The 103,385-nt window shown below is 54.5% G+C and overlaps 6 protein-coding genes across 10 annotated transcripts; 4 read left to right on the top strand and 2 right to left on the bottom strand.

Moving 5' to 3' along the window:
• The first annotated feature begins 17,690 nt into the window (after positions 1-17,690).
• METTL27 (methyltransferase like 27) lies at positions 17,691-20,351 on the top strand. The gene is made up of 5 exons (XM_068210095.1): positions 17,691-17,850; positions 17,925-18,053; positions 18,128-18,263; positions 18,387-18,479; positions 18,958-20,351. Exons 1-5 carry the CDS (start codon positions 17,743-17,745, stop codon positions 19,194-19,196), a joined length of 705 nt encoding a protein of 234 aa, XP_068066196.1. The 5' UTR covers positions 17,691-17,742; the 3' UTR covers positions 19,197-20,351.
• Positions 20,352-20,791: 440 nt separating this feature from the next.
• LOC137485557 (claudin-4-like) lies at positions 20,792-32,256 on the bottom strand. 3 transcript variants are annotated; one of them, XM_068210093.1, is made up of 3 exons: positions 32,117-32,256; positions 31,814-31,995; positions 20,792-21,541 (listed from the first exon to the last, which is right to left on the bottom strand). In XM_068210093.1, the coding sequence occupies exons 2-3, from the start codon at positions 31,991-31,993 to the stop codon at positions 20,888-20,890; spliced, it is 834 nt and encodes a 277-aa protein (XP_068066194.1). In that variant the 5' UTR covers positions 31,994-31,995; positions 32,117-32,256; the 3' UTR covers positions 20,792-20,887. The 3 variants fall into 3 exon arrangements, with proteins under 3 accessions (XP_068066194.1, XP_068066193.1, XP_068066195.1); XM_068210092.1 differs by having other exon boundaries at positions 31,814-32,194; XM_068210094.1 differs by lacking the exons at positions 31,814-31,995; positions 32,117-32,256 and adding an exon at positions 28,544-28,810.
• LOC137485560 (claudin-4-like) lies at positions 23,556-25,605 on the bottom strand. Its single transcript, XM_068210098.1, has one exon. It carries the CDS (start codon positions 25,034-25,036, stop codon positions 24,407-24,409), a length of 630 nt encoding a protein of 209 aa, XP_068066199.1. The 5' UTR covers positions 25,037-25,605; the 3' UTR covers positions 23,556-24,406.
• CLDN3 (claudin 3) lies at positions 32,225-32,869 on the top strand. Its single transcript, XM_068210097.1, has one exon. It carries the CDS (start codon positions 32,225-32,227, stop codon positions 32,867-32,869), a length of 645 nt encoding a protein of 214 aa, XP_068066198.1.
• Positions 32,870-33,948: 1,079 nt separating this feature from the next.
• ABHD11 (abhydrolase domain containing 11) lies at positions 33,949-36,921 on the top strand. The gene is made up of 6 exons (XM_068210091.1): positions 33,949-34,104; positions 34,887-35,022; positions 35,120-35,293; positions 35,675-35,845; positions 35,942-36,123; positions 36,405-36,921. Exons 1-6 carry the CDS (start codon positions 34,010-34,012, stop codon positions 36,541-36,543), a joined length of 897 nt encoding a protein of 298 aa, XP_068066192.1. The 5' UTR covers positions 33,949-34,009; the 3' UTR covers positions 36,544-36,921.
• A 4,342-nt stretch (positions 36,922-41,263) lies between these two features.
• MTMR4 (myotubularin related protein 4) lies at positions 41,264-97,589 on the top strand. Of its 3 annotated transcripts, XM_068210089.1 has the most exons (19): positions 41,264-41,340; positions 61,488-61,561; positions 71,920-72,009; positions 74,628-74,744; positions 75,410-75,492; positions 75,688-75,854; positions 77,641-77,737; positions 83,231-83,344; positions 88,497-88,693; positions 88,909-89,037; positions 90,070-90,181; positions 90,614-90,809; positions 91,258-91,443; positions 92,232-92,402; positions 92,511-92,665; positions 93,008-94,214; positions 94,547-94,657; positions 94,897-94,985; positions 95,368-97,589. In XM_068210089.1, exons 2-19 carry the CDS (start codon positions 61,559-61,561, stop codon positions 95,543-95,545), a joined length of 3,402 nt encoding a protein of 1,133 aa, XP_068066190.1. In that variant the 5' UTR covers positions 41,264-41,340; positions 61,488-61,558; the 3' UTR covers positions 95,546-97,589. The 3 variants fall into 3 exon arrangements, with proteins under 3 accessions (XP_068066190.1, XP_068066189.1, XP_068066191.1); XM_068210088.1 differs by lacking the exons at positions 41,264-41,340; positions 61,488-61,561 and adding an exon at positions 69,358-69,609; XM_068210090.1 differs by lacking the exons at positions 41,264-41,340; positions 61,488-61,561; positions 71,920-72,009; ... (1 more) ...; positions 75,410-75,492; positions 75,688-75,854 and adding an exon at positions 76,436-76,592.
• Positions 97,590-103,385: the final 5,796 nt, after the last annotated feature.

The raw sequence follows: 103,385 nt of genomic DNA, 5'->3' as shown, positions 1-103,385 counted from the left end.
TTCCCCAGAGCTCCTGCAGGAAGAGGTACCCAGAAGGTGGAGGTGGAACATGCCCCAGCCACAGGGGTGTACAGAATCACATTCTCCCTTGGGTTTGGGGAGGATGGAGCAGAGGAGGAGGGAGTGGGCAGTGGTGGGACAGCAAGGGTGCCCCCAGGCAGAAGGGCAGCAAGCATCCAACTTTATCCTGGGAAAAGATCCTGATCTTGCCTGTGCCATCCTCTGGGTGATTCCAGGCAGGTGGGAGAACATTTCTCACACACAAAGTGAGCTCCTTCTGCAGACACACAGGTGGTGCCAGTGCCACCAGCTGTACCCTTGTCCCTAGCACCATCCACTGCCCATCTGTATGGTCACCCTTGGTGGCTGAGATCTCTATCCCAACCTCCATTCCTCTGCACTGCCTTGTCCATCTCCTGTACCATATCCAATGTCCACCCCCATGCTTTCATGTCCACCCCCCCAACCCCCATGGTTTCATGGTCCTCTGTGAGTGGCCTGTGGTCTGAGCAGCTCTTCTCTGCTGGACATGGAACTGGACCCACTTTCCTGTGAGCACTCTGCTCCTTTCTTAGCTTGGTGCCCCCTACCAAAGGGTAAAGCCCTGACAGAAGGGGGCATTCAGGGGGTGAGGGTCAGGTTCTGCTCCCAGGAAACAGGGACAGGACAAGAGGAAACAGCCTCAGGCTGTGCCAGAGGAGGGTCAGGCTAGATACTGGGGAATATTTCTCCACAGAAATGGTGATTGGGCATTGGAACTGCCCAGGGCAGTGGGGGAGTCACCACCCTGAAGGGGTTTAACAGATGTGTCGATGAGACACTTGGGGACATGGGTTATGATGGCCTTGGCAGTGCTTGGGGAATGGTTGGACTCGATGATCTCAGAGGGTTTTTCCAACCTCAATGATTCAGTGATTCTGAGATTTTAAGCAGCCATACACGCTCCTGCTGGCTCTCCACAAGGGCCACAAAGGAATGGGATGAACACCTTGATTTGGTCCTTGCCAGCAAAGCTTACCCGGAGAATGTCTCCTGCAGCCTGGCCCAGAGCCTGACTCACAGAAAAACCTTGTGCAGCAGAGCTCCAGGCAGTGGTGAATCCTCCAAGGATCCAGAACCTCCTCCAGTGCCTGGTGAGCCTCGAAGAGTGGGAAACTGCAGCTTGTTTAAAGGCTGAGTTTGTCTAAATTAGATGTGCAGCCAGTGGGCCGTGTAGTGCATTTGTCAACACTCCCCAAAGCGTCCCCCACCAGGAAATATCTTTATGTGCAAGTACCTATAAAAATGGTGACATCACCGCCCAGGCTCCTCCGAGCAAGTGGGACAAATCACGCCCTGCATCCTACAGCTCATTCCCAGCCCCCAGGACCAGGGTCCGTGACAAGTGGACAGCCACGTCCGGCTGCACAGCCCCCTCCCTGGGCCATCAAGTTCTGGCTCATGGCAGGTATCCAAGCCCTCGGCATTGTCCGATCTTTCCAAGACTTGTTCAATGTCAGTGTCAGCATTTCAGGGACTCTTCCAGCAGCTCATTCCCAGCTCCAGGGTATCAGTGAACCGGGCCTGTTGGTCTGTGGTTGCACAGCCTCCCTTGTAACAGATGTAATTGCTTTATCCCAGTCTCCCTCATTACAGATTTAATTACTTTACCCTGCCAGGATCGAACGTGTCTGCTTTGACCCAGCACAGGGTGGAGTAATTTGTTGAACACTGATGGGTTTACTTGTTAGGATTAGGCCCCATTTGTTTTACGTAGGGCTGGGACTTGGGGTTGGCTTCACTTGGGTGTCCTAAATATATGTTCTCAAAGGCTTCTCGCTGCCATCAGCCAGTGACAGCTCACTGATTTCTTTGTCTTCCCCTCCTACCACCAGCAGTTCTGTACATTGCTGGAGGCCTCCCTGTTCCTCATCTCCCTGGGGTGCTCCTCCTTCTCCAGCCCATGCATTGGATCCTTGGGTTTTGACACATACCAGGCTCTTAGCAGAAAACTTCTCTCTGTTGGAGTTGTCTCCTCCAGGAGAGATGGGAGTGTCCCATAGGCCAGATGGACTCTGCTTGAATTGCCAACCCTGGGTTTTCCATCACCACTCCTGCAGCCTTTTCCCGCCTCTGTCCAGTCAATCTGCTGCAGCCGCTTCCAGGTGGATGGAGCAGCCCAGCCAGGACACTGGTGCTCTGCTGGGTCTAAGGCAGATCCCTCCTGAGGCTTTCACCAGCTGCCATCATCCTGCTGTCCCAGGATATGCCACCAACGTCTCTTTTCCCATCCGATGGCCACTCAGCTCCACACCACCATCCTCCCCACCATGTGACACTGCCTGTCAGCATGAGTCACCCCTCCAGAAATCATGGCAGAGGCAGAAGGATGAGGAAGAGGGGAAGGCACGCTGCCCTCTCCAAGGCAGCAAAACAAAGCCAACACTTTGGCCTTCGTTCAGTTCCTTGCCTCTTCCCCAGATGCCGACCAGGCCCCCGCCTGGTTCCCACCTGCTGCAGCTCTCGGGCAACGTGGTCCTCCCCCTGCAGCTGCTGGCCACCACGCTTACACGTCCAAACCGCCTCTGACAGCTTCTTCCCTGGGAGAATTATTTTGGGCTATGAAATCATGGCTTTTGGGGCACTGTTGAGATGTCCTTGAACGAGTCCCAGTTTTTGCTAACACCTCCCACTCTAAATTTACAGTCCCAGTCAGTCACGCCAGCAATTGTTTCGAATTTTAGCAAACTGACCTTTCAGATGTCAAAATAAACACTCTGTTCATTGATGGCCAAGGCGGGCACAGCCTTGGTGGTGCTCTCTGATGCCTACAGATTCCTACATTCTGAGCCCAGGAATTCACCTGTCACTAGAAGAGCCCCCTCACTCCTTACCCTGACAGCCCCCAGAGCTCTGTGCACAGACCAGTTCTTGTCTGATTTGTAGAAACTCTGGAGAAGTTGTGCTGCTGACGGCACAACACAGTCCTAAAGCCTCTACCCAGCAGCTCCAGGGAATGACTTTCTCTCCTAGAGCGTTTCCTGCAAGCTGCAATCATGTTTCAGCTAAACAACCCTGTCTAATGAGAGAAGGGCTGCCTGCAGGGCTGTCTTTGGAATCCAGGACCATCAGCGATGTGTCAGCTCCTGTCCTGCCCCTGGGCTGAGCCAGTGCATCTCCCTGAGCCGCTGCTGCCCGGTGTCACAGGGCTCACCCAGCCTCTCTTTCAGCTGTTCCAGGCCTTGAACAGCCCCTCCTGGCAACAGCATTTCATTCATTCTTCATCCCATTTTCCCTCCTTGTGAGGCACTTAAAACGTTACCTTTGAGGCTGGGCTTTTTTATTCATTATTCACCTCAGAATCCTTCACCACATTTTTGGCAGCCTTGGGCCCCCAGTCCCAGCCACCTTCATTCCTGCAGCTGATATTTTTGCCGAAACTCACGCTGTTTCTGGCCATAGTTTCACTGGACTCAGCTGCCACTACATTTGCAACAAGTGTTGGGCAACAGCACAAGCAGACTTCGTGTTTCTAAACCCAGCTATTTTTGGGACTCGTGCATGGTGCTGCTGAGGTCACAATCCCACCTCGTGCACACACTGGACACACCTCTGCTCCTTCCCATAAGGTGCCCCAAACCTGTGCCAAGGGGCTCAGCTCATCAGCACAGGTCACTCACAGCAGGCACCACCCAGCCTGGGGTCAGCCCTCTGCCCACACCATCCTCCGGGGCCTCCGTGGTCTTCCACGGTGGGATCACTTGTGGGAGGACCATTGACAAGGTTTGGGTGCCACAATGGCACTGGGCACACTTTGGAAGTCACATGGGTCATCCCTGCTCATTGGTCACACCAAGATCTGCTGCTCCAGGGGGTGCCAGTCCAGCACTGGCTGTGTCCCACCCCCAGGTGACCCAACTGGTGCATCAGCAGTGGTGTGAACCTGGCTCCAAGCACATTCCACAGACCATTTCCTCTCAACACACCTCCCACAGCAATGGGATGCCTCCATGGGGATCAGCCAGGGAAGGGTTGTGGGCATCTCCTCCCCAGGGAGCCACATCTCCAGAATGAGGGTCAACATGAGTCCAAGCTTCCTGCACCATGTGGAAGGGGGCCAGATGCCATCACTCCAAATGGGTGTTGCTGGCTGATGTTCCCACAGGTGGAAGGACAGAGGCCGTAGCATCCCTTGGATCTCCTTCCCCCCGAGGCAGAGGGGATGGGAATGGCCACTGGCTCCAGCTGGTCTCCTCCCAGAGAGCCCTTGACCCATGGGACAGCCCCTGCCCCTTGAAGATACTGTCAGACTCAGGCCCTTGGAGGAAGACCCAGGTCCAGAGGACAAGGTGACCAGGGCTGTCCAGGCTGCAGAGGTGTCAGGGGGGCTCATGGATCCTGACAGACACTGGTGCCAAGATGAGCTCCCCATGGATGTGGAGCAGCTCTGCTCCAGGTGTTCACGGTACATCCGGCACGGAGCAGCCCTCGGGTATCGCACGGGATTTCGGAGGTGCTGCCAGGCGCCGGTGACTCATGGAATGAGAACAGGCAGTTCCGCGGGACCAGGGAGCCCGGGGAGACAACAACAGTCTGAGATTTATTCCACAAAGCAGCCTGAAAACAAACCCGAGGAATGTTTATTCTTTTTCCTATGTGGCAGGGAAATAAAGCCTGATTGTCTCTCGCCTGGAAATGCTGGCACCCCCACGCACGGCTCCTCGGCGGAGATAGCGGCCGCAGCTGGACACTCCCAGGCCTGAGTCAGGGCTGCCTCACCGTGGTGTGCGTGGCGCATGAGGAGATTTATGGATTTATGGAGTGACTGAATCCCTGGGCCAGAGCCCACTGGGAGAGGACACGCCGAGCTGCGGGAGCACCTGCCACAGCCGGGGACACCTGGGCTTTCCTTCCGTCCAGCACAGCCCCCGGGCTACGAGTGATGGACACACAGGAGGAGGGAGTCGCTACCCCTTCCCCAGAGCTGTTTGTCCCCTTCCCGTGGGGTTGCATCGGTGACAGAGGAGGGCTGGGGCCTGCTGTGAGGCCACTCATGTTGGGTTCACACCTTGCACAGCAGTTGTGCTCTCCCTTGACATTCTCCCCCAGAACCCTACCCTGCCCTCCCCAGCATCCCCAAACACCGTCCTAGCTCCAGAGGGGCCAGGCCAAGTAACACTTGGGGTCTCATTGATCAAAGAACACCCAGGCCAGCCCAGATCTTCTGTAAGAGCAGCCAGCAGTGCAGGAGTCACTGGGTGAGATATCAGAGACCATGAGGACTAGGACATACCCAGCACTGTGCCAGTCACCCCACAGACCCCACAGGCACCCCAAAACCTGATACCACACCCCATCCAGATGCTCTCTTTTTCCTCCAACACTCCACTTCCAAGAGCTGCCAGCCTCCCTGGGTTGCTGCTCCCAACAGAACCAGTGCTGAACCATTCCCCAGGGCTGCTCCCTTTCCTGGATGGAGGAACACCAACCCTGAGACTGGTGCAGGTGGGAGGGGTGTGGGGTTGGGGCAAACACCGCTAGGAGCAGGGTCACGGGAAGGGCAAGGGGTGGGCAGCAGGTGGAGGAGCAGCTCCTCAGAATTCCAGCACATCCCATGCAGCCTCAGCAGACTCAGGCTGGGAAAACGAGGGATGGGCTCCCCCGAAGGAACAGGTGGAGCCACTAAAAGTGGATGGCAGGAAGGTGGAGTCAGAAAGCTCCCAGGTAAGGGGACAAAGGACTGTGAGCCCCCCTAGCAGCCTTAGGATTCCCGGTGTGGAGGGGAGGGATGAAGGGGGCACTGTGGCAGTGCCAGCGTATGCCCCCACTGCAGCCACCCCCAGCTCATGTTTTCCACATGTCTGGCAGGGGTCCTGCTCTTTGATCCCGCCTTGCAAGTTTTTCCAGCTTTGACCTCAGTCCCACTGCAGAACACGCAGCCTCTGCAGGCTTGGGAGGGCTGGAGCCCATCCCGTTCCCTGCCCTGTCTCACAGGGCCCAGCCCTTTACAAATCAAGAATGTTTATTTAATTTTTTTTTAAATGAAACAAAAACCCCCTCACATACAGTTAGGGAAGCCCTGAGACAACAAACAAACATGAGTGTGATACTGAGCTTCAAAAGGGCAGGAAGAACCAGTCTGTGCCTCATAAAATAATGAGTATTAGGAAAAGATCCTTAAATACCACAGATAAAAAAAGCAAAAGCATCTGGCACAGACCATTTGCAAAGAACATCTCTTGCCTGAGAAACTTAATTGTTTTGTCAGGAAGAATTACTGGAAGAGGCCAATTAGAGCTGGATTTCAGTTCAGTGCCTGGCCTGATGGCCCCAAAGATTAGCACCCACACGCATCTCAGTGTCTCGAGCAGTGTCACACCAGCTCTGGCCCAGCGTGTGGAGCAATGCCTGGGAACTGCCAAGGACACAGGGATCAGGGATGTGTCCTGGTTTGTGCGACCACCAGCCATCCTAGGAGGAGGTCAGGATCCATTCCCAAACCCTAGGAACACTGGAACCAGAGGGGCAGGGCTGCTGCTGAAATGGGAGATTTGAGAGCAGCAAAGTGAAGCCCTTGACAGACAGCCCCAAGGCTGGTCTGTGGGGAACATCCTCTGAAGGTTCTGAGAAATCAGACTGAAGGGATTGACCCTGAGATCAGGAGAGGACAGTGAGGGAAGAGGAGGAGTCTTCACCACAATGGGGCAGTGGGACCATCCCAGGGGCACCAGGCACCATGTCTGGGTGTCTGGTCACCGTGCCTGTCACGTTCCGCTCTGGCACCTGGGAGAGGATGTGCAGCTCCATCAGCTCCATGAGTCAGGACCATCCTGGTGCCAGGTCGGGTGCCGGAGCCAGACCAGGGTCGCATCCCAGGGGAATGTCCCAGCTCTAACCAGAGCCTGAAGTGAACAGCTCAGAGCTCAGCAGGGAGGTCAAGGTCCCAGGGTTGACCCATTCTTCATCTTGCCCAGTCCTCTTCTGCAAACCTCCTTCATGATTTGGACCTTCTTTTACAGCCCTGTTTTGTGCCACCTCTCAGAGCCTTCAGCCCCTCAGGGGCTGTCACAAACATCCCTGTGCACAATCAGAAAATTCCAGAGCGCCTGAGGTGGGCGATGCCCTGTGGAGGTGTCTGGCCCAGCCCCACTCCCCCGGCACAGCAGGTCTGAGGTGATGATGTTCCCTGGGGCCAGTCAAGTCCTGAACATGTCCAGGAGCAAAGCCCCACCCACTTCTCCATTCCCACATTCTGTGACTGTCATAGGGGAAAAAATTCCATCAGGACAAATACAGGCGTTCCCTGTGTTGCCAGCCATAGCAGTCACCTCCAGTCCTGCTGCAACCCCGCGAGCCCAGGTGATACAGAGCAGCCTCCGGGGCCCTTCCCTGCTGGGCCCCGGCTCCCCCTCACCCCATGGTCTGCTCATCATCCCAACCAGTGTCCCATGCCCTGCTGAGGGGACAGTGGCTGCTGGGGTGCTCAGGTTCAGGACTGCAGGTGCTTCCCAGGATCCGTTACCCTGCAGGGCTTGGGGCTCAGGGCCAAGGGAAGTGCAGAGGCCAGCAAGGGTAGCATGAGAAGTGGGAGAGGGCAGAGGCAGGGAAAGCTTTGGAACAGCCCTAATGGAGACATCCATTCACTCACAGAGACCCCAAGCGTGAGTGAAACCAGACCCTGGGGGAGAGATAACAGCACAATTACAGCCAAACTAGAATCCAGACCGTGGCTTGCCTGCTCTTGCTGGGGAAAAAAAGATGAAAAAACAACAAAGTACCTACCACAGGCACCAGGTCCTGCCTGCTGGACACAGCCCTGGAGAGCTGGTCCATGGCAGGAGCCAGGGCACAGGGCTGAGCCTACAGTTGGATGGGGCTGGCAGCACTCAGGGTGCTTCTGTGGGGTCCTTATGGCACCCGAGCTCTGCAGAACACCGCCAGCCTGGGGTGGATCCCACAGACCAAGGAGACAGGGGCCTGGGATCCCACACATCCCAGCATGTCCCAGAACAGCTTGGGACAGGATGCGATGTTATTGCAGCCACGGAGCCCCGGCAAAGATGCATTCCTGGTGCTTCCCAGCTTTGGCCACAGGAGGGGACCTGAGGCAATTCCCTCTCTTGGGTTGTGTCCCATAAGTGCAGAGATCCCTGCATGAGCAGGAGGCTGAAGGCCCAGCCAGGAGGGAGCAGGACACCAAGCCCCTGTCACCAGGGGCTGGCAGGATGGGATCTGGAGGCACGTGGAGAAACATCCTGTCCCACATCCCACCCTCAGCCTCGAAGTACCCAGAGACACAGCCCTGCCTCCAGCCTGGCTTGGCCTTCCCATGGGATGTCTGGGCATGAGGAAACCACTGCTCCCACCGGTTCAAAATACCAGCAAACCCAGTAGCCATCATGTCTCCAGTGCTCGCCCTGACCCCACTGCCATGTCCATTCCCCACCAGTATCAGCCACACTCGCTGAGGGCAATGAGGGACAGGCCCAGGGATGGCAAATCCCCTCAGGGACCGTGGTACCCAGGGAGGAGCAGAGCAGCTTCTGGGCTGTGCTGCCCTGAGCTGCACATCCTGGGGGGGGTTCAGGCTCTCAGGACCTGCTCTGGGCCAAGCCCTGCAGCCCCAGCTCAGCCCCAGGCAGCAAAGGTGCTGAGCAATGGCCAGCCTGGCACAGCCTGGCACCCCCTCCACAGGGTAGGACCCATCACACCAGCCTGGGAACAGGGCAGCAGGGGCTGCCAGTTTGGGATTATGGAGTGTAATCCTGGGATTCTGGACCCCTGGCACTCTCATCATGAGACAAAAAACATAAAAATCCCTGGGAAATGAGGGGTCACTCCTCACCCCAGACTCCGCTGGCAGCATTGGTGGGAGCTGCCCCTCTCTGCCAAGGTCAGGGCAGCTCCAGGGGACACTGGCAGCCCCAGACAGCCCCAGTCCCTCTCTCCAGGCAGTGCAGGAGCACAGCATCCCAGGATGTGCCTGTCAGGAGCAGGAATGCAGGCCATAAATCACTCGGGCTGTGATGGGAGCTGGCTCCAGGCCACGTCCGTGGCAGCCCCTCATGCTCCCCTTGCCAAAGGGAACAGGCAGGGCACGGGGTGCTGGCGGCGCTGCCACCACACGCAATCCGTCTGCAATGCTGCAGCCTGGATTTATATCAAAAAGGGCCAAAGGTTGGATGATTTAATTTTTTCATTTTTCCTCGCAGTACAGCAGGAAATAGCTGGGATGGTTACATACCTGGCGAGATGGCGGAGGAGCCAGGGGCCAAGAAAAACAGGATCTGGCATGGCCCAGAGCATCTGTGCTGCACACAGAGCCTGCAGACACCTGGGGCTGGGGGATCTGCACACCTGACCAGGGAGTGGGAGGTCACAGCAAGGACCCCCACACCAGCCAAGGCTTCAGGAACTGATGGAGAGTAACCAGCATGACCTGGGTAGCTTAGAAACACAGAATCATGGAATGGTTTGGGTTGGAAGAGACCTCAGAGCCCATCCAGGGACACCTCCCCCTGTCCCAGGATGCTCCAAGCCCTGCCCAGCCTGGCCTTGGGCACTGCCAGGGATCCAGGGGCAGCCACAGCTGCTCTGGGCACCCTGTGCCAGGGCCTGCCCACCCTCCCAGGGAACAATTCCTTCCCAATATCCCATCCATCCCTGCCCTTTGGCAGTGGGAAGCCATTCCCTGTGTCCTGGCTTAGAAATCTTCTCTGACACAGGTACTGTGTGCCATCTTGAGCCCCAAATCCTTGTCCTACTGGCAGAGCAATTGTCCTTCCCTTGCTGAGGTGGATCAGATCAGTTTCCTCCTCATCCTGATCCTGATCCTGGTCCTGGCCCTGATCCTGATATTGGTCCTGATCCTGATCCTGATATTGGTCCTGATCCTGATCCTGATCCTGGTCCTTGTCTTTGTCCTGGTCCTGGCCCTGGTCCTGATCCTGCTTTCCAGCCTCTGTGGGGCTCCTCCAGTCCCTGCTCTCCACCAGGGCTAGACTGAGAGTTTCCTCTTATGAGGTGAGTTGTGGGGGTGTCTTTTTTAAATATAATTTCTTCAACAAATCAGGCTCGCTTTGAGTTGGTCCTTCAAGGCTTCTCACATGGCTGTGGATTCCAGGGTGTTGAGGATTGTGAGAACCACACCTGCAAACACATTATAACTGTCCCAGGAAAGTCATGGTCCTGTGAAACAGCACCAAACCCCTTCCTGCAGTCAAAGGTCGACACGTGTCCTTCCCAGCCGCCTTTCCAAGTGCTGCAGGAGGAGGTTCCCTGCCCTGCCCTGTTCTGAGGGGGTAGGGGGGGCAGTGCCCAAAGCTCCCCTGCACTTCACCCCCAACAGCAGAAACCCAGCACCCACGCAGGGTGATGCAGCCTCAAATACTTTCCCAGCTTACAGCAGTTTTCATGGATGTCGTGAACCAGAGCTGAGCCTTTGGCTGTGATAATCCCTGGGGTATTTTTCTTCCATGAACTCGAGCTGAACCCACTCTCTGAACACACGTGAGTTCCCAGTTTAATTGTTACTTGAGATAATCCACAGATGAGATTTCTTCAGCCAGTGTTCAAAGTGCCACAAGACAAAAGTCCATCATCAGGCTTTCGGAAATATGGGATTTATCCAGGTTCCCTGTGCCTCCAGCCCAGCCTAGGCTGAGCTCGGCCCTGTGAGAGGACTTACCTGCACTCTCCACTCAGTGTAGAAAAGGAAGGTGACCAAGCAGCCACCCCAGACCATGGTCACACCTCCCCAGAACCACAGGGACCACCATGGGTCAGCAGGACCACCAGAGGTCACCTTCCCTTCCCTTTGGACCCTGGGAAATCCATCAGCCACCCCCAGCAGGCCATGGTGCCTCTGCTCACATACTCCTGTTACCCTGTCTCGAATGATTTAAAGTTGTTTCCGCTGTCTGGGCTCCTCCTCCTTGTTCTTGAGATAATTCCCAAGATTTCTATTTTGCCGGATTCCTGGCCTCTCCCTGAACTTACTCCCTTAACTCTGTTTCTGCAGGGGCGGGTGCTCTCGCGGGACCCTCCCTCACACAAGCTCCCCAGGAGCTGTGACGCAGCAGCTCCAGCGTGCTGCTTCCACTTCACCGTTCTGCCTCCCTCCTTTTCCAAAAGTTACTGCACACCCTCCTCCAGCTGCAGCTGTCCATTCAGAGACCCACCACCAGCCTGCCTAACCAGATCATTTGGATCAACACAGGCTGGAGAGCATTCAGAGGAGCAGCTCCAGCCACAAAACCCAAAGATGCAATCCTCCGGCAAAGTCCTCTGGAGCTGAAATGCTCAGCAGAGAGAGGGCAAGACTCAACAGCCAGCAGTGATTGATTGACATTGTTTCAAAAACAAGCACAGATGCCATCAGGCTCTAGGATGGATGAACTCAGGGGCGGGGAACGAATTGGTCTTTAAGATCACTTCCAACCTAAACCTTTCTAGAATTCTAGGAACTCTCAGTCCATGGTCATTGTCCCCCAACCCACTGACACCTTCCCACTCCATTGTTCTCACTCCAAATTACTTGTGTAACTTCTCAGCTTGCTTGCCCTGCATGTGTGACATGGTCCAAGTCTGGGGATTTGGTTCCAGTTGGAATTGGCAAAGCTCAGGTCAGGTTCAGCTCGGCTCAGGAAAGTGATAATGGTTTGACCATTGGCTTCACTCCCACAGGGACCCCCCCTCAAAACCTCATTTGGGCAGGAAGGGCAGGGGATGAAGCAGAGTAGGGATTCTCCATCTCTCCTGCCAATGGCAATCTGTTGGGCCCAGATCAGAGCTGGGATTTGGGGATGTCCCCGAGAAAGGAAGGACTGGGCTCCAGTAAATACTGCAAGAGCCTGGCAATAAAACCAGTAACAGCAATTGGGCACAGCAGACCATCCTCCTTCCTGAATATTTGTAGAGTTGGGAGTTGGTGGAGGAAGTTACAAACTGCTTTTTAGGATTCAGATACCCAAACACCACCTCAGCCCTTGTGCAGGCAGAGTTGGGGTGGCTGGACCTCACCAAAGGTCTAGAAGTGCTTTAGGATCATCAGGATGAATCTCAACACGTAAGGTCCAGACTGCCCTGGGATCACCGAGATCACTTGGAGAGCAGCCAGCTTTCCCAAAAACACTGAGTCATCTTTTACAAGTCACTAGAAATCTTTTGTATATTTATAACCACTAATCCACTCATTAACTCCAGCTGCAGTGAAAGTTTGTATCTTGTTACTGAGGTGGGCTTTACTGACTTCAATTTCCACCTCCTAGATCTCACCCAGCCATTTTCTTTCACAGGAAAAGGGCCGGTCTTTGTCTTCAGGGGCCTGTGGCCCTGAGTGGGCCGCCTCCTAAAAATCTGAACGGCCTGTACTCGCCAGGTGAGTGAGGTGGGGGCAGCTTGGCTCTGGGACACATCCTTGCTTGTTGGGATTTTTGGAGGTGGCCGCCCACTCAGGGCCAGCCTGTCCCTTGCTCTTCCCAGGAGGTGGCAGTCACTTCCCAAGATGCAGGGACGAAACGGGAGTCCTGGAGAGGAGATCTGGAGCAGGGCTGCATCTCACAAGAGTGCTCTGGGTAGCCAGGTGGTGGCAGGGCAGGTGGTCGGGGGGATTTGGGGACATGGTCGGGTGGGCTTGCACCGAGCCAGGGGACTGTGGTGCAGCCACACCTGGAAATGCAGGAGTGGCAGAGATGTGACCAGTGAGTCACCTTGTGTCCCAGGGTGGGAACAGGGAGCTCCTGAGGTGGACCTGAGGACACTGAGTCACAAGGGTGCTGTTCCACGAAGGACACTGAGTCACAAGGGTGCTGTTCCACAAAGGTGATGAGTTCCAGAGGTGCTGTCCCAGGAGGCACGCTGAGTCACCAGCCTCAGGTGTGCCAAGGTGTCTGTGATGTCATGGCACTGCCTGTGAGAATGGGAACAGGGAGGCAGCACCAGGGGAACTCACCTGGCTGTGGGAAGGGCTGTGAGGGACAGGAGATAGGTCCAGGAGGTGATGGGGTGTGACAGAGAAACGGGGGACGTGTGGTGGGTGGGACCTGAGGTCTCTGGGTGTGTTGGATATGGTTGGGATGGGAAGTCCCCAGTCAGGGGAAAGGAGCAGGTGACAATGGAGACAAGAGGGAACAAGGGGGAAGGGGGACAAGGAGTGAGGTCCATGAGCTGGGGATGTGGATGTGGTTTGTGGAGCTGCTCAGAGGTGAGGAAGAGGCTGAGCTCAGATGAGAACTGCAGCCAGACCACACACTGTGAATGGACCCACTGCCATTTGGGATGGGGCTAAAGAGAAATGGGAATGTCACCAGTGTGGGAGCACCATGCCCCTGTGGCGGTGTGGAGCTGAGGGGCAGAGAGGTTGTAGAGCTCTGTGCACCAGGAGCACAAAGGGATGGCGGAGTCCATACGCTGGGAGTTCAGGGAAAAGGAGCACCAAGGATTTTGGATGCCAGAGGGATGGAAGCACCATGCACTGGGGTTGCAGGTGGGAGGGGAGCACCGCACACTGGGGCTGCAGGGAGGATGGGATGCAGGCGACACACGTGCGGAGTCTGGGACTGATGCAGGAGCACAGAGGCCAGGGAACGTTCTCAGCATGGCAGGGACGTCCCTCTGCTGCTGGCCCCGGGCACCGGCCATGGCCAGCGCCCTGCGGGGTGACAGCCACAGTCAGGGAATACCCCCGGTCCCGGGGGCTCGTGGGACGTGGGCAGCGTGGCCTGCTGGAGGCAGCAAAGCCCTTCCCAGCCCCCTGAATCGGCTCCGTGAGCTGCTCCCGCCGCGCCACCAGCTCCGATCTCCGCCCGGCTCCGCGCCGGCAGCGCTGATTTACAGCTCAGCCCCTCCTTGTCACCTGGCCCGGAGCTGTGAGGGCGATGGGACCAGGACAGGAGGGTTGGTGACAGCAGCCCCGGGCACCATCAGTCCCAACAAAACCGAGATTTGCAGACTCAGAAGTTGGGCAGGAGCCCAGCAACCCAGGCGAGCTCCTGCTCAGACGAGTGGGGCTCAAGGGGCAAAATCCACGGTCCTTGAACACCAGAGGGATGGGGGTTAGGGGAAAAGTGGACAGATTCCAGCCACGTTTGGATGCTGGGAAAGGAAAATGCTCTGTCCTCTAAGGATGTGAGTGCAGAGCAATCTCAACCAGGGTGTGTGAAACCCCACCAGCCACCCCAGCCCTGTCCTGCTGTCAGGACAGTCCTCCAGTCCTCCAGCCACCTCCTTGGCCATGGAAAGATTACAGAATCGTTGAGGCTGGAAAAGCCCTCTGAGGTCATCGAGTCCAACCATTCCCCCAGCACTGCCAAGGCCATCACTGCCCCATGTCTCCAAGTGTTGCATCTGCAGGGCTGTTAAACCCCTCCAGGGGTGGGAACACCACCACTGCCCTGGGCAGCCTCTGCCAAGGCCTGACCACCCTTTCTGTGAAGAAATCTTTCCTAATATCCAACCTGCACCTCCCTCCTCCCTCTGTCTCCCCACAGAGGCACTCCAGATCCCACCTGTCTGTCACCCCACGGGGTTTTCCTTCCCTGCTCTGCCCAATTCTGAACCCAGCAGAGCCTTCCACCTCCACCTTGTGTGGCTCAAGTGCCCTGTGGGATGGTTGCCCATGCTTTTCCAGCTCAGAAAATGCAGCAGAGAGCTCAGGGGACCATGAAGGGTCCTTTCCCAGACCTGGAAATGTCTTGGGATGCCCTGAAGACATTCCCTGGTGCTGGTAGGCTCCCGCACCACCAAGAAACTGCAGTCAGGACAGATGCACAGAGATACAGCTCATGACCCTGACAGCCTCCAGTGACAGTTACCATGACTGTCCCCAAAGTCCTCTGAGCCAGAAGTTGCCAAGTCCACAGTTGTTCCCCTCCAAGCAGCTGGGCCCAGGGGCTGTGTGGACAACCCAGGAAGTCTCTGAGGCACACAAGGCCGTGGGACTGAGCATTTTGCCACTCCAATCTGATGAAAAAGCTTAGGGACATTCCAGCATCATTGGGATGTCCAGGGGAACAGCATCAGTCCTACCCCAAGGGCCAAGGATGTGCCAGGGCTGCCCCGCACAGGCCCTGGGCCATGCAAGCCCACCTGCCCAGGGTATCAGTGGCACCACACACTTCACCTGGGGGTCCAGGAAGGCTCAGAGGAGGCACCTGAAGGCAGGTTTGGTGCCAGGTGACATTGCCCATCCTGGGCATGCCTAGCCCAAACCCAGCACAGACCTGGGCTTTCCCAACTCCTGTCCCAGCTCAGTGCCAGGTTTGAAGGTGAGAGACCCACCTATGCTACCCTCCCACCCCTGCAGCAGCTCCTTGGGAAGGGAGGGCAGGTGAGGTCCCAGCAGAGATCTGTGGGCTCAGGGGGCTCAGCCCCTGCCTTAGGGGCACATGTCCCCCCAGGTCCCTCTGAGGGGTGGTGGGCACACTCCATCAGGGCAGCTGAGCTGAGCTTCAGGGTCCCAGCACCCCATCAGGGCACAGACAGAGCGCTGTCCTCAGGCAGGGGACAAGGACAGTGCCCCAAGGAACTGCACCATCGGAGAAGAACATCCTGTGACCCAGTGAGAGCCCGCCAGCACCAGGCCACGTGTCAGGACAAAGTCCAGCCTCACACCAGCACCAGCCATGGGACGCTCCAACCTGCCACTACCTGCTGCCACCTCTGTCCCCCGCCCTCAGCGAGGACAGGCCAGGCCATCCGATGCTGGCAGCAGGTCCTGTGCAGACCCCAGCTGGGCCGTGCTGGGTCCCAGCCAGCCCAGAGCCGTGGGGGTGGCACGGGGTGCAGATGTTTGCACAGCTGTGCTGTGACAGAGCCAGCCAGCCACGGGAAGGGGGTGGTTGAAAAAGCACCGGCAAATTCGGGGCTGGATCCGTGCGGGTCAAGGCTGCAGAAGGCAAGACCCAGTGGCCCCTGGGGCCAGCAGAGCAGGGACAGAGGGTGCTGGCGGTGCCTCCTGGCACCGGTTCGTAAAGGAAGGTTCAGTTAGTGGTGGGAACCATGACGAGGCTGTGAGAGCCCTTGCTGGAGGCCACAGCCCTCCCGGGGACGCCAAGCACGAGGGACAGGATTGGGCCCACGCTGATGGCAGCAGCAGGGACACAATGCCCATGAACAGCGGCAGGAGCTGTCACAGGGCTGCAGCCCCCGCGGACGCCGCCCGGGAGCTGTGCCCTCAGGTGGGTGGCACGGTCCCTGCTGGCACGGGCCGAGCCCTCGCCGCCCCGCAGCCCCGCGCTGTCCTCTGCCGCTCCACCAGAAATTCTCCGAGCGCGTCCCCGGGCGTGACTCCGGAGCCCGGCGGGGCGCGGGGTCCGTCCCGCGGGCGGAGGGCTCCCTCTCGAGGGTCCCGGCCATCACTGACCGGCCGCGGGGCTGAGCTGTTCCCGTGTGTGACCGCGGGCAGGTCCCCAGGGAGGGACAGAGGACGTGACGAGGCCACCAACGCGGCCTCAGAGCGGCCACCGGCTCCGTCAGGGCACCGCATTTTCTTCCAGTCATTAATTAGCAGCTGAATCCGTTACTAATTAGCGGCTGGATGCGGCTGTTTCGCTGCTGGAAACAGCCGGAGGCGATGGGCACAGGTGTGGCTTGTCCCAGAGCTCGTCCCTCGCCCTCGCTGCGATACCAAAGGTCGGTTAGCGGGGAACTCCCGCAGTGACCTCCCAGGGAGAGCCAGCCCTTGGAGAGATAACGAAGCTGGATAGGGAGCGTCACAAATGTTGGGCACCTGGATCAGGCACTCCAGAGAATTGTGACCTGGAGGTGACATCCTGCCCCTCCCTGTGCATCGCGCGGCTTCTCAGGGCTGTTTCTTGCTCTGAGCAAAACCCGAACTTCACCTAGGTTATACACTCATGGCACACCTCGAGCTGGAAGGACCCGGTAGCGATCATCAATTCCAGCTCCCTGCTCCTCGCAGGAGCCAGGATGTGCCTCCTCCTTCCCAGCCACGGCCGCTCCTGTCCTCTGTCCCCACGGGGCAGCGCAGAATGACCTCCGCCCCGAGGCGCGGGATGGGCAGGTCAGGACAAGCAGGAGCTGCCCGCTGGTGGGTGGCCTCCCCCTCGGGGGCAGTCCCGGGTTGTCACTGCCGCACACGGTGCGACACGGCGGGCTCGGGTGGTGGTCGCACTGGGTGACGGTCGGAGTGGAGGAAGGGGATGTGAATGCAGGATGGAGATGACAGTGCAACACTGGGGCCGTGTGGGGCTGGGGCCGGGGGCCGGGCAGGAGGTGACCTGTCCAGGACACTGTCCCCGCGCCTGGGACATGAGTGACTCAATGGGAATTGACCCCTACAGGTGACAGAGCGGCAGAAACAGCGGACACTGCTGGGAGACAGGGGTAGCCCTGGGGCCCCTGGTGCCACTCCCCGTGGGGATTCGGTGTCACCCCCTAGGGCATTTGAGGTCACCATCGCTGGACTTGGTCATCCCCCCAGGGCACCGGACACCTCCCTGTGGCACTCGGTCACCGCTCAGACACTCGGTCAGGACGCAGGACACCGGGTCCTTCCCCCCGCTTCCCGGCAGCTCCGGCGGGGTCGCGTGTTCTGCGGGGCGGGGCCATTGTGGACTCGCGCGTTGGGGGCGTGTCCCGGGCGGGCCGAGAAGCCAATGAGGCACTGGGGGCGCGTCGCGAGTGGGAGGCGGAGCCAATGGGCTTTGGGGGCGAGTCCGGGGCGGAGCCTGCGGATCAATGGGCGCGGGGGCGGGGCCCGGTGCGGGGCAATTGGCCCGGACGGTACCGGGCGGTACCGGGATGGGGCTGCCGGCGGCGGTCCGGGACCGCGTGGCCGCGGTTCACCGTGGCTCGGCGCTGCCCGAACGACTGCGGCTCTACGACGGCTGGGCCGCCCGCTACGAGCAGGTAACGGGGACAGAGAGCGACCGGGAGCGCCGAGGGGCCATGGGTGTCCCCGCTGACCGCCGTGTCGCCCGCAGGATGTGGCGGCTCTGGAGTACCGGGCACCGCATCTCGCCGCCGCCTCGCTCGCCTTCGCCTTCCCCGCGCCGCGTGCGGGGGCGCGGCTGCTCGACGTGGCCTGTGGCACCGGGCTCGTAGCGCGGGAGGTACCGGCGGGACGGGCGGGACGGGCCGCGGGTAACGGGACGGGGCGGGGGTGACGGCGCCTCTGTCCCCGCAGCTCCACCGGCGCGGGTTCCGCTGCCTGCACGGTGTGGACGGCAGCGCGGGGATGCTGGAGCGGGCACGGAGCACCGGGCTCTACCAGGAGTTGCGGCTCTGCGTCCTGGGCAGGGAGCCGCTGCCCGCGCCCGCAGGTAACGGGAGGGGGCGGACCCCCGGGACCCCTCGGTGACACCCACGTGTCCCACAGGTGACGGGCCGGCACCGGGCGGGGGAGCCCCGGAGGGTCCCCCCGGTGACGCCCCGTATCCTCGCAGAGCACTACGACGCCGTGACGGTGGTGGGGGCCCTGGGCGAGGGGCAGGTGCCGAGCACGGTGCTGCCGGAGCTGCTGCGCGTCACCAAGCCGGGTAAGGGGGGCGTCGTTTCCCCTCCCCGCCGGGACCCCAGGGGTGGTGAGATGGAACACCGAGCCCCGGTGGATGTGGGTCCCCCGCTGAACGCTGGACCCGCGGCACAGCTGGGACGCGGCCTTGTTCCTGCTGCCAGGGACAGGCGATGCACGGGATCCCTGACCCTGCCCTCTGCCAGGTCTGGGCAGCGGAACAAGGTAGGAGGTGGCAGTAACGGTGCTGGTGTGTGACAGCCTGTGCTCAGGCGCGACATCCCGCCCAGCCCCTGCCCACCGGCCTCCTGTCCTGCCCATCTCTGCCTGCTGTCCTGCCTATCCCCCGCCCACTGCCCTGTCCATGGCCTGTCTGTGCCTGTCCCCTGCCCACTGACTCCTGGCAGGCTCTCAGTGCTTCCCCGTGTCCCCACACTTTCCGGGGGATGCCGTCCCCAGAGAGGGACACCCTGTGTCAGTGTTACCTGTCTCCTGTCCCGCAGGCGGCTTCCTGTGCCTGACGACGAGGAGCAACCCCTCGAACCTGCGGTACAAGGCAGAGCTGGAGGCGGCGCTGGGGCAGCTGGAGCAGAGCGGAGCCTGGCAGAAGCTGCTGGCCCAGGAAGTGGAGTACTGGGAGAGGGCCACCACCGAGGAGGAGAGCACCCAGGGCACGGGTTACATCTCCGGGGTGGTCTACATCTACCAGAAGTGCCCTGTTCCCCACCTCGAGGAGGGCTGAGAGCTAGCATGGCTCTGGAGGGAGCGGGGGGAGCACTTGACCCTTTATAAAACTGAGCCCAGCGACACCCTCCTGCAGCAGGGCAGCTGCTGGGGGTGACAATATTTTGGGGGAATTTCCCCATTCCCTTCTTTGGTTCCTTCTCACTGAGATCTGGGCTTGGGGCCCTTGTCTGCTCCTCAGCATGGGAAGGGTCTCCTGGACTCACCAGGATCTCCTGGGCACCACCTTTTGCTCTGACTCTTAGGTATTTACCCCAACACCTCATCGTTCACCATGACATCTCACAGACCCACATGGCTGTTCCGAGGCATGTCCTGTCTGGGATGTCTTCTCCCCACCTCGCCCATCTCAGCACTCATGGTCAAAATCTAGATCCTTCATCTCCTACCCCCAGAGTCTTTACCTGGGGACTGCTGGAGGTGAGTCCCCACTGCTGTGTCCTGTGGCCTCCCATCCTCATCCTCCCTAGGGACTGACCCAGCCCTGAGGTGCAGGAGCCTCACATCCAGAGTCAAAGCAGCAATGCCAAGGTGACTCCCAGCTGGAGAGGCTTTCCAAGTGCCACGTCTGCCTTTCATCCCACAACAGCTGCTTCAATCTCTCATTTTCCCACAGCTTTGTAGTTAATGGTCTGGGAGGGGAAATGAGTTTGGAAGGGATTTCGGGAGCTGGCAGCTGCTCCCCACCCAGAAGGCACCCAGCACTGCCTGCCCAGCTTGTTCCCCCAGCCCCTTGCTGGGCTGCCTTCACAATTCCTCCTCCGCTGATCCCTTGGGAGGTTTTTTACCCAAATCTCTTGCTGGAATTTTTTTTTTTTTTCATTTTTCCTTTCCCTCAGACCTGTTTCTGCTCATCCTGTTCCCATGTGCCCGGAGAACAGGTTGCATCCTTCCCCTCAGGAGCTGTTCCTCAGTATGAGGCAATGGCTGTCTGTCCTTGTTCCTCACCCAGGGCATCCTACATCTTCCACGCTCACCCTCACCATGGCTCTTGTCACCCTTCTGCTTTGTCTCCCATGTTTTGGGGTCCCTGTGCCCTTCGGTAGCTGTCCTACTGCTCCCTCCCCCTTTGTCTCCAGCACTGTCCCCTGGGCAGCTTGGAGTGGCTGTCCCCAGCCCTGCACTTGGCTGTTCAATAAACCCGTGTCCCCGCTGTCTGTCTGCTGTGTGTTGTTCCCAGAGCTACGGGAATATGCACCCTCCAGGATGGGTGGCCAGGAGCCTGGGAGGGGGGATTCAGCCGTTCTCTAGAGTCCCTCCCCTCCCAGTCCATGGGGGCTCAGAGCACCTGGTGTCCCCCCATGCCTCTCTTAGCTCGCAGCATCCTCTCCCTGCCTCAGCTTCCTACTGCAGGGAATGCCAGGAGCACCCTGGCTGACTCCTGCTGATCCCCATGGGAAGATGGGGATGTTCTAGGTGCTGGAACACAGCAGCTGGCAAGGCACAGCACCCCCAGGACACGTCACCATCCTCCCCACACCGCGCCGTTCAAAATGAGCCCAGGCAGCCTTGGTGGCACCAGGATGTTTATAGTCCCTGCCCTGGGAAAGGGCACATGTGGGGACCGTGCTGGGGGTCAGCCAGCGTGGGGATGGGCAGGAGGAGGCAGTGCAGGGGCAGGGTGTGGCACAGGGATGCAGGACAGGGACAGTGGTGCTCTGCCTTGGGCTGGCCCCTGGGCACAGTGGTTCACACATAGTCCTTCATGGCATAGCCCATTGGGCCGCAGGTTTTCACTCCCCTGTACTTCTTGGGGTAGGGGTCCTGCTGGGACTGGGATCCTGAGCAGCACAGGACGCCCCCACCAAAGAGCTGCAGGGCACTGGAGGCCCAGCCGATGTAGAGGGCAGCCCCCAGCTCTCTCTTGAGGGCCTCAGGCACCATGGGGTTGTAGAAGTTGCTGACGATGCTGTTGGCAGACCAGGAGACAGGGATGAGCAGCATGATGCTGGCCATGATGAAGATGACACCTGCCACCGCAGAGATCCTGGTCTTGGTGCCGTTGTCATCCACACAGCGGGTGCAGTCAGCTCCCGAGAGTGCGATGAAGAAGGCAAGGAAGGCCACAAAGATGGAGGTGACGACCAGGGCACGAGCAGCTTGCAGGTCAGAGGTGAGCTCCAGCAGGGAGTCGTAGGCCTTGCACTGCATCTGCCCCGTGCTCTCGTAGACACAGTTCATCCACAGCCCTTCCCAGAACACCTGGGCCACCACGATGTTGGAGCCAATGAAGGCCGTCACCTTCCACATGGGCAGGGCACAGGTGAGGATGGAGCCCAGCCAGCCCAGTGCGGCCATCACCAGTCCTCCCATCTGCATTGTCATCATCGCCATCAACAGCTCCTGCGGGGACAGGCATGGGTGTCACAGGCACAGCCCACAGCCAGGGACAGTATGGGCTTCATCTGGTGTGTCCTGCTTCCCACAAGGATGGGAATGGCTGCAGGACAGCATGGGGACATGAGTGACACAGGGACTTGATAAGGCATGGGGACATGAGTGGCATGGGGCAGTGCTGCAGGACAGGATAGGGACACATGTGGCACTGAGGACCCAGGCCCCAAGCAGGCCAAGGTGCAGGAGTCCCCATGTGTCACACTGGCCCCTACATTGTCCCCACAGCACAGCGCAGCCTCTGCCATCACCCCTTCCCAGGGCATGGCAAGTGTTAGGGAAGGGATGGCTTTTGGGGAGCAGGATGGGGGGCTTGCTGTTCCCATCCCCCAGTGCTCCAGAGTGCAAACTCCCTACGCCACACTCACCCCATGTCCTGCCCTGATGACCATCCCCCAGTGCCCACCCCATGTCCCACTCCACCACAGGTGCTCAGCCTCCCTGGCCATAAGCCTCATGCCAGGGGCACAGGCAGGGAAGGCACCCCCCACACCGCTCAGCACTGCCTGCTCCCGGTTTGGCTTTGCCCTCACAGCCACCCTACAGTGCCATTTGGACCCAGGATCTCCTCGCCAGGAGAAAATGGAAATGGGTCAGACCTCAGCTCTGCCCTGATCCCAGGTCTGGGGCTCAGCACCTTCTGCGATACCATCCCGGAGCAGCCCCAGGAGCAGCCCCAAGAGGGCAAAGCCTAGTGAGGGGCTATGGGGTGGCATCCCTGGGAGAGGAGTGGTTGGTACAGGGACACATGCTGGGCACACTGGCAGATCCACTGTGGTCACGTGTGGCTGCTGTGGCCCTGGCTCAGCCCACATCCAGCTCAGCCCCTCACGGAGCAGAGTTCACCCATGGGTGCCTATGCCGTGCTTGGCAGCTGGGACAAGCCGGGGTTTTATGGCCCCGAGCTCAGCAGGTATCGGTTGTGCCTGGCACACCCTGCGGCTCTTGCCAGAGGTTTCATCATCATTTCCCCTGTCTCGGTTTTGGTTTCTCCGGCCTCTCCTCTCCCGTTTTGTTCCCACTCCTTACCCAGCACCTTTTATCCCTCAGAAGCCTGTTGGACACTCAGCACTGGGACTTTGCATCCCCCGGGCCATGAAAGACTCTTTGGGCCAAAATCACAGCCCCTCCCCCGTGCTCCAGGCAGGCAGGGACCAGGATGGTGGCACCCTTCCCCAGCCAGCGGGACCTGGCCACACAAGACACCTAAAACAGGGTCTACGACTGCTTGCGTGGGGACAAGTGGTGTCTCCATGGATCTCCAGGGATGCTCGACAGAGCATTGTGCTCACATTTCCACCTGGCCACCGGCACCACAGGGTTACAGGCATATATATTTTCCACCATTCCCGTGCCGGGTGAAGGGACCGAGGAGCTGGGAGACCTCCAGCCCTCAGATCCAGATGAGACACCTAGAGCTAGGCGGAGTCACACCTCGTCCCCATAAGCCCCGAGGTGGGAAGGAAGGATGTTCCCAAGCCAGGAGCACTTGCCGTGCCGGAAGCGAGATAGGCAAAACAGCCGGCGCTGCCCACGCCGGCCGCGGGGCGCTCCCAGCCGGGGCTGTGGGGTGGCACCGGGGCCAGCGCGCCCCGACCCGCCCCGGCCGGCGCCCGCCACCCTTCTTTCTGCTCGGGTGGGAAGATCGCGGCGGGTCAGGCGTGAGACAGGCGTGGGACAGCCCTGACACCCCGCCCGGCGCCGCCAAGGTTTTGTGCCGTGGTAGCAGCCGCTGTCACCCCCGGGGCGGCCCGGGAGGGGAGCAGCCAGGGACGCCAGGGCTGGAGCAGGCGGCGGGGATCTCAAGAGGCTCTGAAGAACAGATTTGGGTGATCTCTCAGAAGGACGGGAGCCAAGGGCACAGGAGCGCCGGGCTGGGGGATTCCTGAGAGCACCCCAGGAGGCGGTTGTTGGAGAGGGTAAAGAATGGAGAGGATAAAGAAGACAAGGCACAGCGGGGTCTGAGCAGCTGCCGTTTAATGCGGGAAGGCTGGACACGGGGAGGGACGGCAGCACAGCCAGGGGTACCGTGAGACCGCACTCCCGGCCCCGGGCACCCCACTCTGGGGCGATGGATAGGGTCGGGTACGGGAGTCGCCCCCCACCACGCGGGAGCACAGCCCCACTCCGGTCTCGCCTCCCCGACCGGTTTTCCCAGCCCGGTCGCTGCCTTCCCACTCCCAGGATAATGATGCCCCCGCCCTGGGGAGCTGCCGCGAGAAATCACACTCTGTACGGCCGCTCCGAGCCCCGAAAGTAGGTCAAAGTCAAAATTTAGAGAACAGGCAGGTGACAGCCCCTGTCACCCCTCAAGACCCTGCCGTGGTTTGCAGAACCACTACGTCCCTGTGACCAACGTGGGACAGGTTCACTGTCCCTACCAGCACCGACACCGCCACCCACCCCGAGGGACAGCTTCACGTCCCGGGGAGCTTCACGCGGGGAAAGAGAGCCCTGTGCCACCCGTGGGACGGGCTCGTGGGAGCTGTGTCACCACATGGCACACCCCGATACCGGGAGCCAGGAAATGCTCGAGGGGGAGATCGGGTGGTGTCTCAGAGAAGATGCCTCAGCTGGATGCTCCGGGGGGAGCAGAACCCCCACCGCGGACAGCCAGGACAGGATCTCCTTGTCCCCTGTCTCAACCGAGATTAAAGAACCGGCTTCAACCCCGGTGGAACAAAGGCAGCTCTGTCTGCCTTCCCTCGCACCGCCCCGGCGCCCGGCCGGTCCCAGCCCAGCCGGGGAGGTTGGGTGTCACGGGAGGTCCCCGCGCCCTGGAGCGGCCGGGGGTCCAGGCAGGCGCGGCGGCTCCTACACGTAGTTGCTGGCTGGCAGCGAGCGAGCAGCCGTGAACTTGGCGGAGTAGGGCTTCTCTCCGCGGGGGGGGCAGGTGCAGCACAGGATCCCCCCCCCCAGCAGCAGGAGCGCCGAGGCTGCCCAGCCCACGTAGAGGGACGAGCCCAGGTCCCGCTTCTGCGAGTCAGAGACCAGCGGGTTGTAGAAGTCCTGGATGATGCTGTTGGCTGACCAAGAGATGGGGATGAGGATGAGGACACTGGCGACGATGAAGATGATGCCGGAGAGGATCATGACCTTGGCTTTGGCGGTGTCATCCTCCACACAACTGGTGCATTTGCCGCCGGTGACGGCCAGCAGGGTGCCCAGGATGGCCAGGACGATGGCCACCACCACCATGGCACGGGCGGCTTGCAGGTCCTGCGGCAGGGCCAGCAGCGAGTCATACACCTTGCACTGCATCTGCCCCGTGCTCTGCACCACGCAGCTCATCCACAGCCCTTCCCAGATGATCTGTGCCACCACGATGTTGTTCCCAACGAAGGCCGTCTCCCGCCACATGGGCAGTGCACAGCAGAGGATGGAGGCCAACCAGCCGATGACGGAGAGGGCAATGCCCAGCACCTGCATCCCCATGGAGGCCATCGCTCGCTGCCTGCTTCCCTGCCCGCCTCCCGCCGCGCAGTGCCGGCTCCCGGGACCATGGCAGGCATTATATGCCTTTGCCGAGGGAGGAGCGCCGCCGCAGCCGCCGGCCTGCCGCCGGCACCGGACGGAGGGGTAGAACCAGTTTCCCGGGATTCTTCCACTTGTATTTCTCCCTGCAGCAATGACACTTAATATCCCAGTTGCTCCCACGGAGGAGGACGCAGGGGACTGGGTTCAGGCCACCCAGGTGTAGGAGTGCATGCCATTGCTGTGGACAGGCAGGACATGCCCAGGGCAGCATTGGGGCTCAGCCTGAGATGCTAAAGGGGAAGAACCGGTGTCCAGGCACCAGGATATCTCTGCCATCCCTGCCAGAACCCTCTGCTTCATCACTGGGATGGGGTCCCTTCATGCCTTCATGCCTCAATTTCCCTCCAGCTCATAGTGACTGCTCCAACATCAGCCCAGCCTCTTGGCCCCCCATGGCCCCATGCCGGGGGAGGCACACATTGTCCCCTCTGGCTGCTGGGCTCCGTGCCCAGCAGGACACAAGTGGCTCTTGTTTGCTCCTTGGCGTCCATACCAGCACTTCCAGCCCTCCATTAGGCCTCAGGCAGGAGGTGCAGCCACCCAGACCAACAAACTGGTTGGAGCGGCTGCCAGTTCCCCACAAAGGAGAGACAGCACTGCCTGGGGCAACAGGGGGACAGACCCCAAACCCAGCTCACCTGTGCTCCAGCGCCAAGCCAGGATTCAAACAGCCACCCTCAGCCCCAGCTCTGCCCGTGTCCCGCTGCCTGCGTGGTGGGGTTAGGTGGGTTGGGGCTGTGAGGGGCAGATGTGGCCTCGAGCTGTCCCAGAGCCATACCCACTGATCCCATTGATCATACCCAGAGCCACACCCACTGATCCCTGTGCTGATGCCAATACCAATGCCAACACTGATGCCATACTGATGCTGACCTGTCCTCTTTTAATCCATGACTCCCACACAGGCTCCCTCCCTGCTCCCTCCAAGCCCCTGCACAGGCACAGCACAACACCAGACAGACGGCACAGACAGACATTGCACTGTTTCATCACCCTAGCTTAATCCTGGGCCCCTGGAAAAGATAAGAGGAACTGAGATAATCTTAGTTTTCCTGAGCACTGGGGTTACCATCATGATCCAACCATTTGTGCTTACTCCTTGGTGTGATGGACTCTGGAATTGCTGCTGCTCATGCCAGGATGTCCCTGGGCATCATGTCCCAGTGTGGTGGGACAAGCCTGGTGGCCCATGCACTGCAGTGCCAGGAGGATGCCTGGGGACATGTCTCACAGCAGACCCCAGCCTAAGGAGATGGTCATGGTCCTGCCTGCCTGACTTGTGCCAGTGGAACTGCCCAGGCTCCGTCCCTCTGTCCTGCTGGAACGCTCGCATTGCTGACATACCAGTGTGTCCACCCTGCAGCCAGAACCTTGTGGTCAAGGGCTCCCTTTAATCTACAAGGCTCTGGAGCATCCCCGCCGGGGCCAGACTCTGCCTGAGGCTTTCACCTCCCAGCCAGCTGCCGTAACCACTGCATTATTTGGGGTTGGAGAGAGGCGCACGCCCAAGTGTGTGTGGTTCACAGCGGCCGTGTCCCCGCAGGCATGTGGGGACATGTCTCTGGGCTGGGGACAAATGGCAAGGTGGGGACAGGGATTCCCACACACGCGGAGCATCAAAGCTTGAGCTGCTCATACTCCCCCTCGGAGGCAGAGCAGGCGCCAGCACAGCCTCCGACAGCCAATTACTGTAATTAATGCTGGAACGTGACATATATTCCACCTGGCAGCTGCCACGCAGGGGCAGCCCCTGTGCCCTTCCCCACATTCCCAAGTGACACACCCACCCGAACAGCACTGCCAGCCCCGTGTCCCCAACACTGCCAGACAGCAGGACTGTCAGACACCAGCTTGGCATGGAGGAGCAGCAGCCAACCCCAGAGCCCTTGGAGCCTGAGGATGGTGGTGCAGCACAGGGGGGACCACCAAGCGCCTCAGGACATGCCATCCAGGACAACCACTCCATGGACACCAGCCCCACAGCCCTGTCCCAATGCTCATTCCCAGTGCATCCTGTAGGACACCAGTCCCAGATTTTCCCCAATGTCACCTGCAAGGAGCCATGGTACAGGCACATGTCCTGGTGGGAACCACAGCCCAGTTGCTCAGCAGGAAGCTCCTCCACCCCAAAACAGGCTGCTCAACACATTCAACCCATCCTGAGCCTTCACCACCCAGGACTTGCCCCAGCACCCACTCAGGTGGGTGCCTTGCCCCAAATGCAGTGGATTTGAAGGACATGCAGGAGCCTGGGTTCCCATCCCTGTTACGCTGCACTAAGAGGGCTTGTGAGGGCAGAGCTCCCGTTCTGGCATATCCATCAGGAAACACTTTCTGACACTTTTCCTGGGTTCACCAGCATGGGGACATACTGCAGCCCGTCAGCTGGGCAGTGAGGCCATTCCCAGGCACAAAGGTGACATTAAACGTAGAGTCACCACAATGCCAGGCACTGCTGGGTGCACAGCAGAGGCTGTGTTACCCTGGCCTTGCTCAAGGTGGAGGAAACACTGCAGGGAGAGGGCTTGGGGCATGAATCTCCTGCCAAAAAGGGCTTGGGGACATCCCCACCCAAGACATGGGTGTCAGTCCCACCTCATATGCCCCACACCACTGAGGAGGGGAGAGCCCCTCATCCCCCAGGACCCACATATGGACCCACCAACCTGGCTACCTCAAGGTCCCAAAGAGGCAGGTGAGACTTGCCAGCAAACGATGATCCACCGGGATCTCTGGCTTCACATCTGCCAAGCAAGGCACGGCCAACAACCCTCCCACTCAGCCTCTGAGGAGTGGGGCAGCTTCTCCCTGCTGGACGCCGAGGATTAGTTACCGACAGCCCAGAGACTGAATGTTCCCAAAAAACATCCTTGCTCAACATAAATCCCTCCGACCGACTCAAATATGCAGAGTCAGGTTGTTTATCGCTACGGGAAGGCAAAGTCTTATCGGGAGGGGAGCCGCGCGCCAGGACCTGCGGGGTCCCTGCAGGTCCCCAGCAGGGAGAGAAGGGACCTTCGGCCTGAAGTCGCTCTGAAATTCAAAACTCTGACCAGTTTCTATGTAACAAGTGGCTCCCAACAGGGAAAACACCCCTAAGCGCTGCCAAGGTGGTTGGCAAAGGTATGGGGGAGACCGTGGATCAGGAAGGGGGTCACGGGCGGTGCAATGGGAGCGTTCCCACCGGCGATGCTCGGAGGAAGCGGGATGCCACGGCAAAGCCCTGGGGAAGACGATCAGATCTGTCGGGGTGGGGATGCCCCAGGCATGGTTCAGCACCCCGCAGCGAGCCACCAGCCCCCTGACACATCCCGCTGGTCCATGTCCCCCGCCGCCCCCAGCCCCCGTGTGCCGCAGCCACCTCCCCGCCCCGCCGGCAGACAGAGCTGCCATTGATGCTCGGAGCCGCCTCACCTGCTCCCGCCGCGCCGAAGGGGCTCCAACAATGGGCTGCCTGTGTGCCCTGGCCGGGGCAGAGCCAGCAGCCCCGCGCCTGAAATATAAGCAGCCGAGGCGGCATTTACCGCCCCGGCCCCGCTCCCCCGGGGGAAAAAGCGCCGGCACTCCCGACCGCAGCGGCGGGGAACACCCCAACCCCGCCGCACACGTGAGTGGGACGCGGCCCCGCGGCGCCCGGGGCGGTTTCTGCCGTCACCTCCTGCGCACCCCCGGGGTGCTGCCGGGTGCCGGTTGCATGGATGGGAGATGCTGCAGTGGGTGTCCCCCCTGTCAGTGCAGGTCTCCTTCCTTTGGAGCCACCAAACCGGTGATGCTCCCGTGACCTTTGGTTCTGACATTTGTTTGGAGTCTCTGCATCACAGTGGAGCAAACCTGTCCTCGTGTCACCACAGAGTTCCTGCAGCCACCACACTTTGTCCCCATCCCGAGGGACTTGGATACTCCTCATCCCTCCCTAGCTGTGCGGAAGTGCAGAGGGACTGCACCAGGGAGGGTGATGCAGCAGTTAGGATGGGGGTGCTCTCAGGAATCCCCCAGGGACGCTGGCCCTGCTCAGCTCCTCAGTAAACACTAGTGATCTGGTTTGCTCGCCACAGGAATGTGTCCTGCCGGGGGTGACCGGCACCCCGAAACCCCGGTGATTTGCCCCTTCCTCCGTCGTGAGTCAGGCGGTGGCAGCTGCCCCAGGCCGGCACGACACTGGACGCAGCCTGTACTTTGGGCAATTTGGGATGACAAAGTGGGGACGCCGCGTGTGGGGCTCTGATTGCAGGGTCGGGGGCTGTGGTGTTTCACTGCCCTGTCCCACCCCAGCTCTGCCCCAGTAGCTTCTGTCCCATATACCTGCCTTGAGTATCCCATTCTTCTCCTGTCCCACAGCCCTGCCTGGAATATCTTCCTTGTCCCATATCCAGAGGTATCCCTCTCTCCTACCTCCCACTCCTGTGTGGGTTATCTCCCCTGCCCCATGCCCTGCTGTTGAGTATTCCCATTGTTTGACAGACCTGGGGGTATAGCCCTGCCCCTATTCCTGTGCCCCACAGCCCTTTCTGGGGTGCCAAGCTCATTCCCCAGAGCCCTGTCTGGGGTAAAACCCTGCCCCAAAGCCCTGCTTGGGGCATCCCCAAATCCTACAGCCCTGCCTGGGGTCCCCTCCTGATCCAGAGCCCTGTCAGGGGAACCCCTGCCCACAACCCTGCAGCCTCATGTGCACTGGGGGAGGGTGTGTATGTGTGCACCTGTACCACCACCTGTTCACCTCTGCCTCTGTGTCAGTCTCTGTACGTGTGAGTCTGAGTCCGCCTGTGAGTCTGCGTGTGTGTGCATGTCTGTCTGAATCTGTGTCCGTGAGTCTGTGTGTGTCTGTGAATCTGTTGGGGAGTCTCTGTGTGTATCTGTCAGTGAATATGTCCGTGTGTCTATCTCCATGTGTCAGCGTGTCCGAGTCTGTCACTGTGTGTCCGTATGGCTACGTGTCCATGTGTTTCTGTGTGCGGCTGCATGCCAGGGCGCTGCTGCCAGCAGAGGGTGTGTGGGGTGTGTGTGAGTGTGTACCTGTCTGTGTGTTTGTGGTGCCCCTGTGTGTGTGTGTGCCTGTACTTGACTGTGTGTCTGTGATGTCTCTGTGTCTGTGTGTGTACTTGTCTGTGTGTCTGTGAAGTCTTTCTGTGTCTGTGTGTGTGTGTGTGTACTTGTCTGTGTGTCTGTGAAGTCTCTGTGTGTATGTGTGTACTTGTCTGTGTGTCTGTGGTGTCTCTGTGTCTATGTGTGTATGTGTGTACTTGTCTGTGTGTCTGTGGTGTCTCTGTGTGTGTGTACCTCTGTCTGTTTGTGTGTGTGTGTGTCTGTACTTGTCTGTGTGTGTCTCTGTGTGTGCCTGTACTTCTCTGTGTGTCTGTGTGTGTGTCTGTGTGTGTGTCTGTACTTCTCTGTGTGTCTGTGTGTGTGTCTGTGTGTGTGCTGACCTGCGCCTGTGCACTCCCGCACCCCGGGGCCGTGGGCACTCCCCTGCCTGCACAGGTGGGGCCCTGTGACAGCACTGGACTGTAGACACCCACCCCGAGGTGCCCCCGAGGGCTAGGACCGCCAGCGCCCTCAGCAACAAGGGCACAGAACCCAGGGGGCTGCTTGCATGAGTAGTGTCAGCCCTTGGTACCCCCAGCTGGCTGTTGGGATTTTTGATGCCCTCAGGGGGGTGATCACGGTACAGTGGGGTGGCAGAAGCTCACCCAGCCAAGTACAGGGTATTCTGGGGATGTTGTGGGTTGGCAGAGGCTGGATATGGGGGTATTGGGGTGTCACAGCGTGGTGGAGGTCAGACATGGGGTGCTGCAGGGGGCTGGAAGTCAAGCTGAGTGGATATGGGGTGCTGGGGTGACAACAGCTGACCCAGATAAATATTGGGTATCAGGGTGCTGTGGGGTGACCCCACTGGCTATGGGGGATCAGAGTGCTGCAGGGCAATAGAAGGTGCCACCTGTGTAGCACCCAAACCCAAGCCCTCTGGCTATGGGGTGTTGGGATAATGTGGGGGCAAACAACTTTAACCCCTCTGGCTGTGGGATGTCAGGATACTGTGGGGTACAGCCAGGCAGTTGCAGGGCCCCCCACCCCCAATCCCAGCTGCACAGCACCAGCTGCCAGCATCCCACCGCGCTCTTGAGTAGTTAATAAGTTGTAGAGGAGATTTTTGGAGCAGACAGGGAACAGGTAGGAGCAAGTCTGTGTCCAGCAACCACATTCCTGGGGGAGGGGGACTGGGAGCACTGGCATTACCCCCGGCATGCAAGGCTGGGAGGGGGGAAACATGCACCCCACAGCCATGAGGCTGTTGCTGCCAGGTCAGAAGGGATTGCTCATGCCTTGGGATATTTTTCCCTCTGCTGGGTGCCAGCTCAGGTTGTCAGGGTGATGCTGCCAGGGTGGTTACGTGCATTATCTGCTTCCTTCAAGGTCACAAGACTTGTGCAGGATGAGTAAAGATATTTATCAGTCAGTCAGAGGATCTCTGACAGTGCTCCCGGCCCAGCAGGGTGGGAACAGGAGGGGCCAGGAGGGGTTCCCGCTGGGCCGGGAGCACCCGCAGGTCCCCTGGAGTGGTGACACAAACCTCATGGCATGGCGGAGGGGTTGCACTTTGCACGGTGATGCAAAGGTGCCCAACGCTCACCGAACCCCAGTTAAACGTGAGCACTGACAACACTACAGAAATCAACAAACCCTGACCTGCCACATTTCCTCCCTGAGGGAAAGGTGAACCCTTGGGATTTCCAGGTCCACAGAAGGGATTTGGTGGGAATGAGCATGGTGGTAGTGCTTCCCGATACCCATCGGCCGAAACCAGGGGATGGCTGTGGCAGGTGGCGTTTCTCCTCCTCCCGCCCTTCTCTGGTTACCCGGCGCCATCTCTGCAAACAAAGGGGAGGGTGTGGGACACAGGTGACGGTGACGGAGGAGCAGAGAGGAGCGTCCAGCAGCCAGCACTGAAACCCCACCCCGGGGCCAGGCCATATAAATAGCACTGCGCACAGGTGTAAGCCGATCCCCCGGCTGCGAGCGGCGGCGGGTGGCGGCGAAGGTCTCGGTCCGTGGGTTCTTCTCTGCCATCGCCTGCAGCGCGTCACTGAACCATCCACCATGTCGATGGGGCTGGAGATCGGCGGCGTGGCCTTGTCCGTGCTGGGTTGGTTGTGCAGCATCATCTGCTGTGCGTTGCCCATGTGGAAGGTGTCGGCCTTCATTGGCAACAACATCGTGACGGCCCAGATCCTCTGGGAAGGGCTGTGGATGAGCTGCGTGGTGCAGAGCACGGGGCAGATGCAGTGCAAGGTCTACGACTCCATGCTGGCGCTCCCACAGGACCTGCAAGCCGCCCGCGCCCTGCTGGTAGTGGCCATCATCTTGGCCGTCCTGGGCTTAATGGTGGCCATCGTGGGTGCCCAGTGCACCCGCTGCGTGGAGGACGAGAGCACCAAAGCCAAGATCACCATCGTCTCCGGTGTCATCTTCCTCCTCTCTGGTGTCATGACCCTCATCCCTGTCTGCTGGTCGGCCAACACCATCATCCGGGATTTCTACAACCCGCTGGTGATCGAAGCCCAGAAGCGGGAGCTGGGCACCTCGCTCTACGTAGGCTGGGCGGCCTCCGCACTCCTGCTGCTTGGGGGGGGCCTGCTCTGCTGCTCCTGCCCCCCCAAAGACGACAGGTACCCCACGGGCAAGGTGGCCTACTCCGCCCCACGCTCCGCTGTCACTAGCTACGACAAGAGGAACTATGTCTGAGCACCCCCAGGGTCCCCCGGCACCCCTCGATATCCCCCACCCCACCCACCCACCCTGGGACCCTCATTGTCCTCCGTGGGGCCCGGGGGCGGCAGCGCCGGGGCGGGGGGGGCGCGAAGGAGGGGACGGGGACGGCCGCGGGGTCAGGGCCGGGCTGTGTAAATAGAGACAGTTTCGGTTAAACACGAGGCAGTTTCGGGTCGGCGGGAGAAGCGGCACCCGGCGAGGTCCTGCCATGCCGATGGGGCAGGATGGGGACGGGATGGGGACGGTGCCCCCCTGCTGTGTCCCTCCATCGCTGCTGGCCCGGCACCGTCTGTCCCTGTTACGCGTGGTCTGTACCGGTTACATTTGTCAATAAACGTGTCCTGTTTTGGTACCCGAGTGTCCTTGAGATGTGCGGCACGCTCGAGGTGGGCACAGGGAAGGGGAACACGCCGGTCCAGCCCCCCAAGGCACCCCACCCACCCTGCTACGGCGGCACCCGAGTGGCACCGGGCTGGGGACAGAGGGCTCAGCCGCAGCGCGCCGGGCGTCCCTGCTCGGGGTGGGGACCCGTCGTCCCCCTGCACTCTTGGGGCAGCTCTCCGGGAACGGTCGGGGCAGGAAGCAGCGGAGGAGCCGCTGGATGCCGCAGGGACACTCCCTACCCGCAGTCCAAAGTCTGGGGCCGCCGGGGGGGCCGCGAGGCGCTTCCCTCGCCTGGGAGCCGCGCTGGGGCGAGGCCGCCCTGCTCGGCCGCTCCCTCCCGCCCGCCGCCACGCTCCAGCGGGCAGGGACAAAGGGGCAAGAGCCGCCGTAGGAGCGCGGGGGCCGGTCCTGGGGAAAGCGAGGCCGGGCGGCGAGTGCGGGGCTGAGCCGGCCGGTCCCGCTGTGCCTGCGGGCGACAGCGGGCGGAAGAGCCCTGCGGAACCCCCGCCGCTAGCAAGGAGCCTGCAGGCCCGGCTCAATTTCCCTGGGCCCAACCCCCCTGCCCCGTGCCCGCTCCGGTGCCCGCGGGGGCAGCAGCGGGAGCGGCCCCGCCGTGACCCTCTCCGTGCGCGCCGCCGCCGTCCTGCCGCGGGGGGGCGCCCGCCGCCGGCGGGGCGGGGCGATCCGCGCACAACGCGTCACGGCCCGCGCGCCGCCGCCGCCGCCGCCATGATGCTCCGCCGGCTGCCCCGTGTCCCCGCCCCGCCGTCCCTCCCGCGCTCCCTCCCGCAGCCCGCCGCCGCTGCCGCCCGCTCCGTGGCCACGTAAGGGCCCGGCCGCGCGCGGGGTGGGGCGGGGGCGGCGGGAGCTGTCCCGGGAGGGGGGGATCCGGCGAGCAGGGGCGTGGCCGTCACAAGGGAGATGGCCACGCCTCCCTCAAGCCACGCCCCTTGCATCGAGGTTCCCCATGCGGGTTGGCCACGCCCCCCTCCCCGCCTGCCCTGGGCCCAGCCCTGGCCGCGCTCTCACGGAATGCCCGGCTGGGCCAGGCTGGAAGGAGCCCCGAGGGTCACTGGTGCCACCTCCCTGCTCAGGCAGGGCCATCCCAGAGCACAGGGCACAGCGCTGTGTGCAGAGGGCTCTGCAGTATCCCCGCTGAGGGAGACTCCAGCCCCTCCCTGGGCAGCCTGTTCAGGGCTGGCACTGCCCAGGGCAGGAGTTCTGCCTCCTGGGCAGGGGCAGCTCCTGGGCTCAGGCCCTGCCCGTGGCTCTGGTGCCACTGCTGGGCCCCGGAGCAGAGCCTGGGCCCTGCTCTGCCCTCCCTGCACACAGGGACAGCCCGGCCCCAGGGCCCCTCTCAGCTGGGGCTCCTCTCCAGGCTGAGCAGCCCCAGCTCCCTCAGCCTTTCCTGGGCACAGAGATGCTCCAGGCCTCCTCATCCTCACAGCCTGAGCTGGCCCTGCTCCAGGAGCTCCATGTCTCCCTTTTCCTGAGGAGCCCAGGACTGGACACAATACTCCAAATGTGCCTCACCAGGGCTGGGCAGAGGGCAAGGCTCACTTTCCCCCTGCACCCCTGGCCATACCCCATTCCTGTCTCTCTGCAGTGCAGTGCCCCTGACCCATGTGGAGGTAGAGGGTCACAGGGATCGGCCACCCCTCGTCCTGCTCCACGGCCTCTTTGGCAGCCACAGCAACTTCCAGACAGTGGCCAAGACACTGGTGCGCCGTGGTAGCGGCAAGGTGAGACCCAGGGGTGGGGGGAGGCACAGCACACAGGGAGGGGTCCGGGGTCATGTTGGGCAGTGCCTGCGGTGACACACTGCCCCTGCCCAGGCAGGTCCTGACAGTGGATGCCCGGAACCACGGCAGCAGCCCCCACAGCCCCGTGATGACGTATGAAGCAATGAGCCTGGACGTGCAGCACCTCCTGAGCCGCCTGGGCATCACCAAGTGCATCCTCGTGGGACACAGCATGGGGGGCAAGACGGCCATGACCCTGGCCTTGCAGCGGGTCAGCAGGCATGGGGGTGGGAGTGGGGTCACAGGCTCAGGAAGTTCCAGGGGGTGCTGTAGGAAGGGCATGGTACCTTCTGAGACTGTTCACCATGGCCAGCCTTGCCCCCAGTTCCACAGGGACTTGTCTGTGTCAGGGTGGGTGGTGTAAGCCAGGCTACAGGAGCAGGAGCATAATCTATGTCCACCAGCCCATGCTCCGCCCTGTCCCTCCAGCACCAATTGTGAGGGACCTTGGAGATCTATGCTGAGCACAACGACTCTGGGAAGGGCACATGGAGGTCTCTGCTGAGACAGGAGGGAGCAAAGAGCCTCCAGGGAATCTGACTGGGGAGATCTTGGGAGATCCTGGCATCTCCTGCCCTGCTTGTGTCTCCAGCCAGACCTGGTGGAGCGCCTCATCTCCGTAGATATTGGTCCTGGCTCAACCGCCCCCGTGTCCGAATTCTCTGCCTACATCTCGGCCATGAAGGAGGTGAAGGTCCCGGCGGGGCTGTCCCGCTCAGCAGCACGCCAGCTGGCAGATGACCAGCTGCAGCCCGTGGTCAAGGTAGGAAATCCCGTGGGAGATGGGGAGGAGGGAGGGTACCAGGACATCCTGTTTTGTTGCTCTAACTGAAGAATGCACGATCCCCTTCCATGGCAGCTCCCACAGCTGAGACAGTTCCTCCTCAGCAACCTGGTGGAGGTGGAAGGCTGCTACGTGTGGCGGGTGAACCTGGAGGCTATTTCCCGGCACCTGGCAGATATCATGAACTTCCCTGTCTTCCACAAACCATATCCTGGTCCTGCACTCTTCTTGGGAGGGTCCGACTCACCCTATATCAGGTGAGACTGGAGAGAAGTGGTTCCAGGTCTGTGGTTTGACCTTTTGTGCTCTTTGCAGCTGCCAAGAGTGGGAGGAGCCCCCGGGATGGGGAAGGTCCTGAGCAAGGGCTGTTCCTCCAGCAGCCGGGGACACCGACACACTGGAGCAAGGGGGAACCTGGGGGCGCCCTGGGCTTTCCCAGCAGGAAAGGAGTAATATCTGGGATCATCTTCTGCTTGGGGAGGGTGAGGGAAGACACCAGGAGGGACCTCTGATCATGGCATGTTCCCTTGTCATGCAGCTCCAGAGACTACCCAGAGATCCAACGTCTCTTTCCCAAGGCAGAGATCCAGTACATTAAAGGTGCAGGCCACATAGTCCATCAGGATAAATTTGAAGAATTCATCACTGCTGTCCTCAATTTCCTGCCACAGCTGTAGCACTGGGGACCAGGGTTTCTGCAAGGACCATGTGGGTCCTGAGGAGCTCTGGACAGTGATGCAGGGCTCGGGCTCTGAGGATGGGCTCAGCCGGAACTGGCTGCCTTACTGCAGTCTGATCCTACCTGCAAGACCTTCTCTCATGCTGGTTCTCCTGCAGCCAGAGCAGAGAGGCACCTGCATCCTGCTGCAATCTCCTGCCACCTCTAAGGGACATGGGGTGCCACTGGCTCAGGACACTGTCCTGCCTGCACGGGGGTTTCAGGCACACAGAGGGGGCAGGAGAGCCCTCTTGTTTTCCTGCTGCCAGACCCTTCCATGGATCTGTCTGTGGCTTTGCAGAATGTGCAATAAAGCTGAATCCATGCCAAGGCAGAACAGGGGTTGGATGTGGCCATGGTGGGCAGGGCATGTGTGGGGGGCATAGCAGGGGGTTCTCAGTTGGCAGCAGGGATGCTGGTGGGAGATGACAGCTGGACTGGGCCCTAATGTGACAAGCTGTGGGAGCAGTGCACGTGAGTCACAGGTTTGAGGATCGTTCTTGGCTTCCAGGGGAAATTGCATCCTTGCTCTATGCCTGGGGCAGTGTAAGGATTGGGGAGTGGGGGAATCTGCCTCCTGAGCAAGGAGCATGTTGTCCCAAAGGCAGGCATCGCTTCATCCCTGAGCTCCTGACAATTTCTTCCCTCCCATCTGCTCTACATCCTCCCGAGGCAGCATAACACCCACCAACCATGGGCTGGAGGCAGGGGAGCAGGGTGTCTGCTGTAGAATTCCCTTTATTGGACAACTGGTAAAGCCAGGGACAGGGCAGAAGTGACTATGGGGGTGACAGATCATCTCTGTCACAACCTGGGACACGCTGTGTGTGCGGACAGTAGAGAGAGATACTAACCATCTCTGCCTTTGCTGCTCCAGAGCCAGGTGTCTGCTGCTCTCTGGGATGAGTCTGCTTAATTTGGGGTTGTTTGGAGACCCCAAAAGGGAGGGATGGCAGAAGACTGAGGATGTTTTATTCCAGGTCTGGCTGTAGTTGCCTAGCAGAGTGGGCACCAGGGACTGCTTTGGAGATTTGTTGTGTTCCTGTAGAGCTGTTCTTGTCTCCTCTCCTCTCCTCTCCTCTCCTCTCCTCTCCTCTCCTCTCCTCTCCTCTCCTCTCCTCTCCTCTCCTCTCCTCTCCTCTCCTCTCCTCTCCTCTCCTCTCCTCTCCCCTCCCCTCCCTTCCCCTCCCCTCCTCTCCATTGCTCTATAGTTTTCTACTATATCACCCTCAATTTCAAACACTTTTGCTCCCTGTGTATTATTATTTTTCCTGTGAAGACTGTCAGACCAATAAACTCGACTCACAAGCTACTGAAATTAGTTCCTTGGGTGCCACCAGCCAGCTGGGAGTGGGGTCTGGCCCCAGCTGTCAGCACACAAGACCTTTGGACTAAGCCATGAGCTCTGGAGCCCAGGATCGGTGGGGGATTTCTTCCCACTCCTTCCTGTTGGCCAGGTACCAGGTTTGGGGCACAGACAGAAGGCAGCTGCAAGGTGAAGAGTCTCACCATGGCAGGAGATCAGTGGCCTGAGAAAATGTAGAGCTTTCAGAACATTGTAGTCCATTCTTGTGATGGCATCTGCTGAGGGAGCATAGGGAAGCATTGTTGGACCTGGGCTGAGAGACAGCAGGAAGGAATGAGAGCAGCCCTGTTCCTGCATGGGAAGGGTACAGGGAATTCAAGAGATCCCAGGAGCATGTCCAGGCGTGTGTCTGGTGGCACAAGGGATGCCATGGGCTGCACTAACTCACTGGGCTCTATGCCTGTCAAGTGTCAGGGTGCTGATGCCTCCAGAGATCCAGCTGACTCCCCAGGCAAAACCAGACCCCTTTTTGACAGTCTGCTCCCAAGGAGCCTGCCAAGAAACGACCTGTCCTGGTCTGAGCTCTGCTCCAAGCAGGATATCTCATCCTTGTCACAGCTGCAGTTAACCAGAAACCCCACCTTTAGGAAGACCTCTGTGTGGCTGTTGCAGGCATGGCTTTGAAACTGCTCTATCAGGCATTGGGTAGAAATAGAGCCTGTTGATGACCTGCAGGACATGGGATCTGGGCTGACAGAAGATGTCAAGTGTCACTTCACTGGTGTCCCTTACTGCAACAGTGATTAATGCTGAGTGCCAGACCAGGAGGCTGGGGCATCTTCTCCAAGATCATTCTATTTGGTCCACCTGACCAACAGCACAGAAAAAGGACAGGGCATCCTAAGGAAGACACAAGTGATGTGAATATTTTCTTCAAGCCTCTGCTTTCGTGTTCTCCCAGCTGCCATGCTAGCACGATCTGGAAGCCACTTTCCACCGCAGTGGTTGGCGAGGGAGATAAAATTGGCAGGAGTGCAGGCAGAGCCGTGGGAGGGTGGGGGTGGGAGCCCCGCCTCCAGGGAGCGCCAGGGAAGGCGGTCACAAAGCTCTGGTGCTGCTAGAGGGATCTGCGGGTGACCTGAACAGTAGTGGGGTTCTCTGCAGTAAAGGCTGGACTCGGTGACCTCAAAGGTCTTTTCCAATCTAACTTATTCTGTGATCCCCTGCCCTGCTCCTTGGTCGGCAGGCCCCTGGCTCCCTTCAGCCCATGCCTGCTCCATCAGGGTGGCTGGGCTGTACTCCAGCCCTCCTCTCATCTGCCCTGCCCACAGCATGTGGGCTCCTCCCGTCCCTGATGTCGCACTACTCACTCAGGGAGCGCTGCTGGATCCCGTGCTGGCCCTGGATGCCAACGGGGGCTAAGGGGGCACCTCAGTGTCAGGAAAGGCCAGTGGCACAGCAGAGGGCCCTGCAAGCAGAAAGCCCCTCAGTTACACCGGGAAGAGCCTGCAGCAAGAGGGGCTGTTGCAGGGCAGGGCCCCTTGGGGGCCCCTGTTCAGGCCCATGGGGGACAGCCACCCCCACGAGCTCTGTCATCACAGGGTGGCAAGGGGGTCTCAGGGCAGTGATACCCAACTGCCCCTTGCCTTTGAGCCTCAGACACTCCCCAGGGCTGGACCCTGCTCCAGCATCCCACTGGAGACTCTGGACAGGAGCAGACCACAGCCCTTCATCTCTCACCTGAGTCAGCTCAGACCCAGCTGCTCCACCATCCATTGAAGATCTGGCTGGCCTCCGTGCCCTTTCTGGAGCACAGTGTTGAGGAGCCAAGCCTTATCCACATGCATCTTGCATTGATCCTGAACCTCTTCACCTGACCAAGGCTCAGAACCCCTGGGGTCAGCAGGTTGTCCAGCACCCCAGAGATCACTGGGTTGCTCACATGCTCCACAAACTCTGCACCTTCTGGAGCAGCTCCTCTTCAGGATGGCACCATCTGCCCCACAGCTCCAGCTGCCCCACCACTCCCTCCAGGTGCTGCCTCCTCCCTGTCACCTCTCTACCTGCTCCCCGTGCCCTATTGCCAACCCAGGGTGCTGCTCCCTCCTTCATTTTCCAGCCCAGAGGCTTTTCCTGCCATCACTCACTTCCCCCTTTTCCCACACATTTTTCCCGGGGAAATTGCCCAAAGCAATGCATTTGCAAGGATTCAACATCTGCGAGGTAAGGAGGAAGAGGTACCTCTGCACCTCACAGAGGCAGGCCCGGGACAGCTCCACTCACAGCTGGCACCAAGCAGGGATGGTTGTCCTCTGTCGAGGACCAACATCCCTTTGTCCACACCCCCAAATCCTCCAGACCTGTGTGGGGCTGGGCTCAGCTCACCCTTTCCAGGGGCTGTAGAGAGACACCTCCTCAGGCAGCAGCACCTCGTGCTGGCAGCTGGGAGCACTGGAACAGCTGCCCAGAGAGGCCGTGGGGTCTCCCTCTCTGGAGCCATTCCAAACCCAGCCAGAAGCGTTCTTGTCACCTGCTCTGGGTGACCCTGCCTTGGCAGGGGGGTTGGACTGGGCGATCTCCACAGGGCCCTTCCAGTTTCAACTACTCTGTGATGCAGCCTGCAGGATCCTGGAATGTAAAACCTAGGCTGTGAGAAAGCCTGAGATTGCCCCCTGACCACATGAGCGGGGCTGGTCCGGGCAGGCTGAGGATGTGAAAGGCAGAAATAACGCCAAAGATCGGGAAACGCAGGGACGAGGCGAGGGGCAGAAGCCATCCAGCCCCGGGGGAGGCACATCCAGGCAGACAGAAGCAGCAGCTGCCCGAGGCTGAGCGGGGCGATAGACCGGGGAGGCCTCACGATCTCTTGACCATTCAGGGGGCTTCCGTAGATCGCGAGGCCTGGCCCGGAGGCAGCGACCCCGCACCATCCTGCCCCGGCCGAGGCAGCGGAGGCGGCCCCGCCCCAGCGATGCCCAGGGATTTTGTCCCCGGGCGCTGCCTGGGGCCGAGGTCCATCAGGCTCCGGGACCCCTGGGGCCGCCCCGGGCCCAGCCGGGCTGACGGGGTCGCTGTCACCGGGCGGTCACGTGACGGGACGGCCCAGCCACCCCCGTTCCCGCCGCCCGCCCGCCCTTTCTGAGGAACGGCGCTGTGCGGCCGCCGATTGGCTGCGGCGGGACGCGCTGTGATTTCTCATTGGCCGTCGGGCGACGGGCACCGCCCCCTCTCGTGTCACGGGATAGGCCTGGCGGGATGGCGAGTGGGCGTGGCCCGGCGACCGGCGGCGCTGGGCGGGGACGCGTTCTCTCCGCTGATTGGTCGGTGGCGCCGGCGGTGCCGGGCGTTGATTGGCCGGGGCGCGCGGGCCGGCGGGGGGGCCGGGCGGGAGTTGCACGCGGCAGCGGCGGGAGCGGCGCGGCCGGAGCCGGGCGGGACCCGCCGGGACAGGTGAGGCCGGGGCTGCCCGCGACTCTCCGCCCCGCTCCCCTCCCGCCGCCCTGGCACCCGGCGCCGCTCCTCGGGACGCCGCCCGCCGCGGCCCCGCTCCCTCTCCCCGCCGCCCGGTGAGCGCGGCCTCCCCGGGGCCTGTCCGTGAGGGGCGGCACCGCCCGGCGGCAGAGGCGCTGAGGCGGCGGCGGCCCTGCGGACCGGGCTGCAGCGGAGGTTCCGCGGTGTCGCCGACGGGCGGAGGCGGGGTCGCAGTCAGACCGAGGAGCGGGGCGCGGGGCCGGAGCCCTTCCCCGGGCCGAGCTGCGGGCGCGGCTCGCCTGCCTCTCCTGCCCACCCGCGCTGGGGCCGTGCAGATCCTGCCTGGAGGTGCCTGGCGGGTGGGAGATTCTTGGGCCGCAGAGATCCGGAGTAGCGGCACGGAGCTGGTTCTTTGTCGCGTGCGGTGGGGTTTGCCCGGTGCCCCCGTGGAGGCCACACGCGGCTGTGTTTGGGGCAGGTGCCTCCCCGCCGTGTTGGGTAGGAGCTGGTTGTGTGCTGGTTTGGAACTGAGGCTGGCTGAAGTTTGGTGTGCAGATGGTGATGCAGGTTTGACATTTATTTAGAACCCCCTCAGCTGTGTTGTAAACATTGGCTTCCCTAAAGCAGCTGATGTGGTGCCTTTGGAGTTTCCTGCTGAATTAACTGATGTGGAGTGAACTCAAAATAATCCATGGTAAATGGGGGATCCTACAGCGTTATTTGGCATGTTATTTTAACTGTCTTATAAGGATCCTGACGGTGATTTTGGCAATAACTTGAAGGAAGCTGACAGGTAAAAGCTGAGGAACTGCATGAGCAACTCAGAGTGCTGAGTAAAAAATGGGAAATGAGAATCTGACACTGTGGCCTGGTTAGTTTGGCAGTGGACTTTGGGGAGACCACATGTGTTTTACCAGAGAAAGGAAACTTCAGGAAGAGTCTGAAATGGGAACAGAGAAACAAGGGAGGGAGAAGTGGGATCTGTCCTGGGAAGCAGGAATTTTTGCCTGGGTTCATTAATGTATTGAACACAGGGAGCTAGGCTGGAGGTGGTCTTTGGTACCTCACTGAGGAGGAGGAGAGGGAGTGTTAACTTAGCTGCCACACTGGTGCAAAAGCTGCTGTGCCCAAGTTTGGTGTTTGTGTGTGGTTCACAGCTGGTGGAAAGCTGGGCAGAGTTTGGAGATGTACGAGGTGGGAATAAAGGCGAAAAAAACTGCCATGTGGTGCTAAGAGAACTCCATCTGCTTTCTCCAGCAAGAACTTGAGAGAAGATCTGGCCAGTCTGCATCTGCTTGTGGAGAACAGAGGCTGGAGACTGGGAATTCAGTCTGGCTGGTCAGAGTATGTGTACATGGAATCCAAAATGCATATCTTTAGGTGACAGAGATGCAAGCATGAGAACAAACTTCCCTAAGTCAGTGATGACTTGGTATTGGCTACCAACTTTTACAGGGAGGTTCCATTTTTTTCTTTTTTTTTAAAAAAAGCACCTGGGCTCACAGCCCCAGGAGTTTGGGGGTCTGTGAGGTGGCTGTGGTGTCTTTAGGGGAGTTTGCTGGAAGACGGACATCTAAGTAAACTGGGAAATAAGTGTAAAAGTTTCACTTATAAATTTCTAGGAACATCTGGGTTCCCCTTTGCTGCATTCTCAGGAATCTGTTTATCTGGCTATGACAGTTATTTAATTTTTTTGAGAGAGCCTTGACTGGGACATTACCTCAGAGGTGTCACTGCTGTGGATTTTGTGGCAGGGTCCGTCCAGCCCATCTGTCTCAACAATAGTGTAACTTACCTGTCAGATTTGGTTGTAACAAGCTAAAAGGAAAAAAAAACAAACCCAAAACCCAAATCAAGGGAAGCTTTAGGGGCAGATCTTGCCACAGAGACTTTGGAGAATGCTGCTGTGCCAGCTTTTATTGTGATCTCAATCTGCCAAATATGCACTGGCCTGCTTTTGTTTTTTGTCTCCGTGGGGCTTCTCAAAGTCTCCCTTGTGCCAGTGCTGGGGAGCACAAGGATGATGTGAGCAGCCTTTCCTCGGCCTGGTGCCTGTGTCTCGCTGAGCTCTGCTCACCTGGAGGCAGGTGCCAGGCCTGGATGAGTCTAGTCCGCCCTGTTGGTGAGGATTGCCCTGGGAATTGGGCCTTCTCCTCCAAGAGATGTGGCTTTAGCCTGTGCTGTTTGAGCCAGTGTTATTTCCATCCCTCTTTGCTGTCTCCAGTTTGTCAGTGGTGGGAGAGGGTTGTTCTCAGTAAGACTTTGGTAGGTGAGGAAAAAGGAGGATAGAGAGAACTGAGATTGTTTTGGGGTGTGCAGTGGTGTTGGAAATGACTGAGCATTGTTTCACAGGAAAATCCAGCAGTGTCATCTAACCCAGCTGATTTTTATGAGAGAGAAATGTGAACAGAAGGAAAGAAATCAGTGTCGCATACTTGCACATTACACTTAACTTCCCAGGACATGGTCCTCCAAGGAATTAATAATTATCAGAGTTATGAAAGTTCATACCTTTCCCCTTCCGAGGCAGCTCCAGCCAGCCAGTTTCCTGTGTGTTTTTGGATTTCTAGTGGTCTCTTACTGTGAGACTTGTCGCTCTTTGCAGAACTAGATCAGAGCCCTTTTTAGATAATAATCAATGGAGATGAGAGCGATTTAAAAAATTACTTTGCTCTTAGCAAATTAGCATAACAGATTAATCCCTGCTCATAATCACCGGCCTGTTCTTCAGGAGGATGCTGGGGCTGTGATGGAGCAGGGCGGAATTTTGCCTGGTCACTTGGAGCACGCTCCTGGCCGATGTAACGCGTCCCTCCTGTTCCTCCCTGACGTTCCCACAGTTCCATGCACTCTCGACAGCCCCAAAAGATAGGATTTCCCTCTGGAGGGATCAGATGATTAGCTTATAAATAGCAAATGCCTGCTCAGGCCTACTTTCCAGGGTGATTTGGTCCCTGTCCTGCCCACAGCAATGAGTACAACTGCATTCACACGTTGGGGCCCAGAGCCGAATCCAAGGAAAGGGGGATGCTTTCCCTTGAGATGTTGAATTTCTGCCCGGAAGGAAGTGCTGAGCTTTGATGTGCAGCCTCTTGTCGCTCTGACATACCTGGGTTTGCCTCGGAGCTGGAGGAGCTCCTTCCCAGTGGGGTGGGGATAGTTTTCATGGGGTGTGTTTTGCAGTGTCATTGTGCAGTGATCTGTGTGTGATGGGTCTGGGAGCAGCCTCGGCCTTTCCAGACAGAGGTAACTTTAGTGGGACAGAGCATCAGCGCAGCTAATCTGACAGTTCCCACTCTTAACAGCTCTAAGGCCTTTGTTGTTACTTATTACTTTGAGTTGCTCTTTCTTAGTTGAGAGATGCCCTCAAATTTCTTCTTCTTCAAGAGAGAAGCCTGCCCAGGGCCTATCCCAAGAGAGGAGAGTTACTTGTCAGTGTATTCTGTTTCAACATGTATCAAGTTTCTGGCCTCAGAGGTTTCCTTTTATGTTGTGAGCTTTTGTAGGCACTTCATTCCCTTTAGTCTCTGAAGGAGAGCATTCCTGATCTGCCTTCCCTTGTGGATCCTATTGCTTCACTTCTAGGTGGAGTGTTTGCTCAGCAGTGTGTGTGAGACGGCTGATCTCAGGCACTGCACACCCGGGATGGTCGGCTGGCCCAGCCACACACGGCAAGAGTTCTGGTTTTGCCAACATTTCCTGGGGGACAGAAACGCTGTGCTGTCTCTTGCAAGGGTGCGGGTCTGATCCCACTGCAGAGATAGGCACTGCATTCACAGAAAGGATGGCACTTAGGGTTAAGGTTTTCCTAATCCTTGGGAATGGGATTTGCTAGAAATAAGATTGGTGGGAATGTTCTGATAACAAAGTACAGGCAACATATTGGGTACCTCTGAGATGGAGCAAGAGCCAAATCTGGTGACTCTTGCTGAGGCTGCTGACCACTGTCAGCTCCTCCCTGCTTTGGAGGAGCCTGTGCCTGCGGCAGGGACAGAGGTAGACATGGCTCACAACTTATCTGCTTGGGGGCAAAGTCTTGTAGCTGAACTTAAGCCCAGAATTGCAGCAGGGTATTCTCTGGAGCTCAGCTTTCTGCCATTTCATGCTGTCAGAACAGCGCTGGCTGGGAAGTGGAGTCCTTGTTCCTTTTCCAACCTGACCAGTTCTTCGCTGCAAAATGAAATTGTGGAATTGTTCTCAGAACGTGCTTGGACATGGCACTGCCTGTTAGTGACAGCTTTATGGTAAGGACCCTCAAAGTATTTCTACTCTATAGTCAGTTCAATTGCTTAGGCTCTGCCAGCCTTTTCCCGATGGTCCCTGCTGAAGCTGAGGATCGCTCCAAGCGAGCAAGGGCTGCAGTTTGCATTGTTCCTTCTGGAAGCTTCAGAGGGTTTTGTTGGTTTGTTTTATTCTAGAAACTTGTTGAAGTAGACAGCTTCCCTCGAGTGGATGAGTGCCTTGTGGCAATCCAGCATGAATCTATTCAGTGGTCTCTGTTGTTTCAACTGTGCTGCCTGGATTTGCAATAATTTTTTTTTAATCTTTCAAAGGACTCAGCAGAAGTCTCCTTATTGCAGGAGCATGACTGGCACATAGCACTCAGGGCCACCAGTGTGACAGAGCCAGGTGGGATCTGTTTCACTGTTTTAATGGGAACCAGAGCAACCATTGTCCTGTTTAGTATCTCATTTATGAGGCACCCACACCCAGTTTGGAGAATGTCTCACTGAGGGTACTCTGGGAGAGCATGGCTAGCTGCCAGCCTGGAGCCTGGGTCATGCCTGTGCTTCCTGCAGCTCAGCTCAGCTGCCAGCACCACCTGGCAGCTTCATCACCCTGCGGGTGCCTCATCACCTGGGGTGCTCAGGAGGAGCTTTAGGAGGATGTAAGGAGCCCTGAAGTTGTTGCTTCTCACCCCAGTCAGCATCATTTGGGCTTATACTCACTTCTGCTTTCCAGCCAGGCAGCACCTCCTTCCTGCCTCCCCCAGGTCAGGCCTGCAGCTGACCCCATGCCAGAGGCACTAATGTCTTCCTTCCCAAATGGCAGAATGAACTTCCCAAAGGCTAAAATGTTCTGTTCTTGCTGAAAACTTTGGAGCAAGCCCCTGGCATGTGGACACAGGCCAAAAAGCCTGTGCTGCCCTGGAGTTCAGGCTTGGGGCAGTAGAAATGAGTCTCTTCAGGCACGAGGCCCGGAGAGGCTGAAGTTGGATGTGGGATGGAGCAGCCTGTATGTGCCAGGACAGAGTCTGTGTTTGGATGGGGGAAGAACAGCTATGAGGTATTTGGGGGTTTGGTGGGAAGAAACCCAGCAAAGTGGGAGTTGGTGAGCTCCTCTGGAAACACTAGAGATGTTTTTTAAGCTGCTTTACGTACCACTGAGGATGCTGTGTCTGCGGTACATTCCCAGTGACCTGGGGTATTAAACTTTCCTCTGGCTGTGCTGAAGTACACTTCATGGTTTGTGTCCTCTTGCCAACTTTCCTGTGCCCTTAGGTAGGTCTGGACCCTTTTCAGCCATATATTCCCTCTCCAGTGCTGCTTCAGGGCTTCTTACAGCCCAAGACTTATGTCCTCTGTATGTGGGATTTATTTCCTTTCATGCTCTAGTTCAGTGCTGCTTTATTTTTTAGAAGCTATGGCCGTTGTGACTTGGGGAACTGCTGCTGACTTCTGGTGTGATGAGTGTGTCTGTCTGTGTGCTCCTGGACAGCCATTTCCCTCCAATCCCAATGGACTGAGGGATGGCTGGGCACCCTGCAGAGGGATTCATTCTGGCTCCTCCTTCTGGGGTAGCAGCTTTTCCTTCTGTGTGTTTGGATCCTTTGTACTCCTAAACAATGTGCCTGGTTCTTCTCAGTCCTCTGCAAACATTTGTCTCACCTTCACTGGGCTCTTCATCACCTGCCTCCTGTGGAGGGAAGATCTGCTGCTCCTGGAAAGTGCCAGTGCTTAATATCTTGCTGTCAGGAAGTCCTGGCTTGTGCTTTTCATATCCACCCCTTCACAAGAGGTAACTTCTCTAGGAAAAGAAGGTTCCTTGTGTCTACACACCTCCTCTGCCAAACAGGTGATATCTTGAGGTCGTGGTTGTGTGCGCAAACCCAGACAGGGAAATGGATACAGTGGGAGAGAGTCTGGGCAATGAGAATTGTCATCTCGCTTGTAGCAAGGAAACGTCTCCTCTAGACCTGGTTTCCACTAAGTGCTAGGGGCTCTGCCTGTTGCCCCTTTCCCTTCTGCAGAAAGAGGGAATAACACCATGTGCAGGGAGAGGGACAAGAGCTGAGGTCAGCAGTGGCTCTTCCCAAAGAAGCTGTAGCCTAGCTGAGCTGACTGGTAAGCAGCTGATTGGGAATTTGGTACTGATGCCAGCTCTGACACTGCCAGCCTTGGTTGATGCTACAGCTCAGGGGGTAAAGTGCCTTTGTAAAGTAATTTTGTTACTACATTGAGGGAGTTTTATCATAACCCAGGATAACCATATCCTTCCTGTTTGCACTCCCTCACTGCTGCCCTGCTCAGGGCCTTGCTGCCTCTTAACTCAGGCAAAACTCAGGTGAAATTGCATTGGCCTCTGAATGTTTGTTATCACTGTTCCCTGAGTGCTCATGTTTGGATATAGCTGCCTACAGGAAGAGAAAGTCCCTTGATTTCCAAGGAGAACTGCTTGTTTGTGCTGTGAAGTCCCTATTTTCTAGGGGGTGTTGAATCTGTGGTACATCCTAAAGGGCACATAATGGCAAGAATAGAGGATCTTTTCGTTAGAACTGCTGTGGTGAGAGAAGGGGCCGTGGGAGACTCCCAGACACTGGAGGGGGGTGCAGAAATCCCCGAGGGGACCCAAGAGTGAGTCCCAGACGTTTTCTGCATCTTGGCTGGATTGCACCATCCCTCAGGGCCGTGTCAATGGCTCCTGCCCGCGGGGAAAACGGTCCCTTCAGCAAAGCTGTTGCTGCAGCAGCTTTGCTTTGTGACAGCTCCACTTCTGCTCCTCCTGGCACTTGGGATCCTTAGAGTGGGTGTTCACTGTGCCCAGTGAGAACGACGTGGGGTGTTTGGGGGAAGCGTCTTTCGGAGGAGTGACCTGGGCACAGTTCATCTTTGCCATAAACATTCCACAGGGATGCTGCCTGTTTCTGTGTGATGTGGTGATACTGGGGATTGTCGCCCTGGAAGAGCAGATCCTTTGTCTCTCGCAGCTGGTTGGGAGCACAAAGAACTGTGTTGGAGAGGAGCTTTGCTGCTTGCTGAAGGTGAGGGATGAGTCTTGGTGCAGGAAGGGGTAATTAGTAGAGCTGCCTCAGGCTGAGATCTGATGGATGTAGGGAGGAGCAGGGGCTGCAGAGAAACCTCTGCAGGACTTTGAGACAATACATGATTAGAAGAACTGAATGAACGGGTCTGCTTTGGCCTGAAGAATTGGTCACGTCCTTTCTGGTGCCTCTGGCTGACTCATACCACTGAGTGTTCCTCGGGGAGCTGGTAGCTCCCAGCATCCAAGGTACTGTACTTGTTATAGGGCAGCCTGGAGACATATTGCAGGCAGCTGCCAGAGGGAATGCCACGTTACTGGCAGGCAGCCAGCACAGGCTGGATGTAGATCCATGGGAAGTGGATGCCAGGGCTGGGATGTGCCAGTGAACGACTCATATCCCTCCCTGCTGTCCTTTGCACTTCCTTGGGCTAGCATGAGGTTTATATCTTCCTTAACCTGTTCTTTGTTCTTTCCCCTTTCTGGAATTGGAAAGTTAATCTATTGGGACTCTCCAGGGAGTGCCACTCTTCCCAGTATGCCAGTGAGCAGATTAATCCCTCTATGCTGTCTCATGTCTGCATTTCCAAACAAAAGTGGGTGGCTATGCACCTTTGGATGCTGGCTAAGATGATCCTAGACAGAGCCTGTTTTGTTCAGCAAGGAGAGCAAATTGAGATTATTTTTTAATGTGAAACTCTTGAATGCAGAGGTTCTGTGCAGATTTAGCTCATTAGGAAACTGCAGAGAGCTTTTGTTGCCATTGCTAAATGAGGCAAAAGAGGAAGTAAAAGTGGTTCTGTGCTGTGAAGTGGATTTATAGTTTTCTTTTATAATAAACCACAGACTTATGGACAAGTGAATTCCCCGTCTCCCTTTCTCTTTGTTCCACTGCATCGTTCCTTCTTTAATAGGTGTTTTTACTAGAGGAATTCCCAGTAGTATGAGAGGAACTATTCTTCCTGTGAGTTTGTCTTCTATTGAAATACAAGAGGAAGTTCCTTAGACTTCTGTGAAAAGGTTCAATAGGTCTCATGGCAGAGGAAGTCACATTTTCAGCATGTTTTACTAATGACAAAGTACTCAAAACCGAAGCTGGAATGAGCAGCCAGTTCCTCCTTGGAATTCCCGGGGGAGCAGCGGCCCAGCAGGTCCCGCTGCCCTTGTGCTGCCACTCCTGCTTCCTCCCACCCCCCAAAATCCTACAGGAAAGGATTGATACGGGAGTGATAGAAGCTGGGAAGCAGGATGTTTCACTGAGTGCTGCGACTCCAGCTTTCCATTCCACCTGTTCTCCAGAGCTGTGGGGCTGGAGCCCAGGATGCTGGCCTGTATGGCAACATGGGCTGGAGTGAAAACACAGTGCTGGGGAGAACCTGGATTCAGCTGGAATCGCTGATAGAGCTGCCACTGGTGTCAGTGACTGTGGGGTTCCATCAGTGCACGTCAGTGATGCACTGTCATGTCAGGAGGAAGGGAACTGCCTCATGTTTGGGCAAAGATGATAAAAATCCCAGTGCTTCCTGAAATTTGTCTTTGTGTTAGATAAAGTCTAATGCATTGCAGTCTTATCCTAAACCTTGCAGAGGTAGGAATTTGATCCTAATGAGTTTTATTATAGTCAGTTATGAAGGGGAAAAAATCCCAGGCTCTGTTCCCTTTGTGAATTGCAGCAGATGAGAATCAATCCTCTGGTTCCTCTCGGTACCAAGCTCAGCATGTGGCCACCTTCATCCCTCGTCCTGCTGGAAGCTGCCAGCAGGGAAGGGACAGTGTGTGTGAATTTGAGCAGCTCTTGCTGCTAGATAAGCTGGGGACTTGCTATATATACCAAACAGCCTTCTCTTCCCTTGTATCAATTGGCTGGGGATTTCCCTTTCTAAGAGTGCCTTTGGAGCAGCCGGCATGGCCAGTGCTGTTTTTAGAAGCAGTTAAGCTCGTGCTTAGAGAGAGCACGAGATGGCAGCACTTAAGCTCAGCTGAACTTGCTGACCTACCCACATCCTTTGAGGTGAGGTTATTAATGAAAGGAGGTCAGTGTGCAAGGCACTACCTTCATGGGATTTTCCATTGCTGAAGTGCAAACCAGTTTTGAAAGGCTCCAGATACCTGGAAATTAAAGACCAAAGACTCTGTTTTAACCTTCTTAAACTCTGGGGGCTTGGGGGGCAAGGGGAATTGTTAAACACCAGGTGAGGTTTTGCTTGGTTTTGGAAGGGATGCCACCTCCAGAAAAGCCTCACGGAGGCCAAGTTTTCAAGTTCGTTCCCTGGTTGTGAAGAACAGCTGTGGCAACACAAAGCCCTGAGGGGGTTCCTTGGGAAGGAGGATGTCCAGGCTTGTTGACATAACAAACCATCAGAAGACAGTGCCTGCAAACTCAGGGTTTCCATGGGAGCCAACAGCTCTGACCATGTTCAAGTTGGACATGCAATTGAAAGTGAGCTCTTAGCTTATTAATAACTCTCCGGGGTTTTCATCTCCTCTTGTGGTCTTCTGTAGCTTGATGGTAAAAACCCTGAGCAGATGTTCGTTGCTCTGTTTTAGAGGTTCTTCCTGTGAAAGGGGGAGCTGGGAACTTTATGTGATGATGGCACAATTATTGCAAGTTTTGGAGAGGAACTGGCTTTCCCCCAGGAGCGGGGAGGAGCATTCAGCAGAGCTGTGTGTTCCCAGCCACATTTCAAGGGTCAGTGCTGCAGGGCCTGGCACAGGATCCTCCTTATTGCTTGTGTGAAGGCTGCTGGGGAAACTGGGTTTGGTCTGGGTGAGTCAAGAGAATAAATCCTGATGCTTCCTTGTCCTCTTAGACCTGCTGATGGTTTCAGTCATAGCTTTTTCACATATGTGTTTATGTGGGTTACTAAAAGATGCTTCATTTTATTCCTGTGGAAGAAAACTACCCCTGGAGAAAACAGGCTTTCCTAGAAATTTTGCCTGTGGTGAATAGTGACACTTGAGCTCTGGCCTGGGGTCTGCCTCCAGCCAGCCAGCATGAGTTTCCAGAGCTGAGGAGCCTCAGCCGGAGCTGAAGCGTGGCTGTCACAGGGCTGTGAATCCCAGTAGTGTTATGTGATCACCTGGAATAAAAGCAGTATTTTCTGCTTTCAGACACTTGTTTCTATTGACTGTCCCAGGGGAGATTCTAGATCCTTGCAGGCAGGCACCACTTTAGATGCCAAAAGTGTCCTGGCTGCCCTTTACCAAGGGCTATAGTTCCCCCCATCCATCCTGTCCTCTGGCTGGAGGAACATGCCTCAGAAACCTTAGGACTCCTAAAGTAATACCACATGGGTATGTTTATGCACTTGTATAAAATAATAATAGTTACATTTGTAATAACAACAGGGCTGGCGTTGTGTTTCTGCTGTTTGTTTGAAATTATTTTGAAGTACCCACATGTTGAATGCCAGGGTATTAGACTTGGGTGTTTGGGAAAGCCCTGAGCTTGGCTGGGAAAACTTGTAGTGGGGTAGGGAGGGGAAGTGGCACACTTCAGGACATTATCTTTGGATTTCAGAGCCTTCTGGTGTGTTTGGGTCACATATCTCAGGTTTTTTCTGCAGTCACAAAGACTGCCTTTCAGAAAAAACTGTGGCTGTCAGAGACTCCCCAAGCTGATGGGAGTTCAAGGTGAATTCTCCTTGTGCATAATGAGAACTGAGTGTTTGCGTAGAGACCAGTTTAGGCAGCACTTCTCTGGCCTGGAGACTTGGGATGTGACCTCAGTAGTGCAGGCACCATTTCCTTGAAGCTGTTGCTGCTTCCTTCCCGAGATTGAGTTAAGTCGGGGCACGGTGTGGAGGGAGGGGCCAGGGCAGCACGAGAGGGAGCCCCGCGCACCCCTGCCTCCCTTGGGAGCTGCAGGACAACAGGAGCAGCGGGAGCCTGGATTGCAGCTGCCATGGGTCCATCTGCGCTGCTTTGGGTAGGGACCAGGCAATTGTTTGCACTTGAATAAAGGCTTAATTGTGACTTGAGATGTCCCAACTGCTTTTTTAAAGAAAAGCAAACAAAGCTGGAGAACAACAGGCTGGAGTTACAGGGAACTTTGAAAATGTTTGCCAAAGCTGTGCTTCCTGTCTCTGTCAGTCCTTGGTTATGGAGCTCAGCTCGGAGCCTTAGCTTTTAATTCCTTCTCTGTCAGCTTGGGATGAAAGGCCTGTAGGGCGGGCATGGCACGGGGGCCGCCGGGCTCTCTCGGTCCGTGGTTCCTCCACGTGCCCCCATGGAAAAGACTGAGGGGTCTGTCACTGCCAGCGGCTGCCTCGGGCTGGCTGGGATGGGAGCGAATCAGTGCGGTGATGGCAGCACCTCCGCCAGGCCCTGCTCTTTCCGAGCACAGAGGAGGAGGCAGATGCTGCCCTGGCAGGGGACCATCCCCGGTGTACTGCTGCCACCTGGTGCCACCAGCCCCGGGGCTGCGGCGCCGGCAGAGCCACAGCCTCGGGAGGAGAGGGGAGATGAGCTGAGAAACTCCTGCTCCTGGTCCTGGCTCTGCTTCCTTCACCGTCATTGCGGTCCCCCTGAAACTCCGATTTCACTGTCATCAATGTAAAGAGCGGAGTCAGCTGGCAGGCAGGCAGGCTGCTGAAATTAATAATGCTTAAAATCATTGCAGAGATGGATAGCAGTGCTTGTTAAGGGTCTGGCAATGTGCTGGGTTCTGTTCTCTTCCCTCATTATCCTGTACACCTTGATGGCATCTGCGTGACACTGCTGGACCCTGCAGCTGGGGTCTGTCAGAATCTGCCTGTGCACTCCCATCTCACAGACTCACAGAACCCAAGGTTTGAAAAGGACCTTAAAGATCATTTTGTTCCATCTTGCACACGATACAAACTGTTTTCTGGCTCCTTAAGTATCAATCTCTCCTGACTCCTGACTGAGCAAAATGTGGCAGAGCAAAGGATGGGACAGACAAAATGCTGCTGGGGACATGGTCCTGCAGTTGGATACATCATAAGGATCTTCCCCCTCCCCGGTTCTTTCACTCTTCTGCAAAACAACTTGTCATTACTCTTCTTTGACAGTGTCCCCAGGCTAAGCTGTCCCCTGAGCCTGACACAGAGGTGGCTGGCAGGTAGGTCTTGGCTCCAGGTGTATTCCTGGCCCAGGCTATCGAGTTCAGCATTTTTTAGATTTTGGTGGTGTTTTCCTCCCCCAGCATCTAGTCTTGTTTGCCTGTTTCCCCCTCCAGCTCTTTCCACACTCGCTTCTACATTCCTGCATCTTTCCTTCCAAGGCTTCCACTGTTCCTTCCACCCTCACCAGTGCTCAGTTCTACACTGTTCAGCAGCACAAACCCCAAAACTGCCTGTACCCCAGTGCTGCTTCTGCTCCAGTGATGTCTGCTCAGCTCAGTGACCCCTGTTCCCACCAGCAACTCTGCCACAGGGTCTGCATTGTTCTTCCCAAGCTCTGTGATCTTCAGCCACCTCATGTATTTCTTTTCCCAAAATTTCTCCTGTTCATTCTCCCTTTTGGCAGTGGTGCATCCATGGCAGCTCTAGGGTCCAGGCCTGCCCACAGCCGTGCAGGCTCAGGGCTCGTGGCAGAGCTACTCTGGGCTTTGCTAAACCAGAGCTTTGCTTTTCTTGCACGTTAAGCCTGTGGCTGCTCTGGGCACCCCTCTGATTTCTCCAACCTTCTTTCCCCTTCTTTTTTACTGCAGAGGGCATTGTTTCTTTAGAGGGAGAAGGACAAAATACGATGTCTGCATTCCCTCCTGCCTCTCTGCATTCTTCCTGACACTCTGCTCCTTTCCCTACACCAGGCACAAGTTCTCCTCTGGTTTGTCCTCTGATCTCTGCCCCTGTGCTTACTGTTCCTCCCTGTTGCACTATTCTTCCCCCCTTGCTCAGTTTTTCACCTGCCTCTGAATCCTTCTCCATGCTGTGTAGTTTCTCCTCTGTTAAAAGAAAAGTTCACCTCTGCTCCTACTCACCTTCTATGCCTAATTTTTTCCCCCAATTATATTATAAGTCCCTTGGACACAGTCCAGTCAAAGTGAAGTCCCTCATCTCCTCAGCCTGGAACTGCTGCTGCAAAAACCCTGAGCTTGTCTAAATCTCCATGTTATTCTCCTCACCTTCAGCATTTGGGAGATTTGACTCCGTGGCAGTTGTGCTCCTGAAATCCTGAACTCGCTCTGCCCGTTCTCTCCTTTGCTCTGCTCCTCCTCCCGCACTTCCTTGGGGATTTGCTGTCCCAGCAGGGCTCTGTTTCTGTCCTGTTGCTCTGTGTAACCTTATCCTCGCACACATTTCCTGCCCTCCTTTGCAGCTGGCACAGGCATATTCTGTCCCTCTCCCCCTGTGCCTGGCTGTCAGTTACAAGCCTGGATAATCTGTCCCTGTGTTCCCTGTGTCCCTCTGTGGCTGATCCTGGCCTCCAGCATCCTCCCTGTACAGCTGTATGTGCTTGCCCTGGGAATGGGCATGAGGACCAGCCCAGCACTGGCCACATGTGGGTGTGTTTTTGAGGGCTTGAGGACTCCTGTGCAGTCAGGAGTGTTCCTGGCTATGGCAGCTTTCCCTGAACCCTGCCGTCCTGCAGAGAGCTGATTTATGTGTGCTGGCCTGAGCTCTTGGGAACAATCCCACGTTTGAAACCTAGATGTTCCCCCTTGGAATGCAACTGAAGCCTCAGCAGCCTTCAAAGAAGTCATGATTACTTTGAAATGAAGAAAAATGCTTTCAGGGTATTTTAATCATCACCTGACTCCCGGGTTGGACAACCAGGAAGAGTTTGCAAGTCATGACCTTCTCCTAGTGGCTGTGGGTGAGCCAGGGTGGGATGTGGTTCTGTGTCATGGGCTAAGTGAGGCAGTGGCCATGTCTTGCTCTGTGTAGGCCTGAGGCTGTCCCCTGGAACTCAGGATGGGCTGTGCAGTGTAATGGCAGGTGGCCCCCTCCCCTGGGGTAATTCCTCTTGCCCTCCTCACATCTCCAAGATAGGATAACTTTGAACATGAGACTCAGTCTGTGATCCCAAGTCACTGATCCTGGGAAGAGCACCTGGAGGTTGGGGTGTGCCGAGGGCACCATGGGCAGCTCTGCTTTCCCAGAGCCTGTGGAGATTCATGTATTCAGATCTGGACTAAAAACAACTATCTAATGGAGTTTTAAATACTCCAAGCAACAAAAAGGACAACTTTTTCCATAAGCTTGATGGAATTTATTCCATTCTGAAACTTTATCTACCAGTAATTGGATTGAGATCTGTCCTTGTCAGCAGGACCGATACTTGACATAAATACTGCAGTATATTGAAGAATTCTTTTCTTTTATTATCTTTGGGTTTTCAAGCTGCATAGGCAAGCTGGTTTTGCTTTGGATCAGTACATGGCATTGGTCTTCCTGCTCCAAGTGTGCTGGCTGAGCCCTGGCAGTTGTAGCCATGGTCCCAGCAGTGCTGGGGACAGAAGTGCCACCCATCAGTACCCCCTGTCATCACTGCTATTATATATTTTTGGCAGTCCCTGTTGAGCAGCTCATGTGGGGGTACCTGTGAGATCCTCTGCACTTCCAGCAGCCTTTCATCCATGGGTAATTCTGCATCTTGGAATTCAGCCCTTCCCCCTGGCTAGACAATAAATTATGATCCCTTCATGCTGCAGAGCAATCTGAATACTTTGGCAACTTGTCACCATCATCTGGTATTGCTGTGACATTCGGGGGTTCTGGTAGCCTGATCTTTTCTTTTTAATAGTTATTCAGCAGTAAAAGAGTTTTGTTGTTGAAGAGCAGCTGGTCATGGCCTTCATTAGAAACAACCCTCTTAGCTGTAATTTTGTTTAAAATAACAAAGACGAGCCCATACAATCTGCTTTGCATGTAACTGTGGGGTCTGACAATTACATTTTTAGCCTCTAATTAGTGGGAGGCTTGAGATGGCTGTTTCTGTTTCATTTGGGATCACAATAAGGCTAATAGGTTTCCTGTTTTTTTTCCTTCTAACATTCCCTGTTTAATATTGGACTTGCTCTTCCCCTTTAAGTGCACCAGGACCAACTCTACCATCTTAGCTGAAATTAAAGCAAAAATCTCTGCCTGGGGCAGATGCTGAGTGCAGAGAGCTCCGCTCCAACTGCAAACAATGGCTGGAGTTTTATGAGCAATTAAAATCGAGTCTCCAAGCAGGGAGTGAGGAGCTGCCAGGGGCCACCCACCTTGCCTGGGGCACCCATGACACCCCTGCAGCCAGGAAGCCGTAGCCAGCTCTTGCTTCCTTTCCCAGCTTTCCAAAGCTTCCTATGTGTATGGGCACCCTCCCTCCTTCCCACAGGACCCCTGTTCCGTGCTCTGCTGGCAGGGAGCAGGTGCTGTTCCTCATTTTCTTTGTTCCTTATGCCCCGCTCACCATTGTTAATCCCACTGTGCTGGAGGCAGGACTTTCAGCAAATTCACAGCACTGTGCTTTCATGGCTCCTCTGGAACACCTGAGGAGGCAGAGGGAGAGGAAGTGATTGTCCTGGGTTTTGACAGCCCAGTTGTTTGTGGGGATTGCTGTGATTCCCAGTTCCTGTCACATCCTGGCTTGGATTGCAGCTGAGAGGGGGCCTGGGTGTTGCAGTCCAGAGCTGCAGTTTGGAAAAGGAGCAGTCCTTTCCCAGTGTGTTTGTGACAGTCTGGCCAGGGCCGAAGGCTGAGCATGCTGGAGGATGCAGGGAGAGCTTGGTCCTGGCCAGGTTCTTCCAGCAGCCTCTTCCACCATCTGCAGAGAATGGGGACAGAGGTTTCCAGACACTGCTCCAGTCCCTGGCCCTCTGTTTCTCACCAGGAGGGCCAAAGATCTCTGGAGGCAGCAGTGTGGTTGCATAAGGAAGTGTGGGAGAGCAAATGAAGAGTTTTACGAGTGTTCTCAACTCTGACACAGCTTTAGTATCTGAGGGTTTGTCTCCCAGACTGAGAGTTCCAGAGGAGGTTACAAGCTGTAAAAATGCTCAAGATAAGTGAATTATTTTCTCTACTTCCCCCAGCCCAGGTGTGTCAGGTGGCATCACCTTACCAGTCCCACCAGCAGCACCAGTTCCTCCCTCCTGTGCTTCCCTCCAGTGAGCTATGGGGAGGGCAGGCAGCTGCTGCCCCCATGCTCTGCGTGTGACTGCACAGCAGCAGAACAGCCTGAGGCTCTGGGCACTGGGCTGACTTGGGGGTGAAAAGACTCAACATGAGTTATCAGTGTGCCAGTGACAGGACAAGGAAGAATGGGTTCAAACTGAGAAAGGAAATTTAGGTTAGCTATATTGGGAAGGAATTTTTCTCTGTGAGGGTGGTGAGGCCCTGGCACAGGTTGCCCAGAGATGCTGTGGCTGCCCCTGGATCCCTGGAAGTGTCCAAGGCTAGGTAGGATGGGGCTTGAACCAACCTGGTCTTGCCCATGGCAGAGGCTGGAGCAAGATGAGCTTTAAGGTCCCTTTCAACCGAAAGCATTTTGTGATTCAGTGATTCCATCTGTGTGTGAAAGGCCATTGTTCTCTTTTATCTTCAGTGCCATCCTTTTCGTCTTGGCTTTCTCTGTCCCTGGTTCCCTCTTCATTTAATTCTGTAGCATCACCCTTCACCTTGGAATAGCAGGCGGCCAACCCCAGCCCATCCCCTGGGACCAAGATTTTAAGGGGAGCTTCTGTCCCGGATTTTGGTGTAATCCAGCCTCTTGCATGGGAAGCATCTCCTTGAGCAGGTGCCAAACCTGACTTCCACAGGAGAAACTGGTGGGTCCAGCCCAGAGAGGTGCTGGACAGCATTGTTGGGTGCAGTGGGCAGCTACCACCTCTCTCCCAAGGGCTGGAGACCCTGGGCTAGAGGCCACAGTGGTAGAGCCAGCAGCCAGTGGGACACAGCAGCCTTTGAAAGGAGGAGGGCATGGCTAGCTCTGAAACAGAGGGATGCATTTGAGATGCCACCACAGGAGCACATGGAGCTGCAGAAGTGCTTGAGTGAGACTGCCTGGTAGCCTGGGCCAAGTGTAATTTGGGTAAGGCTGGAGGTCCCCAGAGGTACAAAGCAGCACTTGGATTTCTGTGGTATCTCCTGGTTTTTTTTCTCACCCCATAAATCCTCAGGAACCCCTTCAGCTTTGCCCCTGCTCCCACGGGAGGAGGAAGGCCCTGGGGACACAGGAGCAGCAAGATTCCAGCAGGCTGAGCTCATGGGGCCGGGACTCCTGCTGCCATGGATTGCCTTCCTCTTGGGCGATGGGCTGTCCAGAGAGCTGGGGGATGGGAGCGAGGAGGAATCTCCTCAGTCATGATGCAGCCACAGAGTTTCGGTTTCTGGTCATTACTGACTTGTACAGGGAAGGAACTGAGAAACTGCACTGGCCATTAGCAGTGATTTGGATGCATTGGTACAAAGCACACTGCAGGAACAGTATCCCTGTTGTTCAGTGTTGTCAATAATTCAAGTGTCTTCAGATTTAGTGAAAAAAGCATATTTAACATTTTTCTCCCCTTTCTTATTTACAAACTAATTGTGCTTCTCACGTCACTCGCAAGTCACCAGTTGGCAGTGACTCTCCTGGTAGCTCCTGCTGGAGGCTCTTTCCTCTGTGAAGTCTGATATGTGAGATCATTTGCTAAGTAGTGGGAAAAAGGCTTTTATAGTTCAAAAGAGCCAGACTGATTTGGGTTTGAAGGGTGATAGTGCAGTATTTGGCTTTTTCTGTTTTCAAAGGAAATTTGATTCCCAGTGTGTGTTTTTTTTCATAGTTTCCTGGGACTTGATGATCTGCTTTTAAATGTAAGGTAATATGACAGAATGGTTTGGGTTGGAAGGGACCTTACAAACCATCTTGTTCTACCCCCTGCCATGGCAGGGACACCTTCCACTGTCCCAGGCTGCTCCAAGCCCCATCCAGTCTGGCCTTGGGCACTGCCAGGGATCCAGGGGCAGCCACAGCTGCTCTGGGCACCCTGTGCCAGGGTCTGCCCACCCTCCCAGGGAACAATTCCTGCCCGATATCCCATCCATCCCTGCCCTCAGGCAGTGGGAAGCCATTCCCTGTGTCCTGGCCCTCCATCCCTTGTCCAGCTCTCCTGGAGCCCCCTCAGGCACTGGAAGGGGCTCTGAGCTCTCCCTGGATCCTTCCCTTCTCCAGGTGAACACCCTCAGCTCTCCCAGCCTGGCTCCAGCACAGAGGGGCTCCAGCCCTCAGGACAGCTCCATGGCCCCATAAAGATAAGAATCAAATGTAGAGATGTATTGCATGAGTCTGCAGTCCTTTCTGACCTCCCATTCCTTTCTCCTGTCCTTTCCTGTCAAGTGCATGGTGGGATGTGAGAGATGACCTGAAAGGCCAAGGATAACGATTCCAACCTGGGCACAGCAGGAGCATGGTGGGAGCAGCTGCCTCACTGTGGGAATCACATCTCAGCAATGACTCCTGCGTGCTGGCATTCAGCTTGGCCTTCTGATGTGTGGGTGGCAAACCTGACTTAATTCTGGGCTGGAAAGGAAATCCCTGAGCAAAGGAAACCCTTGGGCAAGTATTCAGAGCTCTTCTGTAGCCAACACAATTCCTGAGTGGTGGAAGGAGGGGGATTCCCAGCTGGGGTGTGTTGTGTGTGATGTTTAGATAATCTGCAATTGCACATTTGTTGGCATTTGTATTTCACCTGAGGAGGAGAAAGGTTAAAATTAATAGTGGCAAAATTTATGGAAGACCTTGAGCATTCCCAGAGTTCTTGACATGCTACAGGGAACTGGCAGAAATCAGGTTGGGTTGGTGAGCTCTGAGCCATCCTCAACCTACACTGAAATACTGAAGATCCCTGTTTAAAATGTCATTGTATTTAAAAAACATTGGGACACACACATGCAGATTTCTGTGCTGCTTCACAGAATCCCAGGATGGTTTGGGTGGGAAGGGGCCTTAAAGCCCATCCCACCCCCTGCCATGGGCAGGGACACCTTCCACTGTCCCAGGCTGCTCCAAGCCCCATCCAGCCTGGCCTTGGGGACTGCCAGGGATGGGGCAGTGGGAGGCTGCTCAGGCACATGAGTGGTACCAGGACAGGGAGTGCCCAGGGCTCAGCCCATCCCTGGTCCCAGTGTTTTATTGTAGATAATTCCATCCCCTCTGGGGGGGCTGGAAGAGCAAAGCAGAGGCAAAATGTGGGCAGTTGAGAGAGATGTTGGTGATCAACTGATCTTGTATTGGAGACACCTGAAAACTTTGAGGAAGGATCTCTTCCTCCATGGAGTTCCCAGGATTACCTGTGGGAGCATCTGGTCCTGTTGGAAAAGATCTTGGAGCAGGACCTTGTTCAAGTCTTGCTGTGTGGCTTTTCCCTTCCTACAGACACCCCCTGTGACCTCCCTCAAGCAGGGCAAAGCTGGCAGAAGGACCTGCTGGTTTTTCCTGGTGCTCGGAGTGCTTGCATCCTGCCCCACCTCCCAGGCAGGACCCAATTGGATTTAGAGGTGTTTTCCTCCCAGGCCCACAGTGATCTTCTCCAAACACTCAAGTTCCCTGTGAAGAATCTTCCCCATGTCCTGAACCACAATGACCAAGTCTGTCTTCCTTCAGCTCCCTCCTGTGTTCCCCCAAAGTCTGGGTTTTGTGCTTGTGGGGCACAGGCTGATGTGTTCTTATGTGACAAGTCCTGGGTGCCGTGTTAGTGAGCGACCAAAAGGATTTGGTGTCTCCCCTTGATGCTGAATCTGGTTTCCAGCAGCTCCTGGAATGGGCACAAAACAGAAGTTGGCAGGGATAGGGAGAGACTGGGTACTGGCCTCAGGGGTCTTGATTTTTTTTTCCCCTCTGTGTTCACACTGGAGTACCATTCCTGTAAATTAAATTTCTTAACTAAATTTGTATAAGCTAAACTTATGCTCTGGGTTGTCTCCTCTTTGCTGCAGGTGAGACTTGTGGAAGAACAAGAAGAGACTGAGCTGTGATTGAACCAGGAGGGTTCAGACGGTGTCTGAGGATGGTGAGTCCATGTCCTATTTCATCTCTGCAGGATGGACATTGAGGGGCTGGGGTGTGTCCAGGGAAGGGAACGGAGCTGGGAAGGGGCTGGAGCCCCAGGAGCAGCTGAGGCAGCTGGAAAGGGGCTCAGCCTGGAGCAAAGGAGGCTCAGGGGGGACCTTGTGGCTCTGCACAGCTCCTGACAGGAGGGGACAGCCGGGGGGGTTGGGCTCTGTTCCCAGGAACAGGGACAGGAGGAGAGGGAACGGCCTCAGGCTGGGCCAGGGGAGGCTCAGGGTGGATTTTGGAAAAATTTCTCACTGAAAGGGCTGTCCAGCCCTGGCACAGCTACCCAGGGCAGCATTAGTGTCTCTGTGCCTGGATGAGTTTAACAGCCCTGTGGATGTGGCACTTGGGGACATGGGTTAGTGGTGGCCTTGGCAGTGCTTTGGGGATGGTTGGACTCGTTGGATCTTAGAGAGCTTTTCCAACCTTAATGATTCCATGATTCTGGTCTGCCTCTGTCCTCTGTGGGTGGTCTTGTTCTTTGTGTGTCCAAATATTGTACTGTTGCTAAATGTAGGAGAAGAAATACAAGAATGAGCAAGAAGAGTGCAGCAGTATTGTGTGTTATATACAGTAATATAATAGAGAGGATTTGTCACTGTCATCAAGATGCTGTTAACAGGAAACATTTATTCCTCAATCCCTTATTGGAATATATTGGGAAAAAGTAAAGACTGAAACCCCCTTCTGTCTCCCTGTACTACTGACATAGTCATCCAGTTTTTGTGGCTTACTGATTTATTTTTTCTTTAAAACTTACTGCTGGAGTTTCTCATTGTGTTCCTCTGTCGCCTCTCAGTGAAGGATTTCACACCATGTTAATAACAGCTCTGGTGCCACCAAAGAAGCAGAAATTTCACAAGAATTAGTCACAGAAAAATGTGGTAGCAAAAAATCTGAACCACAGCCAAAGCAGCCAGATTGCTGATAAACTCGGATAAAGGGCCTCTAATACCTCCAGCAAGAAATAACCCAAAATACAAGGGATCTGCTGGGAGGAAAAAAGCTGGAGACTGGGAATGTTGAAAGAGATGCTGAGAGTGTCCTGAGTGGGTTAGTTTGAAGAGGGGTGATCTGTGGGTGGGCAGAGCCTGAACTTGCTGCAAGTGACATGGATCAGCACCAGCTTCGTGTTTTTGTGGGGGAAGAGGTGCTGAGGAGAACTGCAGAGACAGACAAAGGGCTGCAAATTCAGACTGAGGACATGAAAATTTAGGTTAAACATGTTAGAAAAAATAAAAGAGAAAAATCTGGCAGAGTGCTTGAGGAAATGGTGATTTCTCCTGAGGGATTGTCCCTGATGTATTTTGTTAACAACTGGAATAGGAAAGGAAATGTGCTCTCTGCATCAGTGAAGCTCTCAGCTCGAGTAGTTACACACTCAGCATTTTTGCTGTAGCCCCTGTCCTCATGCTCCCTGGTGCAGCCTCAAGATCTCCTGTGCTTCTTGCTGGAAGAGCTGATCCCCATGCTGCAGGGTGAGGAACTTAGTCTGGGGTGAGGAGGTGAAAGTCCTTGCCTGCCAAAACCTGTGAAAGGGCCTCCCATTTCAGCTTGGAGCTGCCCTGGTGTCACATTGGAGGTGTAAAACCCAACAGCTCCTCTGGGTGGGATTGAGGCGAGAAGGATGCAGATGTATCCAGATATGAATGAAAAAAAGGGAATAAGCACATGGAAAATGCATCAAAAATCCCCCCAGGAAACACAGAGAAGGCCAGACTGGGTCCCCTGAGGGCAAGGCTGGTCAGACACCCGGCCCAGTGAATGCTGCAGCGGGGCGTCACTCAGGTGTGTGCCCTCACCTGGCAGGACCTGCAGCTCAGGGACTTGGTAATCCAGAAACTACTTACGGATGTTTTATGAGCCCTTGGTAGGTTTTCCTTCCATGAATTCATCAGGCTTTTAAAAACCAGGTGAAGATTTGCAGTTGTGTCAGAGCTGTGCTGCCAAGCACCTCTTGCTTTGTTTTGGAACCAGCTCTGTGTTGTTTTGGCTGGTTCTTGTATTGGGAATAACAATAAGGTGTGGTGCTGCCTGTGAGCATCTCCTGCCCTTCAGGATTTTGTAGATCTCCACACACTCCCCTTAGACATCTGAAGAGCTCTGTCTTTTAAATTCTCTGTAGCAAAGCCACCTTTAGTTCTCATCATCCCTCCCTGAACCTGTTTTTGGTTTTTTGGGGGGTTTTTTGTGTTTTGTTTTTGGGGGTTTTTTTTGTATTTTTTGTTTGGCTGGTTGGTTGTTTTTTTGGGGGGGGGTTGGGGACAAGGGTTGGGTTTGGTTGGTTGGTTTTTTGTTGTTTTTCTGGTTGTTTTTTGTTGGGTTTTTTTTGTGGGTTTTTTTGGGTTTTTTTTTTTTTGTTGTTTTTTTGAGTACCAAGACTGGACTTTTGAATGTACTAAAACATAGAAGCTTTTCTTTTCCCTGAACTCCTTTTCTATGTCTGGACAGACGTTACCCTGACCTGGCCCTGCCCACCCTTAGGTGTAATCATTGTATGATTTCTTCTACATGAGAGGGCTTCTTTATCAGTACCCTAAGATACCTTTACTGTTTCAAAGGATCTTCTGAAAAGGTTGTTTGGTTTTTTTAAATATTTTATTGAAATGCTCCTGTGGTTTTTTTAAAAATTTTGAAAATTTTTTGAACCAACCACCAAAAGCCCCTCCCATTTCACCCACAGTTTTGGGAAGAGACTATGGGCTTTTTGTCTCCCATGGCAAGGGAGAGAAAGTGACTTGTAATTGCAAGCTGTAGAAATAAGCACTTACCTCCACCCCCTTATCTGAGCTTCTGTCAGCAGAAGGCAGAGAGCTGATGGAAACTCCTGCCAACCTCCTTGGAGTCCTGTGACCTCTCTGGAGGGCTGTGGCTCCTGACTTAGACACGGGGAGGGCTGGAGGTGGGCTGTGGGTTTAGGGCTGGCTGTATCCCTGTTCCCTGCAGGCATACTGGGTGCTTCCTTCACTCCCCGTGCTCACGGCAGGCTGAGACCACAGCACCAGTGTCCTGTGGTTAGGAAGGGCAGGCCCAAAAGCCTTGCCCTTACTCAGCAGCATCCCAGATGTGCCTCACCACCTGCACCCTTTCTGCTGCTCTGGATTCATGGTCTAGTGTTAACAGCTTGGATTGCATGACTCTTCCCACTTTTCCCCAAAACTAGCTGCTGATGTGAATGACCTTGAAGACAGCACTAGTGCTGGTTTAATCCTGAACTCTGGCTAATGGAGCCCTAAGGAGCACTTGGTACCTTAATACATTACTTAAAACTAATCTGGCAGGTGGGTTGGTGCAGGTGCTGTGCTGGCACTCAGTGCTCAGCTCCCACAGCAACATTCCCTCTCCTGACTGCTGGGATACTGGCACTGTAGGCATCTGGTTCTTACCCTGTGGAGGGGCCATGACTTATCTGAGGTGGGCATTGGCAGCCACCTCTCATCCCCTAGTGCTGGTGCATGGAGTTGACAGCCCATGACTTGTGCCCTTTTGTCCCTCTCCTCAAAGGTTTCTTGCTGCATATTCAGTTCCATGCTCACCTCTGGGCACCTTTCTGAACAAATACCAAATGCAGTATTACAGATCTATAAATTATTCTATTGTCCTATCCAGATTAAAACATGAAACCCACCATCCCAGTCTTGATTTATGGGGTATAAAACAGTTACTTCTCTTTGCACAGGTTTAAGGGTTTGTTTCCACCTCAGACTAAGCAGCCTTTCAGTTTACCCACAAGCCTCCCTAAGCTTTGAGGAAATGAACTATTTATGTAGGGGGACCTGAAACAAAGATGCCCTTTGTGCAACAGAAGTAGGGGAGGCAGAACAAGAAGTGCCTTTGGCCACAGCTCATCAGTCTCAGCATCAGCTTATGGAAAGAAATATGTGTCTGAGTGCAGCTCATCTCACCCAATGCAGGCATCTGCCAGGCAGAAAGAGAATAAATTTTAACTTTTAGAATGAGATAAATTATGTAAGTGTCTCCCTTCCCCATCTCACCTGGGAAAAAAAAAAAGATCTAGATAACCAGTTCCTAGTTTGATCTTCACTGAAAATAAATACTCAGACCTGGATGGATCTAAAGTAGAGTATCCTGATGGCCCCTCTACTGCTGGTGCCCCTGGCTGTCAGACAGAGCTTCCCTGGTTCCCAGTGACTTACTTCTCATGTCCTGGAATTCCCTTTCCAGGGCAGCCACCTCCTCCTGCCAATTTTTCTGTCAGTTTTCTCCAGCTGAAGGCAGATCAGGGCAGTCTATGCAGTGGATGTGCTACCAGGGACAGGGCTGTGCATGCAGATTTCTGCCAGACCTTGCCTTCCCTCCCCTCCATCTGTAGGGTGATGCCCTGTGCTGGCGTGAGGAAAAGCTCACCTTTAATCTATAGAAGGGATGGGTGTGGCACCTTCTACCTAAGGAGAGAGCAGTTTTATTTGTGGTGCCAAAAAGACATAGAGGATAAAGCTACGCCAGGATTGGGAAGGGTATACGTGTCTGTGGAAGGCTGAGTCAGGTGTGCTGACAACTCCCTACAGTCAATGGGACCACTTTTTCTCTTAGAATCATGGAATGGTTTGGGTTAGAAGGGACCTGGCCAGGTGGGAATTAGCTGTTCTCTGGCCCACACTTTCCCAAATTTGCAGACAGCTGGACCTGCCACTGGCAAAATTATTCATTTCAGGATGCCTGTCATGTGCTCCCAATGCAGATTCCTTGGGCAAGTGGGACCAGATGCTCCCTGTGAACCCTGTGCCCTAGCCTGGGTTCCTGGCGCATGTATGCGTGTCTCCATAAGGAATATCATCTCCTTTGGAGGCTGCAGGATGGCCCCTTGAGTGGCAGTCCTATCTTTGCCAAGCACTGTATAATCTCCAAGCCTCTAAATTCCTTTTGGGACCTTCAGGAGAAGGCTGCAAGCTGTTTACCTGCAGTGTGGATCCAGGGATGTCTGGAGTGGTGGGAGGAGCAGCACAGGAACAGTGGGCATGGCTAGTGGGAGGGAAAAGGGACAAATCACTGCCAGCTGCCCTTAAGAACATGCTGCCCACATTATATTCAGCTCCTCCTCCTCAGAATTGACAAACACTTGTAATGGTGGTTGGAAGATGATGAAGGAGATTTCTCTCTGCCTACATGAACACACACACTGAGAACACTCAGAGGAGCCCAGTTCTGTGAAATAACCTTCTCTTCTTCTGTGATTTGTGACAGTGGAGAAGAGAGCCCAGCTGGGGAGACATCTGAGGTGGCATTTAGGAATTCCCTCTGGCTAAGCCAGCTAAGGAGTCTGGAGCACTCTGCAGTCCTGTGCTGGGCTGCCCAGCACCCACTCCTGCCTTTGCCTGGGTCACTGGAGGGAAAGGATGGCAATATTTTGGGAACTCTTGAAGGAAGTGAAAGCAGAGTCTGAATCAAGTTCCTCTTGAAAGTCTGTGAAGCGACTGAACTTCAAAGCAACATTTCTGCTCTGCACCAGGCTCAGTGCTTGGGCAGAAGTTTCTAAGTCATGTGTGAGTCTTTTTCTGATACTTAAAGTGCAAGAATATTTCAATGAAAGCAGAAGTTCTATTTGTGGACGTTCAGGTCAGCTTAGGTTGGAAATTCAGAATACTGATCTGATGGGCAGCCCTTTAACTCTGCACAGCTGCAGCTTAGGGGGGTTACAATGCAAACAATCCCTGTGTCAGGCCCTGAACTGAGCCTTGGCCCTAAAAATCTTGCTGTTGGCTGGAGCAAACCTCTTACCTACCTTGTCTGTGGTTTTGTGTGTTATAGACTCTGTTCTTGTGCTATGTGCTCTTAACAGCAATGTGTACTCGCACTCTGCCCAAGAGAGTCCCAAACTTCAGCTGTTCCCTGGATGTGCTGTGTTGCTTTTCCCCTGATACATGTCAAAAATCCAAAAAATATTGGCTTTACAGTGTTTCTAACCACACTTTATCTCCAGTATAAAAGGTTCCTTCAGTTTTAGCTGGTCTGGTTTCTCTCAGCATTCCCTCCAGGCAAAGGTCACCTGCAGGGAGCAGGGCACTCCTCCTGCCACTCACTTTTGGCCAAGATAAATCTGTAACCTCATCCATAACCCTCTGTTCTTATGCGTAGCCTGTTTGTGTCCATAACCCTCTGTTCTTGTGTTCTGGTTTGTGGGCGCCAACTGGTTCAGGTGCCCCAAGGATGAGCAATGCCTGACATCCACCCACTGTGCTCCGTGTAAATGGTGGAGTGGGGCAAAGCAAGGGTGAAATGGGATTTCATGGCTTATCTGCAGGTGTGGCTATGTGTTCTTCTAAGTCTTTTATCCTAAGTAGTGAAACTGGTGTAACCATGTGAGTCTGTGGGATTGTTTTGTCAGCAAGGGAGCTCATGGAACTGAATTTTGCCCTGCAAGTAACAGTGAGCAGCATGTCTGGGTGTCACAAAGCTGTCCCTTTAGCCGAGGCAGCTCTGAATAATCTAACCTTGAACAATTTTGCAGAGAAATGCTGAAGTCTTTTATCTGACTTGAGAAAAGCTCTTTGAGATCCCATTGGTATTGCTGGGGGGAGCTGTTTGCGGTGTCTTTGGGGCAAACACATCTAAGAGGAGCTTAATGGCTACAGGCTGTGCTCTTTTTGGATTTGTGTTTAGGGAGCAAAAAGCTGATGTGATTTGAGCCAGATAGTGAGGCCTTTGAGGACTGATGAAGGGTCAGGTTTTAATTTTGCATTTTAACAGAGATTCTCCCTCTGGCTCAGTGGTGAGGGCAGAATAGCAGCTGATGGTAGAAATGAAGATGGGTTTGCCGAGGAAGCTGCTCCTGTGGTTCCTGAGATAGACTGTGACCTGGGAGCTGTTTGCTCCTGGGCTTGATGAAGAGCAGGTAGTAAAGGTGAGCTCGTAGGGGGCTGGTGTTGGAAGGTGGGTGCTCAGCCACAGCATTTCCTGCGCCCATGGCCTTACCCTGTGTCTGTGAGCATTTCCAATGGGAGCTGGGGAAACTTCACATGGGAGCTAAGTGTCCAAGTGGTCAGCGAGAGGAGCCTTGTCCGCTCCAGAGCCCAGGTTCCAGCACACAGGTGCTGGTGGGAACTAGGGACATCTGACTAGTCCCTGTGCACATGAAGCTCCTGGAAAGGAGGACTTTTAGTCTTGGGATTGTTGAATGGCAAGATGCAGCAGGGCAGTCCCCTTATCCTCATCTCCCGGTCCAGGCACAGAGGACTGCTGGCAGATAGAAGGCTCAGGGGTGCAGTCGCACATCCTGGCTGAGCTTCTGGGAGCAGGGCCGGTGCTGAGGGCTCGACATTGGAGTGGAGGGCTGGGGACAGAGGCCTCGGGGCAAAGGGCTTGATGTTGGAGTGGAGAGGTCAGCACAGGGTTGAAGGGCTCAGGGCAGAGGGTTCGATGCCAGGGTGGAGGGCTCGGAGCAGAGGGCATGGAACTGGGGCAGAGGCCTCAATGCTGGCGTGGAGGCGTTGGTGTGGGGTCAGTGGGCTCGTGGCAGAAGGCTCCGTGCCGGGCTGCCAGGGTGGAGGGCTCGGGGCCGAGGGCGCGGTGCCGGGGCACGAAGCAGCCTTCCCGCTATTGTTCCCGGCGCTCCCAGTGCCGCCATCGGTGCGGCACGAGGCAGGTGCCGGCGGGAGCAGCGCCATGGGCCGGGAATGCCGCTCCGGGCCGAGGAACGGGCAGTGCCCGCGATGCCGCCGCCCGCTCCATTTTCTGTCTCGCCCGTCACGGAGACGCTCAGATGGCAGAGCCGCGCTCGGCGGTCCTGGGAGGGAGGTGGAGTCTGCCCATCCTCCGCCCGCCCTCCCTCCATTGTCGGCGGCGGCACCGGCACCTGCTCGGGCCGCCGGCGGCCGGGATGCTCCTGTCCTCCCTGGCGGAGCGGGGACGCTGCCGCAGTGCCGGGGCCGCAGCTCGCAGCCGGAGGGAGGAGATGCTGCTTGTGCCTGCCCGGCCCTGCTGCCGCCTCGGGAAATGAACATGAGTCTGCCAGGCCGCGTCTCCTGCTCCATGCTCAACTGCTTTGTAAGTGCTGCTTTTTATTCCCCTTCTCTCCTCCATGGAAGCGGGGCCGTAAGCCAGCTGCGCTCTGCAGCTCACATGCCGGTGGAGGCATCCTCTGGATCTGCCCAGGGAGAAGGGGGACCCCCTTCTCCTGGCTCCCACATGCCGCCGGAGGACGCCGTGGCCCGTCCCTGCTGCCCTGGCCGGGCCCAAGGGCACAGCAGTGCCCGGCGCCGCGGGCTGAGCCCAGGCAGGCCCTGGCCCCTGTGCTGGGCCCCGCAGGCTCTGCACCCTGCCTGGAGCTGGGGAATTACCGTGCGAGAGCAGCCGACCCCCCGGGAGCCCCGCGCCCCCTCCCTGGCTGGGCTGTGCAGGACCCCTCCGGTGCTGAGCTGTGCTGAGAGGGGTCCTGGGCTCGGCGCCTTTTATACCTTCAGCGAGAGGGGGTTCCCTGCTCTGACCCTTCCTGCAGACCCACCCTCGACCCCCCAGGGCACTCCTGGCCAGATGGGCTCCGAGCGCCTCAGGAGGCTTGTGAAGACAGCAGCGTGCTGACCCCCACCCTGCTGGTAGCGGGGATGGGGCTGTGGCAGGAGGGGATGCTCAGCCTCTGCCTGCCCTGGGCTGCAGGCGAGGAGGGACTCAAGGACACCCAGGCTGGTGGAGAGCTCAGGCTGCCCTGTTCCAGTTCCTGCTGCTCCTTGGGATTTTCTCTGCGAACTGCAAAGTGAGGATGGGAGAGGAGCTCTGCTTCCTGGCTGCTGCACAGGCACGTGGGGCGCACACCTGCCCTTTGTGCTCTTCTGGGCTGGTGCCTCAGTCTTGGAGTTAGCCACTGGCAGGAGGGGCCCCAAGGCCCCCGTGGTCTCCAGCGACCATTGGCTGCTGCTGGAGCTGGTGCAGTGTTCTGTGTCCCTCACAGCATGGTGACAGGTGCAGCGCCTTTGCCTCCATCCGGGCCTGATACTGAGTTTTATGAAGGCTCTAACAGCATGTTACATGTGTGCAGGTTCCTTGGATGTGGGGTGGGAGGGGTCTGGCTGCCCCTGTCTGAGGTCCAGGGAGCACCTCCGGCCAGGCTCTTCCTTCAGGCGCTGAGGCTTTAGCACCTGTCAGTAACACAAGAGGATTCAGCATCTGAAATATTCCTGAGCCAGAAGGATTGAGATCTCCTTTCTTCAGGTTGAAATTGGGATTCTGGCTTGGGTGACATATCCAGAAAGATATGTAATTTTAAAATATTACTCAGTGCTTACAGAACACAGTGTTTCCTGGTAAATGCTAGAGCCGAGAACTAGAGTTAGAGAGCAAGCAGCCTTCTGAATAAAACATTCCCACACCAAATACATGTGGAATTAGCACCATCCTGGACTCCCAGCAGTGAGCATCTGCAGCTGAATGTCTGGATGCCACTCCTTTGGGCAGCAATTCAGTGATGTGACAGGGCCTGAGTGAGGGCTGGTGAAAATTGGCACCAATGGTTCACACCAGAGCTCAAGGAGCATTGGGACAATGCTCTGAGACACATGGTGGGATTTGGGGTGTCCTGTGCAGGGCCAGGAGTGGGACTTGATGATCCTTATCCCTTCCCGCTCAGGATACCCTGATTGTATGAGTGAATGAAGATTCTCATGTTCCAAACTGAGACATGCACTCCACTTGTCAAGGATGGCAAGTGCAGGTTCTGTGTGACCATCCTGAGGCCTCTGTGGGTTTTCTCAGGTGTCCATCTGAACAGGCTTGACATGTCCGGCTGCCCTGGGCTTGGTGCTGGCACCAGTCAGTAGTGCCTGTTGTGAATTATGTGCACTGGGGTGCAGTTGTGGTAGGGTTGTAGGTTGTTCACAGTTGTATCTTCTCCTCCAGAAGATTCAGGCTCTTCCCAGATTTCTTTGGTGTGAGAGTGAAAACGAAAACTCCCAAAACAAAGCAGTCCTTAAGAGGAGGAAGAGTAGGCTGACATTGGACTGTAGATGGAAACCCTCTGTGTCATGGTGTGTCTGCTCTGGTGCCATGGAGCAGGTAACGGGAACAGCTGATGTGACAAGTTACTGTCACATCAGTCCCCTATGGCCAAGGTGTGTCTGCTTGACTTTGGAAACACCACTCAGCTGGAAGAGGCGGGACTTGGAGGCTTCAGCATTTCACTGTGCTGTGGGCACTCTGCAACAGCCAGAGGAACTGCTGGGGTCTGGAGGCAGAGCAGACATTTCCATGCACAGGTATCCCCAAGCTCCTGGGCTGCCAAGAGTATCCAGCAGCTTCAATTTTTGGCTTTCACAGCGTGTTCTGGCCAAGGCTGTCTGACTGTGCGCTCTGTTTGCAATGCAGGGTGAGGAGGGCCCTCCCAGTTTGGAGTACATCCAGGCCAAGGACTTGTTCCCCCCGAAGGAGCTCATAAAGGAGGAGGAGTCACTGCAGGTAAGGAAGTAAAAACACCCAAACAGCTCTGGGATGTGCAGGCTGGGCTCTGCAGAGCAGCTCTCCAGCCCAGCACATCCTGGAGGCCACAGGCAGGCCGGTGCCAGGGGCACGTTTGGGGCTGCAGGTCCCTGTGCGTGGGGACCAGGCCGGCTGTTCCCAAGGCCCTGTCCCTGTCTGCCCAGCCCTGGCAGGATGTGTCCGGCATCGCTAGCCACCGGGAGCGCGGCCGCAGCTGCTGCAGGGCTCAGCCAGCCCCGGCATTCCCTGTGGGAAGTGCTACTGCCTGCCCTGCCCTGCAGCCAGCATCCAGGGAGATTCCCGGGACAGGGGGAGCATGGGGGCCATGTTCTGTGCAGCCGTGCAGCTGCACTGCCTGCTCTCCCCTCGAGCACCTTGCCCCTGGCGTTGTCCTGCTGCACGGCGGCTGGAAGAAGGAACCTCCGTACGGTGCCATCCTCCTGCTGCAGAAAGCCCTGGGAAGAGCCCCGGGTGCTGTTGCTGCTGTGCAGCAAGGGCAGCATTCCCTCCTGGGAATTGGTGCTTGCTTTAACAACCTCTGGTGCCCACCGTCCTCCTGCTGGGGCTGGAGCCAGGCTCACTTTGTTCTTGCTGCTGCAGTGTTTTGAGATTGTTCGGAGACTGTCACTGCCTTGGCAAACAGTGCTGGGGAAAAGAAGGACTGAGAGCTATTGGCTTGAAGGAACAGCCATAGACTGGGGAGCTGGGCAGGGTCAGGCCTGCAGGGCTGTGGCTTTGGGGGGTGAAGCTGCTGAGGCAACTCTGAGCTGAGACTTCTGGAGAAGAGCACACTCTGCCTTAGTTTGCTGTGTGAAGAAGTGAAGTTCAACCCTCCCAAGGGTAATTTGCCTTCAGGAAATTGTTAATTTATTGTAAAGCGGAGTGTTCAAGACCAGCTTGGATGGGACTTGGAAGCTGGCCTAGTGGAAGGTCTCTTGCCCATGGCAGGGCATGGAACTGGATGAGCTTGGGTTGGGATGTCGCTCCCAGCCCAAACCATTCCAGGATCCTGTGACTCTAGAAGGATGCCATCAGTTGATAACAAGCTGTATTGAGGCACCTGCTGGTTTATTCCAGGATTTCCCTCTGTTGCTTCTTGCAGCCTTACCAGCCCCTTCCTGTTCTGTCTCCCTTCTGTTGCTGTGTGAAAGAGGCACGTAAGCAGGAGAGACACATGCCAGATAAAAACAGCTCTGGCAAGCATGCAGAAGTCAACTGCAGAAATAAAGAGAGGATATTCTCTTAGGCAAATAATTAATATTTTTCAAGAGTGTTCGGACAGATGCCAGGCTAAGGTGGCTATTTTTGTACAAAGAAAGGAGAAGTTGTTAGTACAGTTGTCACTTGAAGTCTGAAATTCAGGTTTTTATACCCAAGCCATAGAAACAACTTCAAAATAGGGAGAAAGTGGTCTGACTTGTACTAATTACAGTGTAATTAATTGTTTCATCAGCTGCCCTGTCTGGCAGGTTTCAGCTCTGGCTGAAATGATAAATTGTCATGACATTTTTTGCATAATTGGTTACCAACATCACCTGGTGTAGGTGGCATTCAGGGAACAGGAGGAGCCTGATTAGCTAAGGACAAAGAGGCCTGGTGAATTTTAGGCTGTTCTGCCTTCTTTTTTTTTAATATAAGAAAAGTCAAACTTGGCTGTCTACCAGGATCCCATGTTTTAAAAACAGCTATGGCATGTCCAGACTGATGGGGAAAAAACAGACACTTGATTATGGAGATATTTAAAATAACGGAATTCAGGTAACTTTAATGAAGCTTTCTTGCAGTTTAATCAGGACAAGCTTCCTCAGTCATATAAATAACTACACACAGAGAATCCCTGAGAACCTTGTTAGCAGAAACTGGGTACAACTTTGGTTCATTTGCTTACCTGGATGGCACTACTGAGTCTCGCAGGGCTGCTGAGGGTGCCCCATGTTTAAATGGCACAGCAGGATCACATAAGAGACACTGCCCTGGGACAGAGGCTTCTGATCAGCCACAGAATCCCTGAATCACTGAGGCTGGAAAGGACCCCCAAGACCATCCAGTTCAAGCTGTGCCCGATCCCCACATTGTCACCCAGCCCAGAGCACTGAGTTCTGCATCCAGTTGTTCCTTGGACACCTCCAGGGATGGTGACACCACCACCTCCCTGGGCAGCCCCTTCCTCCGGCGCTTCCCCATAGTGCTGGGCTCTTTCAGGAGCTGTGCAGAGCACTCCCCTTTTCTCTCTGAGCTGTCCTGCAGTCGTGTCCCTCTCCATGCCTCTTGTGCCAGGGCTGGTTTCCCCTCTCTAAAGAGCAGGGACCGTCAGCCTCTCTGTCCCCAAGGCCACCCCTTGCTGCCAGGTGTGCATGGCACACAGGTGATCCTTCAGGAGGTGCTCGCTGGCTGCGGAGGCGTCCCTGGGGAGAGCTCCGTGTGCGGGGCTGGGCAGCGGCGCCGGTGCCGCCCATCCTGCTCTCAGGGCACGGGGAGCACCTTGCTAGGAATGGTTCCTTGGGAGATGCACTGCGGAGGCAATGGGAGCAGTGGCTCTGGGAATTCCAGTGTACAAGGTACCTGTGTGGCCTGACCTGGTGCTGTCTCCCTTCCAGGTGCCATTCACTGTGTTGCAGGGTGAGGGAGTGGAGTATCTGGGCCATGCCAACGACGCTGTGATCGCCATCTCCAACTACCGCCTGCATATCAAATTCAAGGACTCTGTGATCAATGTGAGTCTGGCTCTGACTGCACCATCACCTCTCCCAGGGTTTCAGAGCAGGAAGGGGTGGGAATACCCTGTTCCTGGGGGCTGTGGCACAGGAAGGTGCCTCTTGGAGGATGCCAGGCCTGGGCGTGCAGTTGCTGTTTTGTTACCGTATTTAAGTGTGAGGAAGGGGTTTTCCTTTGGATAGTAATTAGGTCCTTCCTTTGGATAGTAATTAGGTCCTTCCTTTGCTGTTTTCTTTAAATTCAAGCAATAACTTTGGTAGTTTTAAGGCTGCTGAGGTCTCTTGCAGGCCAATTTTAATGAGACTTCTCACCAACACAGAGTCAGGCAGTGGAAGCTTGAGGCTTTCTCTCACTGCCTTGACTTGCTGTCTCTTTACTGCAGCTGTTATTTGGCTTAGTTACCTGTGCTTGACTGGATGTGGTTGAGTCAGGAACTGGCCCCAAGTGGGAGATCACCGAGGGAGAGAACAGAAATCAGAATAATAATCATGGAAGAGCTCTGTGCTGACTCATGGAGCTCCATAACCCTGGGAGTGGGATTGTAGTTCACAGAAGCAGCTCGTGACTGGTGGAACTGTGCTGCAGCGAGAGGAGCCTGCAGGCATGGCTGCTGGGGCTGCTGTGGCCTGTGGTGTCATGCCCTACATCTCTTCCTCCCTCGCAGGTGCCTTTGAGGATGATGGAAAGCGTGGAGTGTCGGGATATGTTCCAGCTTCACATCGTCTGCAAGGACTCCAAAGTGATCAGGTATCTGGTTTATTGCTGTGGTGCAGCTGCTGGTGCTGCAGGCTGGGACCAGCTCTGGTAGCTCCCCCTGTGCTGCTGTTGGAATTGAGCTGTCCATGGTCAGGGTTCTAAGGCTTGGGGCCGTGTTCCTTTTTCTGTCTCAGTCCTGGCTGAGTGAATGTCCCCACTGAGGGTGATTTGCCTTTGGGTTTGCAGGTGCCATTTCTCCACCTTCAAGCAGTGCCAGGAGTGGCTGAAGAGGCTGACTCGAGCCATTGCCCGCCCTGCCAAGCCTGAGGACCTCTTTGCATTTGCCTACCATGCCTGGTGCTTGGGGGTGTGTGTGGATGAGGAGGATCAACATGCACATCTCTGCCGTCCTGGTGAGCTCCTGGCCTGGCCCTTCCTGCTGCTCTGGCAAGCAGCACTGCACTGCAATTGAGCTCTTGTTCATAAACCCTCTCCGGTTTCAAATTCTCCTCCCTGGGTCATCCTGTGCCTGGCCTACAGATCCAGCTGATGGCCATATGCTGTTGGATAAGAAGCACAGTGAAAGGAATTAGTTACAAACGCAACAAAAAACTTTCTGAACCAGCATCACAGAAGCAGCCTTTCCCTTTCTCCTTGAGAGAAAACATCCCATACTTAAGTTCTCTCATCACAGTGATATAGATACCTCAGGCATTCCTGTCCTGGAGTGGCAAACAGCGTCAGTTTTGAGGCAGCCTAATTAATATGAGCCCATCTGCATCTCTTCACCAACACCCAAAAATGTTGTGACATTCTCAGGATCAGGTCTGCAGAGAGCTCTGGCTCATCCTCGCAAGGGTTCAGATCAAGTCTTTGAGAAGAGAAAACCAGAGCTGTGCTGGTGCCCTCGTGTGGACTGGGAGTTTCCTATCCCTGGGAACACAAAGTTTGCTTGCACTTGCTTTGTCTTATCAATGATGAGGCTGTTTAAAAATGGAATTAAAATGAGTGAGAAACCTGGCTTTAGACTGAAAAACGAGATGATCCTAGAGGAGAGCAGCAGTAGCCTGAATGGAATGTCCAAAGACAGGCGAGATGGAGGGGTGGGGTTCAGTAGTACAGCTATTCCAAGAGAAGCTGATAGAGGAAAGGTAAGCTCTGTGTCCTTTTACCATGCCCCAAACCCCAGCAATCAGAGATATTTGCTGTGTTTCCTTTAGGGGAAGTGTTTAGTGTAAATAAACTCACCAGTGCAAGTTGTTGCTGCAGGATATGGCTGAGGTAAATAGCCTTGCAGTATTTATTTATTAACAAGATTTGACACTGGAGCAACAAAGGCATCCAGAATTTGTGAGGCAAGGCTAAAACATGAGAGAGGAAGCCCTGAGTCAGCGTCTGAGAGCAGTCTGGAGGAAGGAGCTGCCTCAGGTGGGTGCTCAGTGCTCCTTGTCGTAGAGTTCCTGACATCCACTTTGGAAGCTGTCTCTGCCAGATGGGCAGAAGTGGATTAAATTAACCCCCACACGCTCCCTTGATATGGAGAGGCTGTTTCTGTGCCCTGAGATGAGATCTGACTTGACAATACAAGCAGGGGTACCCCTGTGAGGGACAAGTCTTCCTGGCTTCTGAAGCACAATCCCTTCTGCCATCCAGTTGCCCTGGAGTTTCTCCTTGCCAAAAAGATGCTCCCAGGGCTGGAGCCCCTCTACTCTAGAGCCAGGCTGAGAGAGCTGGGCGTGTTCACGTGGAGAAGAGAAGGCTCCACGGAAACTCTAAGCCCCTTCCATGGCCTAAAGGGGCTTATAAAAAAGAGGGAGAGATTTTCTATAAGGGTGGGTAGTGACAGGACATGGGGGAACAGTGTTAAAGTGACAGAGGGCAGGGCTAGAGGGGATGTTAAAAGGAATTCTTTAATCAAGGAATGGAGAGGCCTTGGCACAGGGTGCCCAGAGCAGCTGTGGCTGTCCCTGGATCCCTGGAAGTGTCCAAGGCTAGGCTGGATGGGGCTTGGAGCAACCTGGGATAGTGGAAGGTGTCCCTGCCCATGGCAGGGGTTGGAACGGGATGGGCTTCAGGTCCCTGCTGACCCAAACCTGTGGTTTTGTGACTCTCTCCAGCCTGTGACAGTTGCTGTGGAGTTCCACAAACAGGTTCAGATTCCTCTGTGCTGTCAGTAACTTCCTGTGCTCTGTTCCTCAGGGGACCACGTGAGGTTCCGGTTCGAGATGGAGCTGGTGAGGATGGGCTTCGACCTGCAGAATGCCTGGCGCGTCTCTGACATCAACAATAACTACAAGTGAGTGTTTCATCACTGGGCCCTGCCCACTCTCCTCTTGCCTTACTTTTCCCTTGGTAATCCCCCGTGCAGAGCAGTGGGTGAGTCAGACTCCAGCTAATCCTCCTTCCTGGCCCTGACAGCCCCCAGGCTGATCAGAGTATGAGCCAGATCCCTTTTCTTTCTGCCTTTCACATCATGGAATTGGAGAGGGAATACAGCCCAAACATCAGAGCTAGCAGGAACTGTAAATGCTGACTCAGGTACTTTATCATGTGGTAGCTCTTATTCCTCATGGAAAACATTTGGGAGTCTGGAGGTCCATCCATTGTGGGTTTGTCTTTCTGGTCAGTCCTTCTGTCTAAAATGCTCCGTTTGACATAACAACCACAGTTTTCCATATGCTCAGGCAGCTGTTCAGCTCTGTGAGGAGCTAGGGTTAGCCAGTGGAGAGCTGTTGGCAGGCTCAGGAGTCTGGGAATGAGCAAGGCTTGTTCACTCAGAACAGGGGAAGCTGAAGGGTGATCTGCCTCCAGCTGCTGGCAAGGCATTCACAAAGGGCATGGAGTAAAACTTCTGGCAGTGGCACATGGCAGAACAAGAGGTGGTGGCCCCAAAGTGCAGCTTGGGAGCTTCACAATGTGGAAGGGAAAAGAGCATTCCCTGGGAACATGGTGGTGTGCTGGGCACATCTCCACAGGGGGGTTCTCCATCATTGTGGTGTCAAGTTCCAGTTAAGCCAGTGTTGAAAGTGTTCCCTGTGGTCATTGGAGTGGAGATCTCTGCAAGGTTTTCCCACTCTCACAGTGGAAGAGTCCTTTTGCCACCAGTCAGTGTTTCCAGCCTGCCTTCTATTCCTGCAGGAGCACAGTACTCTTGGAGAAGGGCAGCTGCACTGTTTGCAGCAGGTGGCATTAAGCCAATGGGATTTCAAACTTTGATGGACATACTCATTTGTGCATTTCCTATAATCCTGTTCTTGAAACCACTGCTATCCCTCAGCCTTTCCTCTTTGTCCCAGCCAGTCCAGGCATCCCCATCACCTATGGATTGGACAGTTCTAGGTCACTGGTTTCCTGTGGAGACCATGAGAAATCTCAGACACACTGGACTGGGGAAATTCCAGTTTTGGAGCTTGCTGCCTGTTCTCTTGTCCTGAAGAATCCAGGCCACAAGCACTAAATTTGGGGGGTGATTTCCATTTTCCCTCTGCCCTACTGACCACGTCGTTGCTTTGGGACTGTTCACATGACTTTGCTGGCATTTACACAGTTTCTCCAAAGTTGCCAAATAAATGTTGTTGTCCTGAACTGCTCTGTTTCGGAGTGCACAGCCTGTGGGTCTCTGCCCTAGATAGAGTCTCTGTGTGTTGGGCCTTCTTCTCTGCTGGGTCTTGGGGTGTGGTTCCCTCTGACTATTTCAGGAAGTTCAGCTTCCTTTGACCATCTGTGCTTTGCTTCGTGGCCAATAATCCACAGCCATTAGCCACCTTCTCTGAGGACAGGTGTTTGATTTCCAACCAAACCAGGGAAGAAAGGACTTAAAACAAACCTCAGCAAGCTGGGTGTGGGCATGGCTTTGCTTCCCTCCACCTGCCAGGTTCCTCCCTGGGGATCCCCGCAGGTCCCAGCTTCCTGCAGACATCCCGGGATCTCAGGGGTGGGGTAATTGCCTTGTGCCACTCAAACCAGTTCTCTCTTGCTGCTGGGGGAGTGTGGCTTTAAATCCTGCCCTGGCTTTTGATCATAACCACCTGCCTCTATTCACAGGGATCAGGTTACTTTTTAACTGTTTATAGTCCTTTTATCTTTTATTTCCCTGCATTGGCAAAACAGTGTTGTTAAAGACAGGATACTCCAAGGTAATGGCTTTGTTCCTTGTCTTTCAAGTCTGTTCCGAGATGTCCTTATCTGGGAACTATTATCTCCTTCCTGGCGACAGCCATTGTAAAATGAGAGCAATACAAGCTTATAATAACCACTCCTTCAGTCTTGATAAAAGTGTACAGTGATAATAAAATTATTACACGGTTTCTCCCTGGCTCTCACATCTTCAGGGATCTTATACCCAGGGAAATGGGATCACTCCAGCATTGCCCATCTGGTCCACACAGGCTCCCTGAGGTAGTTGTTTCATATCAGCCTTAGTACTGGTGCATTTGATACACATGTAGTTCCTTCAAACAAGAGAAAAAAAAATCACTTTTCCTCCAATGTTGATGCTCATTTTTAGGTTTCATCTTTTTATGGTTGTGATTTTATTTAACTTTTGAGTTTATGAGGAGAAAGTTGCCTGGAGTTCTGTTACTGCTTTAGCCAGATGGTGTTTCCTACCAGTCTCTGAGACTGCTCTTAATTCAAATTTTGTCTTTTTTACACTTCTCTATAATTTTTAATACTATCCATACCATTGGAAAGGTATAATTACTGTCCCTGCTTGGATTTTACACAGGAACATGAGGACTGTTAGTGGTACACGTGTTTGCTTTCTGTGAAACAAGAGCTTGGACAAGGCTCTGAGGGATGAGATGGGGTTGTTGGGGTGTCCTGTGCAGGGCCAGGGGCTGGACTCGATCCTCGTGGATCCCTTCCAGACCAGGGTATTCCATTGTTATCTCTGTGGTAAGAAGGTTCTCCATTGATCCTCATTCACAGGTGCTGATTCCCGTGTCTGTGCTGTTCCAGCCACCCTCTCCTGCCACCAAACCTCACAGTTCAAGGCTGTTTCCCTTTGTTGTCTGGCTCAGGCTGGTCCTGGGGCTTTCCAGGCCACCCCACTGCAGGTGGTTCCCTTTAGGACTCCCGCTGTGGTGAAAAATGATCGTTGAGGTTCTGAACTATTTGTTATCTTCTCAAGAGCAGCTGTTTCATAAGAGGAGCATCCTTCAGCTCTATGGGGACACACCTGTTAAAAAACACAGGCACACAAAAAAATTTCAAAAAAACTCTTCTGAAAATCTAAATCTGCCCTATCTGCTCATTCATTGATGTTTCAGGTAGCTCTCACACATGAGGGGTGACCTCCCTCCCAACAGCTGTGTTGGCTCAAAATACCAAGTGCCCTGAACTTAACCCTTTGTGTTGTTGTTGCTGTTGTGGGAGCCTTATCCCCTCTAAAACATTATTGAATCTACTGAGTGATGAATGCTGTAACAAAGGGGATTTTCAGTTATTCTACTTTGGAGCAGCTTAGGTCCAAAGGAATAGTCAGAGACTTTAGTATGATTTTGCTGGTAACACCAAGAAACACCTGGATGTGTCTGAAAATGTCGCCTTTGGTTCAGACACTTGTGTGTTCTGTGTGGAAGCAACACAAGTCTCCCATGGGAATTTCTGCCCTTGCAGCCTTTCAGCTTCTCTTCCAGGCTCTGTGGATGTCATTACTGTCACTCCAGGGGTTGGTAGTGTTGCCTCAATGCTGTCCTGTTTCCTTTAGGCTTGGGGTTGATCCATGCACATTCTGGTGGATGCTGGTCATTCTGAGCATCACACTGTCACCCTCACCTTCCCCTGGAAGTTGCCCACGCTATGTTCACAAGCTCAGCTTATTTCACCCTTCCTATAAAGCTTGTACCCTGAAATTTAGGGTGCCACAGATATCCTTCCTTATATCAGTTTATAAGATACTGTTAAGCCAACAGAGTTGCTTATCCTGGGTTTTCACTTCCTCTACTGTATTCCTTTGGAATTCTAGCCTAGAAAGACATACCTCTTTGTCTTGACCTTATTGCCTGTTTCTATGCACCCTGCTTGAATTTGGCTTCACTTCTTAAAGATGTCCTGTTTCCTACCTGAATTTTATTGATTTCTATCTTACTGTTTTTCCAAGGCTACAGAGTTTTAGGGATTTAACTCTTGGAAGATATACTCCTGAGCCTCTTTTGGACTACCTCTCCCCAGTCTGTACTTTTAAGACATCACCCATGTTTCATCTGGGGTGCCAGGGAACTGTTTGCACTTCAGTGCAGCCTGTTCATGTATAGACTCAGCTATTCCAGAAGTTCCTTCAGACCTGAACAGGTGCTAACCCTCTCCCACATTCCTGCATCTTCAGTCATGCTTCACTGCTTCTCTTATTTCCTGACCACCTTTATTTATGGAATCTGAGGCATTTCAGAGATGTCCAAGCCCAGACATCCTACCACAAACAACCTGGTCTTCACCTTCTTAACTGACAGCTTTAATTTTGCTTCCTGAATTCCTCGTCCTCACCCAGTTGTTTTCATCCCTTAGCCACCTTTGCTTTCTGCCTGGGGCTCTCAGAGGAGCTGTCTAGACACTGCAGTGCCATTTTCCAATGTGGCAGGCAGTTCTTCACTAGCACCATAAACTAATACTGAATTGTGCCTGTTGCCATCAGTTGGAATAGCCTGGGCTCAGGAACACCAGACCACCCTCTGGAGTTTACTGGCTGGATCCTTTCCCCCTCCTCACATTGCTCCCCATCTACCCTGAAGCATTCCTGCTAAATTATGTGGGATAGCCTTGAGCCAGAGGTTCTCTTTGATGTTCCTTGCCATGTACCCTCCTGTGCCTGCCTGGATGCAGGGGCTCAGCTGGTCCAGCTCCCAGGCACTGCTGTGTCTGAGCCTGCCCTCGACCTGTGCTGGGAACAGCAGGGGCAGGGGAGGAGCTGCAGGAGCCAGAAAAGCCCCCTGTACTCTTGGAATTTTGTGTGTGCTACAATCCCAAAATGGTTTGTGCTGGAAGGAACCTTAAAGCCCATCCAATTCCACCCCCTTCATGGGCAGGGACACCTTCCACTGTCCCAGGCTGCTCCGACATCTACAACACCAAGCCCCATCCACCCTGGCCTTGGACATTTCCAGGGATCCAGGGGCAGCCACAGCTGCTCTGGATACCCTGTGCCAGGGTCTCACCATCCTCCCAGTGAACAATTTTTCCCCAATATCCCATGTCACCCTGCCCTCTGGCAGTGCTCTCTGCTCTCAGTTCTCCTCTCACTGCTGGTACATGTTCAGATAGCTATAAGAATTTTATTTCTGGCACCCCACCAAACAAGTTATGCTGTAGATCTCACTCCTGTCACTTTATTTGCATACCCCCAGTCCCTGCTGCTAAATTTCTGGGCAGATTTGTGTCTTCCTCACTGAGCAATGTGTCGTGTTCTGCCAGGCAGAAAGTGGTAGGCCATTCTTTACCAGAAGCTCTGTGTGTACTTCCTACAAGAAAACAAATACTCCATGTAAATTATTGACTATTCCCCTAAACCCTCACAAATTCTTAAATCCAGAGGTTGTTCCAAATGCATCCTAGGAAGTACTAGGATACTTAGTATGAGCCCAGAGGTGAGGCCTGAGGTGAAAGAAGGTTGTCTTCTATCAGCTCATTCCTGACAGCACATTTTGGCTCACTTGTTGAGGGTGCGCTGAGACAGATATGAGGAGGAAGAGCCAAAGTCCTGCACGTTGAGTTTGGGGAAACGTCAGCTGCTCTGGGGCAGATTTTTGATTGCTCAGTCCTCATCTTGCCTTTCATGCTTTCTCTTCTCCAGACTTTGTTCCAGTTATCCCCAGAAGCTGCTGGTCCCTGTCTGGATCACTGACAAGGAGCTGGAGAATGTGGCTTCATTCAGGTCATGGAAGAGGATCCCTGTGGTGGTGTACAGGTAAATGCAAACCCAAATTCCCTCCCCCAAACTCATGACAGCTGCCATGTTTTCGTAGTCCTGCAGGGGCTTTGGGACAGGGATGGCAGGAGAGCTGTTTATCCTTTTGCCTCCTGCCTGCAAAGGAGGTGCTCCCAGGGCTCCTTCTCCCAGCACCATCTGCAGCAGGGTGTTTTCCAGAAAAGAGAAGCAGTGTTCCAGAACTGTCCTTTGCTGTTCTCAGTTAGATTTGAAGGTGTGGGTGACTTTCCTCCTACGGGAGATGTTGCAAGATGAGGTCAAATTAAAGTTCTCTCAGAGTTTCAAAATCTTTCCACACGTTGGTCCTTGTCTGGCTGCTACTTTGAAAAAAAATCAGAGCCAAAAGGAGCCTGCTGGGTGCCCTGTGCTCAGAAGGGTGTGCAGGCCTGGACAGACCTGGGAATGCCCAGATCTGCAGCTTCTTACAAGGGGCAATGGAGGGGCAGCTCTGATCTCTGCTCTTTGATGACTAGGGACAGGACGCAAGGGAACGGCTGTGTCAGGGACGTTTAGGTTGGATTTCAGGGAAAGGTTCTTCCCCCAGAGGGTGCTGGGCACTGCCCAGGCTCCCCAGGGAATGGGCACGGCCCCGAGGAGCTCCAGGAGTTCCCAGGGATGCCCAGGATGGGATTGTTGGGGTGTCTGTGCTGGGCCAGGGGCTGGACTTGGATGATCCTTGGCGGTCCATTTGAATTTAGAATAATCTGTAATTCTATGAAATATTCCTTGACCAGCCTTCCAGAAATAATCTAGAGGGGGATGCAGGAGGCCACGCAGTCAATAGAGCTCTGCAGGATAGGGGCTGGTTCCTCATTAAATGTGTCTTCTGCAGGACTGATGTGTTTGAAACCAATGGGAGGCTGATGGAAAGGGGCACCCAGGCAGTTGTCCTGTTGTAAAATGTACATTATGGTTTGTAGCCTTAGAACTGTGTGTTAGCAGTCACCAAATCCAAATATAAGAAAACCTTAAAATATCAGAGCTGTATTGGAAAATATGAAAGTCAGGAAGCAAAACCAGTGAATTTACAGGTACCTTAACTCTGCATCTTCACACTTCATGGCTTGCTGTTAGATGTGGCAAAACACTGTGTGTTCCTTCTAGAACTCAGTTCTGCAGCAGAGTGGGAATGAGCACGGCTTATCGGATGGAGCCTTTCCCTCCTTGTAGCCAACTCAGCTAAGAAGTTAATTGTATTTGTGATTCCTTTTGCTAAAAATGGCCTGGTGCTGGAGCTTGTCCCACTGTGCCTCCCCACCCGAGGGCAAAGCCGTGTCTTTTTCCTACTCCAGCAATTATTTTGTTCCTTGCTTTACATCTCTGTAATGGTACCCAGTAATTTATGAGCTGAGTACAACCCTTTGCAGCCTGGGATCAGATTAGAAGACGCTGACAAGTGATGTTACAAGATGGGGCAAGTGCTTGCCCATGTGTCTCTGATTTTCATGCACTTTTTTTAGTCTTTGCTCTTAAGATTGAAGTCTTTGGAGCAGGAGGGTCCTTGAGGGTCATGGGTGCTTCTGCAGTGCCTTGTGCTGTGTGGAAATGAAAAGCCTGACACTCAGCTCCTCCTCCTCACTTGGAGCTCAGGAGAGAATGGATGAGTGCTTGCATCCCAAGGGACTCTGATAAGACCTCAGAGCTTTTGGATAAGGCTGATCTCACTGGGTCACAGTCAGAGCTGTGAAACATGACACCAAAGGTACCCCATTATCAGATTTCTTGAAAAAAGTATAATTTAGCTATTAAGCAAAAGAGAAATTCAGGTCTCCATCTCAGTCCTCAGCAGAGATGTGCTGGAGAGATGCAGGAGCCTCCAGGCACAATCCACTTCTAAAACAAGCCAAAGGATGCAATCAATTATTTAGCTGAGTAGAGAGGCAGACAGGCACGGTGTGGCACTTCTGGCTCTGTCTGCTCAGCCACCTTAAAGAGACCTTGGGCTTGTGGCAGCAGGAATGCTCCTCCCAGTGCTCGGCACCCCCTGCCAGGGGACAGCGGGCACCGCTCCACCCCACGGCCGAGCCTCGCTCTCGGGCTCTCACATCCTGCCACAGTGAGATGGGGGTTTATCCCAGTGATCTGGGAAATGGAGCACTTATACACACACACATCTCAGTTGGGAAGCTCTTTCTTGTGCTTTAAGCCAAGCTCCTTAACTTGTCCAGGAAATAACAGAGGGACTTGGGAGATCACAGAATCATGGAATGGTTTGGATTGGAAGGAACCCTGAGAATTGTCTACTTCCAACCTCCCTGCTGCCTTTCCACTAAACTAGGTATTAATCAATTGTGGAGGATTGTTGAAGGTTAAATGGCATGTGCTGACAGTATCAGATGTGCTCTAGCCTTGTGCTCAGAACGAATCTGTGAGGAAAAACTCAACTGATAAACTACAGAGGCACTTCATATTGCAGCTTCGGACCATGAAAGGGTCTTGAATCATTAAAACTAAACTGAGGATCCCTAAAGAATAATTTGCTCCATGTAAGTTAAAACACTCTGGCACTTTCTGACATTCTAGTTTCAAGAAAGAAACTCTTTCCTTTGAGAAAAACCTCCCCAAAACTCCCAGGTAAGAAAAGGCCTTAAATGGTTCCTGTACTCATGCTGGGGAGATGTACAGGGAAGGCAGAGTCAGGTTCTGGTACTCCCCTGCCCTAGGAAGCTCCTTGCAAGCTCAGTTGTGGTTTTGGTTCCTCTGCTGGCACCAGGTGTACTTTCTGCTTGCTGGTGGCTTCACACTCATTGGTGCTGCCACATTTCTTTGTTTACTGGCAGGTCACCGTGTCCCTTGAAAGTCCCCAGCCGTTGTTCAGTGCTCAGAGGTTTTGTTACCAAGAGTTTTGTGAGTTCAGCACGACCGTGGCGACATCGGCAGCTTTGCCCGGAGCAGCTGCAGTGCCCTGCACCCTGTCCTGCCCCCCAAACTGCCTGCTGGGAGCAGTCCCTGGCACAGCACCTGCCTTTCCCAAAAACGTGCTCAGGCGCTGTCTGGGAAAGTGCTGCTTGGCACAGGCCAGGAGCTGTGGGTGGCTCACAAACAAGCTTGGATGATCACAGGCTGGTGCTTAAGTCCACACCTTGGCTCTGTTTCATTTACTACTATAAACAAAGCCTTTGCTGCTCTCTGTTATCCATCCTTGAGTGATCCTGAAGGCAGAAATAGATCTCCTGGGAGTGACTGCTCTGCAAGTCACCTTGCAAAACAGAGCAGCACTTAAAATAAAGGGTCCCCATGGCCAAACATGAACATTATTTCTTTGGAAGGCTTCAGTTTAAAGTCTTCATTGTTATTATCTGTGAGATGTCATTAAGGAAGCTATGTAAACTGACAGAGAGCAGGGTGACATGGGATATTGGGGAAAAATTGTTCCCTGGGAGGATGGTGAGGCCCTGGCACAGGGTGCCCAGAGCAGCTGTGGCTGTCCCTGGATCTCTGGAAGTGTCCTGGGCCAGGTTGGATGGGGCTTGGAGCAACCTGGAACAGTGGAAGGTGTCCCTGCCATGGCAGGGGGTGGAATGGGATGGGCTTTAAGGTTCCTTCCAGCACAAACCATTGCTTGATTCTGTGGTCTCCAGATAAATGCTGCAGCAGGGGTGGTGGGATGGTTGAGCATGGTTGGTGTGTGGGTCTGGTTCAGGGCTGTTGAGTTCATTTTCCCATCTCCAAGAAGGACCAGGCAGCGGAAGCAGCACTTCAGGGAAATGTAACAAACAGGATAGAGATGCAGGTGCTCTTTCCTGGTGCGTCTTTGGAGCATCTGCTATGTTAGATTTCCTACACCCATTTGGGAGAATTGGTGACTGTCTCATGGCCACTTGGTGAACCTGCCACCAAGTGTTGGAACTAGTTAGTAGTTCCACATTGCACTGTGGCTGAGTCCACTCTTGGTTTTGTTTGTTGTCCAAGAAATACTTGTGTTCCTGAAACATGGCATGATCATTCCAATGCTTGCTTGTGTCTGTGCCACCCATCTCTGGAGCTTGGTTTGACTACAACATGATCCTTTTTGAGAAGAGTTTGTGTTATTTTAGGATGGTTAAGATGTGAAGCCATAATATTTTAGTTCTTACTCCTTTCCCAGTAACTGTTAGCACATCCTTAACCTTCACACTTCTCTTGAGCACTGAGTTGAGGCTTTTGAGAGCTTCCCAGTGACTTCAAAGCCTTTGGGATCTGCACCAAACCACTCCGTGTCACAGCTGGGGTTCTGCTTTGATCATCTGTAAATACTCTTCACTTACTAATGCTAAATTTCACACTCTCTGGGTCATTCTCTATCATCAGCAGCTTTGTCACATCACAGTCCCTTCCCTTTCCAGGCCAGCTGGGAATGACTTGACCAGTGTGTTCATGTGAGAAATGCACTGATTCCTACTTCAGGCCTCCTTGTCAGTAAGCACAGCCAGGGTAGGGTTCACATTTAGGGGTTGTTGATAAACACCAGCTCAGGCCTCCACCCAGAAACTCCCTGGTCTGATGCCAAGTGAGCTCATCTTCCCAACTCACAGGTGATAAGTGAAATGGTTTAACAACGGGTCTGTAATTTGAGGGAGGAAAAAAAGAAAGAGAAGGTGAGAACAGAACAGCCTTAAAATCAAGTGGAAGGTGTCTCTGCCCATGGCAGGGGGGGGTCAAAGAAGATGATCTTCAACCTCCCTTCCAAACCAAACTATTCCATGATTCTATGGAATAACTATTACTTTCTCAAAATTCAACCATAATGATTTAAGTTCTTCTCTCTGGTTTAATTTATAAATACAGTCATATCTATATACAATAATATCTATTATATATTTATAGGTTACAGGATATATTAATAAATATAAATAGAAATCAGAGATTTGACTTGGGGATCTTGAAGGTCTTTTCCAACCTAAATGATTCTGTATTATTGTAAATAAAAGTATGAGGCTGGTTTAGCCTCTCTTGTCTCTGCTGCAGTGATGAAAAATGGTTGAGATTCCCTGCCCTCTTTCACTTCTCAGTGAGATCAGTGCTGTAGATAGAGCAGTTGCTGCAGCAGACAGAGCAGCTGCAGCCAGGAGTAGCTCAGGTGTGGCTGTGCACAGGGAGTGTGTCTGGCCCCACGCTGCTGGGGGCTCAGCGAGGCTCTGTGTCCCCGCAGACACGTGCGCAACGGGGCGGTGATCGCACGCTGCAGCCAGCCCGAGATCAGCTGGTGGGGCTGGCGGAACGCCGACGACGAGTACCTGGTGACATCCATTGCCAAAGCCTGTGCCTTGAACCCCGGAGCGAGGCCGTCGGGCACTGCACCGCATGCCGGGAGCAGCGACGGCAGCGAGCCCTGTGACGCCGACTTTGGTGAGATGGCTCCTGCCAGCCCTCCTGAATGGGGACATCACAGAGGGGCTGCCAGGCTGTCCCAGGAGAGGGCTTTACCCCAGCGTCCAGGGGGAGAACCTGGGCCCCATCGTGCCGTGACTGCGGTGTGTGGGTGGCTCTCTGGGTTCACTCACGGTGGCACTGGGGAGGAGGGAGGGAGGTGCCAGGAGCTCAGTCCCTGTGTGTCTCTGCAGACTCGTCCCTGACAGCGTGTTCGGGCGTGGAGAACGCAGGAACCCCTCAGAAGCTGCTGATCCTCGATGCCAGGTCCTACACGGCAGCCGTGGCCAACAGGGCCAAGGGGGGCGGCTGCGAATGCGAAGGTACCAAGGGCCAAGAACCTCCCAGAGCATCTTCTTCTTGGGCCTGGCAATGGCTCTTAGGGCACAGCTGGGGATTGGGACAGCATTTTGATGCTTGGTGTTTGGGAGCATGTTCCGTCACAGGGATCTGGACGGGCTGGATCAACAGGCCAAGGGCAATTAGATGAGATTCAATAAGGCCAAGTGCTGGGTCCTGCATTTGGTTCACAACAGCCCCAGTGGAGCGTTCCAGGCTGGGGCAGAGTGGCTGGAAAGCTGCCCAGTAGAAAAGGACCTGGGGGTGCTGCTTGACAGCAGCTGAACGTGTGCCTAGGTGTGCCCAGGTGAGCAACAGGTCAATGACACCTGAGCTGTACCAGCAATAATGTGGTCACAGGGCAGTGACCGTCCCCCTTATCTGGCCACTGGGGTCAGTTTTGTGCCTATTAGGACAAGAAAGACCATGAAGAGGGAATGGAGCTAGGGAAGGGTCTGGAGCACCAGGAGCAGCTGAGGGAGCTGGGGGAGGGGCTCAGCCTGGAGAAGAGGAGGCTCAGGGGGGACCTTGTGGCTCTGCACAGCTCCCTGACAGGAGGGGACAGCCAGGTGAGGGTCAGGCTCTGCTCCCAGGGAACAGGGACAGGATAAGTGGAAGTGGCATCAAACTGTGCCAGAGGAGGTTTAGGTTGGATATGGGGAAAATTTCTTCATTAAAGTGTTGTCAGGCCCTGGCACAGCTGCCCAGGGCAGGGTTAGAGTCCCCATCTGTGGAGAGGTTTAACAGCTCTGTGGATATGGCTGTTGGGGACATGCGTCAATGGTGGCCTTGGCAGTGCTGGGAAATGGTTGGACTCAATGACCTTGGAGGTTTTTCCCAACCTTAGTGACTCCATGAACACCAGGAGTGGTGCGTGAGGGGTGGCTGCACTGGGGTGTGGAGGCAGTTGCTGCAGTAGCAGCAGAGTTGGATTCGATGACCCTTGTGGGTCCCTTCCAGCTCAGAATGTTCTGTAGCTGCTGTAGCTCTCTCTAAATGTTCCTCTCTCGTATCAGAGTATTACCCCAACTGTGAGGTCGTGTTCATGGGCATGGCCAACATCCACTCCATCCGGAACAGCTTCCAGTATCTGCGTGCTGTCTGCAGCCAAGTGCCAGACCCCAGCAAGTGAGTGACTCTTCTCTAGCTGAGTTTGATGCCATATCTGTCAGTGACCTTTGGGAGGGAGGGTTCCACTCCCTTTTCCTTTTTTTTTATCCCAGGCTTCTAACTGAGAAAATGGAGGGATGGGAAAGTGCTCCCAGTGCTTGAATGCTGCTAATTTAGATCCATTAATCCAGAAGGGATTGTGGCACTGTCTCAGTGTCACTTGGTTGTGTGCATCCTCTGGGGGTTTCTAAAATGTGGGTGTTTTTGAGAAAAATTAAATTTGGGGTTGCATTCTTTGCCCTTCTTTCCAGGCTCCCTGGCTCCTCTGGGACATGTTTTAGCAAAGACTGATTTTTGCTGAGGACTCCAAGAAAACTGAAGTTAAAATGTTGAGTTTTTTTCTTCAGTGGAGAGCTAAGCAATCATTCTTGCCTTTTTTCCCCTTTGCAGCTGGCTTTCAGCCCTGGAGAGCACGAAGTGGCTTCAGCATCTGTCTGTCATGCTGAAGGCAGCAGTGCTGGTCTCCAGTGCCGTGGACAGAGAAGGGCGTCCGGTGCTGGTTCACTGCTCCGACGGCTGGGACAGGACTCCACAGATTGTGGCACTGGCAAAGATTCTCCTGGACCCTTACTACAGGACCATGGAGGTAGGATTGTGCTCTGATGCAGTTCATGTCTGTTCAAAGTCAGCTTTTATCTTGGAATCCCCGTGGAAAAGAGCAGCACTGCATTTGGGAATAAGCTTAGTGGTGTTTCTGAGCTGCTGTGGTGGGTGTTGAGTTTTCCCTGTTCTCTTCCTGCCTGTTTTGGGTGATCTGTTCCTCGCTCCTCTGCCCAGCCTGGGGAAGTGCTGTAGGAAATACCATCTTATGCTCAAAGTTCAGCTGCTTCCCTCCTCTGAATTCTCTGAGCTGGTTACTGCATAGACATAACAACTGTTAGTTTGTGTCTGAAACCTCCAACCCTGGGAGCTTTGCTCCCAAACCAGGCACCGCAGCAGCCTCCTTCCCAGCCTTTCCTGGTGGATGGGGCTTGCTTTGTCCTGCCACATGTCCTCAGCAAAGTCCCTGCAGTTATTTTTTCTTTTAATCACAGGGCTTCCAGGTGCTCGTTGAATCGGACTGGCTGGACTTTGGTCACAAGTTTGGGGATCGCTGTGGACACCAGGAAAAGGTGGAGGATCAGAATGAGCAGTGCCCAGTTTTTCTCCAGTGGCTGGATGCTGTTCATCAGCTTCTGAAGCAATTTCCCTGCCTCTTCGAATTTAATGAAGCTTTTCTGGTAAGAAATACATGTGAGCAGAGACAGAGGGAAGGTTGTGTTGTTTTACGGTACTGGAGTTGAAAGAAAAGAGGTCTGCAGAACCTGGGACATTGTGATGTGATCACAGAATCCCAGAATGATTTGGGTTGGGAGGGAACTTCAAGTGCATCTCGTTCCATCTGTCCCCTGCCATGGGCAGGGACACCTTCCACTACCCCAGATTGCTCTGTCCAGCCTGGCCTTGGACACAGGGATAGGACAGCCACAGCTTCTCTGGGCAGCTTGGTCCAGGGCCTCACCACCCTCACAGGGAACCATTTCTCTGTAACATCTCACCTAAATTTGTTTTCTTTTAGTTTAAATCTGTTCTCCCGTGAAGGGGTGGTAGAGGGTTTATATACTCTGGTTTTCCTGAATCTCTTGTCCAGTCCCTTTCCACCCCAGGGAATTCAGATGCCAGCAGCAGCACTCGTTTGATTTGCATATCTCAGAACTATATGGGTCTGAAATATTTTTTAAAAAATAAAATAGGGGAAAAAAATTAATCTCTGTCTTACCAAAAAATGCAGGACGGGGTTCTAGAGAGTCATTTGATTCTAGAGGGATGGGTTTGGTATCAGCTAAGTGTTATTTTCCCTGCAATTGATGTGATCCCTGTCCTGCCCAGTATGGAAGCAAGGACAGCAGTGAGGTCACCCAGGATAGGTAGTGCATGAGCCATCCCAGAGGAGGGGAAGACATGTCTCCTGTAGGCAGGAGCCCCCTTTACCCGTGGCTCTGAGTGTGGCTCCCCCTCCATGCCACAGGTGAAGCTGGTGCAGCACACGTATTCCTGCCTCTACGGGACCTTCCTGGGGAACAGCCCCTGCGAGCGCGAGATGCACAACATCTACAAGCGCACGTGCTCCGTGTGGTCCCTGCTGCGGGCTGGCAACAAGAACTTCCACAACCTGCTCTATATGCCCGGATCCGAGCAGGTCGGTAGAGCTCCTGGCCCCGCTTTCCAGGCTTTTCCCCTGGCAGGCCCTGGGGAGGGGCTGAAGGGGTTTCCGAGGCATTGGGCTCTGACATGGGTGGTGTCGCAGGTGCTGCATCCCGTGTGCCACGTGCGCGCCCTGCACCTCTGGACCGCCGTGTACCTCCCGGCCTCCTCGCCGCATCCTCTGGGACAGGAGGACATGGACATCTACATGCCCCCCGGATCTCAGAGCCAGGACTTCAGTGGCAGGTGTTTGGACAGGTAACAGCTTAGAGCTTCAAGCTCAGGGTGTTGCACACCCACAGATCTTCCTGCCCTTCTTGTAGTTCCTCTGTTGTTGTTCTCATCTTCCTTGTGGGACCAAGAGCTCTGTAGAAGTGTCCCAGCCACTTAGAGAAGGAGTTGAGGTCCCTGCTGCACCCCCAAAGGCAGGAGGCCACACTGTGGTGTTGTGCATTTCAGCTCCTGCAGCTGCACTGCCCCTCTGCACCAACCCCTGGAGCTGCAACAGGAAATATTTCTTTGCCCTTATCTCAGTTTTCACTGAAACCAGGGAAGTTTTGGGGGGTTTATTGTGAGATTTGCTTTGCTTTTGGGTTATAGATTACCAAAGACAAGATCTATGGATGACCTGCTCTCAGCCTGTGACTCCAGCAGCCCTCTGACCCGCACATCCAGTGACCCCAACCTGAACAACCACTGTCAGGAGGTGCGGGTGGGCTTGGAAGCCCGGCATGCCAACACTGAGGGGGCTGAAGGCGCTGCAGTGGCCACAGGAGAGGCACAGCCCAGGGAGGAGGAGGAGGAGAACCTTCCCCTGCAAGGTAGCAGCCGTGCTGAGCATGAAGGGCCGAGCAGACAGCTGGGCAGCCAGTCTGCTGTGCCAGCCAGCAGCGTCCCTGTGGAGGCAAAAGAGGGAAATGGAACACTCACAGAGGAGCTGGGTGGCAGAGGTCCAGATCCAAATCCTTCTGGACAGGAAAACAGTGACAAGGTTTCCACCAGTTCTGGAAGGCATTTGGAAACCTGTCCCCAGGAACCTTTGAAGGCTGCTGGCACTGTGTCCAACAGAGAAGGCTGTCCTAAAAGAATCACCACCCTCCCAGACATTTCCAGACAGGAGTCACTGGCACCAGGCACCCCTTCTCAGGACATCCCAGGCCCTGCCCTGGGTGTCTCATGCCCAGATGCAGACAAGGGCAGAGGTGATGCTGGCCGGAGCATGCCCTTCGAGGAGCCTGGCCAGGCAGGGAGGCTCCTGCTGGAGCAATGGCGCAAGCCCATTTCCCAGAGCCAAAGCAGTGAGTTCTCCTTCCTGGGGTGCAATTGGGACAGTTTTCAAGGCATGGTGACATCGCTCCCCAATGGGGAGGCCACACCCAGACACCTCCTTTCCTATGGCTGCTGCAGCAAGAGGCTGAGCAGCAAACCCCTGCGGGCCCCAGGCTTGTGCCTCAGTGGCCCATGGTCTGGCAGGGAAGATGGGAAGTCCTCGGCCTGCACTGGCCATGTGAGCACACATTTTGGGAAGCCCAGCCGTTTGTGGCTGCCCTGTCACCTGAAACAAGCCTCCGGTCCCAAGCACCTGCCGCCAAAATGTCCTTCTCCTGTGCCTCCTCTCTACCTGGACGACGACGGGCTGCCCTTCCCCACGGATGTGATCCAGCACCGGCTGCGGCAGATCGAGGCCAGCTACAAGCAGGAGGTGGAGCAGCTGCGCCGGCAGGTGCGGGAGCTGCAGCTGCGCCTGGACATTCGCCACTTCTGTGCCCCTCCGGCCGAGCCCCCCATGGACTATGAGGATGACTTTGTGAGTACAGGCCGCTCACACCCCACGCTGGGTCCCTGTACCCCTGTACACCTCCCTCTCCCACCCACAGCTCTCCGTACCTTTGGGAGGGGGTGGGAATAATTGTTCCTCTGTCAGTTGCGTCCCTGTCCTGGCTATGTCCTCCTCCACCCAGAGGTATCTCTGCTGCTCGAGGAACAAACTCCTACACACTCTTGGATGCTTTGCTCCATGTTTGGGGGCTCGGGAGCCACCCGGGTGCCCCTCACCAGCACAGAGTGTGCGGAGCAGGGCGTGCCCTGGAGTGCGTGCCCAGCAGCAGAGGGGATTGGTGACCTGGTCTCATTTTGCAGACGTGTCTTAAGGAATCAGACGGTAGCGACACGGAGGATTTCTGTTCTGACCACAGTGAGGACTGTTTGTCAGAAGCAAGCTGGGAACCTGTGGATAAGAAGGAAACTGAGGTGTGTGTCCCATCGTGGAGCTGTGATGCAGTGGGAGGGAATGTTTATTGCAGCTGACCTGGGTGGGCACAGCAGCAGAGAGTGGTCTGGAAGTGAGGCAGTGAGCATGTCCTTGACACATGCTGCTAATGGCTCAGGTGGGGTAGGCTCACTGTGAGGTGTGGCACAAAGGCACTCCCAGCCTGCCCAGAGCTGTCACTGGGGGGTTACAGATGGGAGCTGACTGGTGTCTGCCCTAGGTCACGCGGTGGGTCCCAGACCACATGGCCTCACACTGCTTCAACTGCGACTGTGAGTTCTGGCTGGCCAAGCGGAGGCACCACTGCAGGTAAAAATGTCAGCACTCTTAGCCCTTCCTCCCATCAGTCTGGTGTCACAAAATGCCCCTTTGCCAGGTCTGTTCCCTCCAGCTCCCAGGAGAAGCTTTTAGGTCTTTCCACTACATGCCCGGCCTCATCAGCTCCCTGCAGAGTTCCATTCTACATTGTTCTTGTTTCTATTTTTCCAAGGCCTTTGATCCCTTTCTGGGACAGCAGTGAGTCCCTGTCAGCACTAGCAGTTTGCTTGCACTGCTGACCACAGTATAAGAAACACATTTACAATCCTCAGTCAGGCTGGTGCTTTGCCCTGACCTGGACCCTTTGTGCTTGCTGAAGTTCTGCTGTGGTGGTTCCAGCTCTCTTCTCACTGGTTTTCTTGCTCCTTGACAGGAACTGTGGGAATGTGTTCTGTGCTACCTGCTGCCATCTGAAGCTGCCCATCCCTGATCAGCAGTTGTACGACCCTGTCCTCGTTTGTAACTCCTGTTATGACCATATCCAAGTGTCTCGTGCCAGGGAGCTCATGAGCCAACATATGAAGAAACCCATTGCCACAGCTTCCAGCTGAATGCCAGACAAGGGACCTGTCTAAGCCCAGCCTTTTCTCTCGTGGGTTTGAAGGGTGACTCTGCCTCCAGGGTAACTGTGAAGGCCTTTGGTGCAGCACTTGAACACCAAGCTGGAATGCATTGTCTGCAGCAGCCTCACTGCTGGGCTGGAGCAGAGGAGCTCAGATCAGAGTTTGCTGTGTCCCCACCTCAGAGCTGGTGGGCCCATGTGTTGTAGCCCTGATGGCCTAGAGCTGAGAGAAGATCGCAACCCCTTCCTTTTGTGGGCTGGAAAGCAACGTTTTCACAGCTCTTTGCCTGTGCAAAGTCCCCCCAAAGCAATAGAAAGGCATGTTTAGAACCACCTCCCCCTCCAAAGGCAGGCTGCTGTGCGAGAAGGAAGAGGGCAAGCTCTGGATGGTACCGTGGGCATTGGAAGGGCCTCAGCCTGGAGCAGTTCTGTAGATGTTCTTCCCATGAGTGTGATTTGGGATCAGCTTGGTGAACAAGACTCACTAGCCATCACTAATTGATTTTCTCTCGGGCTCTGAAGAGAAATTAATTCCAGCTGAAAAGGGATGAGCAGATTGTGCCCATTTTCAGGCTCTGCTGGGATCAGTGTCACACTGGACTTTGTCCCTGCCCCCAGCACCATGGGGAGATGGGAGATTGGCTTTTCACTTCTGCTCTGCCCGTCTGCTTTGTCTGCGGTAGTGTCACAGCCTGGTGCTAACACAGGAATGGCACCCTGATCCTCTCCTGGCATGGAAACAGAACTCATGTTCCTGTGTTGCTCCTCCTCCCCTTTTCTGCCCTCAGCTCTCCACTTCCTACTGCTCTTTATCCTGAAAACTTGATACCTTGAGGGTATAGGCCATAATGTGTTGTTTTACCTCCTGGAATGTGCTGTCTGGTGTATGTGAGGGTTTCAGTCCAAATGCTGCTATATATTTCTGTGCACTTAATGTAACCCGAAGAAGGGAGAATGAAGCATCGATACCAAAACGGGGGTGGGGAAGGACACTGGGTGACATAGACACTACGGTCTGTGCTTTTCACTTTAGGATGTACAGCTACAGTGATAACCATAACATGTGGCATTTGTTCAGTGGTGGAAACAATCTCTGACTTGCCCCAGTGCTACCTGAAATGCCTCTTGAATTTGACTTCTTATTTTTGTCTCCTGTACAGCGGTCAAAGTTCAGAGTTGCCAACTTGTAAATGCCTCTCTGCTTCTCCTTTAAACTAGAGAGCGGGAATCCCAACTCATCCTAAGGACAAAGAACTGGGTTTAGAAAGGAAGAATGGTTTATAAAATGGGCTTCAGTGGGCTTGTAATCCCTAGATCCCTTGGGGAGCATCCATCCTACCTCCTCTGTAAGGCATCTGTGGATACCAGTCAGGAAGAAGAGTTTGAAAGTGGGGCATTTCTTTGCAGAAATGTAGGTTTTCTTTCCAATATATTCTGCACTTCAGGAGCTGAGACTCAGTATTTGGCAGGGAAGACCTTGGTCTGCTAACTAGGCAAAGGACTTGACACTGTTGTGATCTCCCACATCTTTCAGTAATGGTTTGTCATCTCCATCAGAAGGAATGAAATAAGGACCCTTTCCTGCACTTTGACTTGTCAGCCTCTGGTTTTGTAAATCCTGATGTGTAAGTGAAGCTCATCTGAAGACCCTGTACTTACTTTGACTCTGCTTCTTTTCCATACTGGGAACAACCAACTTGGCTCTGGGAAGAGAAGGCACCTTGCTTCAGATTCTCCCCTGCCTTGTACCTTGCAGTCGTTGCCGGACATGGAAGCGTGACCATTGGCCTGGCAGAAGAAACTTGGATTTGCTCCTGTTTTGCACGTGTTGGAATGACTGCAAGTGATGAGGAAGCCAGAAACCAGGTACAGCTGGCCCTCCCATTCAGGCCATTAGTCCAAACTGCTTTTAGCTCTTGTGAGTTTCAGCGTCACAATGTGCTGGCCAAAAACTCCAGTCAGTTTGACGGCATTGTGACAAACAAAATGTGCTGTACAACTCGATACAGTCAAAATAAAATCTCTATATTAGTGCTGCTGGGTTTGGCTCCTTCTTTCCTCTGTGGGAAGTTCTGCTTGCCCAGGGGATTTCAAGCTGCTGTTACTCACCACCTTTTCCACTGATTAAGGCGTGCTAGGGATTTAATACCCCTTCTCACAATCAGAATCTCAGGTAGGGAACAGAACACCTCTGCCCTCTTCCAAACAAACCTGCAGGATGTCCTTCCCAGGATAAGCAGGGCCTTCCAGCCTCTCCTATAAGGACTCAAGGAGTTGTTTTCTTTCTAAGGAAGCATTGTTAGGCAGGATTCCCTGCTATGAGGAACAGCTGAGAGAGTTGGGAGTGTTCACCTGGAGAAGACTCCAGGGAGACCATAGAGCCCCTCCCAGTGTCTAAAGGAGCTCCAAGAGAGGGACTTTGGACAAGGGATGAAGGGACAGAACACAGGGATTGCCTTCCCACTGCCAGAGGGCAGGGATGGATGGGATATTGGGAAGGAATTGTTCCCTGTGGGGTGGGGAGGCCCTGAGAGAGGATGCCCAGAAGAGCTGTCGCTGCCCCTGGATGCCTGGCAGTGTTCAAGGCCAGGCTGGACGGGGCTTGGAGCAACCTGGGATGGTGGAAGGTGTCCCTGCCCATGGCAGGGGGTGGCACTGGATGAGCTTCAAGGTCCTTCCAACCAAACCATTATTTGATTCTATGATCCCCTCGCTCCTCACTGATGTTTTCCTACCACCTGCTCCAGGTGGGTGTGCGGGTGGTTGCTCTGTGCGAGTAGTGGGTGGGAGAGTTATGCTTTGTCAGCTGGATGGTGCTGCAGGTCAGTTATAGTTTGTGATGGAGCCAGAGAGAATCTCCTGGAAAGCCTGTCCTCAGTTCAAAGATCCAAGGATACTGAAATTCAGCAGATCCCTGGTAAACAACTCCCTCAGTTTGGCTCAGGTGTTCCTGTCAGACAGGTGATACCTAAAAGCCTCATATCAGAAATGTGGGAACAGGACAGTTTGTCACATTGAAACATGAACCATTGTTCCTCACAGTCACATGAGGTCAGCTCAGGAGGCTGCTTTTGCCGGAGATTGTAAAACTGAGGCAAAGAAGGTGTTCAAATGAGATTATTTCTAGAAACCAGATAAATCAGTGAAATTATGGCCCTGCAAACACCTGAATACAGATTTGCGATGTAAAATGGAATTGGTACTACCCAACTGACATGAGAATTATGAAGAGTTTAGAGGGTTAGCCTCTCTATGGAATGTGCAGTCACTGCCCCAGAGAGGCGAGGGCTCGGCTTTCAGGAATTCCCTCAGGCAGCTGCTGACCCTCAGAGAGAATCCCTGACTGCTGACCCGAGGATGAGACTCCACTGACCCTCGGCAGGGCTCCAGCCCAGCCCAAGCTGATCTGTGATCAAACAGTCACATGAACCGTGGCTGGCCAGCATCTGACCTGCTGCCCACCACAGGTGTGACAGGCTGGTCACACTGGGACTGCCTGTGGCAGGACACTGGCTGGAGGGGCTGCTCCCAGCTGTGGTGGGTGCTCTGCCACAGCAACACTGCTCAATATTAGTCATGACCAGCATTTTTGCAAGAAAAGGCCATTTATTACTAACTTCCATCTTTAGCAGTCCCAATGTCATCTGGAGAGGCAGAGGAAGGCTGACTGCTGGGACATGGGTGTGACCTGTTGGCTTCTTGTCCCGAGCAGGAAAAATACCACAGCAGAATTCCCCTCTGTACAGTTAAAAGATAAATCATTATTTATAAATAATATTTATTAAGTAACAAGCTGCTGGGACACTCGTGGCTAGTGTCACATCAGCCTGGCCACCCCAGTGAGGGGCACTGAACTCTCCTGGTTATTAAGCATGGAGGGAAGTGTTAGCACTACAGGAACATAAAGCCCTCGTTGCCAACATGTTCAACCTGAGGTAATCAGTATCTGCCGAAATGGGTCTGAACCCAGCACAAACAGGGACATCAAAGCCTTCCCCATCCACACACCAACTGCCAGGAATCCTTGGTGAATTAACAACCGGGGCTGTGTGTGATGTGCCACGATATCTCAGCAGCCACCGAACAAAATAAACACATATTTCGGTGTAGTGAGAAGCCAGGTCAGGCTGGCAAGGGCTGGGGTTACTCAGGTGTGTTAATGGATAACGCTGAAACGGCCGGGGATGTGGAGGAAGAAGAGGAAGAGGAAGGTGATGTGTGGCCTTGTGAACCCTGCGAGTGCTGCGCAGGAGACAGTTCAAAGTGAGGGACACAGGCAGGAAGGGTTTCCGAGCTTTCTGAAGTGTGTGAGTGTCTGTCCAATCCGTTTTCAGTCATAGTTCACTCCAAAATCTTGGGCTTCTGTGAAACTGAACTTGGGGTGCTGCCATTTGTTTATGGGACCTCTGGTATCGCTGTGTGTCATTAGATAAAATAATTGCCTGTAGATGAAAGATGCTGCACGCACCCTCCAGTATGTTTAAAATTATGATTTGAAACAAAAAAAAGCTGACCAAAGCAGTGCACAGCTTCAGTCTCACCAAGCTTAGGCTGCTCATGCAGCCTTCGAATCACAGAATAATTAAGGTTGGAAAAACCCCCTGAGATCACTGAGTCCAACTGTTCTCCATCACTGCCAAGGCCACCACTGCCCCATGTTCCCAGGTGCCACATCCACAGGGCTGTTAAACCCCTCCAGGGGTGGGGACTCCACCACTGCCCTGGGCAGCTGTGCCAGGGCTGGACAACAAATTCCAGGAAGGAATTTCCCCAAAATCCACCCTGAGCCTCCCCTGGCCCAGCCTGAGGCTGTTCCCTCTCCTGTCCCTGTTCCCTGGGAGCAGAGCCCGACCCCCCCGGCTGTCCCCTCCTGTCAGGAGGACTCACCTCAACACCAAGTTAGGAAGAATTTAAGTTAAGATTTGATATTAACATTGTTAAGATGAGTCATTAAAGACTTCTTCAGTGCAGCCTGCTCTGCAGGGCAGTAGCAGAGCAAACACTACAACAGGACCTTTTGATTTTTTGGCCTCTCTTTCTATGGGATGCAGTTTTAGGGAGCTTTAGTTCTTGGAGTCGCAGTTTCTAGAAAGGCAGAACAAGGCAAACATTCGGTTTCATGCATAGCCAAGTTCCAACAGGCTGACAGTTCCCTGTCCTGATGATTTAGGCATGGCTTTGCTGTAAATGTGAGGTAATTTGAGAGATAAAAGATATTTTTGTTTGCAAAGCATCAGTCTGTTCCAAATGTCTTGCAACATGGACCTTTCTGTTAAACATCTAGGAACAACTGTCAAGCAACTGTTCTTCCTAGCTTGGCATCCTCTGGTGTCTTGTTGATATGCTATGACTAGGCAATCATATTTTCCCTATCCAAAAGCAAAATATAAACAGGGGACTTCTCAAATGTCTGGTCGTTCTCTGTTAATATATTATTAAAATACTGATTGAAATAAAAATACTTTCTGCTCTTTCCAAGCAGGAAACAATCGGTCCTAAATGTTAACTTTTAATAAGGGCAAGTTGTGTTTATTTAGTGAATTTTAAAGATTTAATGTGAACTTGCAGAATGATGACTTTAAGTTGTCCATCTTGAGTTAGTTCCCATCGTAGAATCATGAAATGGTTTGGGATGGAAGGAACCTTAAAGCCCATCCAATTCCACCCTTCTACCATGGGCAGGGACACCTTCCACTAGACCAGGTTGCTCCAAGCCCCGTCCAACCTGGCCTGTCAGAGGATAGAAAGAGGTAAATGTGAGGCTATTTTTAAAAATTCCTTTAGAGTGAGAACTGGGAACTCCAGGGTGAGAAAGCCTGGCTGCTGGATGAACCATTTTGGTGTAAACTATCCTGAAATTTGTACTTGGCATATGACATCTCTGCGGAAAAGGCACAAATGCAGGTGTGTTTGTAGGAATTCAGCAAGCACAGGATCCTGGGTGTTGCTGTCAGTGTCTGAACAAATTCACTACAGCCTCTAATAGGAATCAAACTGTCACAGCTTATGAGCTAATTTAATTAAATAATCAGCAAGAGATGAAGCTAAGAGAAAAATAAAGAGAATATCTACGAAATGACAAAATTGCAAAGTTTTGGATATTTTTGTCTAAACAGAACTAGTTGAGCTGATTGGAAAAAAATGTGGACTTTGAATTTTTATTCTTGACAAAATGCCTTGTCATGAAGTGCTGTCAGGGTCACCCAGAGGATTTGGACATTTCTCTTCTCCAAGTTGTCCAGGAGCTGCTAGCGCTGGAGTTCTGGTGAAGCATGGCTTTGTGATTTCCATTGGTTTTTACCACATTGTCAGGTTTAACACACAGCACTTTCTGAATGACTGCTTTGGTTGAGTGGCTCCTACACAGTGGGACTTGCAGCACATTTCTGAGCACTGCTGACTTGTTCCTGAGGTTGGAGGAGACTGAGCACTGCACAGGGGTGGGCTGGCACTGCCCTCCTGCCACTGCAGCTGCACCGTGTGCTCAGGGTGGGGACACAGCCTGGTTCTGGGCCAGCTGCAGCAAAGGTGGTCGTGCTCCCCCAGAGCTTTGTGAAGCCTCAGCTCCTCTTGCTGCCTTTCACTGCCTGGGAAAAGTCCTCTCCCCACCACTCGTTTCACTGTCTCGTGTACCCCCCGCAGCGCTGCAGACTCAGGGCACTTTTATCACTTTCTTTCCATGCTTTTACATAACAACCTCATCCCAGAGACAGGAAGATTCCCAAACGTTTCCAGATAAAGGAGTTTCCACTCTGGCTGCTTCAGCAATGGGTTCAGCCAACCTCCACTTCCATTCTCTAGCCCTGCACATCCTCAGGGCAGGACTCAGGTCCATCAGGTATGAAAAGAATTTCTGCACTTGCTTGTCAAAAAGAGAGTTAAAAGTGCTACTTTTACATATATTTCTGCAATGCTCTGTTGTGTGTATATCTCAAGTGAGAATTGGATAGAAAGTGGAAAGTCTAAACGGAAGAGAAACCTTTAAAGCCAAAAGATTCTCTGTTTGGTGTTCCTGTCTTTCCTCCAGATTTTGAGCATTCCCTGGTGATTTCCAGACAGTCCCTGCTGAGGTTTAAGGGCAAAGAAAAAAACATTGGTTCACAACTAGTCACTGTTAGGCTAACATTTTTTTTTTTTAATTAAGCAAAATTAGGACAATAAAGAACTGATGATGTATTGAAAAGTTCTCGGTCTCGTGTTTTCCCAGGTTATGTTTTTAAAGGCAAAGATTAGTCAAAAATATTGTGTACAACAGTTAATTCTGCTCATATTTCTTTTTCTTGTCTAACTTCTTTATGTTGTATTTTTTATGCACTGAAGAGCAGAAAGTACAAAAATCATAACTTGTTCCTTTCATCCAAAATGGTTCTGCAAAAATTTTCAGTCTCACCGAAATATTTTTATTCTTCAGAAGAGAAGCTGAAGCAAGTTACTAAAAAATAATTCTTCCCTGGGAGGGTGGGCAGGCCCTGGCACAGGGTGCCCAGAGCAGCTGTGGCTGGCCCTGGATCCCTGGCAGTGCCCAAGGCCAGGCTGGACATTGGGGCTTGGGGCACTCTGGGACAGTGGAAGGTGTCCCTGCCATGGCAGGGGGTGGCACTGGATGGGCTTTAAGGTCCCTTCCAACCCAAACCATTCTTTAATTCTGTGATTTTGTATATCCCTTAATCTCCGCTCTCCTTCCTTCTCTACAGTGTTACATACAGAATGCTGAAAGCCTATTAATTCTTGTGCTCAGATAAAAACATATTCCCTTCATCCTAAGGGCACAGCACCAAGATTAGCTTATTTGCAAAGTGATACTTCAAATATGTATTTCCTAAGTGAGG

This window comes from Anomalospiza imberbis, chromosome 20 (assembly GCF_031753505.1).
Source record: "Anomalospiza imberbis isolate Cuckoo-Finch-1a 21T00152 chromosome 20, ASM3175350v1, whole genome shotgun sequence".
In the NCBI taxonomy this organism is placed as follows: Eukaryota; Metazoa; Chordata; class Aves; order Passeriformes; family Viduidae; genus Anomalospiza; species Anomalospiza imberbis.
This window is presented reverse-complemented; position numbering and strand designations above follow the sequence as displayed.

What these genes read in the sequence shown, in the direction of transcription:
- MTMR4 (XM_068210088.1), top strand. Translation starts at nt 69,559, where the DNA reads ATGAACATGAGTCTGCCAGGCCGCGTCTCCTGCTCCATGCTCAACTGC. An exon ending in TCAAGGACTCTGTGATCAAT is followed by an intron (nt 74,745 to 75,409) that starts GTGAGTCTGGCT and finishes CCTCCCTCGCAG; the next exon opens with GTGCCTTTGAGGATGATGGA. An exon ending in CAAGTGCCAGACCCCAGCAA is followed by an intron (nt 90,182 to 90,613) that starts GTGAGTGACTCT and finishes TCCCCTTTGCAG; the next exon opens with CTGGCTTTCAGCCCTGGAGA.
- ABHD11 (XM_068210091.1), top strand. Translation starts at nt 34,010, where the DNA reads ATGATGCTCCGCCGGCTGCCCCGTGTCCCCGCCCCGCCGTCCCTCCCG. An exon ending in TGACCCTGGCCTTGCAGCGG is followed by an intron (nt 35,294 to 35,674) that starts GTCAGCAGGCAT and finishes TTGTGTCTCCAG; the next exon opens with CCAGACCTGGTGGAGCGCCT. An exon ending in AGCTGCAGCCCGTGGTCAAG is followed by an intron (nt 35,846 to 35,941) that starts GTAGGAAATCCC and finishes CTTCCATGGCAG; the next exon opens with CTCCCACAGCTGAGACAGTT.
- CLDN3 (XM_068210097.1), top strand. Translation starts at nt 32,225, where the DNA reads ATGTCGATGGGGCTGGAGATCGGCGGCGTGGCCTTGTCCGTGCTGGGT.
- METTL27 (XM_068210095.1), top strand. Translation starts at nt 17,743, where the DNA reads ATGGGGCTGCCGGCGGCGGTCCGGGACCGCGTGGCCGCGGTTCACCGT. An exon ending in CCGGGCTCGTAGCGCGGGAG is followed by an intron (nt 18,054 to 18,127) that starts GTACCGGCGGGA and finishes CTGTCCCCGCAG; the next exon opens with CTCCACCGGCGCGGGTTCCG. An exon ending in GCTGCGCGTCACCAAGCCGG is followed by an intron (nt 18,480 to 18,957) that starts GTAAGGGGGGCG and finishes CCTGTCCCGCAG; the next exon opens with GCGGCTTCCTGTGCCTGACG.
- LOC137485560 (XM_068210098.1), bottom strand. Translation starts at nt 25,036, where the DNA reads ATGGCCTCCATGGGGATGCAGGTGCTGGGCATTGCCCTCTCCGTCATC.
- LOC137485557 (XM_068210092.1), bottom strand. Translation starts at nt 32,194, where the DNA reads ATGGCAGAGAAGAACCCACGGACCGAGACCTTCGCCGCCACCCGCCGC. An exon ending in TCAGGGAGGAAATGTGGCAG is followed by an intron (nt 21,542 to 31,813) that starts GTCAGGGTTTGT and finishes CTGTCCCCGCAG; the next exon opens with GAGCTGTTGATGGCGATGAT.